The 144,179-nt window shown below is 44.4% G+C and overlaps 1 protein-coding gene across 1 annotated transcript; it reads right to left on the reverse strand.

Moving 5' to 3' along the window:
- Positions 1-1,044: 1,044 nt before the first annotated feature.
- On the reverse strand, positions 1,045-85,021 carry DNMT1 (DNA methyltransferase 1). Its single transcript, XM_086959078.1, has 33 exons — positions 84,743-85,021; positions 79,384-79,426; positions 78,985-79,092; positions 78,440-78,680; positions 77,276-77,354; positions 75,925-76,015; positions 74,198-74,247; positions 73,418-73,466; positions 72,831-72,914; positions 72,468-72,577; positions 69,365-69,483; positions 68,269-68,361; positions 67,311-67,462; positions 63,955-64,142; positions 63,635-63,815; positions 62,105-62,202; positions 61,560-61,707; positions 54,551-54,666; positions 45,995-46,196; positions 45,712-45,845; positions 24,206-24,379; positions 22,847-23,071; positions 22,235-22,427; positions 18,223-18,313; positions 17,737-17,871; positions 16,838-17,120; positions 14,747-14,888; positions 14,492-14,658; positions 8,902-9,079; positions 7,864-8,044; positions 7,272-7,435; positions 6,673-6,789; positions 1,045-1,212 (listed from the first exon to the last, which is right to left on the reverse strand). Exons 1-33 carry the CDS (start codon positions 84,793-84,795, stop codon positions 1,060-1,062), a joined length of 4,542 nt encoding a protein of 1,513 aa, XP_086815204.1. The 5' UTR covers positions 84,796-85,021; the 3' UTR covers positions 1,045-1,059.
- Positions 85,022-144,179: the final 59,158 nt, after the last annotated feature.

The raw sequence follows: 144,179 nt of genomic DNA on the forward strand, positions 1-144,179 counted from the left end.
GATAGGGTGCATACTGGCAGATAGATAGGTTTTTGACACAAGACTGTACGTTGTAGTGGGATCTGCAATCCGGGCTATGCTGAAACCTCAATTTTTGACTTTGGAGGTTAATGAGTCGGCAAACTCCTGAGGGAATGAGAGCTCCAGACTCGTGTCAATGGTACAAAAAAAAAACAGGAAAACTTATGTTGAAATGTAGCCTTCACTCCAAACCAGTGTGGAGCTTTATTGAAGTGGAATCAGTCAAATGCTTGGTCTTTTCAAAAAGGTGGCGATTAATTGGCAGATATGAGTGTTTTCTAACTTTACTTCAATGAAAACCAATGCAATGTCTGCACCAATCACTAGAAAACGTGTACTGTAGCACATGCTGCAAACCACCTAATCATTCAAATTCCAATCCATGCCAACTGTTAACCACACGTTGAAGAGTCCCGTCTACCATTTTTAGCATGATGGGCATTTTGCCTTCAGACTCTAGCTTTAGGATTTCAAACCACGCTATGGTAACACTGTACCATCTTACAGATACTTCTGAACTATATATCACCAATACCTGCTACAAGGGCATATTGGAAGACTAATTTATGACAAATAAATCAAGTTCAGACAGTGTAACTTATAAATCCCCCACTGGAAAACTGTAGTTGTATAGGTTAATTATTCTTTAAGCAATCAATTCCCCAACAAAACAATGCAATAGTGACTTGTAGTCCTTTCACTTCATTGGAATGTCTTCCCTACAGGCACGGATGAGATCAACACCACACCTCCATGAGCATTCCACTCAGTCAGCCGCTTCTTCTACCTTTGAAGGCCTTAAAAAATTTACAATATCTGGAATGCTATTTGCACAAAAGTAAAGCACAAGAGGACTCATCAACCTACTCAAACAGCCTTTGAGAAAAAACAAGTTCCAGGCCTTTGATACATTTGAGCTAAACTGTAGTAAGTCAAACCTCAGGATCCACTTCACAAGAGGTGCACCAGAAATGAAGGGTGTGGTGCTCATGGAGCATGGATTTCAGAGCATACTCATTAACCTTATGATGGATTTTACTACAGAGCAAATCGCATACTGAAACAAATCAACAAATCTAGGTGTGGTTGAAAAGTACCTGTTGAACTTTCTTCTTTCAATTTGGACAGCATACACGCTTTAATTTCCAGACCAATAGCCTTTGCCAAAGGAGGAGGCACAGCATTACCGACCTGAAAGGAAAAAAACAAAAGAATATGAAGTACAACAGAAGGTTTAAGGGATTATGCAGTATAGCTGTTTAAGAGCTTCCAGGAGCTTTTTTTTGGAAACACTAGTTTGCTCGGGCAACAGAAAAAGTCACCTGTAATTATAGTTTTGCAGCTTGAAGCTCTTCTAGAATCACATGCTCAGCACAATCCCAGAATCTATTGGTTGGGTCTGGAAGTGTTCAGAAAACTCAAACTCTTGATTGCGGTTCAGGTCTACGTGGGCAGAGTCCCTATGATTTGACTATGCAACAATTCCTACATACTTGCCCATCATTTTGGATTTTTTTCTTTACCTCTTACACAAACCTGTTCATGTGAGGCGGGATGGGTCACATGTGAATCTAGAAGACTTTCAAGCTACAAAATGGTAATTAAATGGGGTTTGTTTGCAGCATGAAGTCTAGTCATATGCCTTGCACCAATAATGTAGCAGTGTAGGAAGCTCGCTCTGTATATACTATATCCAAGTATGGTATCTTGTATACAGAATCCAGTGGATCCTTAAAGGCTTGCAGAGGAAAAAGTAGATAATGCCTTACTCTATTTGCAGTAGTGTGGGCGAGCAGAGCAGTAAGGCTTTCAGAGGGTAGTGTTAAGCATTTATTGTACACTCAGACAAGAAATTGTCACACTCAAAGACTGAACTGACCAATAGGTTTTGAATAAAAATATTTTAGTTTTATTTCTAGAACCAAGCAGGACTTGGCACAGGAAAGTAGAATGGAACTTTGCAAGATTAATACAGTTGAATGCAATTTGTTTTGTTACAGGTAGGTCAAATGTTCAGAAACAGTTGAAAGTACTGTAGTTACTTTGTACTTGTTAAATTACTTTCCAGATTACCTTTCTTACTCAGTGTGGTATGCCTAGATACCACACTTAGACATTTCCTGGATAAAGTTAAGTTATAACATTGGTTATCAAAACACACTTTTCAAAAGCCGACTAAATGCATTTTAATGGAGACTGAGGGTGCCCAAAAATCACACTGCTTGCTGGTAGGTAAATCTGTTGCAGGGGCAAAGTTTTGAGAGTTAGGGCAAGCAAAGGTGGAAGGGATGGGCACAGAGCAGCACCAAGCATAAACCAGCAGCACAGGGGTGGCCGGGTGCAGGGTATAAATACAGCGTCGGGCGCCCAATACTGTTCAATGGAGAACTTGCTTCGGACAAACAGACTGCAGGCATCTTATCAGAGGTTGCAGGACAGACCAGTGGCACCAGAGGTACGTGGCGATGTAGGGGCACTATCTTTTCAGCTCACCCAGGCACAGTGACACCTCTGACCATGATGTGCATGGTTTCTAGTCCTAGAGAGCAGAGGCTCTCGACCCAGAGGCCCAGAAACATGTCTGGTGGTGGCAGCAGGCTGCCTTCAGCCTGTCTGACCACACCAGGGCTGGTAGGTTCTCAGGGGTACCTATGAGTACATGGTAAAAGAAATCCCACACTAACATCCGTGTGGGTTTATTGAAAAGAGTAGTTTGCTACCAAGCACTCCTGGCTTCAGAGAAGCCATCATAGTGCTGGGGAAACTAGAGTGAGCTTCCAGCCCATGTACTTTCTTTGGCTTCCCCGGCACTTACAAAATCTAAGATAGACCTTAAATACTGTAGGGTCATATCTGCTCATGAAGATCTGCCCACACCTGTGGTGTAGTGCACCCTTGCTTAGGGCTGGAAGGCCTTCTCTAGGGGCAACTTACCTATACTTCAGGCAGTACTGGTTGGCATGTCACACAGGCAGTGTGCCAGGTAGACTGTGCACCAGACCATGCATGCTGCAATGGCAGTCTGCATGGCCTAGGTGAGGTGACCCTAGGGCATGGGTCTCCAAACCAGTCCTGGAGGGCTGGATCCATGCCAGATTTTCTAAATTACTACATGTATCTCAATACCCAAAAAATCTGGCATGGATCCAGCCCTCCAGGACTGGTTTGGAGACCCCTGCCCTAGGGGATTCTTCAGTCTCAACGCCCCAGGTACCCACATACCATTTACTAGGGACTTGCATGGACCTGAAGGCCACTTGTGGATTAGGTTTTAGGGAAGAAGCACTGGCACTGGGGAATTGGAAAGGCAGAGCCCCTGTGCACAACAATTTAAACTAATCCATATAAGGCAAAAAGTGGGGGCTAACCATGTCAAGAGGCACTCACACTAGCTTTAGGAAGTCCTTTATCTTCGCCCTACCCCCTTATACATGTGTTGTGACTAGGGTAGTTGGGGAGTGAAGTTAGAGCCACTTTGTAGCCTCAAAAGGGAATTGTGGTTACTGTCCATGGCCTTGAAATTGGCTAGATCCTGGCTGCTTTTGGTTCTGTGAGGTAAACACTGGTATTCCTTGCCCCTTTTGAATGGGAATACTGCTCCTTTTAAAAAGGGAGGTTTAAAGACCGGAAAGCCCACAATGGCAGCAGTCTAACTAGACTAGTTTCCTATGAGAGGGTTTGTCAATAACTGAAGACTGTACCTAGTGTTAAAACCAGATATCCATATCATGCAGGTCCTCAGGACTGTTCTGGTTCCCACTTACCTAACTGTTGTATCAGAAGCATCAAAGGCCGACTTTAGGCATCAAATTGCAGTGTCTCTCCCTTTCAATAATGCTCTTATACGGTATTCCACTGGGAGGTGAGACATAGGGTCTTCCAAGTATTGAACATGTCTATTTAGCAGCTTTTCATCTCCCTTCCAAATGCCTCCATCCTCTTACTGTTCTTATCTGAGGCAAGTCCAATGGATGAAGAGGTAATGGTCTCCACAGCAAGAAAAAGAGCAATTGTGAGTCTGGTGCTACAGGACCCTGAATGTATTTTGGGTCCTGTCTTGAGGACATGTATTTTCGCTCAGTGGTGTAACTGCCTTGGATGTCACCGTTTTATCAAAAACTTAATTGCCCTGTTGCATAATGCTGAGGTGCATGGGAAAATATGGGTTCATCTTATAAGACTAAGTCTTGAGGAGAAAAAAGTTCTCCTTTTCCATCTCTACTCCAAAGACCTCAGCACCCTTCTTCACTACAAGCGGATACATGGATAGTCCGAAAGCCTTGAAGGATAGGACTTTACCCCCTTCAATAGGAGAGTCAGTTTCTGTCCTACAGCATTTCCCCTCTGTGGTTCCTCTATCCCTTGATACTCCTGGATTCCTCAAAGGCCTTTCTGCACAAAATTCTCAAGACATTTTCCTCTCGATGTCCCATCCCTGGACCTTTTCCCTGAAGGTCACTCTTCTACTTCCTTTTTTGCGATCGATCATCTTCAGATTGAGGCACTGCCTTTTGACATTTCCTTCCCTGTAACATAGAAGTATTCTGAGCTCCATCTATTTAGTTCTCAGCGTTAAAGGCTTGGACTTCAGCGACTGGCATGGCTCAAAGAACTAGTCTTTAGCATATCTGACTGCATGTTCTTGACAAATCAGGTGGTTTTCTGGCATGCAACACTGTACTTAAGTTATCTACGATTAGTCTTTTCAAATTCTGAAAACTTGGTACTGTCTGGATGCTAGCCTTGGGTCTCTGCCTAGTAACCAAACATTTCTTCCATCAACTGTGCACCCCTTCTTTGCTTCTAGAACTCAGAAATGCTTGCATTGTCTGTTTGCCCAATGTGCCTGAAGTCTTGTCGTGGTCGACCAGTGTTTTTTGTTTAACAGCACAGGACACAGCCCTTCGATTTATAGTCCGGAGGCAAACCGAACATGCAGACTCAATGTTTGTTGTTTAAGGGGAAAAGTCGGTTGCAATTCAGGCAAAATGTGAAGCATGTGCTCATGCTCTAGCAGGGTATCATCTAGGAACCCCAGGGATCCCAATTCAACCACCAAATATTCTACTAATGTTAATCCTTCCAGACAAAACCTCTGAAAAAGCCTCTCCAGCATTAGTCTGACCCTTCGACTGCTTGAGGGCTACTCCAGGACTGTAAAAAACAAAGTTGGGAGACTTCGGATATACCTCCTTACCAAAGAGCAGAAAATGGAATCTAAAATGGTGAACATATAAGTGGGTGTTGTAGAATTAAGACAAACGCCAAAGGGACTCCCCATTCAGACCTCTCCCAAACAAATATTAAAACCAAAATCTTACTCTTCCAGACCCCAACCACTTGATAGGGTGGCCTGCACAAAGCATGCAAATCTGGGAGAGATCTTATGCTGTAAAATATGCAATACCACAGCAAAACCTTTATAACTGCAATTCATTACTTAATCTTCTAGGTCCAATTTCTTTAACGAATGGAGAACTTGCTGAAAATGTGCACAGGAAGAAGGACAAACCTACTTGGAAGATTACATAATACATTGGGTGGGGGTGGAGGGGGTTATGTTTGGCCGCACAGCACGCAGGACTACAGCTAAACAAAATGCAATTTTGGGGTTGACTTACCAGGTCCTGCACTAAACCCCACATCAGGGGTTGGGTGATATAGGGCAGAGGGCACAGCTGACTAACCCCCTATTCCCCCGACAATGCCACCTGCTCCTTAAGTCCCAGCTTCCATCAGCTTACTCACATCATGATGATCAGCCAGATATTTTGTGTAGCATGGAGGACAGCAATGGATCAGTGTGTTCCATTCTCAGGTGCTGAAGGGTCTGTAAGGGCGCAGGGCCCACAAAGGGGCCTAAGCACAGAACGTAATCAGGCTATGATCTGAGGTTGGAAGGGTTTCAGATGAATACTTGGGTGATAACATAGTTGGCAAGAGACGGATAAGGACACCACCGGGCATGCGAAGCACAAAGCAAACTGATTTCCCTCTGAATTTTCAAACTTGATGAGAAGGGACTGAATATGGAGCCAATGCCCACGCGCTATGCATGTTGAAGAGTCACCACATTGTAATTGTAATTCAAGACTTCTTCAAAGTCAGTCAACTTGAAAACGTGAGTTCAATACTAGATGGTAGTTCAGCAACACATTAACATGAAGCCTAAATGGTTTATCAAGACTCCCTTCAGCCCTCTAAACGTAAACAGCACTTCACAAAAGGTAAAGCACACCTTCCCCTTCCAGAAAAATAGAAAAAATGCGCCTTTGCAGCTTTCCACATATTTAATTGTTATCAATTTAGAAGCAGCTCATGCACAACCCAAATGCCAATTTACTACAGTGTACATGGCTAGGGTAGAAGTGATTACATACTACAGAAAGCAAACAAAGTGAACCATGGCAGACAAAATGGTGCAGCAGATTTAGGTAAAAAACCAACCACAAGGTTGGAACGTTTTATAGGAAGCCAACTCAAGCAATCAAAAAATTGACTGCCATACTGAAAACTGAACAGTTTAACTCATTTTAAGCCAAGTGCTAGATTTTACAAAATACTGCACTCCCGCGGCCTTCTCCAAATGTAGTGCATGAGCTGTATGCAATTGGTCAAAGCTAACGTACACAACCAAAACCTACAACTGACCTGTCTATGCTTGTCGAGAACATTTCCAAAGAGCCTGTAGGTGTCTGGGAATCCTTGAGACCGTGCACACTCTCGCACACTTACTACACGATGTTGTTCTGGGTGAAGCACACGACCCTGAAGAGTAAAGAAAAGGTAATTTAAACCACAACTTTTGAAACAGTGCCTATTCATGGCAGAGGTTACAGTGGCACAGGTAAGAATTTTAAATGTATTGGCTTGGTATTAAGGGACTACAGCACAGTTTCTTGGAAGAAAACCAAGAAACAACGAGTTTTTCGGATTAGACATTACATTATTCAGGGCATGACCCCACAGCGCCACCAGTGAGAACCATGGGCCATTGAGAAATTTTCCACAATTTTGACTTCATAATAAAATGAGCATAGGATGTTCCCGGGTTATGGATTGTTATACAATATTGGTACTATTCTAAAAATAAAGTCGGTTGCTATGCTTTCATAAACTACTTTTATTGCTATGCAGCAGCCAAACTGGAGTGATTGAGACAACTTAGTTGTGTGCTACACTAAATTTATCATGGGTAAGCTTAAATGCCAGAAGTAATCATAAATATTCAACTACTGTCAGACACTTACCTGTTTACCCATAGGCTCTGGATTAGTAACTGTGGTGCTGAAAAAGCCATCCCACTCCAATCTTCCATACAACCCGGCCCAGTGGTTGTGTCTGTTCCCGGTATGTGGCAGACACCAGGGTATAAGAGTGTTGAACTGTCTGTCTGCTGGATCACAAGGTTTGCCTGTCCCGAAATAGAATATAAAACTTTAAGTAAATAAAAACCAAGACTCATCTTGCCTGCTTCGAAGGATAAAATCACAGGTTCTAAGCTTGTGACTTGGTTGTCATGCCGAACATACAATATTAAAACTCCAACTGATCAACCTTTGATACGAAGGTAAAAACCTTTTACGCTAAACATTAAGCAACTTTACAAGGACAGGTTTGCATTATGAACCTAGAGGAAAAAAGTTGGTAACGGAGCAAGACAAAGGGTCTGACTTAAATATGCAGCCCAATAACCGTGATTCGGTATTAAAGCTAAGCAGACTAATTTTAAGCCCTTGTTCTAGGAGGGAAGATCTTAACATTTGAACTGTGAAAAGCGTTAATGTCACTACAATCTGAGAAGCAGTTAATGTTTAAATGTGTACATTCAGGCTCATTTACCTTCAGCACAAGAGCAGACCCCCTTTAGAAATCCATTCTTCTTGTCATGGTGTGTGTACCGCAGTTTCCTTGTGGTAGTACCATCTGAAAGGCGGACCTCCATATTCGGCAGGTCTCGCCAGTCAGAACCAGGAGCCAGGGGAATGTGTCGCATTCTACCAGCGACTAAGGCACTCATATCCTATGGATTCAAACAATACAGGCACAAATTATTGAAGTTCACAATTTCTTCCCCGACTGGAAATAGTAAAATGATTAATATTCCTGTGTGCTCAGGACTCAGACCAGAAGCAAGGTGTTGGTGGGGGTGTTGGAAAGGAACAAAACTGCAATATACAAGAAGCTCAATTTGCCCTTCAGTGGGCATAAACTTATTTCATGATGAGTTAGTTTTTGCAGCCAGCTAAAGGAAACCATTGTTTTTTTAACTAAGTGGAAGTAACCCCCGAATTCATCAATATGAAGAGAAACCTGGTTGGATAAGATCTTAAATGCTAACGCACAAATATCACCCTCCAATCAGCCTGCCAAAAGGGCTTTTGGCAAAAGTGACTTAGCCAAAACATATAAGAGAATCAAAGGCTCATTCACACAAAGTGTGCATTATTATGCATATACCTTATGTATATCATGAAGTACAGGTCATTGTGTGGACTCAAACAGGGGACCTGTACTGTGCATATTAATGGAACATGGAGCCTGAAGAGGCAGGTGAAATATCCACCCACATGGCAGTGACAACACGGGTCCATCCAATCCGGTGAGAAGATACTCACCAATTTCAATTACCCAAAACACTTGAAGCTGTAATACACTTCATTGGCATTAAGTCAAAAACGTAGTTGGTACCAGCACGGATAACGTCAGAATGAAGACTGGTTAAGTGCAGACCATGTGCTGATTACGGGTTAAATGAAAATAAGTCACACCTTTGTTGGACAAACAGTTAACCAAAATTGATAAATCCCATGGAGGCAAAAGGCCTCATGTTTCCTAAGTATTTCTCAAAGATGGTTCCTTCATGACAAAACATCTCACCTTACAGACATGATCCCGGAGAATAGGCTGGTACTGGGACCCTCTTATCTGCCGCTGGAACCAGGACTGAGGCTCTCCATTGTAGGAGATTTCCAATGCAGAGGCACCATTTCTTATCTCTGGCAAGTCAGACATTGTATCACGAACCGTGATTGTTCGGAAAAGACCACAATTTATCCTAAAAAGAAGTAAAGTGTTAAACCATTGCAAACTGCCAAAACCATTTACAAATGGAAGCTGGAGTTATGTTATACAGACTTCACACCAATGCCACAAACAGATGTGAAACTAAGGGGGAAAAGTCCAAAGTTGTGCAGTCATCCTACATTCCTTGTCCAAGACTTCCATGTGGTCTCCAGAACATTACAAGATATGTGATGATGGTGCAGGATGTGCTCCACCACTAGAAGACTAAACATGCTTGTATATTACAGGCCAGTAGCCTGCAGTTTATTAAAATCAATCCAAACGTTAAGCTCGATCTTGGAGTACAGAAACTAACAGGTTATTACATTTGAGCATTAGCCCCACAAAATTGGAAAGCATGACAAATTCCAGAAAGTCTTGTAGAATTGTTTGAAATCAGATGTGCCAGCCCTCAAAAAAAAAAAGTTAGGTAGGTAGCAAGGGAGTGATTTTTGAATGCAAGGCGATTTCAGCCAGACTGGCTTTTCCCCCCCCTTGAGTTTTATATAGCTCAAACTTGACCCAAAGGCATCGGGTAGCAGAGCACTTTCCATGAGCACCAGTTATGTTACATAAGGACACAAATTTGTGTTATAGACGGGGGATTAGATCTGCACAGAATCACAGGATGTGGAGCGTCTTTGCAGAGACTGGAACCAAGTTCCCCAGATTGGAGGTCGACCACTCTAGGCATTAGTTCACATCTTCTCACCGAGGCTTGCTTCAATCTAGAGCTTGGGTCTGATTTGCTCACTGAAGCCGTGATGATCAAGCTACTTCTTTTGGTAACACTCTGCAGAGCAGTCATTTAGACTATTACTCCGCAGCCAAACTGGATCAGAAAGATTCTGCTCCTTTGTGCTACTAGGTGGTGCTTTGCCGCTCCACGTTGGCTTGGTTCTGTTAAGTGAATGAGCACAGCCACATAAGCACCACCCCTGCTTGCCGAGGTCAGTTTTTGTGGACTCTGCTTCCTCAAACGCAAAGTACAAACCAAATTGGAGGTACCAGTGTGCAGATATATAATTTGAGACTTTGGTAGCATACCACCGAATAGAAGAGGGAGGAGGGAGAGCAATGGGGAAATCTGCGGTTGTATGGACTATCCACCAGAAGGTTCCTAAAGTTAAGTAACCGGCTCCACGGATGTAAACTTCACACACCTCACGGATATCAAAGCAGTACCTCTCAAGGTGGAGAGTCTTTAAGTGGCTCAGTCTAAAGTCCTTCTTGAACAAATGGACTTCATACCCTTCCAGTTGGACCTACTATCAGGGCACTAGTGCTTTGTGAATGTGTGCACAGACACTAAAGTCCTAGCAGGACAGATCAAGCATGCATACCACATTGTAATCAAGTGGTGGCAGCATAGACCCTCCGTACTTCAGAGGTGGCTTCTTGGCCAATGTATAGAAGATCTTAATTCAAAGGCATTGGAAAATGGCCCCCAGCATGTGCAATACATGGTCACAATATAAACTAGTGAAACTTCACTCGACTACAGGTTGCACAGCATGTATGCAGTTTTCATATTAGCAACAATTTAGGCTAACTGACAAATTTCACGAAAATAATGTTTTACATCACACTATGCTTGGTTGAAAGTATACATTTTAATCATTTATGTAAATAAACTATATCCTTTTGCATGCATTATTAACACTCCAAAATATACACGAAAATGCAATCCAAAGTTACAGATTTTGTCTCGTCAATAACCTTGCCCAATGCATTTCGTGATTTGTACAATCAGTTCTTCAGGGGCCTCTGAAAACATGTCTTTTGTAACAGGTTACTGTAGTAACCTCAGTTAGAAATCAAAGCACGGAGAAAGAAATTACTTCTCCATTATTGTGACCAATCATGTTATGATTGGTTAATAAAAGCTTGTAAAGCGCATAGTCACCAAAGCTTTCATGGCGCCAATCAGGTGTAATATTGCAAAAGACCAGTTAACTGGATTGCCCAAACAGCCATGTTTCCAGGGCCTTTCTAAAACCCAATAGGTTGTCGCAGCTCCTGGTTGTCAATGGGAGGGAGTTCCAGAGTCTGGAGGCAAGGTAAGAGAACCTGCAGCCTCCCTGCCGTTTCAATTTGATGGTGGGAATGGGAAGTAAGTGAAGGTTGGCTGAACGTAGATTGCACCGAGGGACTTGCTTTGGGATCAGATAGCTGATATATTTTGGGCTGTTAAAATACAGCGCCTTGAAGACTAGGCAGCCCGTCTTAAAACTTAATTGGTTGCCCATGACCCAACATGCTGCTTTTAACAGCAAGGGCCTAGCAGATTGCCATCTCGGCTGTTTATGAATTAATCTTGTCGCCTGATTCTAAACCATTTGTAGACGTTTGAGCAGAAACTGAGGTAAACCAATATATAGAGAGTTTGAAAAATACAAGCACGAGAGAACCAGCGCTATCACTGCCTGGACGAGGGCTGAGTAGGACAGCAAATTAGCAATCTTCCTGATTTTACGCAATTGGAAGAGACTAGCAGAAACAAAAAAAAAGAAAAGAGTGAAAAAATGAATGTGAAGTCGCTTCATGCATTCAATAAACCGGATCACAAAACCATACTGCAAACACCGAACATAGCGTGAAATAAAAAATAATTTGGGGGGGAATTTGTCAGTTAGCATGAATAAATTGTTGCTATATGGAAAGTGCATACAGGCAATGCAACCTGTAGTCGAGTGAAGTTTCACTCGTTTATATTGTGGTTGACTGAAGGAGACGCTACCTCCATCAAGGTTGCACACAGACGTATTTTCTTGAATAACAGTTTAAGGTAGTAAAAGGTGTGCACAACTACAGCCATACACCAATATGTGAAGGTGCCATACAAAATAAGCAACCTGGCGCCCCTTCCATGTTTACTATTGTCACTCTAGTTTGTCTATTATAAGGGGTCAACTGTAGTAACAGCAAATACACGATTTACTTCTGCCCAGTCCAAGAAGTAGCTCTTAAAGTGCCTAGTCAAAACCCAGTCAGTTTGTACACACTCTCCCTCCTCAACCTGAAGCCATAAATTTAAAGCACACATACTTCTGCCCGATAGTCAGAAACAGTCACAATAATGGAACTCTTAGGAAATACAACAAATCTACAAAAGTTGCACAAGTTTATATGCAGGTGCAGTTTCTGCTCCACATAGCATTCACATGTATAAAGGGGTTTGTGCAAAAATTGGGACGAGCTTTAACATTTGCTAAATACCTGTGAAACACCCAATAAAAAATATTTGGATACTTTGAACATCCGAGTCAGTCAAACAACTTTATTTGGTTAATAAAAACCATAAAAGTACATAACGTACATGTAACAACCGAATAATTTTTTAACAATACAATCAATAAACTTTTGCGACTTTTACTGGTCTTTATATGGGAACCAGTCTTTTTCCTGCTTCAAATTGTTGTAAGGAATGGACTTCCAGTCCAGTGAGGCCTCCATGGCAGCTAACTTGCTACGCAATCAACCGGTTGGATGGAGCTCTTGAGCACATCCCACACAGTATCTAGACCAGGTCGAGAGTCCAGGATTAATGCCATCCACCTAGAGAGGCCGGGTCTGCACAGCCTTTCGTTGCACTAGGGAATCCCACAAAAGGGGATTGTCCACCCAATGGCATTTCAAGCGATTGGTGCACAAGCTTAATTGTGGTCCCTGCCCTTCGAGTAACTCAAGAGGAGAAGCAAGAGTGGCACACCAATGCCCTTGCAACTTCTCTTTAGAGTCAAGGGATGGTGTAGAGTCCTGCTTTCATCAGATAACTGACCTTGCCAAGAACACCTCAGGATTGACCTCGAGAGCAGAACAGGGACACAGACCCAACTTTAAGACTTGTGCATGGTCTTTTCGATGTCTGGTGACGTACAGTTTTGCTTTACTATTCCAGATTTCCCTTGGGTGCATGTGGGCACAGTCTCACAACTAGTTTTGCTGTGAGCTCCAACACCTTGAGGGAGCCAGACCTGCACTTCAAGGCACATAAAGAAACTGACATCTGCGCGCAGGGTTGACGCTTAGGCAACTCTGCTTGGCCTCTTCCAGGGTGGCACAAATAATCCACATTTGTAAAGCATAACCAATTACCCGTAACGGTCTCTAGGCGCTGGTGGCCGTCGGGAAGATTAAGCAAGCTATTGCCCAGCGTCACATGGTGCTGGGCTAATGTGCCGCCGGGTATCGAACCATGATCCCAGATTCCAACATCCTTCGCCCTGACCGCAGCGCCACACCTCTCCTGAGCCACACTGCACCACCTAGCGGTGCGCAGGTATAGTGGTGTGAATTGCTCTTGATCTAATTTGATGGCGGAGTGATATTTTAAGAACGGTGAGAAATCTGAAGTTAGACTTACTCAGAAGAATTAAAGTAGTCCATTGTAGATACAACCACATTTTAGAAGCCTAGATTTAGCCAGAGGGGCTGGAATACCGGCCTTTTGGTGGACTGTATGCTCAAGCATATACTATGCAGACAACATTCCCATTCAATGTCAAAATCTCTTGCCTGGTGGGAAATCCAACATTGAAGAACTTGGTAAGAAACCTGTGCATCCATATTCAGCTCACATGCCAAGCCTCACAAAATGGAGATTTAAAAATAATTTAAGCCGAAACGTATGACCCATTTAAATACGATGATGCCCAATTTCCTTCCAACTTGCTCTTAAGACACCAAGCACCACTAGCAATATCAATTTTATTTTCATTTCTGTGTTCAAAGCATTGATCAGAATCAGTGCACGGAATATTAACAAAGAATGCTTTCAAAGATGAAACTCAAGTCCACGAATAAAGGGCCTCAATGCAATCTCCTTTGGCAAACTGCACAGACACATCAGGGCTCCTCAAATGTAAACTAATGTTTGATATCAGACTATTCTACCAGGTTGCCTTCTATACACTTGCGTCTTCTGTATTAAAAACACTGCAGAAAGAAAGCAGTTTGAGGGCATGCCTGTTTGCTTATGCAGACATTCCCTTTTCATAGCAGCTCAAGCGAATAATACTTTTACAGAATGATCCAGTTTAAACAGATTCCCCTCCCAATGATACTGTAGAGACTGTATTCCACTGTCAGGGTGCAGCTGTGTTGCGAAGCACTGTATGGGTACCAGTTAATTCACAAGAAATATGGTTTAAAGCCGCCTGAGAATTGGATTTTTGTTCGTGCAATGAGTGAGACTTGCTGCTGGACAGAAGAATGGAATGTTAAAATGTAAATAACCTTTCTAACAAAGAAAACATTATGCTAAACAGTAGCGTTTATTAGATGCCAAGCGGAAAGAAAACATTTTCACTGCGGTTTAGAAATGCTAGCCCAAGAGGAAAGCCATAAGCAAATTAAACAAGCTCAAACAAACGTTTTTAAAAAAAAAAAAAAAAGTCTATACCTGGTTATGTTGCTAACAAACTTCTTGTCGTCCACCACTACACTCAGTTGGCAGGCTCTGGGTGCAAACACATGCAGGGGCTCTGGAAACACAGGGAGCTTCTCTCCAGGAGCTGCAGCAAGGACGATTGCTCTTCTGCGTGTCTGTGCTACTCCATATTGGCCAGCCTAAAGTAAAGAACCCACTGATAAGAACTTACAATCCCACAACAAGATTTGCTTAGTAGACATAAGATTAACCACCACATTTTAGTACCTGTAGCACACCAAAGGTACACTGATACCCCATTCGAACAAGGCATCGGAGGGTGAGCTTCAACACCATGGAGCTCTTGAAGGACACAAAGTTTCTCACATTCTCCAGCAGGAAAAATTTGGGCCGGTAGTAGTCACAGTAACTGGAAAGGAAAAAAAATAAATACCACCAGGGAAAGTCTTCATAAATTCCGTTGAAGTATGAAACTGGAGTCGTACTAGGTCCTCCGCATAATTTATTAAAATTACTGTACACTCAATTGTTTAATTGAACCTCAATGAGAAAAGTTACTAACCTGTCATTACAGTTCCAACACTGGCATCTTTTAGATTCATGCTCCAGTTATTCCCCACCCAGATAGAAACTAAGACATGTCCGAGTTGAATACAAGTGCTTCAAGCACAACCAGCTCACTTTTAGATCTGTTAGGCAGGCAAAGAGATGGGCCCGACTCCACTTACAGCATTAAGACAGTCCCTCAAAATGTTCAAAGTGCAGAAGAGACTTAGAGCCTTCTAGACGCAGAGGAATGCATGCTACTCTATTCAAAACTACCAAATATTTGAACATGGGCGGACTACTTTAGTCACCTGCATAGAATCCTTATTTTTTTCCACAATGTTTAACCAGAAAGTAAAACACATTAAGTAATCTTGGACTGCAGGTCTACATTTTCTTGTACAGCATACACTTCGTCCTCACAGGATCACAGAACAGTCTGGTGAAATGGTGCTAAAATATCAAGACAACTATTATTAATGCTGGGCAGCCAGCTATGCAAAGTGTATGGTGTGGCCTTTGAAGAAATCCTGGCGGTCAGGGCCAAATGTGCCACAACCAGGCTGAGGGTAGGAGTTCTATCTTGCATATACATCTTTATGGTAACATATGGACTAGCATCAAGGGAAATGGGACTAAAGCAAAGGGTGTGAGCAGACATCTGCTGGTAAAGTTCTGAGCTCTCCTCCAGCCCCCCTCCAACTAATCGAAACTACTGCTTGGTAAGACTGTACTTTATGACAAGGAATTTGTTGAAAAGAGGTTAATCTGTTGAAGCAAATTACAAGCTACTGTCCTTGCTGAGGATATCTGCTCAATTTTATGTCAGCTTACAAGATGTTCCAGTTTAGATGAAGTTTACCCAGATGCCAGGTACTACAATCTTGAGCTTCAAAGTAATCAAATGGAGCCCTGAATTCTTTTCTAAACCCCCATCTCCTGAATTCATATTTAACACAAGGAGATAACATTTATTAAGTTACTGAAAAATACTTAATTCAGCTAAGACGGTCAAATTGTGCCCAGTGTCTGTAGTTCCATCATGGTGTGGGCTATATTCATCAGACCAGCAGCCCGGAGTTTAAAGAGCACGTAGCTGGTCAACCCAAACCTCCACATCTTTACGAGGTCAGAAGAAATAGAGGATCATTTTCCCCTTCCAGGAAACTGATCATGGACTGGGTATCAGAGCACTGTAATGGCCTAACCTCCCGCTCTCGGTGGTAAAATTGATAAGCTTTACTCTTTCTTGGAGGTGTATACCTTGGCTTGAAGACTTAGGTTTGTTGCCAGGAATACAATTGCTTTATATGATACGAGGAACGAGTACCTGGGCGTCACAGCATATGCTAGTGTGCATGGTCTCACTTACCTTTGTGATGTTTTTGCCTTTATATTATCTGCTGCCAATATTATGAGACTATGGGGACAGCGAATAAAGAGCAAACAAAGAAGTCATTAGTTGTATAAACATTCTTCCAACAGACTTAGGTTTACCAGGCAACACCCACGTTGTGCCGTTCAAGGAATAATGAAACCTAGAAATTGTAAACAGTTGGGACTTGATCCTAGGTAGAAAAACATTGTGTCTATGAGATAAAGACCAGGCTGAAGTATGGCATAAGGTTCTGGTGAGTCACCATTTTGAAGGGTTGATTTCTCAAACACTTGTCAGGAGGCTAGTCTCCCTTCTTCCAGATTACCCAATGAGATGCACATTTTGTAGACAAAGCACTTCAAGTCCACACCCCTTCCTATAAATGCTTATCCACTGGTATCTGCCATATTAAGATTTGATGAGAGCCAACTAACCTGAGGTAAGACACCACCAGGGAGTTCTTAAACTTGGAGTAAGTACGAGAATTAAATCTGTTCATGCCACTGAAGCCTTGGCATGGAGGCCCACCACACAGCATTTCCACATCACCCCGCAGTGGTAACTTTTGTCCCAAAGAGTTTGTTTTCTCTCCTGCCATGACAAGCTTCAGCAGCACATTGCAGTCCTCTGTGAACACAGTGGTACCCGGGTTGTTCAGACGAAAAGCTTGGGCAGCGGGATCCCACATTTCAATCGCCCACATGGATTCAGATATTCCTAGGAAAAAAAATATATATATGAACACTTTACCAGCACTGGAACTTTAATTCATCCCTCACTTGATTTTCTCAATGAGAGTCCCAATGTGCAACAGGTATGCCCAGACATGGGTCCCAATATTCATGGCCACATAGAACTCTAGCTGAACCACAATGATAAACCCCAAGTCAGGGCTGGTATTGCGGAGATCTAGTTAAAATTCAGGTGGGACCGTCTTTATGAGGGCATGTCAAGACTAATTTACAGATGGGCTAGAAATGGTACAGAATTAGTACCAGTGGCTGAGAAAGTATTCCTCTTGTGGTTTTTACCTACGATATTGCAGTGTCAACATTAGTTCTCCAAGATATGCAAACAATTAAAAAACAAAACCTTAATGCCATCAAACTCACATGCACTTCACAATTTAAGCTAGGCAAAATCACTGAAATGTAAATTTCCTTTAAAGACAGACTGTCTCAAAATAGATCAAGGGCATCATTCCACTGAAAAATTATCAAACCTCTGCATAAGCATATTAACCACAGAATCACTTCTTCCTGCAGTCGGCTTTTGCCACTTCACTGCTAAGCACGGATGTAGACTTAAATTAGACAAAAGGGGCTTGGCTTGCCTGCTTGATGGAAGCCTTCAGATAATCCTCCACAGCCAGAGAAGACATCAAGGGTGCGCAGTTTGGGTAGTTTGTCCTCCACACTGGTGTTTTCATTTTGCTCAGATGTTGTAGAAGCTTTTCCTTTGCCTTTGCCTGCATGAAAAAAAGTTGAACTGCTGAGCAAAGAAATGTTCTCATGCAAAGTCTACATTACAGTACCTCTAAGAGAAACATTCCTGTTGTGTGTACAGTCTAACCTGAATAGAAGCAAAGTATCTTAATATGCCATAAAACTTATGGTCCAAGAGGCAGCCCTAATTTTGGTGAGGGGAAAATAAGGCCTCACTTTATAACAAATGTGAAGGGCAAAAAGAAACCATACTGTATTTAACTCCAGATGCAATAAGGTCACTGCTGCTTTCAGAGGCCACAACTGTTGTGCAGGGCCCTCTTTAACCCAAAGCACAGCTTCTGTACTAACAAGTGACTCAAACTGACGCATACCCTTGCCCTTTCCTTTTCCTTTGCCCTTGTTCACAGCACTGCGAGCATGGTTGGGAGGATCCTCAAAGCTTTTAGTCTTCGCATTGTATGTCTGAAAAAGAAAAAAAGTTTCTCTGAAGCATTTAATGCTGTGGTTTTAAAAGTCAGTCAAAAGCAGAAACAACTTTTCAGTACATCACATCCATCTTTAAAGCCCAGCCCCTCTTTGGAAGGGTACCTACTTTGTTTAATGACTATTTAAAACTGAGATGTAAAGTCTAATAAACAGGCTTTAACACCTCATGTTGGTGCTTAGGAAGAATGCAACTGATGTCAGTTAAAAAGCAGACCACATATTCTGGGGTAGCGGTGGTGCAGAGCAATTGGGCTCAGTCAAAGGAACCAGTGTAAAGCATTTACTTATAAAAGTATTTTTATAGTAAACACCACAAATGTATGAGGTGAACCAGAGGTACGATTTTAAAGCTAAGTAAAATATTTTAATGCATTGGATGAAATAAGTATTTTGAGCAGTTAGTAGCCAATGGCATAAAACACCTCGTTGAGCCCAGGTATTGTGCCTAATCCAAGAAGGTTCTGTCAGGGACTACAGTTCTCCTGTTGTAGTCAGCAGTGTCTCTGGACATGGTTAGCCCACCACTTGTTGCCTGGAAAATGTGGTTTTGATTGTAGCGCACAGGGTACCTGCCAACCATGTTCCCTGTGCCAGTTCTTCCCTAAAACAATTCCACAATTGGCCCTTCAGCCCCCCTTAAAGTCCCTAGCAAACTAACTGGTTAGCTAGGTCATTGGGACTGAAGATGGTCCCCTAGAGACCCCTCACATAGTCCTGCATGCCATGGTGCAGCCAAAATGACAAAGTAGACGTGGTACGGTGCTGGTGTGCCTTGCCAACTTGCACTGCCTAAGGTATAGTTAAGCCGCCCCTCCCAGCTCTAAGTCAGTGTGCACTACACTACAGGTGTGGGCTCATCAGCATGACCAGATATGCCCCTACAATAAAGTCCAATCTTTAACATTGTAAGTGCCAGGGCAGCAATAGAGAGTATATGGGCTGGAAACTAGACAACTCTAGTTCCCCAGCACCATGATGGGTTCTCTGAAACGAGGAGTGTTTGGTGCTGAAGTACTCCTCAAAATAAACCCACACTGATGCCAGTGTGGGAGGTATTTAAACATGCACTGAGATGGCCTACCAACCCTGGTGACGTCAGACTGGCTGTAGGCAGACTGCCAACCCGGTCACTCCATTAATACACACCCATGTATAGTATTTCGGTGTGTCCTCGAAGATCCTGTGAACAAACACCTTCCCTGCAGTCAACGACCCCCGCAACCGCTGGGAGGACTGCCTGCCTTTGAAGACCTGAACTCGTGGACAGCAGCTCTGCCCACAAGAAACCAACACAAAGGGCTCCGGCACCCTCCGGAGCAGCGATCCTTGACCACTCTGAACTAGACGCCTCCGGCATGGGTCCAGGTGGGCCATCAATCCAGAAAAGGTTACCCAGTGATCTTGAGTCTAAGTCCAGCATTGGCCGACGCCTCCTGGACTCAACGCTCCAGTTTGAATCCAAAGGCTGGCTGAGACTGGCTCTGGTGAGAGAGAAGATGTCAAAGGTCATCCCTGCACCTAAAGCGCCATGGGATTTGAGGAGACACTGTACCTGCAACCTACAACATACCAACTTACCTGTGTGTTTAGGTGACAAGGTGAAGCACATCTTTCAGTCGCCACCATCTTGAAGATGGAAAGACTTCCAATCAGGGCTAGGACCATGCCACACTCCCACAGGAGGGTGGCATCACTGAGGGTGTAGTCACCACAGGTAAGGTGCTTATTGGCCCAGATATATGCTTAAAACACCTCTAGATTCAGTAGTCAGAGTGCTCCCCCAGACCCGAAAACTAGTTCATACCGATCTAAGAAGGACAAAGAAGTCGTTCAGCGAAGCCTGAAGACACCTACTGATTTAGCCCCAGCCCTACTGGCCTGTCTCCAACGTCAAAGACCCTGCAAAAGAATACACCTGTTATGCAGCCAGTGACTGCCAGAACCAGAGGAAGACTGCCTGCCCTTTAACAGACTACAGCAGATCTATCCATGAAACTTTCACAAAGGACTTTAGTGCCCTTTGGATCTGCAAGTCCTGCCTACTCTGCACCAGACATATCCGGCTCGTGTCCAGGTGGCCCACTGATCCAGAACAGGTCCCCCAGCAATACTGACCTCAAGTCTAGTGTTGGCTGACCCCTCCTGTACTCTACATCACACCTACAGACCGAATCCAGGGGCTCCCCCTGACCGCAACCAGTTCTGGTAAGCATAATCTCAGGTCTCAGGACACTACTGTATCTGAAGCCCTTTGATCTGTGAGTTGGACGGCGGTGCCCCTACCACCAACCTCAACTCTATGCTGTTGGGCCTCTGGTGCGACACCTGCAGCCGGTTTGTCCAACTGAGTTTAACTTTAAAAAAAAAAAAGCATTGGGTGCCTGACGCTGTAATTGCACCCTGCCACCCCTGGTGTATGATTGGAGCAGACTTATGCCCACCCTTCACTTGCTCTAAGCCCCCTGCCCCAAAGCTTGGCCCCTGCAAAAGATCTATTTATCTGCAAGCAGTGTGGCTGCAAGCACCCCCAGTCTCCATTGAAACGCATTGGGTCCATCTCCAAATTGCATTGTGCACACAAGAGTTTCTCCGAACTTTGAAAAATCCTATCTAACACACTTATGAACGAAATTCTTGGTTTTAAAAATGTATTCTTTAGTGCGCATCTCATTTATTGCGTTTGTTAGCACAACAAATGCTTAGCACTTGCCTCTTATAAGCCCCACTACTCACCCCCACTACCACAAATAGAGCGTTCGTATTATTTACTTTTGCCTCTGCATACCGGTCTGGGTCTCCGTGCACTCTACACAGTGTATTTCGTTTTACTACACTATAGAGAGCCAGCTGCCTACACCTTGCATGTCAATTAAAAGGAAAATGCCCTTTTTAGTGGTGGGCTGCCAAGGCCTTCCCCATGAGTGTCTAAAGTCTCCACCTGAGAAAAGCTTTTTACCATGTAGATAGCAGGAAAAAAGTCTGACCAAGCTGCAGTCGTAAGCCTCAAGTCACATTTTCACCATTTCACAGCAGTGGTGACACAATCAAGTGCTGCAGTCCACTGTTTACTTTTAACTAACAAGCCCTGGGTATCATACTAGGGACAAGTTAAATGAGCAAATCAGGCATTCAACTGTAAATGCTCAGCAGGTTCAAGTGCACTAGCTGTAAAAAGCTTCAGTCCAAAAGGTGGGGTGGTTTATACAAAGGGGTCCATTCCTAGAGTAAAGGATCACGTATTGCTTTTACACATGCTGGAGTCACTCCTTCCATCCACATACAGACTGTTCCAAAAGTATACCATAAAATGTGTGCCCCTCAAGTAAAGACAGGGCAAAACGGATCACTCAAGTATTACAAGCATATGCTGTAAAAGCATGGTGAAACCAACTCATTGGGTGATCACTTACTACCCAATCTGCTGCAAAGCATGATGGAAAGTGTAGTGGAAGACATCACAATGAAATAGGAAAGGGACTGTAAACCCTAGGGTACAGAATGAAGTGTACAACTTAGAGGTGATCTTTACTCAATGCAAGACCGTGAACTGTGCAGGTGATAGCCAACTTCAGCTACTCTGCCTTAGCCTAGATATACACCCATGATCTCTTAACACTGCTAAAGAATTAAACTACTACTACGCCCCATGTGCTACTAAGAAAAGCAAAGATCTGATCCTGGCTGACCCAGCATATAATTTTCTGATGCTGCGGTAGGAGCTGGCATTTTAGGGTGACCAGAGGAACATAAACTGTTCAGCACAGCCCGGTGAAAGGGAGTTTTGTCATAACGTAAATAAAGAGAATAGTGGAGATACCCTTGCATTGATACAGATGGAGAAAGCACAAGCTTGCTTACAGCTCTATGTAACAAAGTATTTTGTAAACTGAACTCTACCTCAAGGAAGTAAAAACGGTCTGATCCGCCAGCAGAATACTCCTGAATGGACTCAGTCAAATCTTCACCATATTCCACAGTACAACGGCCTTGGACATCTTTGAAGTCAATCACGACCTCCTCATCACTCCAGTAGAGCAGGTTAATATCAGCGTGGTAACTAGCCTTCATGAACTTGTGGGTATTCTCAGGTCTAGAGCAAAAAGGGTTTGAAAGAATACTATTCAAGACTAAATTAAGCTATCTGGGATTTCATGCAGTGTAGCAGAGAGCAAATTAGCTAGTCCAATCGCTTTGTAGAACATTGAACCACACCCTGCACCCGCCCCCCTCCCCCATGCACAGCACTGTGCAACACCAAGCAGACGTTCTAGCAGTAGATGTGTAGAGGCATATGGAACACAACCAAAGGTTTACTTTTTATAAGCTACATCTATTTACTGCAGTCAACACGATTCATTCACACAAGCATCACTGGTAGGGTGGTGACATTTGCTTGTGCCAAAATCTTATTCTAGCGGAGTGCAATTTAATACAGGATTCTCAGCCATTCCAAAAAGGTAACAGTTGACACAGACATTGCTCCAAAAGGATTCAGAAGTCAAACCTCACCTGTAGAATTTGATAATACGCAGCTTGATATCAGACTCGTTGGGTTTGCCATTGCTGCGTTTGTTGCAGTAGATCTCTTTAATCCTCCCAATCCTGTAAGGTTCTGGGGCTTCCAGATTACTGCCCTTTATATAGTCTGAGGTTTTTCTGTAATACTCTGGATACAAGTCTTCATCTACATCATCTTTCCTCGGATGGCGCTTTGTCGGGGTGCCTACCTTGACACTGATAAGAGTTGATACATTTAGACACACAAGTCAGTTGTCCAAGAACTATCCTGGTCAGACAAGCAAAACAACACCGGCAGGAACAGAGTGCAAGCATTCAACATAGACACTCAATTAGATTACTTTCAGGAAAGCCATTCAAATTTTAGCCAGTTTGTCAAGAGTATGAAGTTTATGGACTTTATACCATCTTAGGATGTTCAACCCTCAAAATGTTAAGCAGTGCATGAATGTTGCTCATGTTTAAATCATGACAGTCTATAGTATAGACTAATTATAGGGATAAAGCCACATAGTAGCAGGAATAGAAATATTTAGCTCTGTTAAACAATGCTGGACCCACCATCACAATGGCTTGCATACCTTGGGGTCTTAATGGTCAACTAAACTACTCAAAAAGGGGCTACGGCAGGGAAGTCACGATTGCCACGGAAAAACAGTACACAAAATGCATCTGAAGACAAACTACAATAGTCTTGTAATTTTGAAGAACCGGTATGCAGCCCTTCTCCAACATTTCAAAACTAGTAGACACAATATTTTTAAAATTACACACTTTGTATGCGTGCAACTTGGGAACATATATTTATCGTTTTAATCAGGATTCAGATAGTGTTTAGGCTGCCCCCCCCCGAAACTGAAGAAATTAGTAATTTTAAAAAGCTGTCAGTTACGTGCCATTGACTGTTCAGTAGAAAACCGTATCACTATCAATTTTATAAACTCAGTGGATATAAGCAAGCCTTCAAGATAACTGCCAGGAAAGTGGGTATTAATGAAGTTACTCACCATTTGAAGTTTAATAACCACAGAACCTCAGAGTAAGACTTGGACTGCATGTAACAATTATATTATTTGAAGTGTACTGCATTATAGAAAGGTGTACTTTATCATGCAGTTGGGAGTGCAATCATTTCCCCCCCAATCATTGCTACAACTGATGTCCAGTAAAATCGGACAACTCTGGAACCACCACAAAAGTATAAACCCAGATCACTTGTAGCCAACCTAATGGTGTCCATGGCATTGCCCACCACCAACCAGCAAATCTGTAGCATCAAAAGCAGCCATCATAGCATACATTGTAGAAGCTTGTACATCACTTGAGTGCCATTGTACTGCCTATACTGACCTGAAAGAGAAAGCATCTGGCAGCAGTAACACTCCATCTCCTGCCTTGTATTGCACTCCATTTTTGGATGCCAAAGAATAAAAAACTTTACCATCCATCTCTTCTTGAGGATCTGACACTCTGGGCATTTCTTTAAGCCGGATTTCATCTAAACGAGTACAGCTAGCACAAAACCTATGGAGGGAAAAAAGACGACCATTACTTTAAAAGCGAACATTAAACTAGTGGTCATAAAAATAAAAGTACACGATAACCACGTGATTTGCCTCCCTCAAATAAATAGTTATAAGTGACCTTATTTCTATTTAATGACAGCCAACCAGGAATGTTTCAGACAAAGACATCTACTACTAGCCAGTTCAAAAAACTCGTTTTGGGCTGCTTTTACTGTAATGTGAAAGCAAGAAAACAAGTTACTTACCTATAACTTTGGTTCCCCAGTATTGCTAACTTTCATAGATTTCCATGCTTTTGTATCATTCCCCGTCGTCGGAATGGGAGTCTCGGTAACAAAATAACAGCAGTAGGTACAAAAGAGAAAGAAAAAAGGCCTAGGCCTCATTCCCTTTTGTAGCATATCCGCCTCTTTGTAAAAGAGACCAAACTAAGCATCAGCCAATCAGAAGAGCCTCACCCCATAGAACCCTCCTGAAGGAACCTCAGAGCCTCAGATTTTCATAGCCGTTGTGTAACAGTCACCACATCTGCTGAAGCCTGAGCTTTCCTCTGGGAGGTGGGTGGGCGCATGGGAATTTTTGAAAGTTCCAAATACTGGGGAGCCAAAGTTACAGGTAAGTAACTGGTTTTCTTGCCCCAGTATTGGAACTTTCATAGATTCCCATGCTTTTGTATCCAAGTAACAAGCAGTCCGCAATAAAACACATTTTGTGGCATAAACATACATTGCAATAGCCATCAGTACATGATAGATACTGAATGTGCAGAAAAAAGGTGGGGTAGAGAGGAAAGCTCAATTAGTGGAAGCGGTTCCTCAGAACTGCCTGGCCGACAGCAGTGTCCTCCTGTGCCAAGGATTCCAAGCAGTAATGCTTTATAAACGTGTGCACGCAGCTTCAAGTTGCAGCCCTGCAAATGTCTGATGTGCATCCCCACAAAGAACTGTCGAAGCCACCGAACGTGTGGAATGCGCGCCAATTCTGCTGGTCAGCAGTTTACCCGCTGTCGAATGGCAATTGAGAATGGCACTGGAAATCCATCCTGCAGTACTTTGCTTTTGGTAGTCCTCGCAAGGGCCTCCCTCTTTCAAAACAATCAATTGGGAAGACTTACGGAATCCTTTGGTGCGATCCAAATAAAATTTTAAGCACCGTTGTACATCCAGAGAATGCAGTGACCTCTCCGCTGGTGTGGAAGGATGAGGAAAGAAAGATGTAAGAATAACTAGCTCGTTCAAGTGAAAGTCCGATGGCACCTTGGGTATGAATCTCGGATTAGTTATTACTGTATTCCTTTTGAATTGGAGAAACGGTTCCTGAATTGTGAGCCTGCAACTCCCCAATGAGTCTTGCCGATGTGAGGGCAAGAAGGAGAACCAATTTCAATGAAAGGAATTTCATGTCCGTTCGATGTATTGGTTCAAATGGGTCTTTCATGAGCTGTGTGAGGACCAAATTTAGTTACCAAGTAGGAGGTTGAGGCCTCACTGGGGGATAGACATGGAACAATCCTTTAAGAAACTATTTAATTATTCTAGAAGACCAAAGAGAAGGTCCAGACGCCGAACATCGGTACTGTGAAATCGCTGCCAAGTGAACTTTTAAGGATGAATTGGCCAGTCCAGTATTAGCTAAGGACAAAAGATAAGGTGTTGACTCTTCTCAACCTCAACTTCTGCCTTCTTTCAAGCACCAAATACATGTACTTTTCCATTTGAGATGGTAAGTCTTATTCGTGGAAGGAGCTCTAGCCTGGGAAAGAACATTTCATTTGAAATGGGAAGGTTCATGAATTCTCGCTGCTCAGGAGCCATGCTGTCAGGTGCTATGAAGCTGGATCCGGATGACAAATTTGCCCCTCTGACATTGTGAGAAGGTCCAGAATGGTTTACAAGAGAGGAGGAACAAGCGACAGATGGAGTTCCGTGAACCAGAACTGTCTCGGCCAAGCAGGGGCTCAAGATCTTGCATGGCTCCACTTGTACTTTCCTGATAAGTCTCGGGATCATTGGAATGAGAAGGGGGGGGGGGGGGGGGGGGGGTAGGCGTAAACCAATGTCCCTGACCAGGCTATCGAAAGTACATTCTCCAATGATCCTTGATGGTGAAGCCTGCTTGCATAAGACTGGCATTTCTTGTTTGTCGGTGTGGCAAATAGATCTATTGAAGGCTTGCCCCACTGTTGGAAAGCCTTGTCCAGAACTCGCTGGTTCAGTTCCCACTCGTGACTGACCGAGGATAGCCTGCTTGCTAGTCGTTCTGCATTTTCGTTTAAGATCCCTAGCAGATGTTCCGCCAGCAGTGAAATCCCGTGAAGGATCACCCATTCCCAGATTTCTTGAGCTTCCTGAGATAACGGGAGAGACCTGGTTCCTCCTTTGTTTATGTAATGCATGGCTGTGGTGTTTGTCCGGATGAGAACCTTCTAACCTCCTAGTCCAGGGAGAAAAGCTTGAAGAGACAGTTAAATTGCCCTGAGTTTCCAAGAGATTGATGTGAAGCAGACGGTTCTGAGGTGACCAATCTCCACTGACATGCAGATCTTGCAGTACTGCCCCCCCCAGCTGTCCAATGACGCATCCATCGTCACAACCTGAGGAGACTGATCGCTTATGAAGGATAGACCTTGGGATAAGTTCTCCTGCTTTGTCCACCACAAGGCAGCTTTTCATTGCAGAGTTGGTCACTTTGTCGAACAAACCATGAATCTGCCTCCACTGGATGTCCAGCTGTTCCTGAAGAGGACGCATTCTCAATCTAGTGTGGAATCTGAGGAATGCATAAAGAGATCACTCCTAGAAGAGACTTGTAACAGCGTACTGAAAGATACCTTCTTAAGGCCAACGCCATGGTTTGCAGTTTTTCCTTCCTCTCCAAGGTTGGGAAAGCTTTTGAGATGAGTCCAAGATGGCCCCCAGGAAGCATGCAGTCCTGGACGGGACCAGAGATTATGTCTCCTTGTTTAGAGAAAGATTCTGAAAAAGGTTTGTAATTGCATCGACTGCATCCCTAGCGGCCTCCCTGGACTGAGCCTTCAGCAACTAGTCGTCCAGGTTAAGTGATTCTTCCGTAGAAACGATGCAACTGGTGCCAGCACCTTGGTGAAGATTCTTGGGGCTGAGCGAAGACCAAAGGGTAAAACCCTTAATTGAAAGTGGCTCTTGGCTACTGTAAATCGTAGAAACCTGTGTGCCGGGTGAATTGGTATGTGAAAGTACGCATCTTGGAGAGAGCGCAGCCATGAAATCCCAGGCCATGAAATCCCCTGGATGGATGAGATGTATGTCTTGCAGTGAGACCATCCGGAAAAAGACAGGGAGATGATAGGTGTTGAGCTCCCTGGGATCTAAACTGGGGCGCCATTTCTCTAGCGTCTTCCTCATTAGGAAGAACCTGGAATAGAATCCTTCTCTTTGGGCGGAGGGGACCGGCTCTATAGCACCTTTTAGGAGCATCTGATGAACTTCGAGCCGCAGATGTTTTGATGGGATGGCGTTTGGGATTTGTGTAAATTTTAAAGTATGGCCCTTTTGAATGATGTTTAGCACCCAACGGTCTGATGTCATCTTGGACAAATTCTGAAGGTATGGATACCCTGCCTCCTACTGATTATCTTGCGAAGGTGGGCACAGTAGGTAGAGCCAGGAGGCCGCTATTGTCTCTGGGACGTTTCACATCCTTGGCGAGTTTGTTTTCCTCTATTATTAGATCTTGAGAAATTCGACTGGCCTAGTCTTTGCTGATAAGGCTAGCGGTACTGTTGCAACCCTGAGCCATACGATGAGTACCGTTGCTGCTGGTAAGAGCCTCTGTACGTGGTACTCTTGCCTCTGGAACCTCTGAATGGAGCTTTATGGTACTGAAGCGTACCCAGAGACTTAGCGGTCTGTGTCCTTTTTGATATCCTGGAGAGTCATCTATAAACTTTCCAAACAATGCCTCTCCATCGAAAGGTAGATCCAGGATCTTATTCTGGATTTCAGGTCTGAACCAAGTCCCCTTGAGCCATCCCTGGCGACGAAGGACAGCAGCACCAGCCAATGAACGAAGGCTGTTGTGGCGATGTCCATGGCACAGTCTATAATTTCCATTGATGTTGCTTCCCCTTGTAAAATCTTTGCCTCTGTTTTTGATTCGAGGAAGTTAATCCAAATGTGGCGAAATGTCACACCATAGTTGGCGATTGTACCTGCCCAATATTGCCAAGGCATTTGCTGCCCGCACAAAAAGACTAGCCATTGAAGAGAACCTCTTCCCCGGCGTTGTCTAACCTGCCTTCTTTATCTGGAGGAGTTGTCAAAGGAGCTGAAGGGTTGCGTGACTTACTCTGTGCTGCTTGTGAAACGACAGAGTCCAGTTTTGGGTGTCCCGTCAAAGACGCGGGACCATCGGGTGCTTTGTATTTTTTGTCGTGGCACGGTAGCACGGGGACCACAGTAGCTGGATTCTTCATTGCCTTAAGACCTTTCTCCCAAACATGTTGGACAATAGGGATAGATCTAGTAGTCTATAGGGCTCTTTAAAGTCATATAAAAAAAAAATAAACTACCAGTGGCAGAGGGCATTGGTAACTTGAATCTGCCAGCCGATCTCTCCGTCAGCTTATGGAACTCCCCTATATCCACAGGCGGAGAGTGCACCTGATCCAGACATGGTGAAGCTGGGTCTGGGATGACATACTAGTCCCATTCTACACCTTCATCAGGTCGGCCATCAATGTTTTGATCCTCATCCGAGGAATCATGTGTCCAGTGGTATCGAAGGCACCTGTGGAACCAGTGTCTGCGGTTGAGATGTCACCTGAGCCGGCAATTCTGGAGAAACCATTGCAGGAGCTGCAGGGACAGGCAGGGCTTGCGTAATCTGAACAGCAGCAGGCTGTGAACATCTAGATTTGTATTCCTGCAGCATGGTGGAGATCCTGCAAGAGAGAAGATGGTACAGACACCAGGTCTTGTCTTGAATACTGTTGTGGCTGGGCAGAATGCTATCCACATTCCTGCTGGTACTCTCCTTTGGAATCAGTCTCCTGGCATTTCACCAGAAGCTGAGATGGACTGTTTGATTATCCATACGAGTCCTGATAGTCATCATCCTCCTTTAACAGCAGCGCTGGAGGCAAGGGGGTAACTCTCCTAGGAGACTCATGTCAGGTGTTATCAGTCTCATGGAAATAGTAATTTTCAGTCGACAGAATAGACGACAATCCCGTCGACGATTGAGGTAATACTGTCGTCATAGACGGACATTGTAGGGTGTATTTGGCAGAGTCTACTGTCTAGAGGCAAGGTTGGGCGGGGAAGGGGTCAGCGTGATCAAGCTGGAGGTAAACATCTTGCAAATATGGTCCAGCTTCTTGGATGGAGTCTAGAGACGGTGCACACTTGCTCCAGAGACCCTCAGGAACTGAGCCCCAATGAGTTTAGATGGACTTGTCACTTGCATTATTTTTTTGTGTACAGATTTCTCCATAGACTTTAGCGGTAGCATTCGTGGCTACCCTTTCAACCAGCACTTCTGCACACGAACACTTCAAGGCAGGTAAACCAAATCCACTGGTGATTTTAAAGACCTCTGCCCCTACATACCTTCAGTCCTCAACAGTCCTGTAAGTAGTTTGTAAGTGACCCTATTCAGTGTATGTTTCGCCCACTGTATAACATTACCACGTTTGAGATTCAGGTCTTGCCTCAAATCCGACAGCTGTATTTTCTAAGTGTTTAGAAATCACCAACTCAAACAAGCATTTCCAATGCAATAGGTCTTGCATTTGCACGAGTTTGAGCTAGCGGCATTGTATATGACACTTTTATTTAGGTTTTGTTTTTTAACCGCATCGCTGCTAGATCGTTTCCCCTGGTGTGCTGGACATCTCGTCATGAGCACATAAGCACTGTGCTGCATGACGAGCTGAGCTCGTCATGTGCATGGAAGGGGTTAAAACATAAATAGAAGGCATTGTCATTTATAATGCCTATAGCTCAAGCGTGCGTAAATGCGAGACCTATTCTATTGCAAATGCTTATTTTCTCTCCATTGGAAAACAGTTTGCGGAATATTTGTTTTTTGTGAATGGAAGAGACTGCTAATGAACATAATACAGATTTAATTAAAAGCCCTGCACCACAAATGATACTGCTTAGTAATATATTTACAGTGAACTCCTGTGCTCGCACACACATGGAAGGGATGAGTCTGATATTCAGCTGTTGTCTGCAGAAGACAGCTGCACCCTTTCCTACCACCACCAAGCCTACAACAGTCAATTATTAAAGTGAACAGAAGGATTTCAGCATGGTGTAAAAAAAAAAAAAAAAAAGACAAACGTGTATCAGTCCCAGTGCTTAATTAGTAAAATAAGCAATGGAAATGCAATAGGTCTCGAATTAGAAAAGTTGGAGCTATTGGTCTTGTAATGACACATTTTATTTATGTGTTTGTTTTTAAAATAGCTAAATGGATAGCTTTGTCATTTACAATGCCAATAGTTATAACTTTCGCGAATGTGACACCTATAGCATTTGGAATGCAACATCTTTTGTATTTACGTGACTTAGATGGCAGCTCTGGTCGTTAGGCCACATCTCTAGAGAGCAAGAGAGTGCAACAGGGGAGAGAAGCACAGAGAGGGAGCAGAGTGCAGCAAGGAAGAGAAGCATGGAGAGGAGTCCCAAGAGTAACGCAAGGGTGAGATGCACGGACAGGGAGCCTGAGAGTGCAGCAGGGGTCAGAAGCATGGAGAGGGAGACAGTGTATCAGGGGAGAAAAGTACGGACAGGGAGCCCAAGAGCGAAGCGAGAGAGAAGCAGGAGAGGGAGTCTGAGATTACAGAAAGGGAGAGAGTTGAGTATAGAAAGGGAGAAGATGAGTTTGGGAGAGAGGCATGAGAGGTGGAAGGTAGAGCAATGGAGATAGACCTGGGAAAGGAGTAACCATGGGGGAGATTAAGATGAGAACAGGGAAAAACTAGTGGTGTTGACTAATGCCGAAATGGTATAAATGATGCTGTGTTAGTGCTCATTGACAATTGTGTGTACCTTGAGGAGAGATGGAGAGGGGAGAGTGGGGATAGAGGGGGAGGTGAAAGTGATGGGAGAGTGAGGAGAGAGGGGAAAAAGAGAAGGGAGGGGAGAGTGGTGAGAGTGCATACTGGTGAAGTGGGATGAGAGAAGATAGTGGTTATGGGGGAGAGGGGTGGGGCGAGGTGAGAGGGGCGAGGAGAGGGGAGAGTGGTGGTGAAGGGAGAGGGAAGAGTGGTGGTGAAGGGAGAGGGAAGAGTGGTGGTGAAGGAATCGGGAGGGGAGAGGGGGTTGGAGACCTAAAATAAAAATCGCAAAGGGGTCTCAATGGACATCAATGTTTTATTTACACACTGTAATCCCAGCCTAACATACACAAGAGATAGAGTGGTGGTGAAGGGAGAGGGGAGAGTGGTGGTGAAGAGGGGAGAGTGGTGGTGAAGAGGGGAGAGTGGTGGTGAAGAGGGGAGAGTGGTGAGAGGGGAGGAGAGAGTCAGGCCTGGAGAGAGTGAGGAGAGGTGAGTGAGGGGAGAGGCGAGAGGGGTGAGTGAGGAGAGAGAGGGATTGGAGAGGGAGTGTAGTGGGGAGATGGGGAGAGGGTTGGGTGAGGAGAGAGTGGGATTTGAGAGAGGGAGGGGAGAGTGGTGAGAGGGGAGAAAGGGGAGAGAATGAGGGGTGAGTGAGAAGAGAGGGGGAGGGGAGGTTCAGAGTTATTTTTCACTTTTCAAAAAGCCTTTTAAAAAAATCTCAACCTTTTTTTATTTGCACCTTTCTAACCAGTCCTTGGTTCGAGGGCAGCTAAGGTATGCACTTCCTGGAGACAAGCATATGATTTATGAGGTATTTGTGCTTGACTGAAAAGCCATGTTATTGCGTCTTTTATCAGTTGCTGGAAACTTCCCTGTTATGGAGCCCCCATGTTTGTCCGGCATGAAAGTGAGTCTTACCATCTTCCCAGCCCCTTGCCAAAGCCTTCCCGGTGTAAGCTCCACATAGGCAGTGTTGAATTTTCTTTGTGCCTACATATTTAATGCCCATGCAACAAACAAGAAACTTTAAAAAGCAAGTGGGAAGGGGAGCTGCGGTGCGCCTCGAGGCAGTTGGGTTCCCGGAAGAGACACAGCTAAGAGGGTGAGGGGCACAAATCCACTCCTGCACTGGCGGGAACTGTGAGAAAATGCGCGGCTGCCATTTGAAAAGATAGCACAGCAGGCGCCCGGTTGATGAAAGAAAACATGCTGTGTGCTGCGGAGAGCAGGTGAGAATGGGTGGGTGAAAAAAGAAAAAAAAACGAGAAGTGTTGGTGAATTTTGGAGATGCTTGAAAGCAGCAGCGAGATGGAAAATAAAGTAAGTGAGGGGGGGATGTGGCAGGACACAGAAGCAAGGATGAGACGGCCCGAGAGCGGTAAAGATGCACAATTGAATTAAAAGTAGACAGGAGAAAGGCAGACAGCGACAGTGAAGAGAAAGAAAAAGATTGAGAGGAAGAGGGGAATAAACAGGAGACGAAGACGATGGGGGCAGACTAAGGAATGTTGAAAAGGAGGGGAGGGAGCTTAGAGCATGTGGAGGAAATAAAGGCAGAGAGAAAAGGACAACTTAGAAGGAATCGGGAGGGGAGAGGGGGTTGGAGACCTAAAATAAAATCGCAAAGGGGTCTCAATGGACATCAATGTTTTATTTACACACTGTACTCCCAGCCTAACATACACAAGAGATAGAGTGCAAGCAGAAGAAAGTGAAAGGGGGTGGGGGAATGAAAAAATAAAACAAATAGCGAGAGAAAGAAAAAGCAAAACAGAGTGAACGATAAAAGAAACAAGTTAAAAAGAGAAGTAGACACGGCCGGCCGGCTGTGAAACTGAAAGCACTGCCGGCCGTGAAAGCCTTTGATGCCGCAGGGGGTGGAGCGGCACCAAGCTGGGCAACAGATGGCTGACAATTTGATGCTGTGCACGCGCATTTTAGGTCAATGCTCTTGCGCATTGACCTAAAAGCGCACGGCACAGCACCAAATCGCCAGTTGGGTAAAGTCTGTTTAAGTCCCTATAGTCTCACTCCGCTCAGGCGAGACCTAAAAAAACAAATAAATACATAAATAATTAAAGTGCCTGGTGCCCAAATAGTGTGTAAGGCGGCCACTTTCCCTCGGCACTGGTGCCAGCCTCCCTTTTGAGGCTAGAAACCACCAGGGCCGTTTCTAGGTGTTTTGCCACTCTAGGCGAGAATTGAAAAATGCCGCCCCCTCCCTTTTACTACCATCACTCTCTCTCCCCGTCATACAGGCTAGAAGACGTGAGGCCTGGAGAGCAATACAATGAGAAAGAATTGACAAGCAAGGTGCCTCAACGTACTAATGCAAAAACAATTGTTTATTGCACCCTCACTATCATTTGAGCTTAGTCAGACCTAACCAGGCTCCCTCTATAGAAGAGAATAAAAGAAAAATCCAAAAAGCCACATCAGCAGTTGCAAACAATATTTCAGCACACTTCAGTCATGATAGTGGTCATCAACTGCCATAACTGAAGCCAGTTTGGCCTTTGTAATTTACCTTACAGTTACTCTAGCAATGTCGATTTTATTTTTACTGTTCCATAGCTAATCTAGTTGCATCGTTTGTGTTGTCATACAGTTACATAATGAGTTGGAGTATAGTGCCATAGTTTGTATCAATATACAGTTAATTATAATGTACAGACAGTATAGCTCTATACTCAAGATAATGCCTCCCCAGAGCTAATAGAGCAGTTTGTCAACAGTTGTTATCCTGGACATGCGGTGGAGGATACACAAAGAGGAATTGGAAGCTCCAATTACGATGTTAGAACTTGAAACAGCTATTACAAGCTTAGCTTTGGGTAAAGCTTCGGGCCCTGATAAACTGCCATTAGAGTTATATCTTAAATTGTTTCCAATTATTAAAAAAGACATGCTGGAGACATTCATAGCTGCCCAGTCAGGACATCCACCGCCATCTTGGGACGACGCCACTATTGCAGTTAAGAAAAAAAGATAAGCCTTCTTATCTGCCCGGCTCATATCGGCCTATATCGCTTATTAATGTTGATGTAAAAGTCTACTCTAAAATTCTAGCGAACCGGCTGATCTGAGTGGTCCCGGGATTGGTTTGTAACCAACAGCATGGATTTCTACCTGGGCGGGGCACAACTAATGTTTCTCGAGTCATTGCAGCCCTGGACTACGCCGAGACGACGCATAAGAATATAGGTCTAGTATTCCTAGACGCAGAAAAGGCGTTCGATCGCGTCTCATGGCCGTATTTATGGGCCGTTATGACTAAACTCTGGTTTGGACCTCGCTATCTGCAGGCCATTCAGGTTATGTATCGGCATCCAAGGGCACAGATTTCTATGTCAGGACAGCTGTCAGGGTATGTAGATATTAGCCGTGGTACACGTCAGGGATGTCCCTGCTCGCCACTCTTATTTGCTATTTACGTCGACCCACTGCTACAGGCGTTAACTACATCATCACATATACCATCTATGATCCTTCCGGGGGGTAGCATGCGTGTGTTAGCATATGCAGATGACATTGCAGTTGTAACATCAGACCCGGACACTGCAGCCCCCGAGATTGAAGATATAACTAAAGAGTTTGGCCGGGTAGCAGGATACAAACTCAATATTTCAAAAACACAAATTGTATGTACGGCAGGATTATGCCCTAATGATAATCGAGTGACCCCAGAAGCCAAGTACCTTGGTATTGAAATTAGACTATCCCTTCATGATCTGGTCATGGTCAACTGGCCTGATCTTATACGCTCAATAAAACTAGAAAAAATTGAATGTTTACACTTATCGATGGTGGGACGCAGCAATGTGCTTAAAATGTCCATACTTCTTAAAGTGCTGTACTTCTTTAGGTCAGTTCCACTTGAGGTACCACCCTTGGAAGTGCGGAAACTTCAAGCAACGATTGAAAGATTCATATGGGGATGGAAATCCCCACGTCGGGCATCTAAATTCATGACACTTCCTATGTTGAGGGGAGGTTGGGCCGTTCCAAACTTTATGTTCTGTAGCAAACAAGACAAATAATATAAAGTTTGCTGTAAATGGAAATGACCCACCTCAATTTGAGGACCCTGATATTTTTTATTTATTACTTGGCCCACAAGATGCTTCTTAGTTTTTACGAACCTAGTTATTACAATAGAACGAAATTTAAGTTGGTGCACACTGCTTTTAAGGGTTGGCGCATGATTAGCAAAATTATGCAGCTACGTCGCATTAACTATCATACTCCTTGCGATTCCCCGGCACTACCACCATCTATATTTTGGGATTATAGAATGCAAATCTGGGGTGAAAAAGTCGTAAAAATGGTTGGATCATTGTTTAAAGATGGTGTAATGCTATCTTTTCAAGAGCTTAAAGACACCGATGCAATCCAACAGAATGATTTCTTTAAGTATTTACAGTTACGAGATTTTATTTTCAAACATCTAAATTCAATATCTATCCTGCCTAACGGTCTATTGACAACACTTAAGAGACCGACACGGATCGGGATTATATATAATTATCTACTCGAATTACATCAGGATGACCTTGCACTACAGGAGTCCAAATGGCTGGCGAGGCTTGCTACGAGTTCTGTACCCTTACAAGAGTCTATTAATATTGCGGCAGATATTATGCTATCGGCGAATTTACGTGCTCAGCACTACAAAACTTTATTTAACCTTTGCCATTTTTGCAGGAGTATGGTAAAGTGGGGTAACAGCTACAATGGGAAGTGTTTTAGATGCCAAACTAATATGGCTGACATTTTTCATATATTTGTTGATTGTAATGCGTTACATTCATTCTTCACATGCATTGTACAATTTCTTTCAAGTATGCTAAAAGTTGATGTCATAATCTCCAAAGAAATGATTATCTTTGGTCTATCTAGTGACTTAGATGTGTTCGTATCGTATCGCAAGTATAGATACTTGCTATTTATGGTGACGGCAGTGGCTCGCCTCTATCGCCTCAATGTGGCTGAAACCGGAAGCTCCAGCTTATGAGATGTGGAGAGCGAAATTTTATAATGTATTCTATCTGGAGTACAATCTATATTGCACTAAGTCAATTAAGAAAAAGCAAAGGGGGGGATTAAGGTTTGGCAGGCGATGATTGATCATATGGGGGTTGATGAGTGATGTTTGTATAAAGTTAGACCAAGGAAGGTTTTCACTGTAGTGTAACATTAATACTGTCTTATATTTGGTAATATTCTTTTAATGTATTGTCTCTTATTTATCTATATAGGTTAAATGTTTTTTTCTGGAAGTGTATATCATAATTGTATTATGAATATGAAAAGATGTCGGTTTTGAACTGAATCAATAAAAAACAAAAAAAAAAGACAGTATAGTTACACAATAAAGATCCATAGTTATCGTGGCTACATCTAGTTACTCATACAGTTCCGTAGGTGATATACAATTATGTGACATATATCCAATTAGTATGGTTACACAGTTTCATATGTATTGTATTTCAGGTATTTTCTTTGCTGTGTTTGTAAGCAGTAGTTCTTTGGTACGGTCCTATAGGTACAAAGCTAATCTATTAAAATTATAGTCAAGTTGAATTGACCACAGATACTGGGCGGGTCACGTGCCTGGGACAGGGATCCACCACTGATGCTAATTATTTCATCTAACTCTCCAACAAGCAAAACACCCGGCGCTCCTGAAAGCACTCCAACTCAAGGATGAGTCTCTATAACGCAGCCAAGTCATCCACTGAGTCACTTAACCCAGATTCAGATTCGCATAATACCCTTCTGTACTGAAGATCTTACACAGGTGTCCGTTTTGATAGGTTCACGTAAATGTATTTTGTATAACAGATTGCACAGGGGAGTAGTCTTTGTGGTCACAGTTAACATGTCCGAGAGCTTAACCTGCACACTCAGTTTCCAATCTCTGGAGCCCCAACTAGGTTTTTGTATTCTTCCGATCGACAAAATTAGAATTTCAGAGTAATAGGCTAACCAAAATACTAATAACTGCACCAATGTAGTCTTTCAATGGGCTGTACACATTGAGTCGTAACTCATTTTGCCTATAAGTTTAAGAAATGCAGGTTAAAAAGTAGTTTAAATGTGATACAATGCAGGTTATAAGTTTCAAACCCACTTAAAGGTCTGCCGGTGATACTTCTTGGGTCTGGGCCCCCGCCTGGGAAATCTTAATCAGCCCTTTATATGTTCAAGATCAGTTATATTGCATGTCTTGCTAATGCACCAGCTGCAGACCTGTATAATCTGGAGTTGTATAGCGTGTCGGGTTAATGTACCTGCTGGAGAGATCTGTGCCAGTGAGATCGGCACAAGGGAGCATGCACGTGCTGCTACAAAGACTTGGTGACATTCAACTCCAAGAAAAATAATTTTAAGGGTATTGTAAATTCCTGAGATGAGATTACATCTCCCCACCTACAGCAAGAACTTGTTTACCCTGCAAGACAGGGTACCCAGTTCAGCAGAGAGGCTTGGCTTGCGAATCACAGCTGTGCATCCCCGGAGGGCCCTCTTGGCCTTCGCCCGTTCAGAGTCGACACGCGGGATGCATGTAAATAAAGTAACACTCGGGGCTGTGACTTAACTCAAGAGTGCATGTACACACATTCCATAAGCACATTACACAAACCCAGGCCCTTTTCTTGAGGGGTTGATTTCTGAAGTTCTATGAAGGGCCTCCTCCAACAAAAGCATTCTAGGCACCCACCACCCAAAGCACAAGAGCTTTGGAAAACAAATGACAGAAGTGAAACTGCCCTGGAGAGTCAGTAACTGAACGATCTGCAAGGTGCGCGTTATCTGCCCATGCTAGACTCCCCTCCACAGGGGGTTGTGGGGGGGGGGGGGCAGAGGGTGAGCGGGGAGAATAAAGAGTTGGGTAAACATGCTTGGCAGAGAGCTAGGGGTCTGTGTCAGGTGCCCCTCCAGTCCCTGGTGTGATGTACACAGAGGAGGAGAAGTTTCAGTGCTCTAGGAGGCAAAATAAAATCCTGGGCCCGTCAGCGGCATTAAAAGCAAGGTTCGTAAATGGTCTAGACTGCCTGAGCCTGTGAGAGCCAGCAATGTAGCGATCTGTAATATGGCAGGTGCAGGGACGAGGGGAACAAATACACCCCAAACATAGCTGTGTGTTTTTTTTTAAACTACCAAACCACGGAATGAGGATGATTATCTTTGCTCGCATTAGAGTCCATGACAAATGTGCTAAGCCAGTGTTGAGGAATGAGGTCTCAACAGCATAAAGGGGTGCAAACACAAATACCTCTCCCCTTTTGTCCCCCTTCGCATCACACAATGTCCAGATAGGAGCATAAATTATACATATCGAAGACTTGTTACGTCGGAACGACGCAGATGCCACACAAGATGAAGGTTTACGTTGCGCATATAGATTTACAACCTACGCAGGTGCCGAAGGGGTTCTGGCCCGTTACCTTTCACATCCACACTTCCATATGGGCCGTCTCAGGCACGAAGGCTTGGAAGGACACGGAGAAACAAGCGCCGGCCTTTGACCAGGGATGATTGATGGCACAAGCAGACATGCTGGTGCCTCCACAGGTCGAGGCGCGCACAGCCTCGCCTGTGGCACCGAACGTGACGTTGCATGACGTGGAATAGTAGAAGACGTGACAAAATGTTTGCCCCTTTTGCAGCCCTAGCTGGCCGCCTAGTCTTACCTAATGGTAGAAACTACCCTGGAAACTACACAACTGCGAATGTTCGCCGTTTCTCATTTAGATGCTGCTCTCGGAATGGATAGCCCAATATTTTCACTTTCTATTTTCATCTAAGGAGTGTAAGATGTAATGTCGATTGTAAAGCAGCGCTATCCATACTCCATCACTAAATAAATCACACCAAAGTAACATGGATACAGTCACACTATCAGAGGAAGTGAGCAAATGTTTGCCAACTTGCCAGGTGATCACAAGAGTCTAAATCGTGTCGTCTGCAATGCAAGTAAAATAAAGCTAACACTTCCATATATTATTAACTTTAACAGAATCCCTAAAAGCTGTTGCATCTGGTAAGTCTGAAAGTCCAAGACCAACAGTGTCAATCCATACAAAAGTTATACTCCAGGAGATGTCCTTTCCCTTTTATTTACCAAGTACGCTCTATAGTTCTATTTATATATATAGTTTAAGACAAGAACAAACCCAGATCAGGCAGGCAGTTGCTGGAATTGGACAGTGGAAGTCTTCCACTAGCGTGAGCGAAGTGCCCAAGACAGGCCCCACAGCTACTGGGGATGGGCAGGACAGCAGGCCAGGCTGCTCCTGTGGTACAAGACAAAGTCATACGTAAGGAATGGCAAGGCTGCCAAACTAATTGTCTCACTGGTGACAGTGCTTTGCACAGCGTTCACTAGGCAAGACTTGTACTTAACTAATCTAGTAGATCTTGGTGTCCAACTATAAAAAATTTATTTTTTATAAATTGGTGTCAGATTTCCGTAGTGTCATTTATGTACTCAGTGTGCGGACCAAATACGCACGTCTGATAAGCCTAGGGCTGCTCAACACCACTACCACAAATAAAGCACCATGGGATTGCTAGAGCTAGCCCTGGTCCGCTAGTAACTACTTCCTGCATAGGGCACCCAATTTGGTACTGTAGGAGAGTGGCCCTTTGACAAGGTCATACCTACTTTTTGCCTTGCAAACAATGCAATTTTGACTAGAAGTGCACTGGGTTCCTGCTAGCCAGGTCTTCATAGCCAGATCATTCCCAAAACTGTAAAATTGTTTCTCCCTCAATTGGAAAAACCTTTTGAATCATCTGTAAGGGTCTAGTAAACAGTACCCCTGGTACCTAGGACCAGAGTTACTAAAGAAGGCGAAGGGCAGCATGAATTGTGCGAACCGGGACACCCTCAGCAGGCACACCCAAAGCTGCGCATCTTGGAGCAGATACGACACATCCCTGTGTGCCATGTCACCCAACACTGCATGTAATTTTTGTAAGTCACCCAGGCCTGACAGCCCTACGGGAGGGTGCTCAATATTACATGCAAGGGCATACCTGAATGAGCAGATCTGCCCTGAGCTGTACAATCCCATTACTGCCCGTACAAGTGACTAGGGAAGCAATTTTAAAACACTTTGACAATGAAAACCCCCCCCCAGCTACATGATGGTTTCAATGAAGACCGGAATATTTGATAGCAGACACCCTGTATTGATAAATCCCCACAGATTCCAGTGCTATCAGCCTCTGGTGTGCTCCCCGACTGGGTACTGCCAACCTGCCACCAGAGACTGCTCTGACCTATGATGAGCCCTGTGCTCTCGAGAGTCAGAACAAGAGCCAGTATCTCACCCCCCCCCCCTTTTTTGCAGGATAACCTGCAGATTAGCCTTCCAAGGCCAACAAGCTTTAAAGAGCTTTTAAATGTGAATCTTGCTTTCCTCACAGTAGAAGACGCCGACCCCCTTTGGCATCTCGACAGGTGGGAAAATTAACTAGTCAGAGAGGCTAGGCTAGTACCCACCGCCATGGTAGCAAAACTGCGGTGGACACAACTTTTCAGAAATAGCCCTCTTTGTGATGGCATACTTAGGAATTCTAGGACAAGGTTATGCTCAGTTTCCAAAAGGAGGTGATTGAGGTGTAGTGACCCCTGTAGTCACTAGCCCATTGGCTTCTACACTGCTCCCCAAATTCAGTATTTAGGGGAGCCCCTGGCACCAGAGAACTAGATCTTGTCGACCTGAACAAAGAATGATGGGAAGAGTCGCACCCTGCAAGAACTGAAGACCCAGCAACTGACCTGGCGCCAACACTGCCAGCTGACTTCGACAAATGCAGCTGAAAGACAAGTCTGTTTTTGGCACAGAGTTCCAAAATCTGGGAGTTCTGCCAACACTTCACCCATGAACCAAGCTCGAGGGAAGTACAGGACTCGAAAAATCCACTTGCTACGGCAAGCCACCTTTAATCCAGAAGAGCTATTTTTAGTGCCTCCCAGCCCATTCTGGGGAGTTAACAGGTGTTCTGCTTGCTCACAACATTTGATCTGCTTGCCCATAAAGAGTGAATGAGCAATAAAGATGCCTTCAAATCTTTATGTCACATTTGCTTGGCTTTCAGAGAGAGGTCAAAAGGCAGTTTGTCTTCCTACATTTACTTCAGTGATTGAAGTCAGGATTTTGTCAAGTGAATTGTGCAACAATCAAGCTGTGCAAAGCATATAAAATGAAAGGCTATAAGATTTGGGGTTTTTTTCTAACACTGAAATAGTGTATAAGTGAACTGTTGAAACATTTCAAAGATTTCACTAGTTATGGAGACATTTTTGTAAAATCTGTGGTAAAAAAAAAACAGAAACCTTTCCTTGGTGATGTGGAAATTTATATTTTTTGCTGAAACAATTTCCTAACGTGTTTATGTGCTACAAATTTATATCAGTAAAACATGGTGGAAAAATTAAGTAGCACATTCCCAGAGAAATGCCATTTGTAAATGACAGTTCTACCACATCATGCTTTAGTAATGTTTATGAAAAGTGAGTTTTTTAAAAATTAACTGGGACATGTCTGCCCCTGCTCAGATGACAATCCTATTAGTGAACAAAGACTGACAAGCCAGGGATCAAGTGTACCTTATATGTGGGCTTAATTTTTATTATATATGGCACCAACATTCAGTAAATAAAAAGTTTTGTACAGCAGAAATAGTGAACTTGCATATTTGAAAGTGCTCTCATGTGATAATGAAGAGAAAGGCACTTGCCTAGGCTCACACTATGGGACTAGTTCATGGGTCAAGTAAATTAGTTAGGTAAATTAGATTATTCAAGGTGCTAGACCTTCAGGTCTTGTAACATTTTATGAGTGAGCCCATAAGTAGGTTGCCTGTAGGCAACCAGACTCCTGTGAGGACTGTGCTCACAGAAACCAGACACCTAAAGACACCACCGCAGCAGTCGCTCGAAGACTAAGTGTAACAATGTCAACGTAGTACCCAAGCACTGCAGGGACCAAATCACTCCCAGTGAACCGCCGATGCCTGCAGTCTACACGCAGGCCCACTCTACTGTGACTGATTCAGGTAAGAAAACCCAATGATTAAAGACACCTCTACATCTGTCGCCCCTGGGTTGTGAAGACCCAAGGTGTCCCTCCATTCCAGAGCATTGCGAGGCCTGAGCCCCCTGTTGGTTCAGCCAGAGCAACATTAAACCCGACACACATGTAAGCTACAGTGGTTTCTGTTCAGACCTCTACTTACATTAGCATACCGAGTATCAAACCAGATTTAAGTATTTAAATCAGATGGTCATGATTTTGCAGTCGCAGACAGTTTAGATGTTTTGGGCATCTTTTAGACAAACAAAACTTCTAATCAGCAATAAGACAACGTATTCCAAGTTTCTCAAATAGTGCACTCCTGTATGCTAGGGAGGGAGAGATGTCACTGAGGGTACGTAAAGCCAACCTACACCATAGGCTCATGAGTTCAGAGTTCAAGCTGTTACCAATTAATACTGCAGCCAGGCATCTCCTTGAGCAATTTGCTTGCCTTTTACCTAGTCAAGGGTCCAAATTCTGCTGTAAACTTAACAGTCCCTCCGAATTTTGCTTTAGTCAACTTTACGTACAAATACTGTATTTGTTTTTTTAAACCAGAAGCACTGAGCATAATCATACTGCATGATTATGCTGCATTAGGACTTGTAGCACTGGGATCCTGGGCACTGTAGCACTGGGATCCTGGGGACTGTAGCTTAATACAAGTCGGTAGATCATTCTCCCACGAGTGGTGTATAAATAACCCCAAAGAGATTACTCGTGTATTTTCCTTCATCGTAGTGAATCGAACCTACAACTCCGCTGTATTCATTATTATGGAGCAAATTCAAATACATTAAGGACAGTCTTTTATAATAAAAGATTGAGCGGGGTCATCTAAAAAAAAAAAAAAAAAAAAAACACAAAATTCACATCACATTTTTCTTCGTTTTAGTGGGGAAATCTCTAGAACTTGATGCAAGGGCAGTTTCTTGCTAAAGTATTCAGACCCCAAGCAGGTTAATTTATTGGGGGGTAAGGTTTCCATAATGGATTGGATTTGGAGAAACCTCGTTGAGGCAGGTCTATTGGTCTGAAAACAATTCCATTTTTTTTCTTTCAGTTAAATAGCTTTACTTCTACATTGGGTTTGTTTACACGAGACTTCTGGGAGAATAACCTACCCAACATGCATTAAAAACAATTCACAGATCCTAGGGGGAATAATAACTAAAATGTCATTGTGCTGCACAATGTCATTGCATGCTGCCTGAGGGCACCCTGGGTTAAAAATACACTGAAAACCTCAGGACAGTAAAGGTGACTGGTAGATTTTCAGTAGCACTTTGAGCCTCGACATGGTAAAAATGTGCAAATTTAATTACACTAGGAGTTGTTGGACTTTAGTATTCATTGTGAAGGCATCCCTTTAAACATCCTGAACTGTAGGCTGTTTTCTGTACACTACCTACAGTTTCTGATAACACTGTATAACAAATGATAAGTATGGAAGTCAGGTTTCTGCGAATATTAATTTGTACATCACCAAGTAAAGTGTCAAGATTTGTTTTGATCCCATTCAAATCAGTTTCCAGCACACTTCTGAATTACAAAAAAGTGCTTCAGTTTTGCTTTTCGAACTGCTGTATTTAGAGATATTTACATTTTGTTGCAAGTTGCACAAAAAAAAAAAAAAAAAAAAAAGTCCAGCCTTTACTTTCACACTCCCAGTGCTCCACAAAGACGGTCACAATTAACTTGAAATACTCCTCTCACTTCGAAGTCAGAAAGAAAAGTAAACGCAATTCCCAATGTTAAAAATAAGTAGCAATTTGACAGAAGGCAGCCTGATATTAGACTTCAGTCTCTGAAACACGCAAATCTGACAAGATCACAGAATGTATAGGCATCTTTATGGCTCGGACTTGGAGTTGCAACCCAGTTCGGGAAACTCCAGTATACAGGATTGATGGACAAGCAAATTAAAGCAGTGGGTGATTAGGCAGTAATTTACCATGAAAATCTAGATTCACCATGGCCAAGTAGGGCCGTAAATACTTTCCGAAATATTACGCGATTGTTTAACTCAGTCTTGTGGCAAATACCCTTAATGTGTGCTTGACATTCTCCATTTGGATGTCTTTGGCACATCATGGGGGTGGCGATAGCTTCCCAGGCAGCGGAAGTGTATTACATGCATGCCTGTAACTGTAGAGCAAACTCAAATTCTAAAGGGAGCCTGGTCTTTCCTCCCCACTTCTGTGTCTAAGAGGCCTATAATAAGGAGCTACATACTGGTCTTCATAGGCACAATCATTTGGTGGATGGCAGTGATGAGGCGAGGGACTTCAGTTTTACAAAGCAGAGGTTTCTAAATTGGGCCTGCCTTCAGACTTCCCAGGCTGCTGCTTCAGTAGGAAGCAAACATGTTTGAAAACAAAGGAAGAATTTAAAGAGACTTGTGTTACTGTGAGCTAGGTTCTCATACAAAAAGATCTGCTATGGTGGAAGAGAATACAAGTAGCAATGCAAAACTATTTAAAGGTGGCAGGGGTAGTGGGAGCAGCAGAAGGCTCTTACAATTTGATAAGTGGCCAATCACCACTGTATCATAGCAGCTGGAGATGGGGAATGCTCCAGATACTTCGGTAGGAAGCACTGATGTCAGTTAACTTCAAAGTAGCTATGTTTTAGTTGCCATCCATTTCAATTCGAAAGTTCGCCAATAAAAAAAGCCTAGCAGGTGCTCCAGAGGCAATGAACTAAGCGAAGTGACCCGTTGTCAGTTCATTACTGCAGCATAAAGGATAAATTGTAAACTCAGATAGAATGTAACAAACTTGGGAGCATTGAGAAACTACAAAATAGAAGCCAGGAGCACCAGCTTAACAGTTAGCTTTGCCAGTATGGTTTGGTTTTGGAGGCCAGCCTTTTGGCTTTGTGAAATTAGAGAGGCTGCTGAGCTCTCGACGAAATATAAAACAAAACTGCAAGAACAATTCCTGAAACAGAAAGGATCTACTTGGTATGGCTGTGCTCTGTGAGAACAGAACGCAGTCACCAACAGTGAAGAATCAGTGGATTAAGTGGGCTGACCCACTGCCTCCTACTGTATGGCAGAAAAACGTAAACACCAATGATTAAGAGCATTGGTAGAGAACTCCAATGAGCAGAGTATAGTTTTGGTAAAAACAGCTATTGGCTTATGACATAACTAAAAAGTAACACTGTTTAGTAGAGAATACTCACTTGTGTTTGTTCTCTTCGGTTGGGTTAGTTTCTGGAGGCGTTTCAAACCTTGCATATTCTGGATCATACCACAGCTGATAGAAATAAGTTCGCCCATCATCGTCCACCATTTTAATTTCAGTGTCCATTCCTCCCTTAAAGGATAAAGGGAGGAAAATTAGAAGCCTCTCCTGAAATCAAGTCTCCCCTACTTCCACCCGATCCCCAACGAAAACTGCTTGGGAGACTTTGCAAGTAACCTTACTGGGAATATACACGTTTAACCTAGATTTTCACACTGTACCTCCATAAACCAGTTCTTAGAAGGAGCCTTGTAAACAACATTGACTTTGCCATGAATGTATGACAGCTGCATGTCTTCACATTCGTCCACCAAGAAGAGTTCGAGTGGATCAGATGTTGCTCCAAGAACAGTGTCCATGCCAAGACAAAACCAGTGTGCATGAAACATCTGGACATTGTTCTCTTCCCATAAGGCAGCAATCCTAAACAAAAAATTAAAGTCAGCATCATGTCACAAATAAACTGTCAATAACTGAAACCATTAAGTTTAGTAATGGCTCTTACAGCATACACTCTCCAACTTAGGATTTCACAGTATTTACAATTTGAATGGCTTGATCAATCCCACTGATGGCAGACCTCCGCTCAGTTTGGGCAATTGCCCCACAACTCTACCACTGTAATCAGTTTCTGCCTGGCAGACATTCAGCCTGACAGGCTCTTCATTCGTAAAAGAATAACGGATTGCAGTTTGTTGTACAATTTAGATGTCTCATGTTAGAAAAGCATCTAAGCTACACAGCCACTAAATGGTAGTACTAATCCAATCTTGGGATACCTTCTTAAAATCTAGGCATAGTGTTAACAATGAACTATACCTATACTTGCTATTCAGGTGGGACAGATCCCTTTAGAGTATTTGTAGCTCTTGCTATGGGATTAGACTAGAGGCGCAGCAATGCACATTACATGCCACACCAAGTGTATTTGCTATTTATACTGCAGAGTATTTGTTGCTACGTGGTTACAGCTACATTACTCTTGCATTTGGTAATGTCACTGAAACAAATCGTTGAGATGTTATTTTATAATTAGGGGCGCAATCTTATGTTTTTCACGAACTGGCATTTTCCAGTATTTGTAGAAATCCCAAAACAGTGGTAATCTGCATTTACAAATTCAAACCACATTTGGTTCTGCCCTAGCAAAAGTAGTACAAAAGGGGGTGGTGATTGACGGAGCATCTGAACCAATCAAACACTCACACCCAGTCAACAGATCTAGGTTTGATCCATCACCGTTCTTTAGCCCACTCTGCCACCCCAGTTCAAACATGGCTATATGCAAGTCAGTCTGACCCTGGGCCTCATGGGACAGTCCATCCTGAACTGCCAAGCCATGCCTTCACTGGACCGGAAGTAATATGCTACTTACCAGTATGCATCTGTTCTTGGCATGTAGGGCTGCTGAATTCATATCTGTGCATAAATCGCCGCCTAGTGTTGGGTCAGGATGATTGCACCTTGTTGTCCTGGAAGAGTCGAAGTATCATGAGATAGGTGACTCTTCCCCTGGACTACAGTGTGCATGCGCATCTTCTCAATACTCTGATGTTTTTCGCCATTGTGGCAGAGATGGAGATTGTAAAGTAAGAGATGGCCATGCAAAAGATAATGCTGCAGCTATGACAGGCACCGGGGAGGAGGGCGGGCGAATGTCAGCAGTCCTACATCCCAAGAACAGATGCATCCTTGTAAGTAGCATATTCCGTTCAAGGCATGTGGGCTGCTGAATTCATATCTGCATAGACTGTAGAGCACTATCTCCTCTAGCCGTGGTTACCTGTTGAGCAGTTTGAAAAAGTACAGCCTGGCCTACAGCAGCTTGCTGCTTTGCTTGCACATCTACACAGTAGTGTTTTGTGAAAGTGTGTATGGAAGTCCATGTGGCTGCTCTACATATGTCTTCAAGAGGAATATTCCCTAGGAAAGCCATGGATGCCCTCATTTTTCGCGTAGTGTGCTCTAGGGGAGGGACCAGTTAAAGTGCGTTTAGCCTTTTGATAACATATTTGAATGCATTTAATGATCCATCTGGCTATTCCCGACTTGGATATTGGATTTCCTTTATGTTATGGAGAAAAAGCAACAAATAATTGCTTAGTTTTCCTAAATGATTTCGTTCTGTCCACATAATAAAGCAGAGCTCTTTACATCCAGTGTGTGTAGGGCTCTTTCAGCTACTGACTGGATTTTGGAAGAACATTGGCAGTTCTATTGATAGATTAATATGGAAATTGGATATGACCTTTGGCATTCACTTAGGGTTTGTTCTAAGAACCACCCTGTTAGCAGGTACTTGCATGAAGGGTTCTTGAATAGTTAGTGCTTGTAACTCGCCAACGTGAGGTAATGGCAATCAAGAATGCCACCTTCCACGTTAAGAATTACAGTTTGCATGTGTAGAGGTTCGAAAGGAGGTCCCATAAGTCTGGTAAGTACTAGATTTAGATTCCAGACTGGGGAAGGTGGGTGTCTTGGAGGGATCACCCTTTTAATACCCTCCATAAAAGCCTTTATTGCTGGTACACTAAACAGTGAAAAGTGTTACCTGTTTTGAAGGTATGCTGCTATAGCAGCGAGGAGTAGTCTTATGGAAGAGTATGCTAGGTTGCATCTTTGAAGATGTAGCAGGTAACAATGTTCTGTATGGGAGCATCTAAAGGGTGGATTTGGTTATCGTTTCAGTTAATGATAAATCTCTTCCATTTAGCTTCATAGCACGCTCTCGTAGTTTGTCTTGCTACTTTAATGATGTTCATGCAGTCCGGAGTTAAGGTATCCAAATTTTAAGAATTCAGGAGCCAGATCTCTAGGTTCATCTGATTGGGATCTGGGTGTCTGATTTCTCCATGGTTCTGAGTTAGAAGATGGGGTGCGAGGCGCAACCTTTGATGAGGAACTAATGAAAGTTCCAGGAACGGTGTGTACCATGGCTGTCTCCCCCATGTGGGAGCAACTAGGTCAGTGTGAGCGACTACTGCCGCAGCTTGCGTGCCACCAGGGGAATCAGTGTTGCTGGGGGAAAAGTGTACGCAAATCTGCCTGACGAGTTAATCCATATCGCATTGCCTTGTGACAACGGATGTGGGAACCTGGCGGCAAAGTACTGGCATTTTGAGTTTGTTTGTGGCAAACGGGTCTATCTACGGGTACACCCACTGCCTTAAGAATGGTTGGAGAACTTGGGAAGAATCTCCCATTCGTGTAGTTGCTGGCTGTGCCTGCTGAGCAGGTCTGCTATTTGATGGTCTTTCCCTGGGAGGTGTTCTGCCAGGACAAAGATATCTTTTGGAATTGCCCACTTCCATATGCTCTGTGCCAAGTGGGACAGCTGTGGAGAGTGTGTTCCTCCCGGTTTCTGGATATAGTACATTGCTGTCATGTCCGTCCGAAACAGTCTTTCTGTACAAGTATTTTTGGAATGCTTTCAGTGCTAGGAATATGGCTAGCAACTCTAGTTGGTTGATATCCAGTTTTTTGCTTGATTGTCCAGAGCCCTTGTACTGTGTAGGGAAGGAGGTGGGCTCCCCAGCCTGTCAGTGATGCGTCTGCTGTTAGTACTAGTTGTGGAACCGCTCTTGGAACAGTCGCTCCTTGGAAAGGTTTTGTGGGTTCCACCACTGCAGAGAGTTGGGAGCGCGACTGTCTACCAACACTAGGTCTTTTAGTTGTCCTTGAGCTTGGTTCCACTGCCGTGCTAGGCATTTTTGCAATGGACGCTTTTAAAGTCTGGCATGGGGGACAATGAATATGCAGGAGGCCATCATGCCTATGAGCTGCATGGAGACTCTAGCTGGAAGAGAGTGTTGTGGCAGAAATTTGCCAATTAGCATCTGCATACTGGCTATCCTCGCTGAGTTTGGGTATGCTTTTGCCACTGGGGTATCTATAGTAGCTCCCAGATATTGTGTGTGGGACGGTTGTAAATGCGATTTTGGGTAGTTTATGGAAACCCCTAGGCTGTGTAGCAGCTGAAGTGTTTGAGACGTGTCTCTTGCACACTGTTGGTATGATTTTGCTTGTATCAGCCAATCGTCTAGGTACGGGAACACATGGATATGTTGCCTCCTGAGATGTGCAGCTACTGTCACTAAGCCTTTTGTAGACACTCCGTGGTCACCCCGAAGGGGAGAACCTGGATTTGGTAGTGTTGACCTATGGTGAAACGGAGATATTTTCTGTGAGCTGGATGGATGGGTGGGTACGTGAAAATACAAGTCCTTGAGGTCCAATGTTGCTAGGAAGTCTCCTTGCTGTAGCAACGGGAGCACTTGCTGTAGTGTGATCATATGGAAGTGTTCCAACAGTATGTATTGATTTAGGGGTCTGAGGTCCAATATTGGTCTGAGTGAACCGTCCTTCTTGGGAATAAGTATAGGGAGTATACTCCTATCCCTTGGTGTTGGAAAGGAACTTGCTCTATGGCCCCCTTTTCCACCATGCATTTCACCTCTTGTTGTAGCAGAGTGATGTGTTCTTTGGACATAGGACGGTGGGGGGGGTAGAGGTGAGTTCTAGGCAATAACCATACTGGATAATTTGTCTCACCCACCTGTCCGTGGTAATTGCGTTCGACAGGTAGGAATTGTTGGAGTCTGCCACCGACCAGTGTTAATGGTCTGTAGGTAGCGTGATTAAGTCACTGTTTTGTGGCAGTGGAGGCTCTGGTGTTATTGCTTTCACGTCCTCTTCCCTTGTTATTGTTGCCCCTATAACCTCCTCTGTTGGAGTTCTTGTTAAAGGAACCTTGGGTGTTGCCTTATATGTAGATGAGGTCTGTGAAGTATTGCCTCGTGTAGCTGCTCTGTATGAGGAGCGTCGAAAGGAACCTCTGTTGCTGAAACTGCAATGCACCCATTGATTTTGCAGTTTGTGTCTTTCTTCATTTTGTCTAAAATGGTGTCGACTGCAGGGCCAAAAAGGAAGTCTAGATTGACCGGTTGGTTAAGAATTGTGGACTGCACCTTGTTCTTAAAGCCTGAAATACGCAGTCATGCATGTTGTTGTAGTAAAACGCTAGTGTTAAAAGACCTGGCTGCAGTGTCAGCTGCGTCAAGCGCACATTTGATGGGAGTTTGTAATAAATTTTCCCTCCTGTATGAGGTCATTAGCTTGGGCTTTAGAAGGCTCAGGCAGGTGTTGCATTAAGCTTTCAAGCTGGTCATACTGTGCTCTGTCGTAACGAGCTAGCAGAGCTTGTGTATTCGCAATTCTCCATGAATTGGAGTCCTGTGATGCTACCCTTTTAACTGAGGCCTCTAGTATTTTGGACTTTATCAGGAGGAGCCTCCCCGGTTGTCTGCGAGTTGGCTCTTTTGCGTGCATTACCCACTACCAGTGAGTAATGGTAACTGACCTCCGATATAGGTAGGGTCTGTAGGGGCTGCTTTATTTCTTTTCAATCCTGGGATTGATTAAGAGTGCCCTGGCTGTATCATTAAATATATCAGGCGCGTGTTTTAATACCCCCTTTAGCATAGGAAGTGTTCGGACGTTTTTCTATGAAGTAGGGAAAGTGTCAAATAAGAAGTCTTTGTCTATAGGGTCATTGTGCACGTCAACGTTGTGGTACTGCACTGCCCGGTCTATTAGTTGGTTGAAGACAATGGTGTTGTCAGTAGGTGACAGCTTTGTTTGGTATGAGGCGACGTCAGGAATGAGATGCGTGAGAGTCAGTTGGCTCTCCCAATGGTTCATTTTGGGGGTTTGGATCCTCTGGATAGTCATAATCATGCTGAGGATCTTCCCCTGGTCACCCTCATTGTCCCCATAGTGAGAAGGAGTGTAAGGAGCAAAAGGCGTAGTAGGCATAGTGGGATAGAAAGTAATGAAGGGTCTAGAGGGAGAAGTTCCAAAGTCCTTCTTTAGAAGAATAGGGGGGGGGAGGGGGGAATGAGAGTCCATGTCCAGTGGTCTCTTCTTCCTGTGTAGGATTGTGCCTTTACCAGTCTCAGAAATAATATATTTTGCCTGGTCGTCTGATGGATCTGCATGGAAGAGTTCTTCCACTGTCCATGACTGTCTTGGACTTCTTCGGCTTAATGTTTCGGATCGACTATTGCCTCTGGGTCGATAACCCCTTCTGTTTTGACGACTTGTCGGTGCCTTATTGCTTTCTTGTTTTGGGTAGATTAGTGATTTCAGAGCGACCGGGTTTTTCGGTTCGACACGCTTCTTGTGCTCAACAGGTTTTCGGTCCTTTGTCGAATCGATGGCTTTTTGGAGCACTTGTCTTTGGTTCGATAGTCTGTGATCCAGCCGGAGAAGGTTTTAATACGGCACCCTTTACGTTTACGACCATCAGTTCGGCGACCTTCGGAACAGCGGACTTTTTTGGTTCAACGGCCTTCTTTGGGTCTGCACCCTTCGGCTCTGTAGCCTTCTTTAAGACGGCCTGTTTAGGTTCGGCGCCTTTTGGCTTGACGGCCTTCTTTAGAGCGCTCTTCGGGTTGATTCCCTTAGGCTGTACGCCTTTTTCGGTTTGACGCCCTTTGGGTGGACGACCTTGGGTCTAGAACCTTCTTTGGTATCACGTTACTTGACCCTGGGGTTTCTGAATGCTGTGTCCTTGGTTTCGGAGAAGAGCCGGACGGCGGGGCTGGCGAAGGTTTCTTCGGATCTTAGCTAAGGCCTTTTGGCGATGCCTCGACCGGAGCCTTCGGAAACGGAGTAATCTGTGTCGGTGGTAGTGTACTCACGACTTGCCCCGGTGGGACCTAGTCGGAGTCCAAGTAGGCCTCGGCGGTGACGATCTCTAGGTCTGAATCTTCAGCTTCTGGAAGTTCTTGGTCATCATCGAAGATGTTGTCTGGTTACGGTGCCTGTCGCTGCATCTCTTGCCTAGCAGACCGTCGAATCCAGATGGTTTTCTTCGAATGGAATTGGGCACAGGCTGGGCAGATCTCTTCCTTATGGTCTGGTGATAGGTACTTGTTGCATACTGAGTGTTCATCACTATGCGGGAACTTGGAGTGGCATTGTGGGCACCTTTTGAACGGGCTCCTTTCCATCGACAGCAGGCCCAAGTGGCGTTGAAAAGGCCCAACGGCCCACGTCGACGACCGGTTCGAGATGGAAAGTTCGATCGAGGCAATGAGTACCGAGCGAGAACAATATCGTCGAAGGCCTTTAAAGAAGTTTTATTTAGATTCCGAAGTTATAGGAACAACATCCGAACCCAATGGCGGGAAAAAAAAAAACAATCTGAGGATGGATAAGATGCCCATGCGCACTGTAGTCCAGGGGAGGAGTCACCTATCTTGTGATACTTCGAAGACTCTTCCAGAACAAGGTGCAATCATCCGGACCCAACACTTGGCGGTGATCTATGCCCAGATATGAATTAAATCCCACATGCCTCGAACACAAGCTTCCGAGGACAGAGTTCTGGCATTTCAGCCGTCTCCAGCCCGGCTTGCTTGACTCCAGTGGCAAAGTGAGCAAAAGTACGCAGCAGCTTAACCACAGCTCAAAAATAGGACAAATTGGGTTGTTGGTTGAGTGGGGTGTTAAGCTTACACAAGCAGCCACCATCAGTACATTTGAAGGCTGCTACTTTATCAGTGTGGGTGAAGCGCTTTCAAGGAAAGGAAAAGGTTGACAGCTTGCCCCATTCCCAAACAAAAAGGCAGCCTTAGTGGAGGGCATCAAGCCCTGAAACACCGCTTTAAATGGGCAGGAATCGATCACATGTACTTTAAGTTTGATAGGAGATAACTAGCACTTCTGTGCAAAGGTGCAGCAATGTTACTGGATAGTACCAGCATTTCTCAGTTACAAAGTAATACTCTGGGATAGGAGTACCTGCACTTTTATCATTTTCGCAAGCACTGCCAGCTGGTATAAACAGGAGGAAAAACACCAGCTTGTTCCACCAACCCTGTGCACACATTAAGTTCAACTGGAGCATCAATGACCCCAGCACAGAAGGAAGGCTCATTCACATACACTGGCTATATCCGCTTCGATGCTGGGGACAGGACCACCTCCACTCACAATCCTCCTATAACAATGTTGATGGTCCATGTCAGTGAGCATGTGCTGAGCCATCTTTGAATGGTCAGGTGCCTGTGGAATAAAGACTAAATTGGGATTTCCAACAACTCCTAGCCAAGTTTTAAAAGCAGCTAATATAACCTGAAAAATCTGAACACTTGAAACTTTTTGGAAAACCTCCATCCTTACTCCTAGCCAAGTTTTAAAAGCAGCTAATATAACCTGAAAAATCTGAACAACACTTGAAACTTTTTGGAAAACCTCCATCCTTACTGCTTTCATATCAGTTACGGTAATTCAAATAGGATTCTGCTGAACAGGTTTGTACGATTACTTGAGTAGAAGTGCTTGATCTGAGCATTCAAGTTTGTTGTAATACATGCATACGTCAAGAGGACTGCTCAGTCTGGGGAAGGTCAAAGCCATTTACTATTAAGATGAATTCATGGCAATGACATCCATCACTTCACAACGAGAAGTATTTACAAATAAACGATAAGCCTCCAGCTAATCAACAGAAGATGGAATAGTTGCAAATTCACTTCAATACGGCCATGATCTCAAATGCTACATGTAGAGGTCTACAGACCCCGCAATATACTAAGTGCTGTAGTTTTGATCCTATACACAATTTGGAAACCTCTCCTGAATGAGCCAGACGTAAGGAACAATGTCCTTTGGGCAATGGAGTTGTTTGGCTGTTACTTGATAGAATGTTAAAACAAATTATGAAAGGATTCCCAGTTAAAGGTAATATCATGTAACCTAGTCATACAGACCTTGCCAAATAAAGTGGTTTGGAGGGCTCATCAGGGCTGACTGAAACACAATCCCCAACTTCCAGCATTTCAGAGTCAATAGACACTTTTCTGTAGTATTCCTTCTTTGCTTCGGTCTAAGGATACAAACGTGTAACTTTAGAAATCGTTCATTCCTACAAGTGAAACATTTGCACCTAGACACCATCTTAGGGTTCTTTGAGCAGTGAACTTGTACAAATAGATCGTTCCTTCATAAGAAACACATGTGGCTTAGAATAGGCCAATGTAGATCAGACTTTTGTTCTAGTTAACCAAAAAAGAAACACAAACATAGCCAGATACGTTCTAGTGCATCAGAACCAGTTTTAACATTCTTGAACTTTTTCTTCAAGTTATTGCAGACCTTGAGAGCCTCCAAATAATGCATAACAGTCTGAAAAAGAGGGTGAGGGAGAAGGAGGGGAGGCATAGGGTAGACTACACACATTAGGATCGGTCGGCTCAACCCACTTCTATGAAAACCCCTGCAGAAAGGTAATTGCTCCTAAAACTATTTAAGGTCACAGGTTAAGACTTGAAGGGGCAAACTTAAAGCAGAACTAGTTTAATCCTTTGGAGTGGGTGGCTAATTTGTTGGTATGGAATTAGGAATATGCTACTTACCAGTATGCATCTGTTCTTGGCATGTAGGGCTGCTGACATTCATTTCTGTGCATAGATCGCCGCCTAGTGTTGGGTCCGGATGATTGCACTTTATTCCTGGAAGAGTCTAAGTATCACAAGATAGGCGACTCCAGTGCACATGGGCATCTTCTCCATCCTCAGATGTTTTTCGCCATTGTGGCAGAGATGGATAGTAAAGTAAGAGATGGCCATGCAAAAGAATGCTGCAGCTGCGACAGGTACCGGGGAGGAGGGCGGGCGATATGAAGGTCAGCAGCCCTACATGCCAAGAATAGATGCATACTGGTAAGCAGCATATTCCATTCGAGGCATGTGGCTGCTGAATTCATATCTGTGCATTGACTGTATAGCAGTATCTCCTCTAGCTGTGGTTACCTGTGCCAGCTGCAGCAGTTTGGAAAAGAGTTTAGGACAGCTTGGCCTACAGCAGCTTGCTGCTTTGCTTGTACGTCCAGTAGTGTTTTGTGAAAGTGTATGGTAGTCCATGTGGCTGCCCTACATAGGTCTTCAAGAGGAATATTCCCTAGGAAAGCCATGGATGCCCCCATTTTTCTTGTAGTGTGCTCTTGGGGGGACGGTTCAAGTGAGTTTGGCTTTTTGATAGCATATCTGAATGCATTTAACTATCCATCTGGCTATTCCAGACTTTGATATTGATTCCCTTTATGTTGTGGTGAAAAAGCGAATAATAATTGTTTTTCTAAATGATTTCGTTCTGTCCACATAGTAAAGCAGAGCATCCATAGTGTGTAGGGATCTTTCAGCTACTGACTGGATTTTGAAAGAACACTGGCAGTTCTAGTAATATGGACATTTGATACGACTTTTGGCATAAACTTAAGGTTTGTTCTAAGAACTACCCTGTTAGCATGTACTTGCATGAAAGGTTCTTGAATAGTTAGTGCTTGTAATTTGCTAACTCGCCTGAGTGAGGTAATAGCAATCAAGAAAGCCACCTTCCACGTTAAGAATTGCAGTTCGCACGAGTGTAGAGGTTCGAAAGGAGGTCCCATAAGTCTGGTAAGTACTATATTTAAATTCCAGACTGGGGAAGGAGGGTGTCTTGGAGGGATCACCCTTTTAAGACCCTCCATAAAAGCCTTGATTGCTGGTACTCTAAACAGTGAAAGGTGTTGCCTGTTTTGAAGGTATGCTGCTATAGCAGCTAGGTGTAGCCTTATTAAAGAGTATGCTAGGTTGCATCTTTGAAGATGCAACAGGTAACATAATATTTTGTATAGAAGCATCTAATGGGTTGATTTGGTTATTGTTGCAGTAAATTAACATCTTTTCCATTTAGCTGTGTAGCATGCTTTAAGTAGTTGGCCGTCTTACCTCCTTGATAATGTTCATGCAATCAGGAGGCAAGTTAAGGTATCCGAACTCTAAGACTTCAGGAGCCAGATCGCTAGGTTCATCTGATTGGGATCTGGGTGCCAGATTTCTCCATGGTTCTGAGTTAGATGGGGTGCAAGGCATAGCCTTTGACGAGGAACTACTGAAAGCTCTAGGAACGTTGTGTACCATGGTTGTCTCACCCATGTGGGACAGACCAGGATTAGCGTGAGTGCTGTTGCTGCAGTTGGCGTGCCACCAGCGTAATCAGTGGTGCTGGGGGAAAGTGTACGCAAATCTGCCTGACCAGTTCATCCATATCACATTGCCCCGTGACAATGGATGTGGGAACCTGGCGGCAAAGTACTGGCATTTGGAGTTCTCTTTTGTGGCAAACAGGTCTATTTCTGGGTGACCCCACTCCTTGAAGATTGGCTGGAGAACTTGGGGGTGAATCTCCCAATAGTGTAGTTGTTGATTGTGGCTGCTGAGCAGGTCTGCTATTGGATTGTCTTTCCCTGGAAGGTGTTCTGCTAGGAGAAAGGTCTTTTGGAATTGCCCACTTCAATATGCTCTGTGCCAAGTGGGACAGCTGTGGAAGTGTGTTCCTCCCTGTTTCTGGATATAGTACATTGCGGTCATGTTCGTCCGAAACACAGTTTTGCTGTACAAGTATTTCTGGAATGCTTTCAGGGCTAGGAATATCGCTAACAACTCTAGTTTGTGGATATGTAGTTTCTTTAGCTTGGTTGTCCAGAGCATTTGTACTGTGTAGTGAAGGCGGTGGGCTCCCCAGCCTGTCAGTGATGCGTCCGCTGTTTGTTCCAAAAGCCTGTTCCACAACTAGTACTGTCGCCCCTCGGAAAGGTTATGTGGGTTCCACCACTGCAGAGTTGTGAGCGCGACTGTCCACCAACACTAGGTCTTTTAGTTGTCCTTGAGCCTGGTTCCATTGCAGTGCTAGGCATTCTTGCAATGGACGCATTTGAAGTCTGGCATGGGGGACAATGAATATGCAGGAGGCCATCATACCTATGAGCTGCATGAAGACTCGAGCTGGCAGAGTGTTGTGGTTGAAATTTGCGAATGAGCATCTGCATGCTGGCTATCCTCGCTGAATTTGGGTATGCCTTTGCCACAGAGGTATCAATAGTGGCTCCCAGATATTGTATGTGGGACGGTTGCAGATGCGATTTTTGGTAGTTTATGGAGAAGCCTAGACTGTAGCAGCTGGAGTGTTTGGGGCATGTTTTCTGCACATTGTTGGTACGATTTTGCTTCCATTAACCAATCGTCCAGATACTGGGAACACATGAATGTGTTGTCTCCCGAGATGTGCCGCTACGGTCGCTAAGCATTTTGTAAACACTCTTGGAGCTGTGGTTACCCCGAAGGGCAAGACCTTGAATTGCTAGTGTTGACCTATTGTGAACCGGAGATATTTTCTGTGAGCTGGATGGGTATGTGAAAATACAAATCCTTTAGGTCCAATGTTGCTAGGAAGTCTCCTTGCTGTAGTAGTGGGTGCACTTGCTGTAGTGTGATCATCAGTATGTATTGATTTAGGGGGTCGGAGGCCCAATATTTGTCTGAGTGAACCGTCCTTCTTGGGAATAAGGATGTATAGGGAATATACATCCAGTCCCTTGATGTTGGAAAGGTACTGGCTCTAGGGCCCCCTTTTCCGGCATGCATTTCACCTTTTTGTAGCAGGGTGATATGTTCTTTGGCTATAGGACGATGTCTGGGTGGTAGGTTTAGGGGGTAGAAGTGAGTTCCAGGCAATAATCATACTGGATAATTTGTCTCACCAACCTGTCAGTGGCAATTGCGTTCCAGACAGGTAGGAATTGTTGGAGCCTGCCTCAGACCGGTGTTAGGTGGTCCGGAGGTAGCGTGATGAAGTCACTGTTTTGTGGCAGTGGAGGCTCTGGTGTTATTGCCTTAAAGTCCTCTTCCCTTATTATTGTTCCCCAGATAACCTCTGTTGGAGTTTTTGGTAAAGGAACTTTGTGTGTTGCCTTTGTATGATGACGTTTGGGATGTATTGCCTCGTGTAGCTGACCTGTACGAGGAGCAACGAAAGGAACTTCTGTGTTGCTGAAACTGCAATGCTCCCATTGACTGCTGTTTCTGTATCCTTCATTTTATCTAAAATAGTGTGGACAGCAGTGCCAAAAAGGAAGTCTTGGTTGACTGGCTGATTAAGGATGGTGGCCTGTACCTCGTTCTTAAAGCCTGAAATATGCAGCCATGCATGTCGCCTTAGTAAAACACTAGTGTTTATAGAACTGGCTGCGGTGCCTACTGCATCAAGCGCACCTTTGATGGAGGAGTTTGTGATGAACTTTCCCTCTTGTATGAGGTCATCAGCTTGGGCTTTAAAAGGCTCAGGTAGGTGTTGCATTAAGCTTTCAAGCTGGTTGTAGTGTGCTAACGAGCTAGCAGAGCTTGTGTATTGGCAATTCTCCATGAATTGGATGCCTGTGCTGCTACCCTTTTACCGGAGGCTTCTAGTATCTTGGATTCCTTATCGGGGAGGGGCTCCCCGTTGTCTGTGAGTTAGCCCTTTTTCATGCATTAGCCACTACTAGTGAGTCTAATGGTATTTGCCCTTTGATGTAGGTAGGGTCTGTAGGGGGTGCTCTAAACTTTCTTGATTCTGGGATTGATTACCCGTGCCCTGGCTGTATCCTTAAATATGTCAGGTGCATGTTTTAACACTCCCCTCAGCATAGGAAGTGTTCTGACACTTTTTTCTGAAGTAGGGAAGGTGTCAAATAAGGAGTCTTCCTCTACAGGGTAATTATGCATATCTACATTGTGGTACTGTGCTGCCCCGTCTATTAATTGGTTGAAGACAATGGTGTCATCAGTAGGTGAAGGCTTAGTTGGATAAGATGAGACATCATGGATGGGATGGGTGTTATAAGGGTCAGTTTGCTCCTCCCATGGTTCATTTTGTGGCTCAGGATCCTGTGGATAATCATAATCAGGCTGAGGATCCTACCCAGAGTTCCCCTCATTGTCCCCATAGTGAGAAGGAGTGTAAGAAGGAAATGGAGTAGTAGGCATAATGGGATAGAATGGAATGAAGGGTCTAGATGGAGAAGTCCCAAAGTCTTTTTTAGTGGAATAGGGGAACGAGAGTTGGTGTCCAGTGGCCTCTTCTTCCTGTGCATGATTGTTACTTTACCAGTCTCTGGATTAATATATATTTTTACCTGGTCGTCTGCTGGATCGGGATGGAAGAGTTCTTCCTCCACTGTTCTTGGTTGGTACTTTGGGTTGACACCTTCTGCTTAGACGACTTTTGGTGCCTTAGTGCTTTTCTTCGGCTCGGTCCCTTTTTTCGGGTCGGCGAGTGTTTGAGTCGACCGGGTCTTTCGGTTCAACGCGTTTTTTGTGCTCGACGCGTTAGTACTAGACAGGCTTTTTTGGTTGATTGTCCTTTTTGGTTGATTGTCCTTTTCAGAGTCAATGGTCTTTAGGATCGACTGGTATTTGGAGCACTAGTCTTCGGGTCAATAGCCTTCTCCGGCCGGATTGTAGGCTTCGATATGGCACCCTTCCTGTCGGTGACCTTTGGTTCGGTGCCTTTTGGCACAGCCGGCCTTTTCGGGTCGACGTCCTTTTTTGTGTCGGCGCCCTTTGGCTTGGCGTCCTTTTTGGGCTAGACGGCCTGTTTCGGGTCGGCGCCCTTCGGCTCGATGTTTTTTTTGGGGTAGACTCCTTTAGGCTGCACGGCGTTCTTTGGATCGACGCCTTTGGGCTGTACATTTTTCTTGGGGTTGACGGCCTTTGGTCCACGACCTTTAGGCTCTGGAACCTTCTTTGGGATTGCGGTACTTGGGCCAGGAGTGTCAGAAGGTTTCAGTTTTGATTTCAGAGCAGAACCAGATGGCGGGCCTGGGGAATGTTTTTGGATCTTGGCTAAGGCCTTTTGGCGATGACTCGACTGGAGCCTTCGGTAACGGGGTAATCGGTGTCAGGGCAGTGTACTCCCGATTTGCCCCGTGGGATCTCGTCATCGGAGTCAGAGTAGTCCGACAGTGACTCTAGCTCCAAATCTGGAGCTTCTTGAAGTTCTTGGTCATCGAAGATGTTGTCTGGTTCCGGTGCCTGTCGCTGCATTTCTTGCCTGGCGGCCCGTCGATTCTGTATGTTTTCTCCGACCGAAACTGGGCAGGTTTCTTCCTTATGGTCTGGAGAAAGGCACTTGTTGCATACTTGATGCTTGCCAGTATGCGGGAACTTGGAGTGGCATAGTGGGCATCTTTTAAACTGGCTTCTTTCCATCGACAGCAGGCCCACAGTGTCAAAAAGGGTCAACGGCCCACGTCGTCGACCGGTTCGAGATGGAAAGCTTTATCGAGTCAAGAGGTACCGAGCGAGAACAATACTGTCGAAAGTTGTGTTTCGATTCTGAAGTTGGTGTAGGAATAACATCCTAACCCAATGGTGGAAAAAAAAAAAAACAATCCGAGGATGGAGAAGATGCCCATGCCCACTGTAGTCCAGGGGAGGAGTCACCTATCTCGTGATACTTTGAAGACTCTTCCAGGACAACAAAGTGCAATCATCGGACCCAACACTAGGCGGCGATCTATGCACAGATATGAATTCAGCAGCCCACATGCCTCGAACATAAGTACACTGATATTCTAACATAGAAGGAAAAAAACTCAAACTACATCCAATGACACGCTGTGCCCCCGCCCCCCCAAAAATCAACATTTTTGGGGGAATGTCACTAGAATGCTCACTTAGTCTTGCCAAAATAGTTAGTTGCTTCCCTAAAGGAAAGGCTAGTGAAGAATGCAGCATAAAAGACAAGCATGGAGGCAGGTCAGAGGCATGAACCAGAAAATACACGGTCAAATCCACATCATATAAAACACCTGTGAGATATGGATATATTAGGACCCACATACAATTAAAGCTTAGCTGTTTAAAGCCACTCTCAATAAGGGGAAAAGTATGTGAAATAAAGACTTCATGGAATTACCTTTATGCAGTCTCCAACCCATGAGATGCGGTTGATGCTCTGTTTTTTCTTCTTGGCCTGAAGAATTTTCTTTGGTGAAGGCATTTCTGGTATAGTATCATCTACCTCCTCATCGTCCTCCGCTTCTTTGATAGCAAGATTCGGACATCTTTTGAAGTCCGAAAACAAAAACACACTTCAATTAGTGGAGTGTATCAGTAAAATGCACCTCTTGCCTACGTACTCAGAATAGAAACTAGTTTCAATGCACAAGTCTGTTTATTGAACGAAAAACCCCACAAGGCTCCTGCAGCAGAACTAGAAAAATCCCACCACGACTGTTCAAGGCATCCCTCAATGGAATGATGATTTGCAATTAGACTGCCATAACTGCAAACGTTGGTCAACATACAACAGGACAAAATGCACACCAGCTCATTGGCTACAGTAAGAACAAACACCATAGTTATTGGTGAAGTTTGATGTAGCAAAAAGATCCTGAGGTATGAATCCACATCGCTGAGTTAGTTATCATTGCATCAAATGATCTTAAAATACAATATTACCTTCTTTGATTGCAGGCCTGCTTACTACGACCACCACCGCCAAACTTGATCATATCCTGACATGCTTTACATTTCCCACAGTCTGGTTGCTGACATACCTATAAGAGGGGGCACAAGTCAGGAAAAAAAAGGAGTCACAAAGAAAATTAAGCACGTCTCACCACAGCTCCCTTACAGCCAGTTGAATAAATATTAAATAAAGAGTAAAACAGAAAATCTAAATTTAGCATGGTTAGCAACTTCTGCCATGGTAGTCACCAGCTGGTTATGGGGCTCGGCAGCAATATGAAATGCTGCAAACTGATTCGTTTTGGTGGTTATGCACATACACCACTTGGAATTCCTCGAAAGGCTCACTACCCAAGAGTGTAGTCAAATGCGAGCCAGCCTATTAACCCATGCAGAACAGGGCATCAGCAAAACAAAATCGCACAAGGAAACTATTGCATTAGGAAAGTCAGCATTCAAAAATCAGTAATTTGTCACTAGAGAAATTTTCAAAGAGTTAAAGTTGCACACGGTCTGAGTACCCATCATTTTAGGCACATTTTTGCCTGGTCACCGTTACTCAATCTTCAAGGCAAGATTAATCATTTTGTTAATGTGAATTTGGTGACCGTTCTCAGAAGGCGGTGCAAGCATTAAGAGGTGATTGTGGCACTGACCTTTTTCCAAAAATAAACAGCTCAAATATGTACAGAGTGGTCAGATGCAGCAGCACTTAGACTGGAGGCTCTTTATAAGAAACTAGTTCTGCAACCCATTAAAAGTAGAGACCTCCCAATCGCAGACTTTGATAGTGGCACCTCCTCTAGGCAGCTCAATTTACCTGCCCTGAAGAAAACCCTGTTCAATTCTACACAAGGGTAGAATAAATGAACTAATCAATACCAACTGCACTGATTGCACCACTTTAATACTGGCTTGTGCCATTGATGTTCTAATCAATAAAGTCTATCGCCTGTAAGGCTGAATAGCTGTGACGGAGTACACGTTAGGCTAAAATAAGTGCCAGTTTCCAAATAAACAGGTCTTGTGCATCCAACTCATTTAATGAAGGTCTGCTGAGCCATTATGAAAACTGATTTGGGTTAATTTACAAGTTAACCTATGAACATTGCTTTTGATATTTCTTCTGGCTGCAGCAGCTCTCAATGGTCAAAATTACTTAAGAGCATTTTAGTCCCCCTTCAAACATAGGGCCTAATTGGTTGTAACAGTTCAAACAAAAGCCCACAAAAGCTAAGTCATAACAAATGCCATTTGTCTACACTGACCTCAAATACCATGTGCCTTGGAGCGGGTGAGAAAAAGCAAGGGCCTCGATTAAGATGGTGTCAAATTTTTATTAATGTGAAGGTGAGAATTGTATTATAAGTCGCTCAAGTGGTAAAATGTCACAATTAGTCGCGAATTGGACAAAGCCATGCTATAGAGGTTAAGATTCCTTGGTGTACATTCCTTGAAGTTTAGCGCCAAAGAATGCTTAAACACAACAAGTGTAGTTACCAAAGCAAAAGCAGATATTACCTCGCACACACCACAACGTCTGCGTTTGGTAGCATTCTCTTTGTCTGCATCCTTTTCAATTTGTTCAGAGAAGAAAGTGTCAAAGATCTGGTACACAAGGAAAGTAGTAGTGGCTTTGGTGGGACCCTTGTCTTTCACAATCTTTGTAGGATGCCGAATGGCCTGTCTTCGTGCAGCTCGCCTAGTAATAAAGTTACACCCATTAGTTATTGCAGCAAGTCCACCAGGATGAAACTAGCAGTCTTATTTAGAACACAAATACAATTTTCTTGGCACTAAACCTTACTAGGTAATACACTGAGGAAGAGACCTACGCATACCTCTTGCCCAACGTGACTCCAGCCAGTTTGATCAAGTCTCTCATACATGGCGTGACTATGATTGGCGGCTCATCGTTGTCTCCGGCTTCATCGTAGCTCTCTACTTGCTCCACCACAAACTGAGCATGCCGTAGCAAAGAGTCTTCAGTGAAACGATTGAAGTTCAACCCAGAAGGTGGGACAGTGGTCTGAAAACAAAAAAATGGATTTAAGTCTACAAGGCGCAACAAAGCAAAAATCTGGTCAACCTGAAGTTACATTTAAGGTTCACTGAACCCTACATTTGTAACCAATTAAAAATAAGTATAAGTGGAATGGTATTAAAGTAACTGTAGCCAGAACTGAAGCGAGTGTCATGGTCCCCCTTGCAGAACAGGTGCTACAGTGTGGCATTTGTCTGAAGATTCTAAGTGGTTACTTTATATGCCATATATACTAGTTGCAGTAAAGTGAATCATCAAGTATATTTGTTCATTTTATCAGACGTGAACACTTTAACAGCTGTGTTCCCTAGAATCAATTAGTCTAATATTCAACATGCCCCAGTAGAAAAGACCCAAACGACAAGTGTGAAATCAAGAGGGCCATATGAGAGTGTGTGTGTGGGGGGGGGGGGGGAAGAATAGAAGAGATTGTATGCAAAGTTCCACCCTGCCCCAAAGAAAGTGCCTTCTGAGAAACTATGACAACTAATTCTTCAACCGTAGAAAGCACCAACCATCTATAGGGCTCTCCCAATAAAGCAAATGGTTGGTTCTAGGGCTGTACAATTGGGACCACATTGCCCAACTGAGATTCTCTGCCACTCTATAAGCCAGCGAAGTGACAAACTTTCATCTTTTGCAATATTCAGCAGACCTCACCCACCCAGATTCTGCTCTGCAGTAATTCCCTAGACAATGCCAAAACTGCGCTGAAACGCTTCTTTCTGCTAATCCGAGACAAGCATTTACAATGCAGTAGGTCTCGCAGCATTAAAGTTTGAGTTATTGGCATTGTGTATGAATGCGTTGCATAAAATGTTTAGCAAACTTTGAATTGGTGAGCAGTGAGAGTGCACAAGAGTATGCTATTCTTGAAAGCAGTGTGGTAGAGTGCAGGAATTTGGACGACATGAGCAATGTGGATGATGCACCTCAGGCACAGGGCCGACGCAGTTATTATTCACACAGCTCTGATGATGCACCTCACGCACGGGGCTGTTGCAGTTATTATGCACACAGCTCTGATGATACACCTCATGCACGGGGCTCACAGCTGTTATTCACACGGACCCAACCCACTGGCATTTTAAAAAACAGACCTGTGAACTATCAAAAAAGTGACCATTTCTCAAGAGTCTTAGGTTCTTCAGGGGCTAGTAAAATCTTGCCTGAGTCTGACATGGCGCTCACCCATCCGCAGCAGGATTCTGAGGCACAGACCTCTCGGGATATATTAAGATGACACAAGGCAGACTCACTGCACTGTCGGAAAACCTCCGTGCTCAGTCGGCCCAGTTTTGAAATGAGTCCCTGCACCCGGCCTGGCCTTTTATCCTGTGAGGTGGACTGGAGCTCTGGAAGTCTCAGGCCAAGTTTGAAAGCATGGGGATGCTGCTGGTACCTCTAGCAGCTCTTTCCGCAACTCACCGAGATTAGTAGCAGCAGGCACACGGAGCTTCAAGAAACAAGGAACGGGGGGCTGCTTACGGTTGCGAGTACTCCCTGAAAGCTCCAACTGTTAAAGCTTGCAAAACAGTACTCCCGAAATTGCCTGGGATATCTGCAAATGTGTGAATCTATAACCAAGCAGGTAGTTGTTCCCAGTCATGCTCCTGGGAGGTCTCCAGCAGGAACCAAGATGGACGGAAGAGAGAGGAACCCTGTCCAGAGGTCACATAACTATTGGACATCTGACTCCTCATAAAGGCATTTCATCACAAGGCCTAATACACCAAGGGAAAAAAAATAGGAGTGCACCACAGGAAGGACTATGCAGTCACCCCTGACGGAAACCAGCAGGGAAGGCCTGGAGGGTGTTCCCGCCTCCCCCGTGAACGGGCCAGGTGAAGTCGGGGACTGTGTGGGTCGCTCTCTTCGGTTCCTCTACGAGACTACAGAAATAGTAGCGCCCACTTTCCAAGCACAACTCCATGCCCGAAATAACATCTGCGCTTCCCTCACGCACGACCGGCACAAACAAGAACATTAAAACGAATTGTATCAGCTCCAGTACTCCGTCCAGGAATAGCCCGCGCCCATGTCCCTATATCGGTCTTTCTTCTATGTCTTACAGAATATATCAGGCACTCGCATCTGGCTCCTAGATGTGCTGCGATCTGGCCACATGTTTGCCCACAACAAAAGGTTGGCCCTTACCTCGAATCGGAGCAGCGGCACAAGCCAGGCACAGCAGCAGGGCTCTAGCAGTCAGCATGGTGAAGCTTGGGATCGCAGCAGACAAACCCGGACTTCTACGATAAGGCGCCTCGATCACAAGTTTAGTCGAGGCTCGTGCGCCACTGGAACAAAGCTGTGCACACGCAAGAAGCCTGCAGCTCAGTTTCCAACCTGCCGCTGCCAGTACCAACAAGCATTGAAGAAAGCTTCAAGACTTGAGTGAAACTGAAACCTGTCATGGGGCGGGCGGGACTTCAGTCTTCTGAAGCCCGTGCCCACAGAGTAGCTGCCCAGATGAGGGGTGGTGACGTGGGGCTCCCATGCCTGAGGGAGAGCCCCACGGAGGCTGAAGAAGCCCGGAGTGGCGGTAAGTGGCCCTTTAGTTGTGGGGGACAGGGGGTATCTGTGTGCGTGCATGGGGGGGAGGGGGGGGGGTCTGTGTGTGGGTGCGCAAGCGTGTGTTGTAGCTTCCCAGGAGACAGGAGATGGCCACAGCTCACGCGCGTGGCCCTCTCCAATCGCCTTCTTCAAGATGCGCGCAGCCAGCTCCTGTCTTCTGGAAAGCTGTGTCGCTGACAAAAGGTCTCTGGCGAGACCGCGGTTAACGCCACGAGACCTAAAAACAGTGGTCTAAAAAGCATACCAATTTGAGACACGTGCTGCTGACTGCTGCCTCATGGTAGTTTAGCCAATGTTTGCTGTAAGCTACATAAAAATAAAATGTGGCACCTGGTAGTGCTGCACCAATGTGTGTGTGCATCTGTTACATGTAGTGACAATATGTATACACAGACTTAAACAGGAGTTGTAACGCATGGCACAGAAGAGCAGTGGGGAGGAACGGCTCAGATTTCAGACCCATAAAGAGTGCTCGACAGCTCCTGGAAGTTGGGGTCACACCTAGTACTGCCTATGTCCTGTGTCATAATTGTTAGTGGAGCAATACAGCACTCTAAAACATGCAGGAGTACTCACTTCAACTCTGTTTAGCAAGTCCTCGTATGTGGCATCAGGATTAATCTGCAAGAACTCCACGACTATCTTGCTCATGTAAATCTTTTCTTGCATCAACGCAAAGATGGGAGCGTACTCTTCACTTGGGTCCATTAGGATGTAGTCAGCAAATGCTACAAATTGTGTAGAGGAAAATGTAATGGGGATATTCAACATCCAGTTTAAAACATTCAGGTAATATGCAAGAGGCACAATCGAAAAATAGGTCACTACCATTTAGAGTACTGCGATAAAAATACTCATCTCTGCAAGGCTTGAGCTGCAAGCAACCAGAGTACTTTCACACTTACGGACTATTTAGTATACAAGGATAAAAATCCAACCCCCAATATTCATGACAGGATTCCAACTGAATAGGATAAACACTACAGGTTTGCAAATCCTCTGGTCTTGACGTAATGATGCAGAGTGGGGCCAAGACTGATCTGGATATGGCTGATCAGTAAGGATTACACTAGTGGGCAAAAAAGTGATGAAAAATAAAAGGGGACCAAGAAGTTACATGGGCGGAATTTAATTTAAGCAATTACACCAATCACTCCCCACCCCCTCTCAATTAAGGATTGTGTTTGAGGAAACCACCCCTAATCTAATGGAAATCACAAATGGTCAGAATTGCTTACTAAGATACACCCAAGCTGGGTTTTGATTAACATATTTCATTAAATCTGCTGTTCTTAAAGAGAGACTACTATCTCCTCTATATGTAGGCTCTCAAAACTGCTGCGGTTGTGTGGATAGCCATTTGTTTACCCAAAAGAAACAAGCACCAACGGAAACAAAGGTAGGCTCAAATTAATGCACTATTCAAGAAGCAGTGCAAATGAAACACTTCTGCATTACTGCAGCACCCCTGTACACCTCCAGTAGGACCAGCAGGTGCACACAATGGAGCAGAACTTCAACAAAAAAGTCTTACCTGTTGTAAAGCCAATTAGCGCCCTTTCACCTCCGTCAAAACCAGTAACCCACCAGGCATTTATGGGACCCAGCTTTTTTGCTCTGACGCCACCTGTGGAAACAGTAAGAGGATGAGCCATAAAAGCCTTTTCAGCCAGGAGTCAACTACAGTCTCACATTCCCCTTTGACCAGTCTCTTCTTGGCCGAATCCCTTGCAATTTACTACAGAATAAATCCCCTCCACAACTCCTCTTATCAACCAATAAACCATAGCATATAACCAACTATGCCATACGCTATCCCAATATCTAATGCATTCTATACACAATTCTAGAACACCCAATCGGATAGAGTTATCAATTAGTACCCACTGTTGCACAAGGCAACAGCTTAAACATTTGTCCCCGATTAATATGGTGGTGGTGCCCCCGAGTGATGTGGTGGTGCAGCAGCACAGACTGAAGCTAAGAACATGCAGGGTTGAGTGCTAAAAAGCGCGTTCAGTTTATCAAAACACAGAATGATGGAGCCGGGAAAAAGCAAGGGGAAACAGGAAAACACAGGGAGTGTGTGTATAATGATAGAGGCAGCAAGTGTGGGGCTTGGACAGCAATCAAGTACTACGGTGTCGAGAAGGCACTGAATGGGAGAACACTGAAAAAACCCAGGGCCATGGAAGGAAGATGCAAGCACAAGGGAGAGCAGGCGGAGACAAGCTCTCAACTGGGGGGGGGGGGGGGGGGGGGGGGATGGGGAAGAGAGGGGGAGCAGCAGCCTTTGAAGTCGGATGCGAGGCACAGACAAATGGTGGTGTGTGACGTGGCTGGCGTTGTGCACGTGCATAGATCACATGAAGTGTCTAATCCGCCGTTTTTGTACTGTAATTTTCCCCTTACTATAATCTCGTCGGAGCATTGTGCAAGCGCATAGGTTCAGACGAGACCTAAAAATGGACTGATTTATACTAAACCCCACACTAGCACGGGGACAAGAACAAGGTAAATGCAGCCATTCCCTACTCGATCAAACTAAATCCCCTTATAGCACAGAAACAAGAAATACAATAAAGGGCACCATTCCCTACCAGGTCATAAGAGGAGCAGAGGAAGCTTACCATCCAGACAAGGGCTGTCGTCATAAATTGGTTTTACTACCCCACTGAAGTACAGTTCCACGTTCTTCTCAATGAGGCCAGAGTCGAAAGTACACAAATGACCCTTTTTATCGTAAATGCTGAAATAAAAATATATAGTTTCAGTAGGCAAGATTGGATAGCTCATGGCAGGATTGTGCGCACTGTCTGAGGTCAGTGCTAAAATGCCAGGAGGCAAACACGAGTTATGGAAAGGGCATGCAGAAATAAAGGCAACTGTGAAACAAAGTACAAGAACCAGAAAAGTGATGGAGGAAAGAGTTACTCATCCACTGGTAACCATGCAATATCCCAGACCAGTGCCAAACATGAAAATAAGCACAACAGTTCACCCCAAGTAGCCAGGGAATTTCCATTGTAAACATAAATACCAGCAAACCAAGACTGGGGTCGAGTGAGCCTCCTTTTATACATGATGCAGGGGACAGACAGTCTGTGCCCCATGGAGGAATACAAATGACTGCCTCACTTATCCCAATGCATTGATGTAGACATTAACCGGTTCCTATGCTTCACTTCATATAAGCAAATGGAGTATAGGTAAGAGTGCTGAATTTCTGTTTCTATGACTCACTTCCTTTTTCTGCTGTCTCAAGCCTGTCACAGATTGTTCTATATATGTTTCGCATGGAGAAACAAAAAATTAAAGTAAAGGCTGTTTCACACTACTAATACTTCCATTTAGAACAGTTTTAAGTTACGCTGAAAAACGCAGGATCCAAGTACAGTAATCCCCGGTCGGCTCTTTAAAGGTGTAGGATAAAAGCTGCCAATCCGAGTGAGGCAAGGTCTACCTGCCACGAAAAAAAAAAGTAACACGTGGTCTGATCAGAGGCCTTCTGGCTCAGATGGGAGGTTTTGCACTGCTATTAACCATGGGGCGTTTGGACGCCCCCGACCCCCTTCCCCCCGCTTTCTTGCCGTGCGAGAAGGCAGAAACAAATGGTAGTGTAGTTATTGCTGTTAATATAACTACCTTTGTTTCTGCCTTCTCGCATGTCGAGAAAGCAGAACTTCCTGGTTTAGAGGTTTACTCGGGGCAGGAGGAGTGGTTTGTAGGAGTGGCTTGCCCACTGTTAATACTGACTGTTTTGGCAGCCTGAGGCCGCCCAAACAGACAGTATTAACAGTGGGAAAGCCACTCCCCCTGCCCTCGAGTAATGCACCCAGTCCCTGACTGTATGCTGCTGCAGCATACAGAGAGAATTTTAAGTAGCCTGGGGCAGCCGGCCACACTAATCAACCTGCGGCGGTGGAGAGGGAGGCTGCCTGCCGCGCCGCCTTCCTGATGACGTGCTGCCTGCAGGACTTGACCCAGGACGGCAAGAGTCGGGACGGAGTCTCTACAGACGACAAGTTTACTATTTTTATTTTAAATATATTTGTTGTTTCCAAACCCCTCCCGCCTCATCCCCTCAAGTGCGACCCCATTTCCAACCCCCCCCTCCCCCGCAATACCGGCTGCGACTGCATGTATTGCCTATTTCCCTTATTTTTTGTCAATTTGCCCACTTGATATTTGTAACAGTCCGCTTTGTTTGGTTTTCCTTGAGGGTGGCTGGAGGGGGAGTCTGTAAGATATTGTGGATGAGGGGGGAAGTTTGTGACCCATACGGAAAGGGGAGGGCACTCCACCTCTACGGCTGCCTGGTTGAACAGGGTTCGGCATTGTGAGGAGGGGCTCAGACTTCCGCCATAGCAGCTGCGCAACAGACCTGAGGTGAATGGGGAACATGTAGATGGCTTGCAGCATGCGGGAAAGAGGGGATGTTACAGGGCAACGTTGGTGTTCACTGGCATAGCTGCGTGCTGAGCCCAGTACCGCTAGACAGATTGTCTGGTATTGAGTGCCCGCAATTCATTAATTTTAGTATGACAGTAATTTTTCGCCCCACTACTTTCAAATGTCACCAGCTGCGACTGCTATTACCTAATGAATATTGCCTATAGACAACGTGGGTTTGGAAGCTAGTTGCTTCGGATTTGGGTTTAAAATCAACGTAGGCGATTACAAACAGCACTAATGCTGAGCATTTTACAGACAGCACTAATGCTGAGCATTTTAAAACGGCCAAGTGCTTAACGATTTGAGCTTTAGGGCAGGGTCTTGCCCGATTCTGGTAGGTTGTCCTATTCTTCACACATTCACAGCACAGCAGAAGGGACGAGAGACATCCAGTTAATTGCAAAAGCAGGTTCCTTGGGATGGTTGGCACAGACCAATCCAAGACTAACATGAAATAATAAACATAACGACCGTCTGAAGCTGGGCCGTAAACATTTTGCTGGATAAGTGCAGTAGGAGATAATCAGGACTCCAGTGATGGAACAGCTTAAGTTTATGAAAAATAAATAAAAAAATAAATAAAGAAAACGTGGCATACAAGATGGGCATGGAATGTTAATCGAAGCAACATACTCCAAGCCAAAAACTACAGCTCAAAATACAACAGCTATTTATGGTCAAGAAAAAAAAGTAATTTCATTCATGCATCCAAGTGAAACATCCAGGTGTCGAATGTAACGTTTCTGCAATGTGGAGATGTCAGGGTAAGTCACTCTAATCAGATTGGTTTAACAGGCACTTCAATTAAACTATGCAGGTTTAAACTAACAGTGGTCTATTCATTTGAATAGTAGCTGCTTACATCCAAGTGCTGATGGTGGCCGTGTAAGGATACTGCACCCACATGCAGATACAAACCCACTTTAAATCCTCAAACCCAAACTGCTGCTTCACAAACCTGCAAGTGTAGCTGGCAATGCAAGATAATACAAGGTAAATAAAAGACAAACATTCCTATTGGTTGTGTGAAGGTCTACAATGTGGCTAGAAAGTAGTGCAGCAAGTAGCAGGAGACAGCCTTCAAAAACAAATGCATACAAGTTCCAAAGGGTAACCCAAGTTAAAAGCTAATTCAATCTTACAGCAAGAGAGAACCATTCTGCTAAAACAATTCCAAGCAAAAGAGTAACACTTGCGTAAGAGTTAAAAGCTCATAATAGGTTTGACCACCACAACGACAACAGCAAACCAAGGTAATATGAGCGCTGCCCTTATCACCTGAACGAAGTCACTTTATGCTGAGGGAGATCGTCGTAGCTTTCAAATCCATCCTCATTGGCATCAAAGAGGGACAGGCGTTCATCAGTCAACATCTCTGGCTCGTCCAGCTGAAACAAAAGCAGTGATTACATTGCTAAATGCAAGTCTGGAAAACTGGCTAGCCTGGGCCATCGCAATAATCTGAGGCACCCAACAAGCACAAATACCACAACTTTACTTCAACGTCTTTTAAGTTCACTTATTGTACTGATGGAATATATAGTTTACAGAAGTTAAAACATCCTTCATCAAATAATGCAGTGTTGTGGCATTAACTATAATCTCAAAAACCACTAGGAATGGTTTTGCTAAAATGCTTACCGCGTCATCAGGGTCTCCTTGAAAGAACTTGAGGTCCGGATCATCCAAGTACTGCCTGCAGTCGGTACATTTGGGAGGTAGAGTCTACAGGAAGATAATTTAAAACTAGTACCAAGGGAACAAAGCTTTAGAATCGGATGAAGTTTAATGGGTACTACTAAATGTATGAATTGGAAAATAAAAGTTAAGTGCCCATGCATTGTGCAGCATGGAAACTACCCCTTTTTTCCCAAAGAGCAAAAACATCTTTGGTAAGGGGCCATACAACAGTTTATGTTAAGGATCTGGCTGATGAGACTTGTGAAATATAGTACAGGCAGGTTTATTAGGAAAATGCGCATCGGAATATTAAGCTGGCTAACCGGACCAACTTGTAAAGGGGCAGCTTGGTCTTGGCTGGCAACATGCTGCAGCAGTCAAATGCATCACACCAGAGCGGGATTCACAGCCTCTAAGTAGCAAAACTAGTTTAAAAAAAGGTTTACTGCCTTCACTATAAACTGAATTTGTTAGGCAAATTGACAGTCATGTTCTACAGCAAAATCACAGGCCACACATTACATACAGCAAGTTACAAAAGTTCATACCTTGGGTGCTTGTGCACTTTTCACCTTAACAGGTTCATCGGTTGAGGCTCTAAAGAGGACGAAGAATGAATAAAGTTATGTTAATTAAATATCACCCCCCAGATAAAGGAAACTACTCTCAGCAATTCAACAGGCTAAAAAGCTTTTTAATCCCCCTACCACCAATATCACTGGTGACCGATGGTTGCAACTAGAAGAAAAAGCATATAAAATGTTTATGCACTACATGTTCCACTTTAGTCCTGTACAAATTAATGGAGCATGACCCAGTGTTTAATTTGTAGAAGTATATGGGCTGGGGCCCAAAGCTTTGTTCAGAAGCCCACAACCGGCATGCTGAATACAAAGTCCGGAATCCACCTCATGTCTCTATTGGACTATTAGCCTTATCCGCATTCTTACAGGTTCCAGACTTCTTTCGTGATGGCTTTGCCCTCTTTCTCCCTTCCTCATTTTCCCTCTTGCTCTCGGTAAATGTTGGGTGTCGAAAAATACGTTCTGGTCCCCAAAAACTAGTGCAGTGAAGCCCACTGGCAACCACCAGCTCAAATGAAGCACTGCCATTACCTGACAGCCCCTCCCTCAGGACCATCTCCTTGGATTCTATAAAACTGGTTAGGACACTTCCAACATATGCTTAGCCTAGGAGATACTGATGAACAAACCAATGGATCAATGATTGCATCAACATTTGCAGTCCAAAAAAGTACACTGCTTCCTCAAGTTATTAGTATCTGAGCCATATCTTACAAAAGGGAAAAAAAAAAAAAGCAGTCTTACCCCTCCTTTTTGGGGACATCAATTTTAATTCTCTTTTCTTCTTGTTCTTCCTAAAACAGGACAGAAGGCACAAAGTGGTCAACAGCGTATTAAAAGCATCTTCAAACTTAAGTAAATCAAAGTAAAATTAGGATGAAATTAGCATAACTAGTTAAAAACTGACAGGACAGCTCCTTTATCTCTTGATCAAGTATACCTTTAACGTGAATCTGCAGGATTTCGCACACAATGAACAGTTAAGTTAATGATTTTCTTAATTCATTTAAATTTGATGTGTGGCAAACTCCTAGATAGAGGTTGGTTTCTTTCCCCATTTAGGCATAGAGTTCGAAGGATATACCTGGCCTACCTGTATTAAAAACTGAATATTCAGATACACTCAAGCTGTAGACACTACTTCCTCGCTTGCTAGGTTTATTGGTTAAAGGCCAATTGCTCCTATACTAGAGATATACAATCGAAACTGTCTGCCAATGTTAACGTATGGATTGGGTACCTGGGGTTGTAGGGATGCAAATGCGATGCAGATAGAGAATAGATTCTGATGCCAGTTATAAGGTGTTCCTCTCATCCCTGCATTTCTCCCTACACTTGGAGCTAGGTATGGAGTATGTCCAAGAGACAATCAATGTTCCCCCCCCTGGCTCTCAGGTGCTCAATTTTGTCCAACAAAGAAGATTAATTCAATCGGGCTGTCATTAGACGGTCTAAACTGTGCCTTGGCCATTCCACGGTTACAAATATTAAAAATTGCTTCTCTGCACTTGGCTGGGTTTGTTTAAGCACCCAGAGTGCATTCCCAAAAAAAAAAAGTCAGAGTTTTCGCAAGCACAAACAAATTACTAGGGAACTAATGGAAGTGGCAAAACACCCAGTCTGAGATTGTATTATCCAAGCGACTCGAACAATTGCTCCGTATTTACTATACGTGACCAACGTTTATACAAGAACACTGTTGGCAAGATTTAGGCTAGGTTCCTTTAGCTGGTCGATATGCTTAGCCATAGGACAGTACTCCTCTGGCACGGTTGCCATTTGTCCAGGTGATGAGCAATCTAGTCAAACCATTTTAAATTTAGTCTTCTGTCAATGTTACCTGCCATTTACTAGGAAGTTATTACCGGTACTGCGCAGATGCAAAGAGTCCCTCTTCTATTTACTGCAACTTAACAATTGTAATGTCTGCCATGAAGGTGGTAGTTTTCTGAAGAGCACTTTAGCTAAAAGAAGGAGTTTGCTGTTTTGATAAAAATGCTTCTCACTTAAAAAAATCATTGACCTTGCATTCCTTTAAGTGTATGTTATTTCTTTCAATTTTTATTCATTAGGCACCCTGTTGATGCCCCTGGATTCAGAACTCTTGCACTGACAATTTCAGTGTAAAACAATTCATTTTTCTTGTAAAAATGAATCTACACGATACTTGGAACTCCATTTCTTATTTAACATGTGCGTTTACTATGTAGTTTGTTTTTATCATGTGTATCTTTCATGATCTGCCTTTGGAAGGTCGAAAAGACAATTTAGTTGATTTGATAAGTGTATGCTTAGACAACTAGCTCAAAGATGCAACTTTCAGATTTTTTTTGCAAGCATTTTATTTGAGGAAGCTAATTGGCAAAATATGGAGCCCCTTTTCAAACGCAAGTTTTTTAGTCATTGAAAGAAAGTTCCTGAAAAACGAAGAAAAAAAAGTTAAGCACTTCTCTGCAGTCAATGTATAATACCTTTTCAACCAATTCCACCTCTTCCTCCATTTTGGTCTCAGTTTCTAGCTTCACATCTCCGTTTGTGTCTTCAGACTTACGTTTATTCGATCTAAGAGGGGAGAAGAGGCAAACAGTCAATTAAGTTAGAAAAGAGCTCAAGTCCAAGTCGTTAGAGGAGTGAACGAGTAAGTCATGGTGCGGAAGACATTTACAAGTTTCAGCAGCAAAATGTAAGTGTAACAGCATAACCTTCAACTATCTATAACATTTTGAATTCTTAGGATTTACTTTAAGTCAAATGCATTGTACATTAACAAAATTGGGTATGGTAGCAATGTTTAAGCAACTAAATTAAGGTCACCAAACAGCTTTTGTTCCAAACACAAGGTGGCTTGTGGCCTCCTACGAAGTGATACATTGCTGAACCACGAAACATTGTAGCATTTCAGTGCTTCTTAAAATGGGGCACAGACACTCTAGTCATGCTAAACCACTATCGAACGCTTCCCTCCAAATGAAGCACGACACCTCGAATTACCCTCAAAAATATAGAATTCATTTGGGACAATATTGAACATAAACTATGTTCTTTCCGGAGAAAGCGCAATGGCGGTAAAAGCCTTCAAATGATTTATAACAAAGCGTTCAGTAAAGAAAACGGTAAGCGACTGAAAGTTCAACCCAAGCAAACCTAGTAGAAGCAGTAACATTCATAAGAACACAAGTTAAACAGTGCCGATTACTAAAGTACAAAACTGGCCTTGGTCCTGAAGAGACCTCAAATTAGAAGTTGAAACGAGTATTTTTCCTCAAAAAAAGTTTAAAGACTCAGTCTATAAGTGGGCAATTAAATGACTGAGAAAGGTGCCCCAACAAAATATTGTCTGAAACAAACCCCCAGGTGGTTGCAGAAGCACAAGAGTGTCTCTCCAAAAAGAAAGATCTAATAAGTACTTCCTTGAGAAAAGCTCAAGGCTGGCTGTCCCTGGTTTTATTTTAATCCTGTATATAAATTGAACATTGTGTTGGATAGAATGTTTTGAAAGCAGTATGGTCACAGTCAACTAATGTAAAGAAGTTAAAAAGGTTTCAAGTATTTGTCATGAATGCATTAGCTGTTATTAGGATGTGTTAATGGGTCATGTTACCTTTTATATATGATATCTAAAGAATGATAAAAATGTGACTAGATCAAAAAGATTGGTAAATAAATAACCACGGTTTCAGGTGACTCCCCCAAAAAACCAGGGTGAATTTCAGCCAAGGCATAGATATTTTTATAATTAAAAACATGCGAGACGTAGGATGATGCAGAGGTCCAACCCCAGTTTGAACAAAGTTTAAATAATTACTGTCATTACATACTGACCCTTTAGAAAACATTGATAAAATGGTTGGCTGTTTCCCAGTGCTGCTGCTTCTTGACTTCCGTGAACTGCTTGGAGACTCTGGTGAAAGAAGACAGTTTCATAGTTAAAATCAGAAGTCTGAACAAAGCACTACACTAGTGAGCCCCAATACACAAAAGAGCCAAATCAAAGTTCCATCTTACGGACATATACTTGTTAACACAAGTAACAAAGCTGACAAATAATCAATTTGGATCACATATAGCTATAGCGAACAAGTAAATGCTGCTTAAATCGGAACCTGTATACAGACATTCTTAGAAAGCTCTTGAAGAGCTAGCATCTTTACTCTTCAAGTTGCACAGACCACTACTTTTGGACAAAGACAACTTTCTTAAAGTGAGTAGATCTAAATCACTCTCCCAAATGAAGTGTGCTGAAAGAAACTGGTTTTAGTCTGGGTGGCCATCTTCACCTTTGGAGCAGGTCTACAATTTGTATTTTACGGCAAGGTCACGAGTAACTCAGAAAAGTTGTATAGAATTGTTTTAAGTATGCTAAATCAAGTTGTCATTCCACAAGGAATCTGTAAATAAGGAGGTTTCTAATGACCACCCAAAGAATGCCACGGCCACTTGCAGTGTGTGTTAAAGAAGCACTGATAAAAGTGCAGGCTGAGAAGCATAGCAAACTGTTTAAAGGGAATGGCTTTAATGTAAAAGACTGAATGGGATGAAATCAAAATGAAATTATGGTTCTATCCACTTCTGCCTTAATTTGAAACTCGAAGAACAAGTCAGCACTACTTGAAACTTCAAACATAGAAAGGCCACAGAAATGTTTGTGAAATATTGTGCTTGAGCCATTTTAAAGACGGTTTAAAAAAAATACAAAGACTAGGTGCATATACTTTCTACATTAACGCAGAATGCAAAGAACAAACATACCATTTTTAGCTTTAACTTTTAACCTTTAAACATTTTTCCAACATGAAAGCATTTTCTGTAAAGGCACTAATTTTACAAAAGACCCTGTATTCAGTACAGACCAAAATGTTTATGAAGCTATGTGATAGGTGTTTGCACAACAACAATGGGAGGGAAGTAGTAACAGTAAGGTTCACTGCTGCGGTTAACACACTAAAGGTTTGATTAAATAGTAAGGTATATGCAATGTTACATTACTTTTATTCTCGGAACTGGATTTACTCTTCCTTGCTTTGCTTTTTTTGGACCCTGATGACACCGCCTCCTCCATCTCCACTGCACCATCCTCTGCCTCATGACCATTTTTGCCAGATTCCTCGTCACTTGCAGAGGCCCCATTTTCTGAACAGCCATTTGTTTTCACTGTGTGCAGGGTGTCTCCGTTTTCTAGGTTGAGTTCTTTGCAGAGCAGTGCCCTTACTTTGGACAGGTAGCGTTCCTGTTCAGAGGTGTAGAAATTCTCATTTTATCACTGGCATAATAGATGCAATACTTTCTGATCCCCTACGTACCCATTTCAACATGAAAACAAACGGTCAAATTAACTTACTTCGATGAGCATTCACTTTTAGGGCACAATACCCCTCCACAGCTTACAAGCTATAGGCTCACTTATATAAAATACCAATTGTCCCTTGAAACAAGCCGTATTAACTACTCCAAAAGGAAGTTTTGGAGTTACATATTGGCACAAAAGTGTGTTTACATTTGCACTAATATCTAGAAATATCACCAAACATTACCTCCGACAACTCCTCTTTATTCAGTTTAGTCTCCAAATCACTTAGCCGATCCTTTGCAGCGTCCTCCAGAAAGCTGTGCAGCAGGTTAAGCTTCTCTTTCAGGCATTCCTTTGGAAGGAAACAGTCCGGGTCAATTTAAGAGCTTCACTCAAACATCCACCCATCAGTACTCTGGTGCAGTGTCCCTTCCTCATAAATTCACATTTTGTGTACAACCCTAATAGCGTTTGGACAAAATGCAGAACACTGCGCTTTTGTGTCGGAGAATAAGAAGCTGAGCCACTACATAAAGAATTTACTTAAGGATTAGTTTCAAAACTACAATGTTACTTGCACCCTTCATTGTGTAGATTAGAAAGGATTCGAATTTGTGTTGATTGATATGCAGAAAGATAATACCTTCTCTGTCCGTCCATCTCCATCTTTCTCCAGGTCTTCAAGTCTGTGGGAACATTAAAATTGAATTTGTAATCCGTTTCAATTCTCGAGCAATCCATCACACACTTTGCATGTATTTGATGCCCTCTTCTAGGTCCCTTTACTTTTCAAGTCTTCTTTACTGGTACTTCCACTTTGTCTACTTCTATCAGCACAGCCCTTCACACTGCCCGAGTCCCTAGTCCCACTATCTTCCCCTTCGCCCCCAGAATGGTGTTGATTTTTCACAAGTAATCATGACTCCCTTACTCCCATTCTTCTTTCACCATTCACAAAAGTGGATAAGGAAAAAAGAAAAGTGTACATATCAACTTTTGCCTTAAAAAAAAACAAAGAATCCTTTAGCGGCAACTGAAATGGATATGTGTCAAATCAAAATGTCTCAGACATGCATAAAGTACACAAATTAATCCAGAAACATGCAATAAAAACTGAAAGGTATCAAGAACGTAATTGGACAACCAATTACTAAAATACAACACTGGCTATAAAGTTATGAATAGTTAATACCCTTAGTAAGGAAAAGAGCTTCAAGTTAGAGCCTTAATCAGGACTTCAAGTTGCCTGGACCTGGACCATAACCTTAAGGATAGAGCCAGCATTTATTTACACAAATTCCATCAAGAGTCAACAGTTCTAAACATTACCTAAAAGTATGGGATGCCAAATAAAAGTTAAAGGACAATTAGATCTGCTCACTAGATAATTTGTCTCAATTTAAGATTTGAGCTTATTGCAAAACTATATTCCTCAAATATTAAAGGATCTGAAAGTAGCCACTAACCCAGCTATTACCATTTCTGTATTTTTAAAGGTAACATCCGTAAACCAATTGTTTAATTGTTTAGAGGCAAGAGGGAAGTAAGATATCCAGCTAATAAACAAAGCAGCTTTGTAACAAAACGAAAAAAGCAGTTTGTGTTGCTTAAGCGAAAGATAAGTCACCAGTATGAAGGACTCTTCAATAAGATAAGGAGACCAGAGTAAAAAGAGCCGTAAGAATAGATAGCCCTGTTAAGCGTAAAAAAAACGCAAGCATTTTACTGCTGCACTTTCATTCAATGAATATCATTCCAGGATAGCTGCCATACATGCACAGACAACCGCCTTAAAATGTTTCTTCCATAGTGTAATCAAAGTCAACCCAAAATAGCCTCTGGGTGCTGTCAGCAGTCAATTTACTGTGCAAAGAGGGTGGATCATAAATTAAGACAGAGTACGCACTCTGATGGTGTGCTAAAAGATACAAGTGAGCAGCCCAGTAACATACATCTGTCAGGCCTGCACAGAACTGTTATAAGTACATAAAAAATATACACATACATATCACACAAGGAAGGTTTTAGCAATTCATTGGGGACATGACTCCCTGCTATCCTCTTACCCTACACATATACATATACACATATGTAGGATCAGAGGATAGCAGGGAAAGTCATGCCCCCAATGAATTGCTAAAACCTTCCTTGTGTGCTATAAGTTGACAGGGAATGCCTGGATGCAATACCCTTGCTGACTTTGCCACTGGATTAATGCTGGCCTGGCTGATGAGGAGGGGTTAACCTGAAACCGGTCTCAGGATGCTTGTTTCCAGTCAAGGGAAGACTTGACTTGGTAGTTTAGGCTGGGCTGTTCCCATCAGGAACAGGGTCAAGATTGATTTTGCATGTGGCTGGGTCTGAACTGGGGCAGCGAAGTGCGCTAAAGAACAATGGTGGATTCAACCCAGATCTGTGTCTGTGGTGGGTGTCTGAAAAGTTTGAGTTCTGTCCATCTTGTGTTGGCTTTGCTAAAACAAACACTGGCAAAGAAGTCCGGTGTTGCCTTTTATAAGTGCCAAGCTACTGGGTTTGCCAATGCTTGTTTGGCAAGCACTTAAAGAAAAAATATTACAACATGCTGGAGCAAAAGCAAACATCTTGAGTAATCTCAAAACTACACTGAATTCAGCATTTTCAATCTCCACAAAGCTATGGTTTACTTTTCAACTAGTTTAAACTTCATTTAAACAAAGTTCCTGAATGAAAATGAGAATGCTCGCCAAGCCCCAAAGGATACAGAAGTGAGACATGGGCCAACTATGTGGCCCTGTACAGTAGTCCAGGAAGCAGCTCTATGTACCTCAGGCAGAAGAGACATCCAGCAGAGTCACCTCACTGCCAGAGCCAGCTGATAACAAGCAAAATAAAATGATAAAGCAGTTTAATTATTTTATTGTTCAAGACAGCGCGAGCCCGTGTCTAGGCCGGTGCAATTCTGACAGCAGCAAGCTGGAGGAGTTGTGGGCACTGCAAGTGTGCACAACAGTCTGGCTGTTTTAGGAAGGACAAACCGACATACACAACAAGATCTCTCCAGGCTCTGTTCTCCAATCACAGGATCCCAGTGCCTGTGGGAGCGTAAAGCCAGTGCGCACTCCGCCCAATCCCGGCGCTTATCTGATGCTGGTTATCACATTCACAGCATGAGAGCAGCCCCTGGATTGCTACACGGGAGTCTGTGCATCTGAAGCAGAAGCCAACTGAGGCGGCAAGTAAGTTCTCTTTTTTCTTTTTGTATTATTCTCCACCACGCTGTGCGCCAGCCAGTGCAGCCTGCAGGTAAGCCCGACTCCGACCAGAGGGCTCACCTCATGCCCACTGCCATCCATGTGGTGCTGTTTTGTGTTCGCATTCTGCCTCGTAGCTGAATCCCGACATTCAGATCCAGCCTTTAGGCTCAATGCAAACACTAGGAGCCTCAAATGTTTATGAAGCAATTAACACATGTAAGAGCGCCTTGAAATATGAACGGTCAGGATGGGCGCTGTACCAAAGGAAACTTTTGTCCAAGCACATCTTGCACTCACGTATTTCAAGATGTTCTCATATGCTAAGTCATTAGCACACGTGAGCGCTGTATAGAATAAAACTTTTGTACAGAGCACATCCTGAGCTCACGTATTTCAAGACTCATATGTGCTAATGACGTCATGAGAGCGCCTTGAAATATGTGAACTCGGCACGAGTGCTGTACAAAAGCACACATGCTGGGCTCATGTTTTTCAAAGTGCCCCACTGGCTAAGCAGACATCTCATTTTCAGTTATGCCAAGTACACCCGGTCTCAAATGCCCACTGCTTGCTAAGGCCTGAGCAATATGTGCCAGGCAAGCGATAAAACAAAAACTCTAAGTATATACCCTTTAGTCATACCCTGGCAAAAATATACAGGTTGTTGTGCTTCTACAGACCAGCTAGGAGGGGGAAGCCTCGCCCGAGAGCGAAAGAAAGAACATATGCACATGAAGTGATGAATCAAATAAAGTAGTCCTCTAAATGCAAGCACTGGAAGGGTACAAGTCAACCAGTCAAGATGGTAAAGTGGTGTTGCTCTGTCGGAGTAAGAACCAAAGGCAAGCAACCCATTGAATAAGAAACAAGCACGTGATAGAAACGGTAAAGGCAGCCAATGGACAAGATTATTGTACGTTTTAGGTATGGTACAACTAGAGGCTTATACGTTCAGGCAATACCTAAACAATTCCCCGACATCCACAGGGGATGTATACAAGTCATCCAACCAGAACTATGGCAAGTAAGCAGTGGTTCGATACGAGATAAACAAGAGTAGGGCAGAAAGCCAACAAGATCAGGAGCAGTGAAAACGTACATGAGCAAGGTGGCGACTCAACACTGCTATGCATTGTAGACAAGCCTATGAAACACAGCGAAGCACTGAAGTGAGACTTAAAAAGGAGCATAATAAATGCATGAAAATCTGCAACAATTCTGAGTCGCAATCTTTTAACTTTAGATTAGCACCGATACCAGAACCTGCCATCAGATTGCTTCACAGCAAATACATAGATTGAGAACTATTTACAATTACACTAATAGTAAGCACACTTTGAAATCAACATTAGCCCATTCACATAGTTATCAATGAGAATTAGTAAGGGCCAACTAGTAGCACGCATAAAACCCCTCTGCACAGTGCCTAAACACTTGGGCGGCAGGACAAAATCATGTTTTTAAAACTCAATGCGACTGTCCTATTACAACTCCACTTTACCAAAAAATAAATAATGTTTCCATTTACTCAAGTTCCCTTTACACGATGAACTGATGCAAGGGTTCGTCGAGCGTACGAAACCTTAACTTCCCCCAGAGCCCATTAACAGCTCCAAAACCAATTATCCGTCAACTATGCCTAATTTCTGCTGGAGACGTCCCAGACTTCACAAGCACCTTTAACGAGAGTAACCTTCTGATACATAGTGCCCACTCATTAACTATTGGGGTAGCACGAGTCAGCTGTCCCAGAAGTACGTATACAGTGGCCAAACTGATCCTCTTCCCATCGAGCAAGTCTATCGCCCCAGAACGTTAACATGTCTAGGCCAAAACTACATTTCCAAATGATCCAACTGTCCAGACCACGCAACTGTCCACAATGCATAACAACCCGAAGATCCGCCTCTATGAAGAATGACATTAACTTAACCCACAACACGCCACGAGCGACGCCAACTTGACAGCGCTCCAAGATGCGGAAACCACTGCTGGTACCTCATTTGGGTTTACTTCATGAAGTCCTTCAACAGAGACAACTGACAATCCGTTACTATTCGAGACAGAAAACACGTTACCTTAATAGCATGCAGCTCATTGCAACGTATATACCAACACTACTGATAGTTAACATAAAATGGAATGTTACCATTGTACTTAAAGAGTGCTTGCCTGCAAAACAGGTTAAATGGGAAAATGTTGTTCTGTTACTCTAAACCCCGTCGCCGCCCACGGCTCCCTAAAGTTGACGGTTATGGGATAAACTTGTAGACCCAGCGTGGCCATTTAAGAGATGGGGTTTGTTAAACTAGAGGGGCTGTCAAGACATGTCGCCACCCACATACCAAGTCCTTTTCAATGGGAACAAATCTTACATCTTAAAGTACAGTGCCAACAACCACTGTGCCCTTACAGCCTCGTCGACGCCAGGGGCGGGCTCAAGAAACTTATTTCTTTATGCAAGTGTAAAGTTTTGAGCTGTTCGCTTCTAGCGCAGCGTCTGACCTGTGTGACAGCTCACACGTTTAAGAGGCAGCATCCTGTCTAGATCCCCGGTCTCCACTTTTGGACCCACCAACAATTGGTTTTGTGTCTCAGGAGAGGCGAGTGATACAGCAAACAGGTGGGTGGCGAACGCCGCTCCATGGCTCTGCAGTAGAGATGCGCGAGGACAGGCAACAAGCGGCAACTCCTACACCTCCTGCCTCCTGCCCCAACACCAGCGCGCGGACTGCCAACAGACAAGATGCTCGCGAGAGGCGCCCTTACCGCTTCCGGACGTCCTCGGGCAGACAGGGGGACGGGACTGTCTTGGCCGGCATGGCTGACTGGCTCTGATTCACTAGGCACTTCCAATGTGGACCTCTGGCAAACTGATATAAAAACAATCAAGGGTGCGTATGCACACTGATTAAAATAAAAACAAGAAGCCAAACTGCCGGGTAGCAGATGATGTGTGCGCGAGGCGGGAATCTTTATAATGGCCTCATCCGGGAGCCTACAGGGAAGGCGCGCGCCGGACTGTGTTTTTTTCGCGCGGGAAAGGATGAAGGGAGGCGGGGAGGCGAGAAGGTGGCTAGCGGACTGTACCACCAGAATGATATGGGGTGTTACTGTGCGTGATTGTAAAACGAGATCCATAGTCATGCCTTTTCCGCCCCGTAAACGGGGCGTTCTGTTATTAAATTCTGATATAACTATATGGAATCCGATTTCCCTCCTGGGCATTCCAAAATGTTTCATGAATGCGCGGTGGAGACGTCACACCTGCCCCTATTTTGGATCGTACCAGGTCTTCAACAACAAAGTTGTGCGACCAGACCGGAAAACGTAATCAGATGGGCCGGGCTTCATGCATACTACTGAAAGGTATGATTCCGCTCATTGACCCGCTGTTCTTTACATCAGACGGACATTAACCCGTTTCAAAATGGCCTTTGGTGTTACTGCTGGGTATTCATGCTTTACTTTTTTGGGGACTGACGACCGTCTCTACTCAAGGCTCATTGTCTGTTAACAGGGGAGTATTGCGTTCCAAAACGGTAGTCCAGCTGTAATTACGAACGTGAAAATTAGCCCTACCCAAGATGGCCGCCTTGTCGCCTGTATTAAGGCTGGCGTCGTTCTGAACGGGAAAACATAATATTTCCAGATGACAACTTTTTGAACCATTGCAATTTTGTTGGCACGATCCAATCCCTATGTAGATGTTCTTATATTGCCAATTTTATAATGCAAATTTCAATTTATACACTTCTGTTTAAATATATCATTGTGAAAGTCTCTAAAGTTTTTTGTACAGCGCGAACCTGGACCTGGACCAATTTACAACAAAACCATTCAGACTAACACATCTTTTAAGGTGCAGGAAGGGGGCGTATATTTTTTGTTATTGCAGTTTTTAAAGCAATTTGCCCCAAAGTTATGGGAGCGCTTTACATGAGCATCATGTTACAAGGGTACATACATTTTTTGGTAGTCATGGGGAGATTAAATGATTTGCCCAGAATCACAGGCTGTTAAGCCAACACTTAACACCAAGACTGGAACTTGGTTCCCTATGGCCACAGTGGGTAGCTCTGACTGTTATGCCACATCCTCCTTTTGAAATGACTTGTAGCTTAGGCACAAGAGCTGTACACTTGGGAATGGGAAAGGCTCAAATTGTCAAGCCCGCAGGCTCTGATTAGGCTTCTCTTTATTTTCATATTTTTTTACAGCAGCCAATAAGATTAATTAATGTGAGAACACTACATTGCTAATTAACACCAATCAACATAGTCACATGTACCAATCACAGAGCCCTCAACTCTACATAATTGCAAACTGCAATTTTACGCTCTCTTTGCTACTACGTAGCCAGTTAAGCGTCTCGTTTTCAATATATATGTCGATGAGTATGATTACTGTGTTAGGTTATTGTGTTGTGTATTTCATGGTTAATTAGACACTGATACTAACATACCTAAGAAACTGTTTGAAATGATCAGAAACCAATCTACCTGAGAACCGATCTTGTTTCCACAAACATCAAAGCACTCCCTAATTGTTAAACCGTTGCCTCCTTTTTTGCTTAAAAAACATCGCAAATTACTAGCAATATTGAGATCGCTCTCAAACTAGTTTCGCACCAACCCCTCCTCCACCCCTCCACAATAGATAATTAAGCCTGGCTGTATAATCGCCTCATCGAACCGAAAAATAATACCTCCTGGTCTAGCTTCATAACCTTTGATGAGATTGGCACTCTAAACTTACTCACCTCCTTGAAATATTCTAACCACTTAATTGACCCCTCCAAACTCCTAAATGAGTCAATTTACCTCCTATTACAACTTTGGACTAAGACACTTAATGCCTCTCTCACCCAAGGCTCCCTACCCGACTACCTAAAAATTGGTCAAGTTACCCCAATTCTACAAAAACCCAACTTCGACCAGTCCGACCACAACAACTATTTATTTATTTAAACTTATATTGCGCAACAGCTACCCGCAGTGGGTTTCCCGGCACCAGTAATAGACACAAGAAGAAAAGAAGACACAGCGCAGTGCAGTGAGCAAACTAGAGCGGAGAGACAGATTTACTGAAAGAGCAGGGTCTTGAGTTTTTTCCGAAAACAGAATAAATCAGTCTCTAATTTCAGGGCAAGAGGTAATGCGTTCCAAGATTTGGGGCCTAGATGGGAGAAGGACCGGCCCCCCATCTTTACAAGAAGATCTCTACCGCCCCCAACAACTACCGCCCCATCTCCAACATCCCTTCATTGGTCAAACTCCTAGAAATATGTGTGCAATTACAGCTCCACAATCACATTGAACAATTCCAACTCCTAGACCACTGTCAATCTGTCTTCTGCTCAGGTCATAGCACCGAAACTGCCATGATCCACATTGTCGACGATGCCCTTCACTCACTCGACCAGAATTAATCTTGCCTCCTGATACTACTGCACCCTTAGACACCATCAACCATGTTACCCTGCCTGACCTTCTGAAACATAGGATAGGCCTCTCTGACACAGCGCTAAAATGGTTCTCCTCTATTGTACACAACAGATCGCAGCGCTTCCTAATCAATCACACTTTTTCTGATCAGTCTGCACGATCGGTAGGCGTTCCCAAGGCTCTATAATCTCCCCGACATTGTTCAACCTCTACATGGAGCCTCTTACTGAAATCCTTAAACTCTCCCAAATCTCTTACCATATATATGCTGATGACACCCAACTCTACTTAATAATAACCTCCCTCGGGGATATCTACACCCTCAACAAAACTCTAACACTATTGCAACAATGACTGGCTCGTAGCCAACTCAAACTCAATGCTCTTAAAACTGAATTCTTACTGATCGCACCACCCACTACCACCCCTAATGTCAAATACTGGCTCCTTAATTTTTCGGCCTTGAATTGCACTCCACACATCGAGAAAAGAAATAGGCCAAACAGAGGACCCCCATGGGCCTCTGCACCTAACCCGCTATCCCTAAACAATATGAGTGGCAGCCGTTTTTAATTCTTTATCCTAGCCTTTGCTACGCTCCAGCTTCCAGTCTTGAGTATATGTTCCACACACTATAATGGACGTTCACCCTTTTCGTTATTTTATTCTGGGTTTTCTTGACAGTCATGCCCTGCCTACGACCTGTCATTTTATTGCATTTACGTCTTTGCGATGTTTTGGAGACCGGTCAAGGGGTTTCCGCTATCATAGGCACGCCACTATAAGATGGAGGCCAAAACCAAACTAGTAGATTTATGATAACAAATGGGCTTCTTGGTCCTGCATTGCATGCAATTTGCTTTGCACTTGCCTAGGAACACAGCATTTATAATGCAGGAAACTTACTGATATTAGTTAAATCAAGGGTTTTGGCAATTACACTATTTCAGTAGAATATGCAGATACATATTTAGGGATCCATAGGACTTTGTTCCTATACATCATGGTAGGATGTTTATTACATTTATGTTATTGATTACATCCCGATGCACGTTACCTATATTGGTTTGTGACCTTTGTTAAATATATTTTGGTTTGGTTCTATGCATACCTCCACTCACTATAGAATGTTACAAGATGGCGGCTGTTATGGATAATGCTTTCTCGGTCCTATTTTTTCACTACAGCTGTTCTTGATTACATCAAATGAGCTTGGGTATATTAAGGTACTCAGCCACTCGGTATTAGACGCCGTTGGTCTCCGTGTGGTGAGGACTGCCCCTACTGATTCTCGTGAGTTTTCAAATAAGGTTTCTTGACTTAGCTAGGACTCCTCCTGTTTCTGGTCTTCACTTGTATGTAAAGAATGGGTGTTAGGAGCGCTACTCGTTTGGGGCTGGGATGTATCCCTATATTTGTGCTTGTGTCCAATTATACCAGTTTGGACATACGCTAGTGGATAAATTACTATGAACAAATTGGTTTACCCCGCATATACAAATACCAATATTACCCGCAGGCTTATCTGCCCTCACTGAGTTGCTTTTTACCTTTGTGGTGACGCGCTCAGTGAGATTGACTACCGTTGAGAATGTGAATTCCTCTGGGTTGCAAATACTGAGCACTATTATTATTTATTATATGATAATGTGGACTACTGCCCCCACTGTTTCTTCAATTATACTATTATTTAATCCTTGATGTCTTTATGATGAGATTTATGTCGCTTGTACCAATCCAGCTACCATTTCTGTTGAAATAGGTAGATCATTGAATTTTCAGTCGTAATAGACAGTCTAAATGGAAATTGTAAATACATTTCTCTACTTTCCTCAGGACTAGGTCGTACATAACACTGTTGAACAATTATTGCACACCTCCTATTTCCCTTACTCGGGATTAAGACTGGGAGAGATACATTTCCGCTCGTTGCTTCCACCCCAAGGCACTAAACACAATAAAAAAATATAGTGAGTATAGGTTATTATATTGACACCCCTAATATAGTTGTTCCTTTTGAATACAGTGATTTTTAACCAGATTATTCTTTTCAATTTAGACATTTTTGAAAAAACTGAAGCATCCTCTTTTGATTGATGAATTACTTATTTAGTGGGGCATTATAGTGAAGATTTGTTTGGTAGGTATTATTGTAGGCTTGGCTCAATTATGAAATGGAATCTTTTCTTATTGGATCCCCCCACCATTTGGGTTCATCACAGCTGGAATTTGTGTAAATGATACCCCACAACCCTGGTTCTTCGGTGGTTCCCAAACAGTGAGCCGCGGCACCCTGGTGCGCCATTAGAAGTAGCCAGGGGCGCCACGCACAGCTTGGAAAAGTGGAAAAGGTAGCAGGTTCGGAATAATATTTTTGCAATGTGGAAAGTTTGTAGATGTCTTTGTGGCGCCGAATAACCCATTTGGGACTGTCATGAAGGAGTTAAGAAAGCCCCCCTGTCAGCGTCTACTCTGGAACAGATCTCACTCACACACTGCACTGGTGCATCCGCCTCCCAGCAGACACTAATGAGCAATGAATGAGTGTGAAAAGCACAGCACCATGTCCCATTCACACACAAACACTGCAGCTCTACGACGGTTGCCTCCCAGCAGGCTTACACTGCACTGCCACCCTTCCCAGCCCTCTGATAATATAACATAGCTGCCCATGGACAAGAGCTCGAGCACCAGAGAGGCGGAACAGCAGAAGCACACAGGAAGCGTTGGCAGCGTCACACTGCAGTGTGTATTTATCACAAGTGGTGGCAGCACAGATGGGAAGGACCTCACAGATGGCAGGAGCAAACAGGGAGAGAGAGTCTCACTGGCACAGTTTGGGAACATCCGGGGTAAGTACTACAGATTTCCTCATATAGTGTTTGGTGAGCGCTGCTCATGACCGAAAGAAAACGTGGAGAGTTGAACTTCAAACGTCGGCTGAACTCATAGGGAGTGCAGCATTGTTCGCCTCTGCGGAGTGGCCAGAGAGAAATACATCAGTGACTATGGGCAGTTATCAGTGGTGACCGGCAAGCATGGATGGGCCCATATTCACTATTGAAGTGCTTTACCATGAGGAGCTCCGACTAGTGCCCCCCAGGACCTGCCTCGCAGATTTCCTGTGCGAGCCACATTGCTCCTGAATGCCGGATACTTTTCCCCCCAGAGAAGTGCACCCCAGTCTGAAAGCTCCCCCGCACTTCCAGGCCTGAGGCCCCTGTGTTCTACCCAAGTCCCCTAGCTGCAGCAGTTCAGATTAAAGTGTCAGAGCGTCTACAGCTGAGCCATGTGTTTGGCAGCCACTGCCGTCTAAAACTTCACTTGAGAGGGACCTAGTGAGTTTTCCCCTCTTCTGTGCCATGTCTGCCATCCCGCCATGTCAGCTCCTACATTGGGGGCATTTGTTTGGCAGTGATAGCAATGTCGAAGAGAGTCAACGACGGAGGCCCAGCGTCGTTGAGAAACAAAGTTGATAAATTACCAAATTCACTGTGGTAGGTGTGCAGATGTCCCTGTCGCCTTCGTGTTGTGCACTGTACCATATACCATGTATTTGGAGTGCAGGTTGCTACTACTTGCATGTTTATGACATGGCTCCATGATTTCTGCGATACAGGGGACTTATGGTGATATAGATATGTATGGTTATGCTTTTGGGTTATTCTTCTGTGTTATGCATTACCTAACTGCTTCGTATTTAAGCCCTGATGTGTGATATATGTTGTTTTCCTCACATTTCCAGTAGCCATTGGAGAGATGATCTCGCATATGAAAGGAGCATACAGGAAGGAGAAATCTCAAATGTAGAAGTAGTGCACGGGGGTTGTCACAGCTGGTAGTGACACAGAGAGGAAGGGTACCTCTGACTTAAGGGATAAGGGTGCATTTGAGCACCTTCAGGGACTCAGACTAGGATGTGCATCAAAGCACCTTCAGGGACAGAGTAGCCGTGCATTAAAGCCATTTCAAATCAAAGACAGTGAGTACCTTAGACCATTTCCTTATGGGTCATGGTGGTGCATCTAAGCATCTTTAGGGATAAAACGGAGCATCTAGGTGCCTTTACAAGAGTGATGGGCCTCTAAGCATGTTCAGGGACATTGAGCTGAATCAAAACATCATAGGCACAAGGGTAAGTTCACACTTCAGAGCTCAGTTGTGCTCCAGCTAGGTCTGTGCTCCAAAAGTACCAACACATACGTGCAAACAGAGAGATGCACCAAAACATATGGAGGGAAAAGGAGGTGAGTAGAAGCACTAACAGAGTCAAGAAGATCACTGCACAGGCACAGTGAGATTAATACAGGCATCTGAAGACACAGGAATGTTTCTAAGCACTTACAGTCACTTCACTTAAAGTTTATTATTAAACGACTGCTTTAATTTTTTTTTGTTACAAATATAATTATAATATGTTCATCGGCTTTATCCAAATTATTTTCATGGAGAAAAATGAAAGTACTTCTGAGTCCGGGCTTACATCCCCCACCTGAAAAAAAGTGACATAATGGGGAGCCATGGCCAATGGCCAATAGGTAAAGGGAGCCGCAGGTCAAAAAAAAGTTGGGAACCACTTCTGTAATGGGATGGTGTGGTTGACTTTCTTTACCTTATCATATGTACATTCTTCTCTTCAGCTTTCACTATATACCCTGCTACTCTTTTGGTCCGCATGTCGACAACAGCTAATAAAACTTGAATATGAAGATGAGTACTTCACTAAATATTAGAATGGTAAACAATGAATAATTATTTACCCATGTTGTTTAGGGAACAATTGTAAATAGTTTATGCTATGTTAATTGTTGTTGTCTGATGTCTATGTATATATATTTATGAATGTATTTTATGTTTGTTGAATCAACAGCCCTGAAGAAGTCCTTATGGAAGGACGAAACACGTCGACTGTATCTCGATTATCCGGACTTGTTTTAAAGACTCCATTGAATAAAGGAAGATATTTTTCAAAGAATAGCCTGTGGACATGTATTTTATGCAATTTTTTTGTCCAACTTGTTATGCGGTGCACCTGTGCTAATGAGTAAAAATTGCACTCCACACATTGTTGACTCCACCAAATCTCTAGGTATAACCTTAGACAAAGACATCTCCATGCAAAAACACATCAGCGTCATCACTAGAGTAGCTAACCATCAGTTGCATATCCTTAGGAAACTAAAACCTTACCTCACCGTGGCTGACCTCACAACTGCGACTCATTCAATGGCCTGAAATTGGCCCAGGGAAGAGGAGCTCTCAGCCCCCTATCCCTAACAAATAAAAATATGATAAAAATAACACAGGAAGTCGCTGGACGCCCTGCCACCTTTCAACACCACTCTGCAAATTCGCCTCCGGGCAAACAACTGGTTGGGGGATGTAGTCCCCTTGGCTGTAGTGGGTCCTTAGGAGTCAATAAGCCCACCTGCTATCTCCAGTAAGTCCCAAACAGTTGGAATGCTGAGAGGACTTCGGAGGCTACGCCCTCTTTCTCCACCACTCTGCAAACTAGTTTCCTGGCACACTGCTGGTTGGGTGATGACATCCCTTTGGCTCCAGAGGGTACTTGAGGCCTCCTGTTACCTTCAGAAAGTCCCACACAGCTAGATAGCTGAGAGATTTTTGGAGGCCATGTCCCTTTTCTCCACCACTCTGCAAATCCGCCTCCTGGGGCACTGCTGGTTGAAGAATGAAGTCCACCTGGAAAGCTGAGGGTCCTTGGTGGCCAACAAGCTCGCCTGTTATCTCCTTGTAAATCCCACAGAGCGCAATTGTTGAGAAGACCTCGGAGGCCATGTCCCCTTTCTCCACCAATCTGCATACACGTCTCCTGGCCCACTGCTGGTTGGGGGATGAAGCCCCCTTGGCTCTAGAGTGTCCTTGGTGCCAACAAGCCCTCCTGTTACCTCCAGTAAGTCCCACACAGCAGAATTACTGAGAGGTCTTTGTAGGCCATGACCCCTTCCTATACCACTCTGCAAGAGCACCTCCCAGCGTACTGCTGGTTGGTAGATGTTGTCCTCTTGGTTTCTGAGGGTTCTTGGGGGCCCAGAAGCCCTCCTGTTCCTTCCAGTGTAGTCTGACAAAGCAGGATTACTGAGAGCTTGTCGGAGGCCATGGCCCCTTTCTCCACCACTCTGCAAATGTGATTAGGAGTTAAAAAACCATAGATATTTACTTAAAAACCAAAGGTTACAGGGACAATATAGTTAGGAAATAGAATTTAAAAAGCCTTAGAAATTCACAAAAATAAGGTTCCTGGGTCGTTATAGTTAGGAAGTGGAATTATAAAAACCTTATAAATTCACTGAAAAAAGGTTACAGGGACATTATAGTTAGGCTCCGATTTTACTTGTTCAAAACCAGTGAAATGTAGCATTTATAGTTACCTGAGCTTATAACTTACGCCCGCAATGCACTGCTTATGACCTCATCTATTAGATCACTCATGACATGGTCAGTGACATTACTGATGACATCTAAAATGACATCACTGATTTGATCAGTCCTTTTTCTGTTTGCACCTGTTTGTTATTTTATGTTGACATATAGTCATATGTTGCAAACAATGTATGTTTGCTTCTGTGATGTACCTGTAATATTTCGAATAGTTTAAAATATCCGGGCAGTGAGCCACTTACTTCCAATATATTTTTATTTGAATATTTTGCAGTGTTAATTACCCCTACACATCTTTTGTATTTGTGTGATGTAATGTATTTTTATGCATTCTCTGTAATATTTAATGTCTAGTGGTATTCTTTCAGCCTTATACATATTGATGTCTCATTATGCGAGGACAAGTGGAGTTGCCTGTTTGAGCATGTTCGAGACTGGTGGGACTAGGGCCGGAAATGCTACCCAATTCCATATACATCAGCACCCACACTACCCCATCCACAACCAGAGTAACACATTCACAGCACACATACTCTACTCATTCACTACAAACTAACCCAATACAAAGTTCAATGTCTCAGCACCCTATACAAAACTCCAGAAACCACACTTACACACCCTTCTTTCCCAATGACCTCACATTTCCACCATCACCAACAAACAGTACATACCTCTATCCTATACCACTAACCAATCTACTCATCACTAACACAACCCAAATCCACACCACGCTTAACTATATCCCATCTAGACACACACTCCCTGCTCTAATTACTCCCAGCAGACCCCTGTTTGTCACCAACAAACCTATAATTAGTCTTCCATCATTTCCCCCACCAACACCCTCCTCTTCTTTCTACCACAATAACACAACTGCACAACACTCACACTCCACTGCACCACATATATTACCTCTTGTAGCAACCAAGTCTGTCAAATACTCTTATCTTTACTTCATCCCCTCTTACACACAACATACACTCTACTCACAAACATATCGCCACCCCTTAACCTCACAACTTCCACTCATAAACAATAACATACTAACAAATACATCGCATAAAACACATTCAACAGCACCTCCTTGCACCACTCGTCAAGACATAACATGCACACCAGCATACCAAAATCTCTCATCTCATAATACTTTCTGTCACAAACTACAAACACACACCTACCTTTCAGACTACACAATTGAATAAACACACATTCCAAGCTTTCTCTCTTCCACCCCACCTATCACATATACAGCAACATCAACTCTCTTTTAACTGCCTCTCATCCATTGGACAATTTAGAACCTTACTACATGACCCACATGCTGCACCACCACCCCTAACTCGTACACTTTTCGCCTTAAACAGACGCAAACAAAATAAGCAACGTGCCACGAATGTATGACGTTACAACGCATACATTTACAATGCATGCCTTTACAACGCAGTTTTTGCACCACAACATCCCTTACAATGCATACATTTACATCGCATGCCATTACAACACATTTTTTAAAACTTCATTTACAACGCATTCCATTACATCGCATTATACCTTTACAACGCATTCCATTGCATTGCATTATGTTAAGTGTTGGATAGTGTAGGGATAAAAATTACTATTCTAACTCCAGGGGGTGCAACAGTACGGTACGTGTTGGATAGTGTAGGGGTACTATGCGCTGTAATGGTATGCGTTGTAATGGCATGCAATGTAATGCCTGCGTTGTAGTGACATGCGTTCTAGTGTCATGCGTTGTAGTGACTTGCAATGTAATGGTTGCATTGTAGTGACATGCGTTGTAAAGAATCTCGCTAAGTAATGACTGCATTGTAAATGTAGTGCAATGTGATGACTGCGTTGTAAAGGTTGTTTCCCACGTGCCACACTTCACAACTTTGCTTCTCCAAGTCTACTGCACAACAAGGTCACACTATAAAAACAACACAGCGCACCAACTCACTCTCAACCACCGTCTCCACCACCTACATATGCTGAGACATCAAAATGCCATCTTACCCTGCTGAACGAGGAACATGATACAGAACAGCTAGACGATTGCTATCCTAATTCAGCTAATACCAACACTAAGGACACACCTGCTACAAGCCAACAAAAGACTGCTCACTCTTCTACAAGACAAAGTCACACTATCACCAAAGCACATTCTCTAAACTGTCTACTAATACATGCTCATTCGCTCTCTAAAAACGAACATCACATCTACGACCTCACTGACTCAAAATGTGATATACTCTTCATAACTAATTCATGGTTGGTAGATGATATGGCTCCAGTCCTACATGAAACCTTTCCTCTAGGCTATCAAACGATCACCCAAAATCATATAGGCAAAAAAGGAGTCGGCCTTGCTGTTGTGTTCAGACAAACATTGCATATCACTAAAGCTGACAACGTCTCCATAAAAGATTGTAGGTCCCTTTTCACTAGATGCAATCCTACAATGTCTTCCTCCTGCTTTGCAGACCTCTAACTAGCAATGCAACATTCCCAGACACACTTCTAGATACAGTTTCAAACCTGATAACACTACACTCCAACCTATGTATTCAGGATGACCTTAATATTTGGTTTGACAAACCCAATATGCCCCATCCGAAAACAATCATCGCTGGCCTAGACGCACTGAACCCGTATCAGATTGTCCACAAACCCACACACATCGCTGAACACATTCTAGATGTCATGTTTACAAATACAGAACTAGTTTCCTTTCAAACAATGACTCCACTAACATGGACAGACCACTATTTGCTTGCTTTCCAACATGAAACAACACTAGGCAACACACCTAAATCCACCTATCGACCATGGAACAAACTCAATTTAGAAAACTTAGAAACACAATTAATATCCAGTACAGATCTAGAAACAATACATTCTGTTGAAAAACTATATGAATGGCTACAGGAAGCTTTTCACATCCTGATACCACTAAAACCCACACAACAGTACAAAAGAAAACAAACACCTTGGAGAAATACAGAGATAAAACAGATAAAATAGTAAATTAGAAAGCTGCAAGGTGCCTGACCCAAAACAAACCCCAGTCAAGATAAACTTCGCCTACAAAAAATTAACAGATTATACTAGTCAGCTATCAAAAAAGGAAAGAAATATACTATTCAAACAGAATTTAAAATGCTAACTGTGCAAATAAAGAAATCTATAAAATTCTCAATGATTTTCGGAAACAAAATTGCCTAGAAGGAGCTCACCCCGTTACTCAAAAATTCACAAATGGGCAAATCATTACACAGCCAAAGCAGACACATTGAACTCATACTTAAAACAAAGAGAAAGCACCAGTGCTGACCCTTTTCCAAAAGAGCAATCCTAGAATACTCTAACCCAGCCTCTTCGTTCCTTCCAACACATTTCACATGATTAACTTATGGACCTGGCCAAAGCAAGCCCTTCTCACCTGTGTCCACCACAAACGTTCAAGACAATTCTTCTAACAACATCTGCTACCACTCCAGTAAGAAGAATCCTCTACAATTCCTTAACTACCGGAATATTTCTAGAAGAACTCCTACATACACCCATTAGTGAAAAAAAAAACTTGAACTCACTGAACCCTGACAACTACAGACCAATTACAAATGGACCTTTCCTGGGCAAACTGATAGAAAGACCAGCATTTGCCTATGTCACAATTCATTGAAGATAACTCCATACTTTCAGACTTCCAAACAGGATATTATCAAGGAAGAGGCACAAAATCTGCCCTCTTTGCCATCTGGAATGACCTGAAGAACAAAGTTGACCGCAACGGTGTAGCAGCACTACTTCTCTTGGACCTCTCTGCTGTCTTTGACACGGTTGACCATGACACTCTGATACAGCGACTCTACAAATCCAGCATAGAGGGAACTGTTCTAGACTGGATCACATCCTACCTTCGCAACAGAACCAATGTGATCCATACCCCCTTTTCTCATCCAAACTGTACTTCACAAAATCAGGGGTCTCTCAAGGCTCTATCTTCTTGCCCATGATTTTCAAAATCTACATGAAGTCATTACCGTCACTGATCAATCAATTTCACCTCATGTGATATAACTATGCAGATGGCACACAAATACTCCTTCTTCAACTGGAATGCCCCAAGACATTGGAAACTCCTGAATTTTCAGTTGTCTCAGAGCCGTGGATCAGTGGATGACTTGGAGTCTCTTGAAATTGAAGGCTTCCAAAATGGAAATACTCATGTGTGGCGATTGGAAACATTATGACCCGCTTGCCGCCTGGCCTGATGAACTGGGATCACCACCTAAGGTATCGAAGAAAGGAATACACCTCGGAATGAACATGGACTCCAAGCTGTCGATAAATGCCCATGTGGACAAACTATCAAGATAACGCTTTGTCACTATTAAAACGCTTCAACAAATTTTCCCTCATTTGGGATTTTCACACAATGTCCAAGCTACCATCTCCCTTGTTCTGTCCAAACTCGATTCTGTCAATAGCTTCTACCACAGATCACCTTTAACGACCATGAAAAGACTACAACAGATTCAGACCTCGGCTGCCAGACTACTCTTGCTTATCAAACCGCGAGACCACATCTCACCTGCCTTGAAAGCCCTGCATTGGTTACCGGTTGCCAGATGATCCACGTTCAAGCTGCTTTGTATCACCCACAAAGCAATACATGGAATGGGACCGCTCTTCATCAGGAATAAAATCACTAAACACATTCAACAAAGGAACCTCCGCTCTAACATGGCACAGCACCTTAAAATCCCAAGATACAAGAAAAAAAAACATCGGAGGCACATTCTTCTCTGTTCAAGCAGCCAAACTATGGCACTCTTTACCCCCATCATAAGATCCACAGACAGCCACCTTATCTTCAGAAAACTGCTCAAGAATTGGCTCTTCCCCACATAAGCACCATACGCAGACAAAAATTTACAGCATATCCCTCTGTATATAATCATTTATTAGGTCTTCCCTGAGACAGCGCATGCGCTGTCTCTTCGAGACATTTAGTAAGTGGCTTTTAAAAGGGCCACCAGAGGGTTTTGTTGGCCTACAGCTTGTGTTCACGAGCTTGTACATGTGCACAGCTGCCATCTGTGTTTTTATTGCTGTAATCAGGCTCCTCTGCTTGCACTACCCCCTCCCTTTCCCCCCCTCCCTCCTGGTCAGCTTCATGTGTGTCTTCTAGCTGTGAATCATGCTCCTCTGCTCGCACTCCCCCTCCTCTTCGTCAGTTTCATTTGTGTCTTCTATTACTGTGAATGCTCCTGCTTCCACCAGGCACACACACCATCAGTCATCAGTGCACACTTTCACCAGGCACACACACCACCAGCCATCAGTGCACGCTTCCACCAGGCACACACACCACCAGCCATCAGTGCTCGCTTCCACCAGGCACACACACCACCAGCCGTCAGTGCACGCTTCTACCAGGCACACACACCACCAGCTGTCAGTGCACACTTCCACCAGGCACACACACCACCAGCCGCCAGTGCACGCTTCCACCAGGCACACACACCACTAGCCGTCAGTGCACGCTTCCACCAGGCACACACACCAACATTCGTCAGTGCACGCTTCCACCAGGCACACACAACGCCAGCCATCAGTGCACTGTTCCACCAGGCACACACACTACCAACCGTCAGTGCATGCTTCCACCAGCTTTCAGTACACGCTTCCACCAGGCACACGCACCACCAGCCGTCAGTGCACTCTTTCACCAGGCACACACACCACCAGCCGTCAGTGCACGCTTCCACCGGGCACACACACCACCAGCCGTCAGTGCACGCTTACACCGGGCACACACACCACCAGCCGTCAGTGCACGCTTCTACCAGGCACACACACCAACAGTCATCAGTGCACGCTTCAACCAGGCAGACACACCACCAGCCGTCAGTGCATGCTTCCACCGGGCACTCATACCACCAACCATCAGTGCACGCTTCCACCTGGCACACGCACCACCAGCCGTCAGTGCACGCTTTAACCGGGCAAATACAACACCAGCTGTCAGTGCATGCTTTCACCGGGCACACACACCACCAGTCGTCAGTGCACTCTTTCACTGTGCACACACACCACCAGCCGTCAGTGCACGTTCCACCAGGCACACACACCTCCAGCCACCAGTGCACGCTTCCACCAGGCACAGACACCACCAGCCATCAGTGCACACTTTCACCAGGTACACACACTACCACCCGTTGGTGCATGCTTCCACCAGGCACACACAACAACAACCATCAGTGCACGCTTTCACCAGGCACACACACCACCAGCCATCCGTGCACACTTCCACCAGGCACACACACCACCAGCTGTCAGTTCACGCTTCCACCAGGCACACACACCACCTGCCATCAGTGCAGGCTTCCACCGGGCACACACACCACCAGCCGTCAGTGCACGCTTTCACCGAGCACACACACCACCAGCCATCAGTGCACGCTTTCACCAGGCACACACACCACCAGTTGTCAGTGCAGGCTTTCACCAGGCACACACACCACCAGCCTTCAGTGCAGCAGGCAGGCTCTTCTCAGAGTTTCTTGGTAAATATGTGTTCGATGCCTGGGAGGGAGTGTGTTGAGTTTCCTTAAACCATGTTGAGTATGCAAGTGCATTGCATGAACTCCTGTGTGAGTGAGTCATGCTGCCTGGGGCTCACTCACTACACACTTGTAAATTGCGCCTGCACTAGGCTTTTTCTCATTTGCAAAGTTCGGCGCATGCGCACAACTAGGCAGCCCCCACAACCCCAGGAATGACTGCTTCCCACAACCAGAATGGAAACAACATTCAGAGCAATGAAAACAAGTTCATTTGATGCAAAGAACTGTTAACAAAAACTAAGCATGGGCGAAATCAGCGAAATCGTGGTCCGCGAAATCGTGCGAAAGCAAATTCGCGATCCGCATAATTCACGAATTCGTGCGAAATTGTGAATTTTTGTTTGTTTGCGTGTTCGCGGGCATTTTTGCGTGTTCGCAGGGTTTTTTGCGTGTTCGCGGGCTGCTTGCATGGCGAAGTTACCCATGCGGTTGTGTATGTGGGCACAGCACCCTCTGGTTTACACTGCCACCCTCTGGTTCACCACTGACGCCCTCTGGTTTACCACTACCACCCTCTGGTTCATCACTGCCACCCTCTGGTTCACCTTTGCCACCCTCAGGTTCAGCACTCACTACTGCCACCCTCTTGTTCATCACAGCACCCTCTGGTTCACCCCTGCCTCCACCCTCTGGTTCAGCAGTTACCACTGCCACCCTCTGGTTCATCACAGCACCCTCTGGTTCACCAGTGCCACCCTCTGGTTCATCCCTGCCACCCTCTGGTTCATCCCTGCCACCCTCTGGTTCATCCCTGCCACCCTCTGGTTCATCACTGCCACCCTCTGGTTCAGCACTGCCACCCTCTGGTTCATCACAGCACCCTCCGGTTCATCACAGCACCTCTGGTTCACCCCTGCCACCCTCTAGTACAGCACTGTCACCCTCTGCTTCATCCCTGCCACCCTCTGGGTCATCCCTGCCACCCTCTGGTTCATCCCTGCCACCCTCTGGTTCATCTCTGCCACCCTCTGGTTCAGCACTGCCACCCTCTGGTTCATCACTGCCACCCTCTGGTTCAGCACTGCCACCCTATAGTTCATCACAGCACCCTCTGGTTCACCAGTGCCACCCTCTGGTTCATCCCTGCCTCCATCTGGTTCATCCCTGCCACCCTCTGGTTCATCACTACCACCCTCTGGTTCACCACTGCCACCCTCTGGTTCATCACAGCACCCTCTGGTTCATCACAGCACCTCTGGTTTACCCCTGCCACCCTCTGGTACAGCACTGTCACCCTCTGGTTGATCCCTGCCACCCTCTGGTTCATCACTGCCACCCTCTGGTTCAGCACTGTCACCCTCTGGTTCATCACAGCACCCTCTGGTTCGCCAGTGCCACCCTCTGGTTCATCACTACAACCCTCTGGTTCAGCTCTGCCACCCTCTGGTTCATCACAGCACCCTCTGGTTCATCACAGCACCTCTGGTTCACCTCTGCCACCCTCTGGTACAGCATTGTCACCCTCTGCTTCATACCTGCCACCCTCTGGTTCATCCCTGCCACCCTCTGGTTCATCACTACCACCCTCTAGTTCAGCACTGCCACCCTCTGGTTCATCACAGCACCCTCTGGTTCATCACAGCACATCTGGTTCACCCCTGCCACCCTCTGGTACAGAACTGTCACCCTCTGCTTCATCCCTGCCGCCCTCTGGTTCATCCCTGCCACCCTCTGGTTCAGCACTGCCACCCTCTGGTTCAGCACTTCCACCCTCTGGTTCATCACAGCACCCTCTGGTTCATCACAGCACCTCTGGTTCACCCCTGCCACCCTCTGGTACAGCACTGTCACCCTCTGCTTCATCCCTGCCACCCTCTGGTTCATCCCTGCCACCATCTGGTTCAGCACTGCCACCCTCTGGTTCACCCCTGCCACCCTCTGGTACAGCACTGTCACCCTCTGCTTCATCCCTGCCACCTTCTGGTTCATCCCTGCCACCTGCTTCCTTCGCTGTAAGTGCTTCCTGTTGCAGTTATTTTTTTTAAAGGAGCATTGTGCCATACTTGTAACTATTCTCTGACCCTGCTTTGAGGGTCAGAGCAGGGTCAGAGAATAGTTGCAAGTAGGCAACTGAACTCTGGAGGTGCCCCTCACGAAGCATTACAGGTAATGGTTACAAATTAGCTTGAACTTTTGCACCTGCTAAGTGCTGTCAGTTTTCCAAAAGTCGTTTTTCTGCCATTTCTCGAGATTCGCGGGGCGCGTATTTGTGCGAAATCGAACGTGCAATCCGCAAATTCGTGCGAATTTGCTGATTTCTTTTTTTTGCATGTTTGCGCGGTTTTCTGCTTATTCGCGGACCGCTTGCAGCGCACCGACCCGAGGTTGCCCATGCGGTCGTGTATGGGCGCGGCCATCTTGTTTGCGTGACGTGTTTCCGTTTCCGGGCGCTTGTTGCATGCTCGCAACGTATGCGGCGCGCGATTACGTTTTCATGGGCGTTTTTGCGTGCTCGCGGGGAAAATATCGCGCAAACGTACCCACGCAGTCCTCTATGGGCGCGGCCATCTTGTTTTTCATTCACTGCTATGGTTTTGGGCATGCTACCTTTCTATCCATCTCACATCTTCGTAATCCTATGTTTTTCTGAACTTTTTTTTGTCTTTTTTTGCTTATCTCTCTTTTCAATTTCCTACATCTATATTTTGTGTATTTTTTTACTTTTTGTTACTTTATTACCTACTTTATTTCTTTCAATCTCTCTCTTATTTTTTTTTCACACCTATTCTTCTTTCCTTCTTCTTGTGCCCAGTACCATGGCTAAGGGAGGCGACAAGGGCAAGGGGAAGGGCCCAGCACCCCGTACCCGGCTCCCTTGTGGGCGTTTGAGGGGCGAGGAAGTCCTGGCCAGGGAGATCTTCTCCGCGGTGGAGGTGGCCGCCTTGATGGTGTTTGTGCAAGTCCACCTCCCTAAAACCGTGGCAGCAGGTGGGTGGATTGCTACTCCGGGAGCGTCGCCAGCTGTGGGAGAAGGTGTGCCGGCGTATGTATAAGGAGTCTGGGGTCCGGCGCACCTACCAACAAGTGACGCACCGGTGGAGTGACATCTTGGACCGGGAGCATGACATGGTCGACCTGCTCGGTGTGGAGATCCCTGGCCTTGGTAAGTAGCTATTTAATAACTACTTTTTTTCCTTCTGCTCTGTTATATTGCTAATCTATTTTTTTCCTGAAGAGTACGAATGCTGCTGATTCAATTACATTGCAGGTAAATTAATGTTTAAATAGCTTCTGTCATTGCAGGTGCTCGCCTGGTTATTGGCGTTGCTACTATGCTTACTTGTTTGCAACTTTTTAGTTATTTGAGAGCATTACTGTATAATGCTAGAGACAGTAGACTCAAGTCTAGTCCTTCTTTGTACCCCTGCTGCTGCCACTTTGATGAGATAGTGGTGGATTGATACGTTGAGTTTATTATTTTTTACTTGTTATAGGACATTTGTTAGTGGTCTGCAATCATGATGACGGACTGTGTCTGTCACGCGACGTCTCGTGCTGCTGAGTGATGGCAGTCGTAGTAGAACCTTTTTGTTGTTGATGTAGTTAGTGAATTACATAACTTTCCTATTAGATGGTCTGCGAATCCTGCAATACGGTACTACTATCCTCCTAGTTGACCAGATCAGATGCAATTGATGTTAATTTGTTTCCCCGACATAATTTTAGATTGAGTACAAAGAAATCGAATATTTCCCAAAAAACAATCATCCATGTTGTGTTTCATTATTTCATGATCACCAGGACATCCCAGGGGCAAGGCGGCGGCTGCGACAGAGACTCCGGTGGCAGAAGGTGGAGAGGCTCAGTCCCTTGCAGGCTCTTCTGCTGGCCCCAGTAAGTTGTTATATTGTTATATTAATACTTATACTTCCCTAACTTTTACAGTTCCTATTCATTACAAACTGGTTCCTAATAATTCTATGTTTTACAAAACAGTCTTTGATCTTCTTCTAATGTAGACTACTTTCTACATTCTTATCCTGCCTCTACCATCACTCTCTGTGCTACTACTATTTACAATTAGGAGTCGGTCTGTGTAGGTAGCTAAGCTTGCCCATTCGGCAAACGGTGTGAAACAAAACTCTGATACAGCAATAGCTCTCGGCACTGAGTGCAGTCCTCTGGGTTGCCCTTGCTGTCTATTCCTGTCTTCTTAATGTAAGTGCTTTGACAATTTCCAACAACAAAATGTCATTGTTTACACCAAGTAAAAGGTAGCAGTTGCCTTTTTGATTTGAGAGGAGCACATCCCATACCGCTAGTGTTTCAGGGACTATTCTGCACACAAAGAAGTATGGACAAGATAAATAGGACATTGTTGATGATAGGTGCAATTCGACTTTCGACATACCTCAATCCGAACAGAAGTTGAACCCCCATTCCCCTGACCGACTATCTAGAATGTCTGACCAATGATTTTACGACCCAGAAGAACAGAAGAAGACTACCTCCGAGCCCCGGCCTATCTGAGACACTGAAACATGACTGCCAAGTGCAGTAGTTCAAACCTTTCCGCTCACTCACTCGTGAACAAAAACCACACAGTGTTTGTTAGTTTTAAAGTTTTATTTTCAATTGAGAAATGAAAACATTATTTCTTTATTTTTAATAGCGTAGTATTCTTATGGATGAAGATGACGTTAAAGTTTAAACAACATTCCCATGAATGAAATTAGTATGACTCAAACTTAATAATAGTTAACACTAACAGACACAGGAAATTATTAGAATAACTGTGCGTGAGCCCCCACCTTCTTTAAAGTACTTAAAGTACGGCTGGTGGTGACTCAGTAGTAGTTGGTGAATCGTCTGGCAGAAGGGTAATGGAATCTTCTTTCTGTAATGAGAAAAATGGTGCACGTTAAGCAAGCATTCATCAGTTGTCATAAGAAGTGTAGCATTAAATGGAATAAACATCTAAAAGGTTAACACCATCCCCAAAACCGTTACTTTTTTCAATCCCAGTAATAAAAAATGTGTTATGTAACATTTTCTTCCATTACGAGACAAAATAGGGGGTTGTGTATGGCATCTGAAAATATGAGATGTTTTTCCTAGACGTCACAACATCTGATGCGGCACAGATGACCACCAGTGCCAGCAGTGCGGAGGGGTCCACTCTGGATGCGGTGGCGCCAACAGGAGGAGCTGGGGGGAAGACTCAGCGGCGGCGGATGGTGGTAAGTTATTATATACCTTACTTATTGAAATTTGTTTGAGTAGGCTCGTAAAGCAGTGTATGATGTACTGTACAGTAGTACACAGTACACTAGTATAAGTACACTGTACTGTCAAGAACATTTACTAATTTAGAACTACTTTTTGGGCTATCACGGAGAAGACAGTCAACCTTGACTTGTAATAGCATTAGCGGCGGTACTTTTATTGTGAAGCCAAGTCATATCAGATCAGATGTAGTTTAGGGATGTGAAGAACGAAAAGTTAAAGAATGGTGAAACGAAGGACGAGCGAGTCTTAATATTTATTTATGACTGTAAAGAATGGTTTTGTTGAATGCAATTCAACATAAGAAAGAAGACGGCGGTTTCCAAAATATAGTGAAAAGGGTGTTAGTTGGTTGTTGACAAAAAGAAATTTTGGTACATTTGAGACATTAAGAAGAATCATAGACATACTTTGGAAGCCTGGATGTTATCTTCTTTATCCTCCTCGTCGATAGCAGAGGTGTATGATGTAGTAGAGCAGACGCTGAGTGGATGAAGTATGGCCAGTGGCAGTGCCACCCCTATAGAAAAGTAAGACATTCCTATCCCCACCTGCATGTACTGCTTAAAGTACTGTGAGTCTGCATCATCATGGCCTGTGTCTGTATTTCTTGCGTTAAAGCTGAGTGAGCTGCCATTATGGCGGCTACCACAAGTTCACGTACCAGTAATTTCTTTTGCAAAACAAGAGAAAAAAAATAAAAAAGGCCTTTTTTAGTACTATCTGACTATGTATGTAGTAGTGAGTCCACCTATAGTGCTGCTAGTGGAATTCCTGAAACTCACAGTGTCACAGGCTTACAAAGACGGCAGAAAGATACAGGCCAAAATGTTATACTGTCTTTGCTACTTGCTGGTGTTACTGAGTGTCAACCTTCCGTTGAATTATTTTGACTTTATGTTAAGGACTATTGGCTACAGTATTTTTCTTTCTTTCTTCATAGATGCTACTCCCAAAAAGCTCACCCGTAAGGAGATGGCTGTCCGGGCCAGGGCCCGTAAGCTGGAGGCTATTTGTGTCGAGTATCGGCGGTTGTGCGCTCGGAAGAATGAGGAGACAACATCAACATTTACATCCTTCTCCACTGCCCCCGGGTCCACCAGCCAGAAGCCTCCAGCCAAACGGAGCGGTGGCCCGACAGCCTCCCGCCGCCGCCGCACAGCAGCAACAACATCAGCGACTCCCCCCAGATCCTGGATCGTTCGTGTGCGACGACTACGCAAAAGAGTGGACTACCTGGAGCGGTTGCCCGAGAAACATCAGCACCAGCTCCGGGACCTCCGCAAAGAGCAGCGGGACATGAAGCAACAGCTTGCAAAACTACGCCACCGGCGGTAGTGACTGTCCCTTGCCCCTTTTTTAAAGACTGTTGGGGGGTGGGAATTGGGTGTTTGGGAAAGGGGACTTTTGGACTTTTGGACATTGGTTGGGGTTAGGTAGGGGGGTGAGTTGGGTTAATTTATTTCATTTTTTGACTACCTCAATATATTTCTTAATAATTATTTTTCATACCAAAACATAGTATACGCGTTCATATTATTTTGTGTGGGGGTGGGTGGTGGTTACTGGACGTTTGGTTTCTTCCAACTTACCAGCATGAATGAAACATCTAGTCCTGAAATGTACCAAAGTGCAAGTAACCGAGTTAGTGAATTCAGTAGCCCTACTAGTACTTTACTAGTAGTACTGCCAATCTCTGCTCTCCTCCCAGTCCTAGCCCATTATTCTACCTCTCCAAAATGCTTATCTTACCTGTGATTCGTGTTTGAGAATCGGGGTAGCCCCAGGGCTGGCTGCATTGCAAATGGTGATTAAGGTTGGTTGTTGACTTGAATCCTCGACGGATGCAATATCATTGTTGTGCTGGTAGCAGTAGTGGTACACACTTGCAGTATCACCATATGAAAACAAGCATTTACAATGCAATGGTCTCGGCAATATTATAGGTAGAGCTATTGGCATTGCTCATAATTTTTTTTTTATCCCTAAATAAATGGCATTGTCATTTCTATTGGCAATAGCTGAATTGTTTGCATATGTGAGACCTATTACATTAGCAGAGAGAGAGTGAGGTAGTGAGAGAGAGAGTGAGGTAGAGAGAGAGTGAGGTAGTGAGATAGAGAGAGTGAGGTATTGAAAGAGATGAAAGTGAGTTAGTGAGATAGAAAGAGAGCGAGTGAGGGAGTGAGATAGAGAGTGAGTGAGGTAGTGAGTTAGAGAGATAGTGAAGTGATGTAGTGAGATAGAGAGTGAGGTAGTGAGGTTTTGAGAGAGAGAAGTTGTGAGGTAGTGAGATAGATAGAGTGGAGTAGGGAGGTAGAGAGAGTGATGTAGTGAGAGAGAACGGAAACATTGCACACATCGGAAGCACCCATCAGAAGCACTGCACACATCGGAAGCACCCATAAATAGAACGGAAGCACTGCATGCATCAGAAGCACTGCACACATTGGAAGCACCCGTAAGAAGAATGGAAACACTGCACACATCGGAAGCACACATCAGAAGCACAGAAGTACTGCACACATCGGAAGCACCCATCAGAAGCACCCATCAGAAGCACATTCTCTGCATTATTAAAGGTAGAGCTATTGGCATTGCTCATGTCATTTTTTTAATCATAAATAAATGGCATTGTCATGTACAATGCCAATAGCTGAATCGCTTGCAAATGCATGACCTATTGCATTTACACCCGCAGAGCCACACACACAAAGCCACCCACACACACATACAGAGCCACCCACACAGAGCCACTCACATAGAGCCACCCACACATACAGAGCCACCTACACAGTCACCCTCACACAGACAGAGCCACACACACTTAGAGCCACCTACAAAAAAACTATCTACACAGAGCGCCACACACAGAGCTAGACACACACACAGAGCCACCCACACACACACACACAGCCACCCACACACACACACACACAGAGCCACACACACACACACACAGAGCCACCCACACACACACACACAGAGCCACGCACACAGAGCCACCCACACACACAGAGCCACCCACACACACACAGAGAGCCACCCCCCACACACACAGAGCCACCCCCCACACACACAGAGCCACCCCCACACACACACAGAGCCACCCCCCCACACACAGAGCCACCCCCACACACACACACAGAGCCACCCACACACACACAGCCACCCACACACAGAGCCACCCACACACACACAGAGCCACCCACACACACATACAGAGCCACCCCCCACACACAGAGCCACCCCCATACACACAGAGCCACCCCCACACACACAGAGCCACCCCCACACACACAGAGCCACCCACACACACACAGAGCCACCCCCACACACACACAGAGCCCCCCCCACACACAGAGCCACCCACACACACACACAGAGTCACCCGCACACACACACAGAGCCACACACACACACAGCCACCCACACACACACAGCCACCCACACACACACAGCCACCCACACACACACAGCCACCCACACAGAGCCACCCACACACACAGAGCCACCCACACACACACAGAGCCACCCACAACACACAGAGCCACCCACACACACAGAGCCACCCACACACACACACAGAGCCACCCACACACACACAGAGCCACCCACACACACACACAGAGCCACCCACACACACACACACACAGAGCCACCCACACATAAGAGTCTCACCTATAACTGAGTCTGCTTCTTGGAAAGCGGGGAAGAGGCGACCCTTTGATACAGACTCCAGCAGTTGGTGTCCGTAAGGGGCAGATCCCACATTCCTTTCTATGCACTCACACTTCTAACTGCTCCTAAATGTCTGTGGAGGGCATGCCTGGTGGAGGGATGTAGAGGGAAAATGTTGCCTTCCTGGTGGCATTGGCCCCTTTCTGAAATGGATTGCTTGTGGTTCCCAGACACTTCACAGCTGATGACCTATCCACATGTCTACAGTCTGCAAATGAGCGCTCGCTCCTTGCTGAGACAAACTGCAACATTTGGGGACAGACACTGTTGCTGAGGGACTGGTTCCAGCGTAGGGAGACAGGCAGACTCTTACTGGTGTAATGACGGACATGGTGTTGGGGCAGACCTCAGTGGTGAGGATGGGCACTGGTGGTGCGAGGCATACACAAGTGTAGGTGGCGACGGATGTATGGGAGGGACATGTATGGGGATAGACACTGGTATGAGGGACAGATACTGGGGGAGGGGTGGACACTAAGCGACAGACACTGGTGAAGTGGAACAGACACTGGCGACAGGAGCCAGACACAAGTGTAGGTAACGACGGATGTATGGGGAGGGCAATGTATGGGGATAGTACTGATATGAGGGACAGATACTTGTGTTAGGGCAGATATTGGGGGTGCAGTAGACACTAAGCAGCAGACACTGGTGAAGGGGAACAGACACAAACAGACACTTGTGTAGGTGACGACAGATGTACAGGGAGGGATATGTATGGGGATAGAGACTGGTATGAGGGAAAGAGAACTGGTGTTAGGGCAGATATTGGAGAGGGGTGGACACTAAGCGACAGACACTGGTGAAGGGGAACAGACAGTGGTGAAGGGGAACAGACACTGGTGAAGGGGAACAGACAGTGATGAAGGGGAGCAGACAGTGGTGAAGGGGAGCAGACAGTGGTGAAGGGGAGCAGACAGTTGTGAAGGGGAACAGACACCGGTGAAGGGGAACAGACGCTGGTGAAGGGGGACAGACGCTGGTGAAGGGGAACAGACGCTGGTGAAGGGGAACAGACAGTGCTGCTGAGGGACTGGTACTAGTGTATGGGAACAGCCAGACACTGGTGTGAGGACAGACACTGGTGTTGGGGCAGACATCAGCGGTGAGGGTGAACACTGGTGGCGGGAGACAGACAGACGCTGGTGAAGGGGAACAGACCGTGCTGCTGAGGGACTGGTACTAGTGTATGGGAACAGGCAGACACCTGTGTGAGGACAGACACTGGTGTTGGGGCAGACATCAGCCAACCACAGACCGAGGGGTGGGAAAAGGTAATTGGGGCAGTGCTGGGCCACAACCAATCACAGACGTAGTGGTGGGAACAGGTACATGGGGGCAGTGCTAGACCACAACCAATCACAGACGTAGTGGTGGGAACAGGTACATGGTGGCAGTGCTAGACCACACGGAGCGAGCAGGTGTTTGTGTCACACACACTGTTTTACACCTTTCATATTTACATAACACCATTACAGACGGAGCTTAAGGCATTGAGAGATTTGCCCAACATGACAGTTTTTGGTCCGGTACAAAGCCGGAATTAGAACTCTAGGGCTGAGTTCTGAGGTCAATATTTTAGCCACCAGTTAACCCGTTAACCCCCCCTAAGTATTTGCAGAAGTATTACCTTGAAGCAATGGCTTAGGGAAGCTTCTGTTCTTAACCCTCAGTCCTGCTCCAGAGTCAACAGCCTTAAGTGAGCCGCCACCTCCTCGCGTAGAGTCGAAATCCCCTCAAGCCAACAAAAGAGGAGTCATGCTGAAGTGCTACCAACGTAAAATGTGCAAGAAACATGGCGTGCTCACTTCTCCACACTAGATGCTAAGATGCACCTGATGAGACCGGGAACGTCCCGCCAGTGCCAGCTAGCGCACCGCATGTCTAAACGCCCCCCACCCCTCTCCCCCCTTCAACAAACTCGTACCACTGAGCTACAATGCGAGCCTGCCCCGATCGTGAACGTATGCGGGGGAAACCTGGGCCTTGTTGTGCCCGGCTGCGAGCACCACTAACAGTGAAGGCCAGGTAAAACAAACCCAGATAAAACGCCAGGGCATTATAAAGGGAACTGGCCATTGCCCTTGGACCGCAAACATACACAAACCAAGGGATCCGAAATTACAGAAACCACCCGCTCTTCTTGCTGTTTTAGAACGATAATGCGACCCGCAGGCCGTGCGGCGCACCGCGAGCCGCTCAAAGAACACATCCCAGGTGGTGTTGCAAGGTAGGCCGATCCTCCCTTCCGACCTAAATGAACAGTCCAAAAGATGCGGCTACAAAGCAGAACCTAAACTTCCCCATAAAATACTCAAAAGGAAGAAGTTAGTGTCAAACCAAGAAAACACCCAAATTGCTGAGGAACTCGTAAACACGAGCACCGCATCCCCCTTCATAATAAAATCCGAGGGGGCTGCAACGTGTATGACCGCCCCGGACCATGTCGAACAATCACCTTCACAACATAAGTGCCCTGAAAATGCTGCGTAAAACGATGTTCACATTAGAGGGTCGCAATGACAAACTGACTCTTAACATGGCTGCGCTGTGCGCCATTGACCCTCTACACCGGTCAATTCTGCCCCTCAAAATGGTGGGGCCATGTAGCCTTCATACATAATATCCGAGGGGCTGGAAGTCTATGCCCGCCCCAGCTTTGGCCCAGACCGAAGGCAAGCAAGCACCTACTGAATAAAGTGCCCCCGAAAATGCCGCTCAACATACATATCCAAAAAGGGATCCCCCGCTGGCCAAGCTGTCCCTACAAAATGGCCGCGCTGTGCCCCATTGACCCTCTGGCACGATCCTAATAAAAAACACTAGCCCTAAGTCCTAAGCCCGAAACCACCTAAGCCTTCCCGGAGAAAGAGGCTGCCCCGGGAAGCACAAAAGAACCGAGCTGCACATAAAGGCCCGTGCGATAAAAGTCAGGACAGGGGACACCGCAGTAATCCCACACAAAGGAAAACAAAACCCAGAAAAATCCTTACATACATTCTAACAAGCCCTGCCCCAAGTCCCGGCAGCGAAAACACAAACCCGGCATTCCCCCCCAATACAGATACCAAGCCCACGCAAATAATGAGACAAAACCCAGAGAAACCCCCGGGAGGGGGGAAGGCCCAACACCGTGCCCAGCCCCAATTTATTATACATTGTCTTTCTTTAAGGAGGCGGAAGTCCATGTGGCTGAGGCAGACACGCACCCCCTGCCGCACGCTCCAAAGCCCTAGCCCCTGTTCTCAGTGCTCAGCTGCTTCATCAGCTCCTTGATGTAGTGGATGCTGCACCAATTTGCGTGTAGATAGTTCACTGCATTCCTTCCTCATTCTTCCTCTATCTGGCCGCGAAGCGTCCCTCGAGGAAACCAGCTCCTCTACTAAGCCTGCGCTGCAAAAGACAGACCAGCGCATAACGGATGGACCCCTGTCCTCAAAAAGCCCACACCCAGGCCCACCCCCCACATTCCAGCACCGTGTAAGCGACCCCACAGGACCCGGTCTCCCCGCCCAAAGCCCGCAACCCATCCCCCGCACAGAAAGGCAGCTCCGACATCGAGAAAACATGGAAGGACCCAGGAAAAGGGAGGGGGGGGAGCGAGGGAATCACTCACCACGCGGAAAAACAGCGTCCGGGGGCACTGGAGGAGATACTGCTGCTGTAGGTGCCATGGCCGTCGAGCTCCGTCTCTGCCTGCTGCTGCGTCTGTCAGGGCAAGTCACCTCTGTCACCGCGCATCGTCAGCCGCCGTCCAGGCAAGTAGGGACCGGCCTGTAATTAGGGACCGGCCTGTAATCCGGTGGCACGAAAAACGGCACAAACAGGCGTAAATGGGGGCAGAGGCTCGATGCTCGATGCTCACCTTCACTGCGGTGAAACAAAATGGCGGCCGGGAAGCTCAGAATTTTTCGGAATTGGGGGCGTGGTTTTGTGGTTCTGAGTGACAGACAACGTCACTGTCTAAAGAACGCAAAAAATCACGCCCCCAAATCCGAAAAAGACGGGGCTTCTTTGTAGGGATGGCTCTCTCCTCCAATGGCTGGCCTCCATTTAGGAAGCCAGCCAATGGTGGAGAGACAGGGCAGGGAGGCGGGACCTACAGCGCTACTAAGAGTCATTAAATCTCCGGCCACAGACTGCGCAAGCGCAGCCTTTAGGCCTTCGACCTAAAAAGAGGAAATTAAACATTGAGTGGCTTGAGCGTAGCATTAGAAACAGTACAATAGATAGTACGGTACAGAACAGTGCCCTAAATTGTAGCCTAAGCAGTGCCAACGTAAGGTAAGCATTAAGCATGAGATTTTTCACGTCGTGTAGGAGGAGGATGTTCTTATTATCAATCCACGATGGCGCACATGAACTTCTGGTTGCTTTGACCTTATCCTCCCCAGCAAGTGTGTGGAATTTATTGTTGTTGTCAGTCACACATCAATGAAATTCCACACAGCCCGGGGGAAGAGGGTTAGGGTTTGAAAATTGGATGGGAATGGGGTTTTTTGGGAAAGTTTGGTAGAGAGGAAAAAAAACACAGCATGGACAGTCAAACAACAAATGAAGAGAAACAAATCTTTGGATTTGAAGATATCGATAAACCCTTAAAGGGACATAAAGGAAGTGCACTACTGCATGCCAGAAGTTGTTTAGTAAATGGATGGTTAGCTTACTGAACAGTAGTACTACTACTTACTGCAACTTACTAGTAACTACAAAGGAACAAGTTGGCAGTACAGGGCTGCAGTCATTACGCAATTTCACTTGCCTCTCTGCCCTCAGACAATAAACACTTAGAACATTAAATTAGTGTTAAACATAGCAAAGACGTATCAAATAGCTGGAGAGATGAATTTGAAGCAGAGATCAAACAAACGCACAGAGTCACACAGAAGTAAGTTCAAGTTCACAAGAATATCATTTAAAAGATAAGGAGAATTTTGGATTCTGTTACTGTTTTTTGTAGTTGTCCCGTTGAATTTGTGAAGTCATTCCTCTTATTCGCGGTACTCCTTCATTCCATCGGATGCTCCGTCGATCAATCTTGGTGACCAGACACACTGACTGTCCACTGCCTGCCTGATGCGGATTTGCGGATCGCTAATTGTAAGCCTGAGTAGTACATCGATGGCACAGGGTAAAAGCCTGCCTGTAATTGATGATGGAAAAACACAACAGTAAGTGTTAAAGACACCTCGGAGAAAAAAAATATATTATGGCACGCTGTGCAGTGCAAAAATTATACTGTCACTTTCAGAGATGACAATCCCCAAAATATAGAACACCCTACATTACCCTCCCAAAAACGTGCAGAATACTGCTGCTACCTCGCAGAGGCCTAATTTCAAATCGTGCCAAAACGCACTCAGAAAGTATGCCCAAAACCCCCCTTTCCCACCATGGATTATCTTCAAACCACGTGCAATCAAAATTACACTTTCGAACAAGTGTTCCAAGACCCCACCCAGTCGTAAAAATCTAGAACCCCTGCCCAAACACATGCAATACAATACTGCTAGTGCTAACCCTAACGAGCCCTAAGTAAAGAAGAGTGGTAAACGCTTTCTTTAACTAGGCCAAATCCCCCCTTTCCCACCATGGATTTTCTTCAAACCACTTGCAACCAAAATTACACATTCCCACGAGTGCTCTAAGACCCCTGAACCCAGTTGCAAAAATCTAGAACACTCTCAAACACATGCAATACTGCTGCCAGTGCTAACCCTAACGAGCCCTAAGTTAAAAAAAAGTGCCAAAACGCTTTTCAGCATGGATTTTCTCCAAACTACTTTTATCCGGTATTAGACCTTCACAGCAATGCCCCAAGACCCGCCAACCCACCTGCAAAATAAGCAGAAGACCAGCAAACAGGCAAAAAGGAAAATCTCATACTTAGAATAGGCCTTCTTTCAATTCTGTCCAAACGTGCTGTGCAGCTAGGCCATAACTCCCGTTTTCCACCATGGATTTCCTGAAAAACAAATGCATTCAAAATTAGACTGTGCCAGCAGTGCTCCCAGACCCCCGACCCCCAAACACCAGGAACCCCCCCAAACAGCACCCCAAAGACAAGCAAGTGAGCAAAAACGCAAAAAAAATTCAACTCCGATTTTCTCCAAAACACTTTTATCCGCTCTGCAGCTAGGCCCTAACTCCCCTTTGCCACCGTGGATTTTCTTCAAACCACTTGCAATCAAAAGTATCCATACCCAGCAGTGCTCCCAGACCCCGAAACCTACCCACAAACACCAGGAAGCCCCCAAAACAGGCCCCCGAAAACGCTAAATTGAGCGAAATGTCAGAAAATGCAAAAACTTTTTGCTCATGGAGTTTGTCCAAACCACTTTTATCCGGTATTAGACCTTCCCAGCAATGGCCCCAGAGCCGTCAACCCAGGCGAAAACAAGTAGAAGACCCCCAAAGAGCCAAAAAGCAAAACTACAAAATGGGGACTTAGTAATTTTTAGGCAAATTTCCAGAATCACTCCGCGCGCGCTCTGCAGCTAGGCCCTAACTCCCCTTTGCCACCATGGATTTTCTTCAAACCACTTGAAATCAAAAGTATCCATACCCAGAAGTGCTCCCAGACCCCGAAACCCACCCACAAACACCAGGAAGCCCCCCAAACAGGCCCCCGAAAACGCTAAATTGAGCGAAATGTCAGAAAATGCAAAAGCTTTTTGGATTTTGTCCAAACCACTTTTATCCGGTATTAGACCAAGTGCGCTGTGCAGCTAGGCACTAACTCCCGTTTTCCACCATGGATTTCCTGAAAAACAAATGCAATCAACATTAGACTGTGCAAGCAGTGCTCCCAGACCCCCCGACCCGGCACCGCAAATGTAGAACACACCCAAATAAACCCAAAAACCTGCAATGCTGGTATATTGAAAACATGGCAAATTGCGCTGTTCACAAAAAACAAAGACCAATTGGTTTCAACAGAGACAGACAGCCATAGCTGTCCACTGCAACATGCAATCTCATTACCTGTTCTACTTTTTGTCCGCATCTTCTTCGGAAAGTGAGGGCCCACAGGGCAGCCTCTCCTTTAAATTTCAGAAGTAGGTCTGTCAACAATCAGCATGCATGTAGTCAGTCAGTTATTTCAAGTCCACTTGAGGGGACTCGTCTACGAAGACAAAGTTTGTTTTTTCTCCATAATCCACCCATCTGCCTTGAGGGAAATGGATAGGGGGAGTCTGGAGGAGGAGGATAGAGGAGCATGATTGAGTTGTGAACTTGTGAACATCTGAATGCAGACTGCGGCACCTTCAAATCAACACGGAAAATAAGATGAAGACAGTGCTGATGATGGACTTATTGTGATTAGTTGATTAGAGTTTTGTTGTGGTAAAAGTAGCAAAACAAAGAAAGACACACAGGAATAAAAGTGAATAAGTACAGAAAAAAAGGAAGTAATTTTCAGTCCTCGTTGCCAGGGAAGCAGAGCTCGTCCTCCAAGTCTATGAATTGAGACGGGAGTAGGTCTGGTGACCGAGAAGGACTTCCGTCGTCGTCGTCACCTAAGTCGGTGTCCTCTTCTTCCTGCGCGCATTCACATATTTTGTAATCGGGTGGTATGAAGTGCTGATTCATCTTGAATATTGTTAACCTCTCCACATTTTTGGGCAAAGGCGGGTCCTTTTTGAAGTAACAATGGCACCAGCCGCACTGAAAACACGTTCAGAAGACACGCTTGCGAGTGGGCAAGACAAATAATTTAGAGCCAGGTTGGTGATCAGTTGCCACTTTGAGTTTTTCGTATATCTATATCCCAATGGGTTCTCATTATGACAGACCTCTGTTGGGTCATCCAGATAGGCCTGCACCACCGACTCAAGGTTCTCCAGGGTTGATCCACTTTGCGCACCATCTGCGACCTTTTCATCAGTGGACCGAGCTAACCCTTGCTGAGTTAGCCAATCCCCTTCCGACAATATTGGTTTGCGGCCTGGTGCAGGTGAGGATGATGATATGGTTGCTGGTGTCGTTAACGGCTGTGAGGGAAAGTGACTCCATTCGGCCACGGATTGAGAAGTGGAACTTGACGCCGGATGGCCTGCTGATTCAGTTGTACTTGTGCTGCCTCCTTGAATTTTCTGCCGATCTTTTTCGAACCGCCTGGCTGACACAGCTAGCCAAGGTTTGTACTTTGAAACATCTGCTTCATCAAAAGGAATGAACGATTTGCTGGTCACTGCCTTTTTGTACCGTGGATCAAGAATAGTGACACAAATGTAATGTTGTTCTGTATGTATCTTTTTAAGCCTTTCATTGTGAAGGAGGCGGCATAATAACTTCTGCGCCAAACCATATGCTTCTCGCTTTTGACCATCATCTCGGAACGTTGAAGATACCTCCTTCAGTTGGTGCTCTAGCATGCGCAACAATGGGATAGCTTTGCTGAAAGAACAGTCCTCCCTGCTGACTTCACGCGTGAAGAGCTCAAAAGGACGAAGCATGTCTGTCAGGCTTGCAATTAGCTTCCATTCCTCCAACTCTAGCATCAAGTCTTTGTGAGCAGCACCCAGTTTAAAGACAAACTCGTGTATTACCTCCCACTGCTCAGACAGACGCTCAAGCATGTAAAAGGTTGAGTTCCAACGTGTTGCCACCTCCTGGATTAGTCATTTGACTGGCAGTTTATGTTCATATTGAAGGCCCCTCAACTGCTTCCGGGCCTTAAAAGAATGGTTGAAATGGGTGCAGATTTTTCGGCAGGTGGTCAGTACTTTGACGACTGGCTCTTCTGCTTTCAAGAAGGCTTGCACCACGATGTTAATACTGTGCGCCAAACCCGGCACTCTGAAGTAGCCACCGTCGTCCATGGCCTTAACTATATTACTGCCATTATCCGTGGAAACATAACCAACTGTGAGGTTTCTTGGATGCAGCCATTCTTTGACCTTCCTATTAAACTCATCCAAAAGGTTAGGTGCAGTGTGATATTTCTCCATGGCAAACATGCCTACTGTTGCATGTTTGCGAGTAGCTTTAAAAACTTCCTCCGTGTCTACATCTTTGTGTTTTAACTGTTTTTCGACCCCTGCAAAAGAGACCCAGTGTGCAGTGATGCACATGTAATCAAGGGCTTGGCAACTGGTCCACATGTCTGTTGTCATGTGGATAGTGTGAACAGCACTCTTCAGAATAGCTGCGCCAATCGCCTCCAGCACATCTTGATGTAGTGCTGGAACAGCAACCCTTGCAAAATAGAAACTGCTAGGAACCTTCCATTTAGGGCAGACTGTTGCCACCAATTCACGAAAACCCACCCCTTCCACGAAAGTGAAAGGGAGAAGGTCCAGCGCTAGCATTTTAGCCAGCTTGGCGTTATACAGACGCACGGCTGGGTGGTTGCGTTCAAATGGCGGTTTTGACCAAAACATACTGGTAATGGTGGGCTGGAGCATTTTACGTGATGATGATGATGATGATGATGCAGACTTCAAACCAGTTAGGCTCAGTGATTTAGTTTTCTGCATTAGTGTCTGTCCCAGACTCTTAGTGGGCCTCATACATGTTGCAGGGGTAGAGGGTGTGGGCACTACCACTGCAGTGCTGCTGCCAGGGGTACTGGGTGTACCAGAAAAAATGGCTGTCGCTTCTTCACTTCCCCCCTGCACGATCAGACTCTCATCATCATCAGATGCAATATGAAGGGATACATTTGGATTTGTTTTGGCTTCCTCGATGTCACTTAGGTGCTTATACCACTGGATAGGGTGGTGCTGTTTGAGATGACCTCTCTGGCCTCCGGTACCATAGTTGGTACCAAGCTTACCCCGACTAACTAATACTTTACAAATCGAACAAACGACCATGTTTTCCACCTTTTTTCTAACAGTAAAGAAGTTCCAAACTGGGGACTGGAGATGTCTGCTGGTGGTGGAGGAGCTACTTTGACTTTCAATGCCAGATGAAGTGGAGGATAGGCGTGGCTGAATTTGTTTCTGTAGTTGACTTACAGCACCACTACTTGAGGTAATTGAGGTGGAGCTGGATGGAGGTCCATGCCAGCCCTTCTGACGAGAAAATATGGAAGCTGTAGGTCATTTTGGTGTTGTAGTTAACTGCGTTGGTGGTGGTACCAGTGCCACGCCGCCCACATGATCATCCCGCTCAGCAGCCATTCGGGATAGGGTTAAAATGTCTGTCTGCTCCATGCCCGCTGGGGCTTCAGTGACATCTGTGATGACTGGGTCGTCATCAGACTGTTCATCAGCAGCAAAAGACACCACTTCTTGTTCGTCGTCATTACCCATAAGTGGAAGCCTTGCGGGAACCTTCCTTTTAGGCTTAGCTACCTTTGTCGGCTCAAGGCGTGCCTCACTGTCAGACTGCATTGCTGGGTTCCAATCAGGATCAAGGTCATCAGAATTAAGGGGGCTTGAAGAAGAACTTGTAGTAGTAGCAGCCCTCTTTAACCTTTTTCTTGCTGGGGCTCTGGAAAGCAATGGATCATCCTCAAGAGGAGTGGATTCCTGGGATGATTCTTCCACTTGAATATCAATTTCCTCATGTGCCCCTACTTCTGGAGGACCAAGCGTTGTAGGCAGTTGTGCCGCTCCATGAACCTCTAGTGGCACCTCTCCATGCACCTCTACTTGCGCCTCTCCTTGTGCATGTACTTGCGCCTCTCCTTGCCCATGTACTAGCGCCTCTCCTTTCCCATGTACTTGCGCCTCTCCTTGCCCATGTACTTGCGCTTGTACTAGTTGCACTTGTGGTTGTCGTTGCGGCTGTGATTGTTGAACACTCGCCAGCTGAGTTACACCCGGCGTTGATTGGATGGTACTTTCTTGTGATGAGCCAACATCAGAGGTCGATGGTGATTGAACAACCAAAGTGGCTGCCTTTGCGGCACTCATGGGCTTGGGCCTACCTTGGCGTGGTGGCACTGAACCCAATGAGGCGGAGGTGCTGCTTCCGGCTTGGTCCCCGGCGGACACCGCTGCTGCAGCAGGCGTAGTATTTTTTTTCCCAAAAAAGGTGTCGGTGGGCACACCGATCTCCTTGGTAGGTGGTGCCACTTGCTTCTTCTGCTCCTTCTTACTGGCTGTGGCACTGGCAACTTTCTTCGCCGAGGCGCTACGGCCACCTTTCTTTGGGCCCATCTTCTTCAGATGTCAGAACAGCAGGCCGCAGTTGCACGAGTTGCAGAGTTGTCTTGTCTGTGGCCACACGTGACGTCGCGTGACGTCATGCTGCACACACCGCTGCAGGACTTCTTCCTGGCACTGGTGGTTCTCTTGTGCACCTAAAAGCAATGGAAGACAGAGGAACATCAATTATACACCCCAAAAAGTAAAAAAACACATAAAAATCAGCACAATCCCATGCCATCCATGCTCTCAATGATGTTTAAATTCAAGACACCCCACAGAAAGACTAGGCCTATGCACCACTGAGTACCCCTGGGCATAATGGATGAAAGCTAGGCAAAATGGGTGCAGGCCTGAGAACACTGCCTACCTTCAAAATGGCCCCTTGCCCCCCCAGCACATGGCCAGGGCCTGCCTGTACCAGCACTCAAAATGGCCCCCACCCACATGGCCAGTCCAAACAACACCCCCAAAAAGTCGAAAAACACATATAAATCACCACAATCCCATGCCACCCATGCCCTCAATCATGTTCAAATTCAAGACACCCCACAGAAAGACTAGGCCCATGCACCACAGAGTACCCCTGGTCAAAAGGCCCCAACAACAGCCCAAAAATCGAAAAACACACAAAAATCAGCACAATCCCATGCCATCCATGCCCTCAATGATGTTTAAATTCAAGACACCCCACAGAAAGACTAGGCCCATGCACCACTCACTACCCCTGGGCATAATGGATGAACGCTAGGCAAAATGGGTGCAGGCCTGAGAACACTGCCTGCCTTCAAAATGGCCATTTGACCCCCAGCACATGGCCAGGGCCTGCCTGTACAAGCACTCAAAATGGCCCCCACCCACATGGCCAGTCCCCATCAACACCCCAGAAAATCGAAAAAACACACAAAAAACACCACAATCCAATGCCATCCATGCCCTCCGTGATGTTTACATTAAATGGACCCCACAGAAAGACTCAGTCCATGCACCACTCACTACCCCTGGGCAAAAGGCTCCAACAGCAGCTAAAAAAATCGAACAACACACAAATATCAGCACAATCCCATGCCATCCATGCCCTCAATGATGTTTAAATTCAAGACACCCCACAGAAAGACTAGGCCCATGCACCAATCACTACTCCTGGGCATAATAGATGAAAGCTAGGCAAAATGGGTGCAGGCCTGAGAACACTGCCTGCCTTCAAAATGGCCCCTTGCCCCCAGCACATGGCCAGGGCCTGCCTGTACCAGCACTCAAAATGGCCCCCACCCACATGGCCAGTCCCCATCAACACCCCAAAAAATCGAAAAACACACAGAAAACACCACAATCCAATGCCATCCATGCCCTCCGTGATGTGTACATTAAATGGACCCCACAGAAAGACTCTGTCCATGCACCACTCACTACCCCTGGGCAAAAGGCCCCAATAGCAGCCCAAAAAATCGAAAAACACACAAAAATCAGCACAATCCCATGCCATCCATGCCCTCAATGATGTTTAAATTCAAGACACCCCACAGAAAGACTAGGCCCATGCACCACTCACTACCCCTGGGCATAATGGATGAAAGCTAGGCAAAATGGGTTAAGGCCTGAGAACACTGCCTGCCTTCAAAATGGCCCCTTGCCCCCCAGCACATGGCCAGGGCCTGCCTGTACCAGCACTCAAAATGGCCCCCACCCACATGGCCAGTCCCCATCAACACCCCAAAAAATTGAAAAAACACACAAAAACACCACAATCCAATGCCATCCATGCCCTCCATGATGTTTACATTAAATGGACCCCACAGAAAGACTCAGTCCATGCACCACTCACTACCCCTGGGCAAAAGGCCCCAACAGCAGCCAAAAAATCGAAAAACACACAAAAATCAGCACAATCCCATGCCATCCATGCCCTCAATGATGTTTAAATTCAAGACACCCCACAGAAAGACTAGGCCCATGCACCACTCACTACCCCTGGACATAATGGATGAAAGCTAGGCAAAATGGGTGCAGGCCTGAGAACACTGCCTGCCTTCAAAATGGCCCCTTGCCCCCCAGCATATGGCCAGGGCTTGCCTGTAGCAGCACTCAAAATGGCCCCCACCCACATGGCCAGTTCCCATCAACACCCCAAAAAATCGAAGAACACACAAAAAATGCCACAATCCAATGCCATTCATGCCCTCCGTGATGTTTACATTAAAGAGACCCCACAGAAAGACTCAGTCCATGCACCACTCACTACCCCTGGGCAAAAGGCCCCAACAGCATCCCAAAAAATCGAAAAACACACAAAAATCAGCACAATCCCATGCCATCCATGCCCTCAATGATGTTTAAATTCAAGACACCCCACAGAAAGACTAGGCCCATGCACCACTCACTACCCCTGGGCATAATGGATGAAAGCTAGGCAAAATGGGTGCAGGCCTGAGAACACTGCCTGCCTTCAAAATGGCCCCTTGCCCCCCAGCACATGGCCAGGGCCTGCCTGTACCAGTACTCAAAATGGCCCCCACCCACATGGCCAGTCCCCATCAACACCCCAAAAAATCGAAAAACACACAAAAATCACCACAATCCAATGCCATCCATGCCCTCCATGATGTTTACATTAAAGAGACCCCACATAAAGACGCAGTCAATGCACCACTCACTACCCCTGGGCAAAAGGCCCCAACAGCAGCCCAAAAAATCGAAAAAACACACAAAAATCAGCACAATCCCATGCCATCCATGCCCTCAATGATGTTTAAATTCAAGACACCCCACAGAAAGACTAGGCCCATGCACCACTCACTATCCCTGGGCATAATGGATGAAAGCTAGGCAAAATGGGTTTAGGCCTGAGAACACTGCCTGCCTTCAAAATGGCCCCTTGCCCCCCAGCACATGGCCAGGGCCTGCCTGTACCAGCACTCAAAATGCCCCCCACCCACATGGCCAGTCGCCATCAACACCCCGTAAAATCGAAAAACACACACAAATCACCACAATCCAATGCCATCCATGCCCTCCGTGATGTTTACATTAAAGAGACCCCACAGAAAGACTCAGTCCATGCACCACTCACTACCCCTGGGCAAAAGGCCCCAACAGCAGCCAAAAAAATCGAAAAACACACAAAAATCAGCACAATCCCATGCCATCCATGCCCTCAATGATGTTTAAATTCAAGACACCCCACAGAAAGACTAGGCCCATACACCACTCACTACCCCTGGGCCTACTGGATACTGTGGCTAGCTACCCATCACAATATATATTTTGTTAAAGTTGTGAAAAAAGTTTTAGAACTGGAGTTGCCTCAACTGCAATCCCCCAAACAAACACCAACTTACTTGTAAAATCTCAAGTCCAAAAGTGATCCAAAGTCCAAAAAGTCCTCAAATACAAATATCCACAAGCAGCAAGAAAAAGTAATCCTTCCAGCTCCAGATCCAAATGAAAAGTGACCAGGACATGGACAAAGCACTGGGAGGAGCCTGCTGGACAGGAACAGGAAGTTGGAGACTCTGGGGCACTTCCTTCCTCCCAACCCACCCCCCCCCAAAATGGACTCCTTGCCCCAAAAAGTGCAGCCAAATGTCAATCTGATGAGTTATTCTGATCAAAATCATCATTTTCACAAGGTTTATGCTTCCTGCGATGAATTTCTTGTGCAGAATTGCAATTTTTGCAATTTCGGGAACTCGAGCTGTTCAAACTTCCCGCCGGAATTCAGCTGCGCGCTGTCGCGGGCATTTATGACGTACTCGCGTTGTCAAACTCTCGTCGTGCAAGATGACAAGCCGCGATGACGTAATTCCATTCAAAAAACTCTCGCGAGATCACGCAGCTAGATCAAAAATGGCGCAGCACACGCCAAACCGGGAGTAAAACAACTCGGGAGGCTCAGAGTCAACGCCGCGCGCGCGATATTGTACTTTTCAAGCGCAACCAAGCAAAATAATTAGTAGCTTGCGAATTTGCGGATTTTTGGGAACATCTGCGAGATTCGCGTATCGTGAAATCGTCAAAAATCCGCAAATTCACCCGCGAAACGGATTTTACGGCCACGCTTAACAAAAACCATGTCCCGCTATTGTAGATCTGGCAACTCAAACAAAACAACAAAAAACAAACAAGCATTGGCCTAGCCAACAGGTCTCCCTTTTTGGACCCTATAAGTATTTAGTTATGCAGCAGAATATCCTTGGTTCAACAACACCAACTGTTGCATGGCTAAACACTTATAAGGTCCCAAATGCAAGACCTATTGGCTATGCCAATACTTGTTTTTACTATAGATATGTACCTATCTTTCTGTATTGCTTTGTATAAACATGTAGAATAATTATGTTAAAAAACAAAACAAAATTAAAGTACAATAACATTTGAAAACCGGAGTTTATCTGGTGCATCTTTGGTCTACAAGTACTTCTTCCATTGTGCATCTATGTACCTTCCATGTACTTGGATATGTGTGTTTGTTACTTTCCTCCTGAAAAGCATACCCAATGCCCTACCCTATTTCTCATCCTGTACCTCTATCAATATCTTTATTCTACATATACCTACCTCCTTTAGGCATCTATGTACTTTCAATGTACTTATGTATCTATAGATTTAGCACTTTCTTCTGATTCGGCATATCTAATGCACTAACCTATTTATGACCCTATACTTCTCTCAATATTTCTTCTAACCTAACTTTCTGACTCATCTCAAACTTCTTTCTACTACTCTTTCCATGCACTACCCTATTTCTCACCCTATACATCTATCAATATAACCTCTACACCCACTCTCTCATTTATCCCAAACCCATACCGCTACTATGATCCCCAAAAGAACCCTTTCTAGACTGTCCCTTACTCTACCCCTTCTTTCATCATCGGACACCTCTTTTACTATACCGATCCCCAAAACAAACCTTTCTAAACTCTTCCCTCTGACTATTCCCCTCCACAACCCTCTTTTTACTCATCCAAAAGCCTCCTCCTACTGCTCTGACCTTAAAAAACAAAACAAAATCAAAATCCTTGACGCTCCTACCCCTCCAATATCCCTTTCAATCAAAATAACAGACTAACATGATCACTTCTCAAATGTCATATTCCACTATACTAATTCACCACTAATCCTTTATGGGTCCCAGAGTAGCGTGCTATTCGCCAAAAAAGCGCTTCATCACCTCATCAGAGGTAAGCAAACATTATGTAAATGCAAACCTTTTTCCCTCTTCTATCCCTCCGCTACCTTTCTCTATCTAACTGAATAACACATCCACGACTCAAACTACTTTCATATTTCACTATACTAATTTTCAACACTAATCCTTTATGAGTTCCGAAGTAACATGGTACTCACCAGTAAAGCGCTTTAGCACCCAATCAGGGTTACAAGCAATGTTCCCTCTAATTTTTTTCCTCTGTGTGCGGCAGTATAAGGTCTCTGTGCGCTGCAACTAAGGCTATGTGCGCCGGGAACCAGATTGCGTATGTGGTCGCAGCGCCAAATATCACTCCAAACCTTTTCTTAAAAAAGTGAAAAGAGAGTGCATTTCCACACATGTAGCGCCACATGAAGTGTCTTATGGCAGGTTTTCAATTTAGATATACATGCAATTACATGAATTGGTTACACAGGGGAGTACACTTTGGGTTTAGAAAAGCACAGGACTCCAATGGTGGTATCAAAATAAGATTTTACTGAAGATCCTCGGCTCAAGGACTGTTCATAGGGTGGGGAATGTTGGAAGCCTATACAAGATCACATATATACACAATTACATAACATATTTACAATTAGACGTGCAATCTACGGAGTAATGTCTGGATACCCCATCAGAGATAGTTTGTCAACAGTCCAAAAACGAGTCCCCTTCAGCAAGTCATCGTAACAACTTCTGGATTAAAGTAACAGGTAGCGGGGAGGACAGGCAGGTGCTGGGGAAAAAGGACTGCGAGCAGAGGTCCGAGAGACACATAGTATTGCCGCTAATAGTTACCTCGATCATGCAAGTTACAGGCACATACAGGACACGGTCCAAGGATACACAGTAGGTAGGAAGGCACATCTTTTATATCTTTCACGAGCTCCCTCTGTGTTTCTCTTTTTTCAAAGAAAGCAGGGGATGCAGTTGGCACTCAGAGCCACAGTATGCCCAGACCCCTCACTCTTATCTCTTCCTTTCAAGCAGCCTCAAGCTCTCTTCCTCTTTTCTATCTAGGTGCCTCTTGTTGGACGGACTTAACTCATTTAAGACACCAAGATAAATATTTGTAGAGTGTGGACTTGGCACAAGGGTCTGCACATATCACTGTCAATGTAATACATCATGAGAGAGGATATACAGAGAACACAGACACTTGCATGAGGTAGCTAACCAATTGCATTTACTGTTCCATTGTACCAGAGATGATATTGACCAATGAAGGCACCCAAGGTATTCCTGTTGGTCAGGTATGGTCACTTTATACGAGTAAACTCTGGCTCTGCGGATGCGTGGAATTTCGGTGAGTTCTGTGAATCAGAGGTTTCTCTTGGGTACGTGGAAGGAGATTCTCTAGTTGACGTACTGGGATCCAGTGTTATTGAGGCATTTGTAGGCGTGGGTGAATGTTTTGAAGGTTACTCTCTTCTCGACGGGGAGCCAGTGGAGGTCTCGCAGGTGTTGGGTTATGTGTTGCTGTTGAGGGATGCCGAGGACGAGTCTGGCTGCCGTGTTCTGTATGGTTTAGAATTTGCAGAGCAGACACTTGTTGATTCCGTCGTAGAGGGCGCTTTCATAGTCCAGTCTGCTGGTTATGAGTGTGTGAGTGACGGTCTTTCTTGATTCAGGGAGGATTAATTTGAAGGACTTGCGAAGGATGTGGAGGGTGTTGAAGCAGGTGGGGCGATGGCATTGACCTGTCGTCTCATGGAGAGGGAGGAGTTGAGTTCGATGCCTAGGTTCCTGTGTGTGGTCCGTGGGGGTGGGCGGGCTGCTGAGGCCAGTTAGCCACCAGGTGTTGTCCCATGCAGTGGGGGGGTCCGAGGACCACTGTCTTTGTTCTCTATCACACACTGTTACAGTTACAGACTCCTCCACATCACATTGCTTACACTGTAATGGCATCAGGGTTGGATTGGGACAGACAACTAGGCACCAAAGTGAAAGTGCCCCCCATTAATGAATTATATTTCTAAAAAGTGGCCCATATCTGCCAACTGGGGCAGTCTTTGACTTGTAAAGAGACTCCATATAAGTGTTTTGCAAGGCACAGAAGACTATGGATTTGAGCTTGCTGCAGGCAATGTTTGTTTCAATATCAGGGAAATCAACAGTAAAAACCCGGCCCACAGAAACCATAAAATAGGCTCACAAAAAGCCAGAAAATCGGCTCACACACTGACCACCCCGTTGGGCACTGCCTGATTGCCTAAGAGGCGAGACCAATCCTGAATGGCATCTATCCATTCATCCTTGAAACGGGTTTGGATTACGTATCCACCATCAACCTACAAAGAAGGGTTTAGTATGGCATAAGGTGCATTTGTAAAGTGCTGCGTGAGTTCACCCCTGTGGTATCGTTGTGCGTTTATGAATTCCTAAATTAGTGGTACGCGTTTTATCAACACTGGAAGGGTGAAAGCCTAAGTGGAGCAACCAGGAGTTGAACCTGTGGCACTCAGGTGAAAGACAGACGCTAAAGTGGATGAAATAGTCCACCAAGTCATCAAACCCGAATTATAACAAGATGGGTCAATATTAAAAGGGATGTTTCTTTTATTCGCCAAAATATCAACATTTAGCAACTGAATAAGAGTATCGAAATAATGGAACATGGGTCCTGATCTAGGTCAAAACGATTAAAGACTTTAGACAAGAGTTAAAGAATTACAAAACCATACAGGGAGACGTGTCAGTCTGTAATTTCCCTTACAGAAACTGATCAACGATCATGTCAAATGACAACAAGGTATATGGTTTTTTTCTCATGTAAAAATGCTTACTGCACTCCACAAATTAAATGCGTTGGGCTGCTCCTCAAAATCCATGCCATGTAATTCCAGGTCAGTAGGCTGTTGAAAAACAGAAGACGTCATGAAAGGATTAACCCACTATCGGACGCTGGACAATGACCAAGGAAATGGGGAGTCCAGCTCACTAACTCTGACATCAGAATCTACAAATGCAAAAATAATATTTAGTGGGAGTAAAGAATGTGGTCAAATATTTAAATCGGGTGGGCAGGAGGGGACGGGGGTCCAACATATGCCCAGGAAGGCCGGATTCATGCCACATTTTCAGAAGTTCCACACAAACTACAACTGCACACAGTGAACCCCAATGGAACTCATTTATATAAGAACAGATTTGATTGTCCAGAACATTTCGAATGGCTCAGGTATTCCTGGACCTGCCCTGGTCACCTCATACAAATTATCATTGTAAACTTGCCATTAAGCAATTTATTGCAATACAACTTATCTAAACAATCACTCAAATAGAATGACGCCCAACCTCTGAAGGAAAGGAACCAATTGATTTCAACTTTTGTAGGGCTGACAAAAAACCATTCGATGCTTGGCACCTCTGCTGGGGGTTTACACTATGAGGGTGTACAACTACAGTTTTTACACATTCTTGTACACAACCCATTCAAGGACTCTTGCAACAAGCGTCGAACTACAGTACAATGATGCAGTTGCAATCCATTAACGCAGTGTTTGCCAAACTGTGGTCCGTGGACCCCCAGGGGTCCGTGACACATTCCCAGGGGGTCCGTAGGCAACAGTTTTAAAAGCACAGAAACTTTTCTTGTATAATTAGCAGCTTTCTGCAACAATAAAAGTGTCAAGAGAATGCCAGTGATTAATGTACCTGCTGGAGAGCGAGGAGAGTTTTGTTCAGTGGCAGCTTTGATTTAACTAATGTAGCACAGAGGGTTAATGTGCCTACTGCAAAGAACGTCTAACATGCATATTAAAAAGCAGCATTTTATGTGCCAAGGTTCGTGGTTACTGCTTTTGTCACAGAGATTCCTTTATTACTGTACACTTCATAAGTGACAATTGTAATCTAGCAGAGGGACCTATAAACTGTAATCAAAGAGCTGCTTGCAAACTGCATGGTACCAGTTAGTAACTTATATTTTGTCCCAGTTATTCATTATCCTGATGCTGCTAAAAAGATATATTTGGGTGGAAATACATTTTTAATGTCAAAGTCAATGCTAGCCACTGTGTTATGCTCTGAATCCTGAGTTTGTGCTTTTCCAGACCAAGCACTCTTTAAACATTTTATATGCACACTGATTTACATGTATGATTCAATGTCTCTATATGTGTGTGATGTAAAGTGCTCTGACATCCTACAATGGTATGAGAGATGCTACAAAACAAATGAAATACATGTGACCGAGGGGCTATTACTTCAATATAAAATACTAAGGTCCAGATGCACGATCTGTTTTTACATGCACGAACGGGTTCACGAACCCGTTTGCGCATGCAAAAACCTATTTTGTTTGCGACTCCCTAAATAGGTTTTGCAACTTGCTATTTGGAAGGGGCATTCCCTTCCAAATAGCGAGTCTCAAAACCAAGTACGAAATGTTTTGCCGTCGCAAAACAGTCACAATTACCACCTACTTCGGGTAGATGGTAATGCATTAGCAAATGGGAAGGCCCTTCCCCTTTGCAAATGCATGCAAAAAAATGTGTAAGGTCAGGCAGTGGTCCCAGGGACCTCTGCCTGCCCTTAGAAAATGAAACAAAAACGTTTCATTTTTTTTTTTTTTTTAAATGCATGGTAAACAGGCTGCTTTTTTTTTTAAAAAAACTGCTTTATTTAAAAGCAGTCCGAGACATGGTGGCCTGAAGATCCCAGCAGGCCACCATCGCTGGGAGGGCTGGCATTCCCAATGGGCTCGCAATTTGCGAGAGGCTCATTAATATTAATGAACCTCACAATTTGCGACCCCATTGGGAATCCCAAACAGTGTTAAACACACTGTTGTACATATCATTTAGCGACTCGCAATTTGCCACTTGCAATGTGTCGCCAATTGCGAGGCACTAAATGAAATGGTCGTACATCTGTCCCCAAAATCCTTAGTACTTTGAGTATTTGTTTTGTGTGCACATGTGTGTATTTTTTTCGAGTTACTGTTTTAATGTTTGAAATTTAACTCATACAAATTGCTTGGGGGTCCCCGGCTTCCAGTGGTGACTCAATGGGGGTCCTCAGGAGTCAAAAGTTTGGGAACCACTGCATTAACGGAACATTTGAAATATTTGCTGTCAGACATTATGGGTGGTTCTGCGACCACAAAGAGAGCCAGTGGGGAAGCAAAACGTTAACATAACGGGAAAATCAGTACAACATGTATCTAATCATGGGCCGCAGCCTGCTTTGAATGGTTGGTTTGCAGTCTGCATACTTCAGCCTATAAAAGTTGCAATGATGTGCCTTCAATTTTGAAAAGGTAGATAAACGTTTGGAGCGTTGTAGAGCAGATTCGTTTTTTTTGGTTTTTTAACTAAAAACTAGATTCGGACGACCAATTGCGATCTACGACTTTGCCATGCAATAAATACATCAAACTATTGTGCTATGCTTACATCAACATTTTACAGGTAATCACAGACTGAGAACTCCACATTCATGTTTTGTTTACCTACCACTGTCCCACTGCACCTACTGGCTTAGAATCCCACCATCGCACATCTTTTTTAGGTCTGTGGAATCAGGTGCCCTGTCAACTTTTTTATTGAAAATTAATGTAATATTGTACAATTATTCTCATTTTGCAAGGCATAAAAGCTACATTATTTTTTAACTTGTACAGATGACCAGAAACCCGGTTAACACCTGCTTACTGTTCAATATCTTACTAAAGTAGGGGACCACAGGCCCGAGTGCAAGTTTGACGAACGTATACACTCCCTAGTTGGATAGTGAAAAGCAGTCAAAATTGTGGCACATGTGCCCCTCAAATTCCTGGGTCCCGGCCAGCGCCCCTGCATCTGCAACAGTGGCACGACGCCCCTAAATGTGTGTGTGGGCTTTAGGAGCAACATATCACACAGAGTTAAGTAAACCGTCACAGATGTAACATTTTCTGTGTTTGCATTTTCAAATGAAATTCGTATTCTAGATAGTTTTAGTGTGAGTGGTGGAGGGGCATCTGCATAGTAAACCTGCCCGCTCCACCTTCTAAAAAAAGCCTGCAACCAACACACTTTTGTGACGAGTCAATGACGCACACACAGCTCCTCGAGCTGTCCTTCCGAAGGGTAGCGCTACTCACAGACAGAAGTTTTGAAGCTGCGAGTTTACAGTAGTGTCACGGAGGCATTGATTTTGACAAGGGCCAGACCAGGGCGGTGTGGAGGGGGCCGAACTTGAGTGGAAGGAGGTGGGTAGCTTCTCAGGTCACCACAGCAAGGCAGTGAAAGAGAAACCTCTGCTAATCCTGTTACCCCAGGGTGCCCATAATCAAACCACCCGCTTAATATTACTTGTAATTATTAATCAGAGGCGCGGGAGCTCGCGAGTAAGTCAGCAATTAGATGGCTCAGTGTATTGTGCACCTGCTGCCGAGATGACTTGCTAAACCCAATCAAGTCTTAATTTATTTCTGCGTAAAACCTGATAAACTAATGATTTTGCAGGTTAGGCCCGAGACAACCATGTCAGAACCCCTTAACCTTAGCAAAGAACCAATTGTGCCATTTGGCGTGTTTCTAAGCACCTTGAAATCTATGGAGACTGGGGCAGAAAGGAATTGTTTCTTATTGCTCGGTGCGCCGCGTGTCCTGTTGTGCACCTCGGAGCGCTGTGATCTACTGCCAGGGCGAGCACGAGTGTACCCAAATAAGTTAAAGGCTGCCACCAGTGCTGCGCGGCCGCCTCCCCCAAGCTAGTGCCGCCTGGGGCGGACCGCCCCCCACCGCCCCACCCTAGCTACGCCACTGCAAAGTGTTAATACTCACTCTTTCGGACGTCTGGAAAGCATTTCCTTCCTGCTCTTTATTGTAATTTCACGTGTGCAAATGTGGCCGTCGGGGGTGAAGTGACAGCTGATGAGCGGAACAATGGATGGGGTGAAAAAAAAGACAAAGCTCATTTACGTGCAAATGGTCTCTTAAAGACGTGTGAAGTACTCGAGCGGCTGTTGTGTGCCCGCGAAGCTGTCTCACCCGGGGGTCTACACAGGACGGTGGAGGTGAGGAGGGGGGCTGAAGCACTTTGAGCACATTGGGCTTTGCATGCCTGCAACACTCTGCCTCCCGCCTGGATTTCGCGCAGCTCGCGTTTTAAAAGCGGCGGCGCGACCTGTCTCGTAGGGATGTCTGTGATGTGTGTGCGCGCTTAATCCAGGACACTGCGCGCTCCGGGTGACCGTCGTGTGCGCGCGCCCACCCGCGCAGGTTAGTGGGAACAGTGGTTACAAGCGCTATATAAATGCAAACCTTTTCCCTTTTCTACCCCTCGCCAACTCTTCTCAATCCAAATAACTGAATAACATATCCACCATTCAAATTACTTTCATATTTCACTATACTTATTCAACACAAATCCTTATTTGTTACAGAGTAGCGTGCTACTCACCCAAAAAAGTGCTTCAAACCCCATCAGGGATAGCAAGCACTGTATAAATACAAACCTCCTTCCCTCTTCTATCCTGCAGCTAACCTTCTCTATCCAAATAACTGAATAACATTTCCACCACTCAAATTACTTCATATTTCACTATCCTAATTTTCAACACTAATCCTTTTATGGGTTCCTGAGTAGCGTGCTACTTTCCAGAAAGGGCTTCAACACCCCTTCAGGGGTAACAAGCGCTATATGAATGCAAACCTTTCTCCCCCTTCTATCCCTCCGCTATCCTTCTCACTCCAAATAACTGACTAATAACCACCACTCAAATTACTTTCATATTTCACCATTCTAATTCAACACTAATCCTTTATGGGTTTCCAGAGTAGCGTGCTACTGCCCCCCCCCCCCAAAAAAGGCGATTTAACACCCTATCAGGGGTAACGAGCGCTATATAAATACAAACCTTTTTTCCTCTTCTATCCTTCCGCTATACTTCCGAATCCAAATAACTGACTAACCTATCCGCCCCTTTAATTACTTTCATATTTCACTATACTAATTCAACACTAATCCTTTATGGGTCCTGGAGTAGCGTGCTACTCACCGAAAAAGCACTTTGACACCGCGTCAGGGGTAGTAAGCACAATATAAAGGCAATTACAATACAATACAATAAATGCAAACCCTTTTCCCTCTTCTATCCCTCCGCTATCCTTCTCTATCGAAATAACTGGCTAAAATATCCCGCCCTCAAATTACTTTCATGTTTCACTATACTAATTCAACACTAATCCTTTATGGGTCCTGGAGTAGCGTGCTACTCACCGAAAAAGCACTTTGACACCGCATCAGGGGTAGTAAGCACAATATAAAGGCAATTACAATACAATACAATAAATGCAAACCCTTTTCCCTCTTCTATCCCTCCGCTATCCTTCTCTATCGAAATAACTGGCTAAAATATCCGCCACTCAAATTTCTTTCATGTTTCACTATACTAATTCACCACTAATCCTTTATGGGTTCCGGAATAGTGTGCTACTCGCCAAAGGAGATCTTCAACATCCAATCAGGGGTAGCAAGCGCTATTTAAATGCAAACTTTTTCCCCCTTCTACAACACTCCACTATCCTTCTCAATTCAAATAACTGACTAACATATCCACCACTCAAATTACTTTGGTTTTTCACTATACTAATTCACCACCAATCCTTTATGGGTTTCATAGGAGCGTGCTACTCACCGAAAAAGAGCTTTGAAGCCTCGTCAGGGGTATTAAGCGCTATATGAATGTAATTACAATACAATACAATGTGTTTGTTTCTCTTAGCCACTTGGCTATTATTATACTTTACATTATTTTGATGTCTCTTAAGATGTGGGAATACTTTTAATATTATTGTCACTGGACAATAGCACTTTCATGTACTAAATGTTATGTATTGTCATGTACTAATTGTTCATGCTGTGAGTTTGTTTGAGGTGCTAGCAATCAATATATTTCCAGTTGAAATTTTATATTTGCTTTGATGCCATGATATTTTGCTATGAGGCAGTTTTCTGGCTCCCTTTGTCTAAATTAATGACATCACTGTGACGTAGCATGCGCCACACCTCTGGGCGTGACTTTGCAGTTGAATGTACCTGGAAGGGTTTCCTTCAGGACCATCTATGTTGGGCGTGTTTCGCTATTTACAAGCTTTTACCTCCCGCAGTAGGTCACATCTTCTGTATTTACATGTATAGGAAATGAACAATATTTTCCTGAAGCACACCATGCATTTAAGAACAAGGCATTACATTTGTGTAGTATGTTTTCTCTTGTTATGATGACGAGGGGTTTATAGGTCAATCTTACACCAACCATGTTTATGGCTTTTGACAGACCGTTCTGGTCAAAAGGTGTCAGGTCAAATACATTCTGAATGGCTTGAACTTTCTTGAGTGCGAGATTATTTTACAGTTTAGATTGTTATACGCTGGGATTCTTTGTTTTATGTATTCATGGAAAAATACAAAGGTTACAGGGACGTTATAGGTAGGCTCAGAATTCACTCATACAAAACCATAGAAATTCAGCAATTATAGTTACCTTTGTTAACTATAACTTACTCCCCCACAATGCAATGCTTATGACCTCTATAATGTACCTGTTATCTTTGTTTTTTTCAGTGAATTTCTAAGGTTTTTTAAATTCTATTTCCTAACTATAACATCCCTGTAACCTTTGTTTTTTTAAATGTACATTTTATATATATATAAATATACATATTCCACAACGCCACTTCACCAGGCGGCCAAACACTGCAGCGGGTGCATCCTTACCGGTGGGTGAAAACCGTCTTGCCTTTTAGCAACTTTACAAACACACTGGGCACTCCGGAATTATGCAATATGGTTTTATTTTGGCAAATGCATTTCGGTATCTTTATCCTTCTTCAGTGCCGAAACCATATGGGAATGCGATATTCAGCTTCCAGTCAATTTATACAATACTGCACTCCATTGGTGGAGCTTCAACCAACCCGGAACGGCACATCCTTCATTAGGTACTGGAGAGCGGAACGGTAGGGCCTCAATGTCCCACAATACACCATCATCACTCATAAATGTCAGTTCTCCGTGTTTCAAAATCAATGGGCTTTTTCATTATTTTGCCAATATTCGTGTTGTTACGAGTGTAAAGTCCTTTCATCTTTACAGAAGCTATGCATGCTCCCTTCGCTTCCCGCTGTTGTTAATGTCACAAACGCTGGTGGGTGAGTGAGAGATTATTTTACAGCTTAGATTGTTATACGCTGGGATTCTTTGTTTTATGTATTCATGGAAAAATACAAAGGTTACAGGGACGTTATAGATAGGCTCACTCATACAAAACCATAGAAATTCAGCAGTTATAGTTACCTTTGTTAACTATAACTTACTCCCCCACAATGCAATGCTTATGACCTCTATAATGTACCTGTTATCTTTGTATTTTTCAGTGAATTTCTAAGGTTTTTTAAATTCTATTTCCTAACTATAACATCCCTGTAACCTTTGTTTTTTTAAATGTATATTTTATGTATATATAAATATAAATATATTGGACTATATATAGTGTCTCACACGTTAATTCACTCCACTTGGAGACGAGACTCGTTTGAGTATCCTTTCGTGCAAATTTTATACTTGAAACAACTGTCTGTTTACATATTATAGTAATGGGCAGGATGAGATGTGTGGCATGGTCACTATGTATACGTATTTATTTGCAGATGCAATGTGATTTGTTTAAACACACACGTAGGTATACCGAATGTCAACTCATTTAATGCATTGCATAAGCGTGTATTCACCAATATCCTATGGAGTTATACGAATGTGCATATTTCCTCAGCGCGTGCGTAGGATCAGGTCTTCCTTTCCCTATTTAACATATGCTAACCCAGACATCATATTTCAAAATGTGCATGTAACCCGTATCCCACTTGGTATAGAGATCTACGTTATTCATTTGTTTTTTAATTTAATTTGGTAATCAGGCATTTTGCAAGAAATTAGAAATGCACAATTTTGGGGTTAACCTTTAAGCAATATTTGGGGGAATTTACATTTATAATATGCAATTTTGTATGCACTAAACTCTTCTATGTCTGTTGTTGTGAATACCGTCACCTCTATGGTAACCAAGGCAACGTGAAACCAATCACAGTGAGGTAACTGTGTATGTGCTAAAATGTATATAACTGATAGCATCATTCATGGCAGAGGAAGTGAGCAAGGCGGAGGCTTCCGCCCAAACGCGTCTGTAGTAGCTCGATGGAATAAAACTTTTACTTGAGTCGAATTCACGGTGTCAGTGCCATCCTTAATCATAAGGGAATGCGGATTGGTAACCATATATATATATATATATATATATATATATATATATATATATATATATATATATATATATATATATATATATATATATATATATATATACACAAACCACTGGACAGTGGGGTAAGTGCCAGGTCTGTGTCCTATGTACTTTATGGCACTTAGGAACAGGCAGGGCTTGCAGGGGTTAAGTACCCCGGCACAGTATTGTTGTACCACAGGGACTGTTTGAAGACAGCGGGAACCCTTTGGTTAAGCTGGAAGCCTTTAAAAAACAGCTTTTGAACATTGGAGTGAAAAGAACATTGTTTTTTGCTCCACTCGATAAGTGAGACACATATAGTTTGCCCAATATGAAAATGAATTCAGGAGTCATGGCTGCTGTTATGGAGGCCTATAACTGAATGAGGCACGGGGTAATATTTACAAGACAATGAAGCAGCAATGGCGGCACTGTTTGGATATTGAGTACCTGTGCGCAATTGTTAAAATGTGAAACATGAGAATATTAATGTCACACCGCACTAGGCACTTGTGATTTAATTAAGCATAAGCTGAGGTTTAAGCAGTTCCTGGTTCACAATGTGATTTTTTTTAAAACTTTTATTGTAAACATTAAGATCTGCTTGTACAAGTAATCATCTGCAAAAACACTTCATTACATTACAGCTATTCCGATACATTTCACCACATTCTATTTCACAATTCCTCTTCTCATTTTTACATGTCATCTTCTGAGTCACTTTCTTCCTCGGGGGGCGGGGTACATATATCTCCTCTGTACGTATTCCACTTTCCCCAAACTCTACCCCATTTTTTGGTACATTTCCTATTCACAAATGTGGCCTTCTCCACCACCATTGCCACATCTATATATTTGGCCAACTGCACCACAGATGGTCACAATGTGATTTTGATGAAAGCAAGTTAACACAGCATTTGCTTATGAAAGTTATTTTCTGTTATGAATTGTTTATAATATACTGGCGCTTTAACTGATGTTGAAAATTGATGCAGCGAAGCTCCAGTGGGAATGCGGTTGAATGAATTTGATTAATAGTTGTGCGCTTTAAAAGACATTTCACATCCCACGGGTACTTGAACCATTTGGCAAGTATATATACTTTTCCATTATATCATGATGGTGTTGACACTTAACAAGTTCTCAGTCCTGCAACACGTTGCATATTGTAAAGCATCAGGAGTTCTGGAAAAATGAGAACTGTTCCATATCTTGAAAGATTTGAACTGGTATTTATAATTTTTGGAAATATACTCACAAATTATCACTCCGAATGTCATGTTATCAAGACCCGTTAGGGTTTTAACTCGGTATACGGATTATCAGCTGTATTAAAATGCTTTTGCTTATACATCAACTGGCTCGTTCGTTCTCTGAAAGCGGATATAGGAGTAGGATTAAAATTTACATATACGATGAGCTCTAAAGAAGTTGAATTTTTGGACATCAAGGTCTTTGTGAAAAACAACAAAATAGAGACAACCACACACAGAAAGAAGACAGCAACGAACAGCATTTTGCATGGTCTAAGTTTTCACCCCCAAAAGCTGAAAAGGAGTATACCATATGGGGAATTTCTCCGTATGAAGAGAAATTGCTCAACCGGTGAATAAATTGAGAAAAAATTCGAAGATACTAGAGCTCGATTCTCAGAACGAGGTTACAAGTATGTAGACATTGAGAGAGGTGAAATGAAAGCAAGAGAGAAAACAAGATTGGACACACTGAACAAGGAAAATCAAGATGATGCTAATAAGACTGCAGGTGAAACCACGCAGACCACACAAGGGGAAGCGGATCGACCACGTATGACCTACACCAAGGAAAGTTATAAAATTCAGAAAATACTTTCAAAATAATGGCATGTACTTTTAAAAGATCCGGACATCAGAAGCAATATTGGTGCAGGTCCCTTGATCTCATATCGAAGAGCGCCAAATCTCTCGGACCATTTCGTGCGAAGTCATTTCACAGCAAATAAACCTGTAAATTAGCTCCAAAAGAGGAGCAATGGTTTTACAAAATGCATGACGTGCAAAGCCTGCAAGATAGGATGCAACACCACCAATATAAAAGATCCCTCAGGAAAAAACTTTGTAATCAAGACCAATATAACATGCGAGTCTTCATTTGTAGTTTATATGCTAAGATGTTGCTGTGGAAAAGAATACATTGGCAGCACAAAATGCCCTTTAAAAAAAACGGATATTGGAACATATCCGGGCAATTCAGAACAATGACAATACATATGCCATGGCTAAACATATCAAAACTCATGTTGGGAAGACTTGGCAAGACATTGAATACCTGGGATTGGCAACGGTCCCCAGACAAGAACGAGGTGGGGACAGCATACAAAAACTAAGTAGACTTGAATCAAAACTTATAATTAAATTTAAGACCAAGCATCTGCTGGGGCTGAACGCGGACGAGGAGATGCATGTGCATCTTTGAAGGAAAAAGATGTAAAAAGGAAAATGAAATTGTATAACAGAGTGTAAATCAAATGTATTATCACAGCGAAAACCATTGGAGGTAATAGGGCAAACAGATCATGATAACAGGGCCAAAAATGAATGCATAAAGTAGAGCAGGCGTAGTGGAATTAGTGGGGGCAGAGGGCACTCAGCCCTAGAAACAGCTTAAGACACTCAGTAATAAAGACTCACAAAGCCAATGTTATTGCTACAGCATCATCAGCACACGTTCACGGTATTCCCGTGAATGTCTTTCATGCGCTGTAATTGCCTACTATGAGGCAAAGGCATAAGTGAGTATTACTCAGAATCTTAAGCCCCACATAAAACACGATAGCAGGACAAGAGTTGTCACCAAGAAATAATAAAGTTTAGATGAAACATTAATCACGAGGCCCATAATGCACCATCTTGAACATATAGGTAGGTGTAAGAGTATATAAAGTGGAAAGTGAGAAAGGACAAACGTAGAACACTGCAGTGACCAAGAACGTTAGTTCGAAACGCGTAGGAGTTTTGCGCTTTATCTGAAAATAATGATTTACAAAGGGTGAGCAACCCAAGAATACCCTTGAGGGCTTGGGTAATGAAAGTGAAAGGGTGAGGATGCCTTCAAGGGAATTTATTTGAAATATATTTGGTAACCTGCAACAATTTGTGTAGTATCACAGAAAGTGTTATACGTTGGATAAATAACCCTATGCCAATAATCTGGAGTGAAGATAATCTCATGATCCATATGAAATGATATCAGTTTTAAACAATATATATATATGTTTACATTTAAATGATTACCTTAATGAATTCCAGGTTCACAATGTTTTTTCATTATGTTATTGTCTTACATGTCTTAGTTTTATAAATGTTTTTTGTTACGTCACCAAGGTGTAGTGAATATATATAGCTAGTGTAGATTTGTAACTGTAAATATTTTTATTTTCAGATCACAATCTCTCTATACAGACCCCAATTGACTTCAGTCCTGAAGATGGTTTCCACAATTAACCCATAGGAAACCGAAACGTCGATATTTCACCTTATCCCTGTCTTGTTTTATTCAGTGTGATTTGGGATAGGTGGTTTTTAGGTTCTGTTGAGTCACATATTAATTTACTTATGTGTGTATCCACAGTCCTAACCATTGTTTATTCACTTATCTGTATATGAAGTGATTATTCTCTTGATAAAAACTATATTTTTCTAATACACCTTGTGTTATTGTTTGTATGTTATGTGTTGTTTGAATAGTACATTTGGGTTTTGATTGATTTCCAATAAGGATTATTAATTCATCCTTTACAAATTGTTGCAAGTTACCAAATATATTTCAAATAAATTCCCTTGAAGGCATCCTCACCCTTTCATTATCTGATAATAAACAACATCTTTACCGCCAAGAAGTGTGCCACGCCATCATTTGTTTATGATATAAATATATATATATATATATTGGATATAGGATTATCCCAAACACAACAGTAGGAAATCATCCGGCTCTCCAAGGTAGGATCAGAGTCTTCACTTTATTTCGAGGACAGGTTTTAACATCAACGCATTTCGAGAGTCAAGCTCCCTTTTTCACGAAAGCGGAGAATGGTTTCTTTTGGAATATGTAATTAGTTGATGCCCACATACAATCCCCAACCCGCTAGAAAGGGGTGTGTTTATGTCAAGGTTCCTTTGGAAGAGATATATATATATTATATATATATATTTTACTACTTGCAGTTGCCAGTAGGTAGTCATAGTTTGGAGCTAGTTTCCATTGGAGAAGCATTTGTTGTTTTGCTAATATTTTTGCCACTGTTTGGCAAATCGTCACAAAATTTTCAAACCGCTTGTGTCAGTTACTTCAGCTGCTGTCCGAAAAGTTTCAGGGTGATTCGTCAACTAGGGGCTTAGAAAAAGGGTGGGGGTCCAAAATGCTTTTTTCCCATGCAATGTCACATAGGGATTTTGGCCACGACTACAGCCCGAAACCTCTGAATGGAATTGCACCAAATTTGTCAGAAATCTAGATCTTGGTGCAGAAAGAGTAGTTTTAATATTTGGGCATACATCTGAGCAGTAGCTATGGAGTTATTAAAAAAAAGATTTATGTATATCTACGGAGTTCCACTGTGTTGGATCTGTGGATTCAGGCGCCAATAGCGAAGCTGTGATTGGCTGGCCGCAACCTGAGAGAAAAGTTGCAACTTAAATTTTGTCAAGCGGAATACGTTTCCCGGGTGCGGGATATAGTGTAAATAGGATATAAGGGGTCAAGATAAAGGTATCCTGACCCCGTGGGATTGAATGAGAGGTATGTGAGGGACCCCTCATGTGCAAGAAATGTTCCCAAAAAAGGTTTTTCTAGGGGACGAGTGAGGATCTGCATATCTACTGCGGTGCTCAGCTTACCCTCCGTTCGACTCTGCGATTATTCCGCAGATCCTGATTTAAAAAAAATACACCCACTCACAGACCCACTCACACACTCATTCATACACCCACACAACCACTTTCATACCCAATCACACATCCATACAGTAAATCACACACTCAGTCAGAGACCCAGAGTATTACTCACACACACATACAGCCACTCACGCACCCACTCAGAGACCCACACAGCTAGTCACTCACCCACACAAACCCTCACACACCCAATCAGCCATTCACACACCACTCACACACCCATACAGACCCTCACGCACCCACTTACACACCCACACAACCACTCACAAACCCACTCAAACACCCAGTTTACAGGGACGTTATAGTTAGTACATACCCCACACCCAGATATCCATCCACCTCCTTAAGCCTGACCCATCACATCCTTCCCCCACACCAAGATTAATACCTAGCCACCACCACAGCCGACACCCTCCATCATTTCCTCCCAACTCCCTAAACATGACCCCATCTCCCTAAGTCACTCTCCACACAATATAACATGGACCGCTTACATAAACACACACACAATACCCCACTAACTATTCTATACCTACGATGGAGCTCACAGGCACACACACTTACACCATCACCTACCCCCCAAACTCTCTAAAAGAGCAGCTAAACGCTTCAAACACAATCTTGTAAAACATCATCCTGAAACACCCATAGCGGATCCCTATTTCTCAATACACAACGGACACACAACTAATGATATCATTTTCCACACGAAGCGAAGAGCGCAATGGAGAAATGCATTTCTAACCCTATTTAGACTCTCCGCCACCAGGAAAACACCATATGGTCTAGTTATCTATATCGCCCCCTCCCAACTTTTCCAAGTGACGGCAACCATCACTATCTATAATAATGGAACCATACTCATGCAATCTACAGATCGTAACCTAACCCTCTTAGGCAACATCTTCCCAATCATCAAGTATCTAAACCCCATACGGCCACTCAGGCCACCCCTCCCACTAATACTCAACTTACCACACGTCCTATCCTTACAGAAAACAACGCCACTTCATTCAGACCTTTACCCACCAACGCACGTCAAGCCACCTCACCGAACCCCCAACTCAACATAGCCGAAGCTACCTACACACCCCCATCAAACACCGTTCACTGCTTAACTACTACAACTGATGCCCCTTTGAATAACCCCCGCTCATCCCTCACTAACACTCTTGCCTCTGCAACCTTCCCAAACACCGTCACCCATAGTAACCACTCCTCCCACGCTAAACCACCACCCTTATTTCAGCTGTTAGACCACAGTAAAACACCCCACCCAGAGGACTTTGAGGACTCATGGCCCCCTGTTATCACCTTGCCCCCGAGCATACTTCCTAAACCCACATCCCAGCCATCCACTCCCACAACCCACCAACTGCCATACATAACTCTACCCGCTCCATCAGCCCAGCTATCCTCCTCCACAATATAGACATCCACTCCCACAGCCCACCCACCATCATCCATAACTCTTCCCGCACCATCAGTCCAGCCTTCCTCCCCCAAAGACCACCTAACACATACATTCACACCTACATCACCCCTACTTTCCCCGCACACAGTAGCCCCATAACACACACCAAGCCAGTCCCCAGTGCCTACAGCTATACCCTCAACACAGATACACTCCCCACTCGTAGCCACCCCAACAGCCCACCCAACACACACACTCCCACCCGCAGCACCCTTCCCATTCACACTCACACACACAACAAACCATACACCAGGCCAGACCCCACTGCATGCATCCAAACCCGCATCCAAACCCACACCCATAACACAGCCATATACCGCACGCCCACCGGCTCTTAACCCCAGTCTTGATGAGATTATAATCTCTTTGAACCAAATCAAAGAAGAACTCCAAGCTCTCAATGTTCGTTTAGCGAAAAAACCATGGGGTATTAGAACAACTAGGCACCCCAAAATCAGTGGGCCCAGAAACCAAAGTACCACCAACATGAATCCCTACTGTCCCAACTGGTTCTCAGTCCCCTCCTACAACAATGCGTCTCGACCAATTAGAAGCACCAATCTGCTCTTTACTCTCCCTGGTGAGCTCATACGATCCCGCTCCTATGAAGCCTACCACAACCGCACCATCGTTAATTCCTACTATCCCCCCTAATCCCCAGGGGACCTCTAAACCAAACACTAGAGGCGTCACAAACACCAACCTTAGAAGAATCCCTTTCATGCAGGAACCCTCTTCAACCATCAGCACGCCCAAACTCAAATGTATTCTCCTAAACT

The sequence above is a fragment of the Lissotriton vulgaris genome, chromosome 1_1, assembly GCF_964263255.1.
Source record: "Lissotriton vulgaris chromosome 1_1, aLisVul1.2, whole genome shotgun sequence".
Taxonomy (NCBI): Eukaryota; Metazoa; Chordata; class Amphibia; order Caudata; family Salamandridae; genus Lissotriton; species Lissotriton vulgaris.

Coding starts and splice junctions, on each gene's coding strand:
- DNMT1 (XM_086959078.1), bottom strand. CDS start 84,795: ATGCCGGCCAAGACAGTCCCGTCCCCCTGTCTGCCCGAGGACGTCCGG. Junction 74,248..75,924: donor AGGTGGAATTGGTTGAAAAG/GTATTATACATT, acceptor GTCCTGTTTTAG/GAAGAACAAGAAGAAAAGAG. Junction 17,121..17,736: donor TGAAGGCTTCCATCAAGCAG/GCAAGCCAAGCC, acceptor TTTTTTTCCTAG/GAATATCTGAATCCATGTGG.